General features: G+C 34.0%; 13 protein-coding genes, 1 long non-coding RNA gene, 1 other non-coding gene and 1 pseudogene across 21 annotated transcripts; 13 read left to right on the top strand and 3 right to left on the bottom strand.

Annotated features, from left to right (window-relative positions):
• Positions 1–3309: 3309 nt before the first annotated feature.
• On the top strand, positions 3310–6318 carry LOC107923921 (protein AUXIN SIGNALING F-BOX 2). The gene is made up of 3 exons (XM_016854116.2): positions 3310–4423; positions 4782–5277; positions 5363–6318. The coding sequence occupies exons 1-3, from the start codon at positions 3972–3974 to the stop codon at positions 6131–6133; spliced, it is 1719 nt and encodes a 572-aa protein (XP_016709605.2). The 5' UTR covers positions 3310–3971; the 3' UTR covers positions 6134–6318.
• Positions 6319–7352: 1034 nt separating this feature from the next.
• LOC107923922 (cysteine-rich and transmembrane domain-containing protein WIH2) lies at positions 7353–9026 on the bottom strand. Its single transcript, XM_016854117.2, has 3 exons — positions 8835–9026; positions 8469–8739; positions 7353–7588 (listed from the first exon to the last, which is right to left on the bottom strand). Exons 1-3 carry the CDS (start codon positions 8875–8877, stop codon positions 7540–7542), a joined length of 363 nt encoding a protein of 120 aa, XP_016709606.1. The 5' UTR covers positions 8878–9026; the 3' UTR covers positions 7353–7539.
• A 13466-nt stretch (positions 9027–22492) lies between these two features.
• LOC107923304 (acyltransferase-like protein At3g26840, chloroplastic) lies at positions 22493–33289 on the top strand. The gene is made up of 14 exons (XM_041080806.1): positions 22493–22956; positions 24913–24964; positions 25054–25109; positions 25190–25348; positions 25506–25610; positions 25723–25826; positions 26029–26150; positions 26295–26403; positions 26513–26643; positions 26725–27100; positions 27281–27394; positions 27538–27623; positions 32645–32754; positions 32826–33289. The coding sequence occupies exons 1-14, from the start codon at positions 22734–22736 to the stop codon at positions 33023–33025; spliced, it is 1947 nt and encodes a 648-aa protein (XP_040936740.1). The 5' UTR covers positions 22493–22733; the 3' UTR covers positions 33026–33289.
• Positions 33290–35641: 2352 nt separating this feature from the next.
• On the top strand, positions 35642–39814 carry LOC107923756 (acyltransferase-like protein At3g26840, chloroplastic). The gene is made up of 14 exons (XM_016853919.2): positions 35642–36164; positions 36246–36297; positions 36397–36452; positions 36562–36720; positions 36812–36916; positions 37020–37126; positions 37320–37441; positions 37575–37683; positions 37779–37909; positions 38213–38588; positions 38769–38882; positions 39041–39126; positions 39297–39406; positions 39542–39814. The coding sequence occupies exons 1-14, from the start codon at positions 35765–35767 to the stop codon at positions 39739–39741; spliced, it is 2127 nt and encodes a 708-aa protein (XP_016709408.1). The 5' UTR covers positions 35642–35764; the 3' UTR covers positions 39742–39814.
• Positions 39815–53003: 13189 nt separating this feature from the next.
• On the bottom strand, positions 53004–58496 carry LOC107923537 (glutathione S-transferase U17-like; annotated as a pseudogene).
• A 9455-nt stretch (positions 58497–67951) lies between these two features.
• TRNAQ-UUG (transfer RNA glutamine (anticodon UUG)) lies at positions 67952–68023 on the top strand. The gene has a single exon. It is a non-coding gene; the product is annotated as a tRNA-Gln (tRNA).
• A 430-nt stretch (positions 68024–68453) lies between these two features.
• On the bottom strand, positions 68454–71366 carry LOC107923293 (probable serine/threonine-protein kinase PBL7). The gene is made up of 5 exons (XM_016853498.2): positions 70952–71366; positions 70199–70401; positions 69914–70103; positions 69247–69638; positions 68454–69023 (listed from the first exon to the last, which is right to left on the bottom strand). The coding sequence occupies exons 1-5, from the start codon at positions 71049–71051 to the stop codon at positions 68670–68672; spliced, it is 1239 nt and encodes a 412-aa protein (XP_016708987.1). The 5' UTR covers positions 71052–71366; the 3' UTR covers positions 68454–68669.
• A 1202-nt stretch (positions 71367–72568) lies between these two features.
• LOC107922936 (uncharacterized) lies at positions 72569–75276 on the top strand. Its single transcript, XR_001691472.2, has 3 exons — positions 72569–72909; positions 74697–74811; positions 74990–75276. It is a non-coding gene; the product is annotated as an uncharacterized lncRNA (long non-coding RNA).
• A 4038-nt stretch (positions 75277–79314) lies between these two features.
• On the top strand, positions 79315–86478 carry LOC107923842 (protein ESSENTIAL FOR POTEXVIRUS ACCUMULATION 1). The gene is made up of 10 exons (XM_041080805.1): positions 79315–79794; positions 80446–80508; positions 80608–80702; positions 80986–81834; positions 81929–82001; positions 82116–82253; positions 82337–83128; positions 83213–85570; positions 85660–85729; positions 85911–86478. The coding sequence occupies exons 1-10, from the start codon at positions 79722–79724 to the stop codon at positions 86338–86340; spliced, it is 4941 nt and encodes a 1646-aa protein (XP_040936739.1). The 5' UTR covers positions 79315–79721; the 3' UTR covers positions 86341–86478.
• Positions 86479–100124: 13646 nt separating this feature from the next.
• Positions 100125–107175, top strand: LOC107923982 (protein ESSENTIAL FOR POTEXVIRUS ACCUMULATION 1). Its single transcript, XM_016854214.2, has 10 exons — positions 100125–100515; positions 101167–101229; positions 101349–101443; positions 101728–102576; positions 102671–102743; positions 102858–102995; positions 103079–103864; positions 103949–106186; positions 106287–106356; positions 106581–107175. The coding sequence occupies exons 1-10, from the start codon at positions 100443–100445 to the stop codon at positions 107008–107010; spliced, it is 4815 nt and encodes a 1604-aa protein (XP_016709703.2). The 5' UTR covers positions 100125–100442; the 3' UTR covers positions 107011–107175.
• Positions 107176–109638: 2463 nt separating this feature from the next.
• Positions 109639–114688, top strand: LOC107924522 (potassium transporter 4). Of its 2 annotated transcripts, XM_016855010.2 has the most exons (9): positions 109639–110030; positions 111215–111455; positions 111566–111808; positions 112075–112125; positions 112243–112503; positions 112613–112665; positions 112742–112856; positions 112947–113201; positions 113398–114688. In XM_016855010.2, exons 1-9 carry the CDS (start codon positions 109974–109976, stop codon positions 114480–114482), a joined length of 2361 nt encoding a protein of 786 aa, XP_016710499.1. In that variant the 5' UTR covers positions 109639–109973; the 3' UTR covers positions 114483–114688. The 2 variants fall into 2 exon arrangements, with proteins under 2 accessions (XP_016710499.1, XP_040936734.1); XM_041080800.1 differs by lacking the exon at positions 109639–110030 and having other exon boundaries at positions 111326–111455; positions 111553–111808.
• Positions 114689–114735: 47 nt separating this feature from the next.
• Positions 114736–118349, top strand: LOC107924523 (syntaxin-22). 6 transcript variants are annotated; one of them, XM_041080803.1, is made up of 8 exons: positions 114736–115593; positions 115787–116002; positions 116090–116183; positions 116303–116442; positions 116536–116595; positions 116871–117028; positions 117110–117210; positions 118029–118349. In XM_041080803.1, the coding sequence occupies exons 2-8, from the start codon at positions 115815–115817 to the stop codon at positions 118092–118094; spliced, it is 807 nt and encodes a 268-aa protein (XP_040936737.1). In that variant the 5' UTR covers positions 114736–115593; positions 115787–115814; the 3' UTR covers positions 118095–118349. The 6 variants fall into 6 exon arrangements, with proteins under 6 accessions (XP_040936737.1, XP_040936736.1, XP_016710501.1 ...); XM_041080802.1 differs by having other exon boundaries at positions 114866–115575; positions 116533–116595; XM_016855012.2 differs by having other exon boundaries at positions 114866–115593; positions 116533–116595.
• Positions 118350–121255: 2906 nt separating this feature from the next.
• Positions 121256–122518, top strand: LOC107924463 (uncharacterized). Its single transcript, XM_016854923.2, has one exon. The coding sequence runs from the start codon at positions 121425–121427 to the stop codon at positions 122328–122330; it is 906 nt and encodes a 301-aa protein (XP_016710412.1). The 5' UTR covers positions 121256–121424; the 3' UTR covers positions 122331–122518.
• Positions 122519–126091: 3573 nt separating this feature from the next.
• On the top strand, positions 126092–130727 carry LOC121203549 (probable magnesium transporter NIPA8). Its single transcript, XM_041080799.1, has 14 exons — positions 126092–126497; positions 126662–126784; positions 127280–127367; positions 127448–127509; positions 127903–127988; positions 128103–128176; positions 128484–128586; positions 128682–128810; positions 128891–128990; positions 129075–129194; positions 129629–129719; positions 129807–129876; positions 130054–130150; positions 130236–130727. Exons 2-14 carry the CDS (start codon positions 126692–126694, stop codon positions 130455–130457), a joined length of 1335 nt encoding a protein of 444 aa, XP_040936733.1. The 5' UTR covers positions 126092–126497; positions 126662–126691; the 3' UTR covers positions 130458–130727.
• Positions 130728–132151: 1424 nt separating this feature from the next.
• LOC107923536 (pentatricopeptide repeat-containing protein At1g11290, chloroplastic) lies at positions 132152–133734 on the top strand. The gene is made up of 2 exons (XM_041081728.1): positions 132152–133230; positions 133341–133734. The coding sequence occupies exons 1-2, from the start codon at positions 132152–132154 to the stop codon at positions 133732–133734; spliced, it is 1473 nt and encodes a 490-aa protein (XP_040937662.1).
• An 893-nt stretch (positions 133735–134627) lies between these two features.
• LOC107923125 (uncharacterized) lies at positions 134628–135206 on the top strand. The gene has a single exon (XM_041081727.1). The coding sequence runs from the start codon at positions 134628–134630 to the stop codon at positions 135204–135206; it is 579 nt and encodes a 192-aa protein (XP_040937661.1).
• Positions 135207–142578: the final 7372 nt, after the last annotated feature.

The following is a 142578-nucleotide window of genomic DNA, read 5'->3' as shown; positions in this document are numbered from 1 at the left end:
ACATGAGATATATGTGACGTGTTATGTGTCACCTTTTGGTTATTCTATCAGTCACTCCAAATAAAATTTTTAACAGAAAATATCAACTTACTATTTGATCTAACATACATACTAATTTACCTATTTCTCTAAATAGAAGGAATAAAATACAACTTAAATTTTAATACAAAAACTTTATAATACTTTTACCCATATATATAATAAAAATCGAGAAATTAACAACTTGGCAAAATACATGCTAAAGCTAAACTATGAATGGACTAAATATAGCTTCTAGTTAGAGCTGTCTTGTAAGCCTGTGTTTGTTAGTGAAGTCAGTCCATTGAATGTATCAAGTTTACATCATATCCATACTTAGAATCATCTTCTACATTCTAATCCTACTATACTAGTGTAAGCAAAATGTTGGTACCCTACCATCATAACTCACATAGCTTTTGGATCCATATCTTCCTTTAATTATTTATACCCAAGGGTCAAGTAGTAACTGTAGGTAAAATTTAGAGAAACATGAGTGAACATCTCAAGCATATGGCACCATCAAGTGGGTGGGGGTGGCAGACCACAGCAAAATTTGACTCTATTTTGATCACAATTATCAAGCACAGCTAACCAAGACTTTTAGTATAGGTGTGGACTGGTCTATATAGTGGCTGGCAATACCATCAGTTATTATGAGCCCTTATTTTTCTATTAGTGCTTTAATTTTTTTTTTAAGTCTTAGAATGACAAGTAAGAAATATAGAAGGAAAATTGAGAGTCATTCAAATTATGTTTGCCTTATAACCAAAAGGAATCCTAAGGTTTTACTTCTATCAACATCCACTTTACATAAAGATGACAGATGAGATGCCTTTTCTAGAAGGCTAATCATCTTCATGTTTAATGTAGAAATATCAACCAAAAAAAAAATGCACTCTACATATACATACATGATATTGCTTCCAAACCTACTTTTTACCAATTTGATTTTTGAAGAATTCATAGCTAGCTACCTAGCTACCTCATCAATGGATAATTGTTCATTGTACTCAAATGAAGAAATGTCTCAGTCAAATGGAATATTAAGATGCCTGTATACCGAAGTCCAAGGAATGCACGAATTACTAGTTGAGATGGTAATTGACTCACCTTCTTACATGGATGAATCATAAATTATTTTTTTAGAGACAAGCAATCTTCATCCTAATGATAGAAACATAAGTTCGAATTTTAAAACGAATATCTTTTGAGAAATTGAAAAAATTTTATCTTAAACGTTTTCAGTCAAATAAAATTTAATTTCAAGTCTATTTTAACTTAGAGAATTCTCGATTTATATCGAAATATAATATATTTAATCTTATTATATGATAGAAAGTAGGAACTGACCAAATTTTCTTTGTAATGTCAACCTAAGATGGGGAATATTAGAATCCTTGAAGTACTTAAGGACTTGGGACAACCTTCAAGTTTTGATTTCACATACTCTCAAACTCGCAACACAAAATATCAGACGATACATATTTTTTTTCAGAAATGAGAATGATTTTGAAATGATATTTTGTGTTTGGTGGTGTGTTGTCAGTCACTTGTGAATGGAGGGAAAGGGCAAAGGGGGGACCTAATCTGCAATTGCACAAAAGATAGGGATTACACAAAGTTCCCTTTTTTTGCATGTTTTTGACTTAGGCCTGCTTCTATCCCTTCCTATGAGTGTATGACCGTGAGGATATTGGAGGAAATAAAAGAGAGAAAAACAAAAGCAGAGAGTAGATAATTGAGCGTATGGCATTTAGTCAAAGTGATAAATGATTGGATAAAACCCCAACTAAACCATGAAAAAAGAGAAGTAAACATGTGTTTGCTTAAGTCATTTTTATAAGATACTTCATACATACATATAGTATTTGAATAAGTTAAAAGTTATTCATGGGTTGGGTACTCATAAAATTTTAGATCAGATTAATAAATTCGAATTTAATCTAAAAAATAAGTTTAAAATTTTACTCAAATTCGGTTCAAATTATAAATGCTAAATTCAGGCTTGACCCGTATTAATTTTTTAAAAAGATCATTTATTATATAAAACAAAAATTTAAAAAATATAATATATCAAATACACTAAAAACATTAAAATAAATCTTTCTTAACAAATTAAAAATACATTAAAAATAAGCAAATGTTTATCAACAAATTTTAAAAAGATACATATCCAAAACAAGCCCGAATAGAAAAACTTACCCAAAACTTAGCCCGTTTAAAAAATGGGCCTCATTTTCTATCCAAGCCCATATTTTTATCTACATCATTCTATTTTTTGAGCGGATCTTCGAATCTGATTAGGTGGCCGACCCATGGATAATTTTAGAATAAGCTACATGGAGGATGTAATGGTAAGTTTTATTGAATTCTTCATTCGTTATGTTTTATATTTGTATGTTCATATATATTAATTGGTCAAATATATATTGTATTTGTATTGTATTATGATTATACTATATTTATAATATGAATATTAAAAAAAAACATTGTTTAAGGGATAATGCCCTTTTGTTTTATTTATAACTTAAGTTATTAGGAAAAAAAACATTTATTAAACTCAGTAATTAATCTAATAAATTAATTTAATTTAAAATTAATTTTCATACTTATTATTTAGATAAAATAATTTATTTGATCTTGTAATTTTATAAAAAAATAAAATTCGAATTAGTTTGGATAATTATGACTTCTATTTATTTAAAAAAATTATAGAACTTTTTTAGCTTGTAAATAAAAAATGGAATCAAATGGGTTTTTGATTTTTTTCCGATTTCCTTGCCTAATCCTTTAGTTAATCAATCTAATATTTTTAAAAATACAAAAACAAAATTACAAATTTTATAATTATTTAATAAAAAAATTTCTACACACAACATTCAAACCTTAATCCGATACTAGTAAACTTCAACTTCGCTTGAAACCTTACCAGAGCATGTGAGCGTCAGTCTGTTTCTCACTCGTGCCTTCAAAATTTTATGATGTATTTAAATTACACGTTATATGGAAAATGCCAAATAATAATTAAAAAAAAGCAACATGGAATGGCATTCTCGTTATTATTTTTAAAAGCAGGGTTCTTTCCTTTTCTGACAACCTTTGTTTTACTGACCCTTTTGTAAGACTCGAAACCGGAGATAAGGACACATGCATGCTACACTGTTGGACGGTGGCGATTCTCTTAATTATCCCATCGAAACGATAACAACCGCTAGATCATGAACAACCTTGACCATGGTTTAGAGAAAAAATATAACTTTACTAACCATGGTTACTTCAGTTTAGCTCTCCTTCAACTTCGGCTTCTAGGTGAGTTCAACGTTTTCCAACTGGTTTTGGTAGAAAAATTAAAAAAAAGAAAAAGAAAAAGAAAATCTCTTTTATTCATTTTATTTTTCTCTCTCTTTCTTTCTTGCTTCTTGTTATTATTAGATTTCGATTCAGCTAACAGTTTTCCACTTATAGTTGTTAAAGATTCTTCAGATCTATGTAAATTTTATGGATTTTTTTGGGTATTTGCCTTTTTTTTCTTCTCCTTTTTAAACTGTAATGTAATTATAGTTCTTTGATTTTTGAAGATGATCGTGGGAAAGAATCTATTTTCCCTTCATTTTCACTACAGAAAAAAAATCTCTTTTATTTTTTCTCGAGAGAATTCGAGTTCCTTTTCACTCTCTTTCACTTCGGTTCTTGAAAGAGATGTGAGTTTTTAAAGAAAAAGCTTATTTTATTTTATTTTAAATTTCCACTATGAGTCTTAGGTAAAATCTTCAGATCTGGTGAATTCTTGTGGATTTCATCAAGATCTCTGCCTTTTCATGTAGGGAATTCTTCATTTTTTTTCCCTTTTTTTTCCTTCTTTTCCCTGGTTTTCTCGGGAGAAAGGAAAACAAAAAAAGAAAGTAAAACTGTGTATGTTCTGGTGGGGGAAAGTAGTAAAACAATAAAAGATGAATTATTTCCCAGATGAAGTTTTAGAGCACGTGTTTGATTTCATCACATCTCACAAAGACCGTAACTCAGTGTCTTTAGTTTGCAAATCGTGGTACAAAATCGAAAGATACAGCAGGCAAAGGGTTTTCATTGGGAACTGTTATTCCATCAGCCCAGAGAGGTTGATCGCCAGATTCCCTGGCTTGAAGTCGCTGACTTTGAAAGGGAAGCCGCATTTCGCCGACTTCAATTTGGTGCCACATGATTGGGGAGGTTTCGTTTATCCTTGGATCGAAGCCTTGGCTAAGAGCCGAATCGGATTGGAAGAACTTAGGCTTAAGAGGATGGTGGTGTCTGATGAGAGCCTCGAGCTGCTTTCCAAATCATTTGTGAATTTTAAGTCTTTGGTCCTTGTTAGTTGTGAAGGCTTCACTACTGATGGTCTTGCCGCTATTGCTGCTAATTGTAGGTAAGATGTTCGATGATGTTTCTGTTTGGGTTTTGCTTTACCCTATTTTAACCTTCTTCTTATGCTAGTTTTCTATTGCAACTTGCAAGTGCTCATGAATGTTTATGGCTGAAAGTGTATATTGGTTATTTATGATACAGCTTTCTATGTTGATGGTTCATTGAATATATCTGCTTTTGATTTGTTTAAACCACTCACCAATCTATTCAATAGGTGGATTTGTGTTTGCTATATGTTCTACTGAAATTCTGATTTTCTTTTGGTCTTTGTGGAGTATGTTATTTTGACCGGGAAGCATTTAGTGGTGGAACTTTTTAGTTCATTCTCCTTCCCTTACTTTGGTAACGTTTGATTCTAGGTTTCTTAGGGAGCTGGATTTACAAGAAAATGAAGTTGATGATCATAGAGGTCATTGGCTTAGTTGCTTTCCTGAAAGCTGTACCTCTCTGATTTCCCTGAATTTTGCCTGCCTTAGAGGAGAAGTGAACTTAGGAGCTCTTGAAAGACTTGTGTCAAGATCTCCCAACCTCAAGAGTTTACGACTAAACCGTGCGGTCCCGCTTGATACCCTCCAAAAACTATTGATGCGAGCTCCTCAACTGGTGGACTTGGGAATCGGGTCTTATGTACATGATCCATTCTCTGAGGCCTATAACAAATTGAAAATTGCCATTCAAAGGTGCAAATCAATCAGGAGTTTATCGGGGTTTTTGGAGGTTGCTCCTCATTGCATGTCGGCTATTTATCCGATTTGTGGAAACCTGACCTTCTTGAACTTGAGTTATGCTCCAGGCCTTCATGGTAATAAGCTGATGAAGCTGATTCAGCATTGCAGGAAACTTCAGCGTCTATGGGTATGATCTTTTAATTACTTGCAATCCAGTTATAGGTATTCCATCTGAATTAATTGAATGTTTATAATGAATATCAATGTTGCAGATACTGGATTGTATTGGAGATAAGGGACTAGGAGTAGTGGCTTTGACATGTAAAGAATTGCAGGAATTGAGGGTTTTCCCATCTGATCCCTTTGAAGCTGGAAATGCTGCCGTGACTGAGGAAGGTTTGGTCCTAGTATCTGCAGGCTGTCCAAAGCTCAATTCGCTGCTGTACTTCTGTCAGCAGATGACGAATGCTGCCCTCATAACTGTAGCTAAGAACTGCCCGAATTTTATCCGCTTCAGATTGTGCATCCTTGACCCCATAAAACCTGACCCTGTAACCAATCAGCCATTGGATGAAGGTTTTGGGGCGATTGTCCAGTCTTGCAAGGGTCTCAAGAGACTATCACTCTCTGGCCTTCTGACTGATCAGGTTTTTCTTTACATAGGAATGTATGCCGAGCAGCTCGAGATGCTGTCCATCGCTTTTGCTGCGGACAGTGACAAAGGAATGCTCTACGTGTTGAACGGTTGCAAGAAACTTCGCAAGCTAGAGATCAGGGACTGCCCCTTTGGTGACGCAGCACTTCTAGAGGACGTGGGAAAGTATGAAACAATGCGATCCCTTTGGATGTCCTCCTGTGAAGTTACCCTCGGAGGCTGCAAGTCAGTTGCTGAGAAGATGCCGAGCCTAAATGTGGAGATCATAGATGAGAGTGAACAAATGGAATTTAACCTTGACGACAAGCAGAAGGTAGACAAGATGTATCTGTATCGAACATTAGTCGGGCATAGGAAAGATGCACCAGAATATGTGTGGATTTTGTAGGTGCATTGGTTTGGCTCAGCCATTATTTATCTTTGCTTATTTAAGTAGTTGTACGTTGTTAGGAGAACCGATTTTAATGTATTATTAGCTTGTGGTGATCTAGCCTTTATGCTATTGTTGTTTAATGTACAAGAGATTTGCTATTTTGTAATCCTTGTTATTTATAAATGGATCTGTTTTAAGTATTTTTCAGAATCAAACAACTGAAATTCCGTCATTTCTACATGGGTTTCATTAGATGACCTTATTGGGATGGCCGGCCGCCGGCTAGTGTGTATGAAGAGATAAGAAAGAAGATTTGAAGGGCAGGTGGATGAAGAAAGCAAAGCAAAGCAAATTTAATTGAGTGCATGGCCCCTACTGGAGAGGTCAGTTCATAATGAGCTAAGCCTCAAATCATTATTAGGGCATGAAATTGAAGAATAGTGAGGATGACTTCATCATCTGTGGATGGAGGCAAGGTGGTTATGAGTCTCCAATCATTTCAAATAGTAGAGTCAGCTCTTTGAAAGCTGAGGAATCATCCTCATATTCTTTGTCAAGTTCAACAGCAACTATGTCAAAGATATTTTGCAAGCAATCTTAAATAGTTTCTCCCATCAGTAAAGCAGTTCCGAATTTAAAATATTCTCACCTTTCTGTCATAGAAGCAGACCAGACTCCAAAGTTTTCAAGGTAACCTCTTGCTCCAACATATATTTATCGAATTCGGGTGAATATTCAAATGCGTATATGACACGAATATGGTTAAAATTTTTTAAATTAATTTATAAATTTTAAGGAACTGAAGATCATATTTTCATATTCATGCATCAGCCACGACTAGTGTGCTTCAAGAAAAATGAGGAGTCCAAATCAAACATAGGTTAAACTTCGAAATACTATTCTTCTGGGAGTCTTCAGTATAGCCATTCTTACTTCCTACATTAACATTTACAAAATTTACTGCTCGAGTTTGGCATTGGCAGGATTAGGTAGCGAGAAGATCCTGGATGCATGGCTTTGAAAAGCAGAGGACAAACATTTTATAGCTCATGATTCTCAAAGGTTTGCTTACTAAGACCAGGAGTTCAATACTAACGTCTTCATCAATGAAGCAGCACAAAGTTTGTAGAGCAGGGGATAATTATTGAAAAACATTCTCAATGTGAGATACAAAAGCTATCTTTAATGGAAAACTGAAAGAAAATGGAACAATGAACCATGAGAGACAGCAGCATAATGGAATGGAAGCCCACTCATACAATGTAAAAATCTTATATACAACGGGAACTCAGAGCAGCCTGTATTTATAATGGAAACTTTGGTTTATAAGGTTTGAGTAGATAAATTATAATAATAGATGGGTACGGAACCCAATACATAGCATATGACCTGACCTCCACAAAATGCAAAGTAGAACTTCACTAAAAGCAGCATTCCTCCAACATGCAGCAACAACATAGAGCAGCCAAACTGCAGACATACAAAAAAGCATTATGCCATCAATATCCATTCCACGCAAAGCATCTAAAACATGTATATTTATCCAAATGATGGTCTATTAATAATAAATCAAAAGACTAACACCACCTTCAAACCATAACTAAAAGGATTAAACAAACAGGAAACCAGTAAATGATCAAGCAGGAGTTTAGCAGTCTTCTAGCATAGACTCTTAACCCAAGTGTCCATAATGGTATTTAACCGAAAAAATCAAAGCCGACAACAGTATCAAAGAGAGGATGTTTGTCCCTGATAAGACTGTAGTGTTGCATTTTTAAAGCATATATTGAACAAGTTGTGAAAATCATTGTGGCAGATCACATCCTCCATGACAGTCATTTTTAACCTTTATCTATTCAGGGTTTTGGTTTGCATCTATCAGACAATCTATCACAAAAAGCTGATCATATTGAAGAGGCAAAGTACATGGATAATGGGATTCATGTGAGAAATATACATCTATGATGCTTGTCTAGTCTAAGAATCAAATGCCATGGAGGATGCGTCTATTAATTTAGATATGAACTATTAGAGACAGAAGTACCAAGGATCAGATGAAGATATATACTCATACAACAAACACGAAGCTGTAACAAATCTTATGACTTTCCGTGAACAATTCACATAAAAAAAAGGGTAACATGAGGTAGATGATAGATTACACTGAGGTCAACTGAGCCTAAGAGAATTCAACTGCTACTATAGTCCTCAATTCCATAACCCAATACTAAAAATTAAAGCTTGAATTTTGGAATTGTAAATTTCACATATTAAGCAACAAAAGATAAAGATCTTTCAGCATCAAACGAATCAATCAATAAGAGAAGAGAACACGAAACGAAATACATACCAGCCTTTTAAGAAAGAGAAACAGCCATCATCAGAATGATTGTGGTGATGGTGATGCTCGTAGTGGCAGTGGTGATATTGAGGATGACCTGGAGGTGGAGGTGGTGGTGGTGGATACCCTTCAGCAAAATACCCTTGGTAACCCTCGTAAGGCTGGCGTTGCGGCTGAGGATACGGTGGATAACCTGGAGGCGGCGGTGGTGGGTAGCCTTCGTAAGGTGGAGCAGAAGGGTATCCAGATGGGGGTGGGGGTGGATAAGGAGAGGCATACCCTGTTGTTTCAACAGTACAAAAAAAAATGAAGAAACAAAGAAAGAAATAAAGGATGATAAAATAGGAAATTAAAGAAAAGGAAAGGATTGAATACCAGGAGGAGGGTAAGGGTCTTGAGGTTCTCTTTGGTAACTCATGCTGCTGCTGTTAGCTTTTTCTTCTTCCTTGTAGCCTTAGGTTTTTGCTGTGTGAGGGAGAATGGAGATCAATGTCCTTTGAAGACGGGACAGTTTGAAAGTGAAACGAAGAGGGGTTTCGTGTTTTTCTGATGGCAATGCCAGCCTGTGTCCAGTCATTTCCTCCCACGTCACCCCTTATTTATAATAATTGATTTACAACAAAAAGGCTTTATCTTTTAATAATTTTAAAAGGTTTAATTTTGACGAAATCCCTGTACTCTTTAGACTTTAAAATTAGTCTCTCTTATTTTAATTACGGGAATTTAATCATTTTACTTCTCTAAAACTTAAACATCAATGGTACCATTGTTAATGAATCCGTTTAACAACATTATCAAATATACTAAATCAGAAAAACTTGATACACTAGAATTCTTCGAATTAAAATTAGAGAGATTAAATTTCAATAACCCAAAAGTACAAGGACTGGGGGAAAAATTAGACCATTATAAAACTATATATTCATGATTTTTTTTTTAATGCTAAAGCCTGAAAGCTAAACTAACCAATTCAATTGTGAGGGTTATGGAGATGAATGTGCTTTCAAAAGTGAGCAGTTAACAAATAGAATGCCTACTCTTTTTTAAGTTAACACAGATTGCTCCATCAAGAAAGAAGGATGAAAAGGGCACAAATGACAAAAGCCAATGAGCATCCTCACTTCATCATTTCAACATCAGAAAGTAAGTTTTTTCAAACATGAATAAAGTAAAATAAGGGCAAACCAAGATGGCTAAGCAACCTAGCCCTAACCCAACACTTCGATTCAACGTGTCTTTCTCCCCTGCCAGCCTCAACTCAAAAGTTTTCGCTTTCACACACGCCCTTTCCCAATCACAGTATCTCCTTTATATTTCTGGAAGACGACGACGACGACTTTTAAGGCCACGCACCTTACTTGGTTATCTTATTTCATTCATATAAAAGCTTTCTCCCAAACGCCAATTTAATCAAATTGGAAGCTGAACAAGTCATTCGCCTGCTGCTATTTATGTAACTTTCTGCAGTGATCGCCCCTTGTCCTTTGCTGCACCTTCAGGCAAGGAAACCTGCACCTAGGGGCGTACCCGGGGGGGGGGGGCATGGGCCCGGCCCCCCTAAAATGGAAAATTTCATTTTAAGCCCTTGAAATTTTTTAAAAATTTTAAATTAGTAAATGTAAAATTACACTTTACCCCTCTAAAATTATAAAAGTTTAATTTAATCCTTTATAAATTATAGAAATATAAACTATAAAAACTTAAAATTTCGCCCCCTAAAAATATTTTCTAACTTCACCCTTACCTGCACCTACTACTGTTATGCAAGAAACCAAATTAAGAAAAATAAATCCTGATTCACTTTCCGTGAGGCTTTATTTTGTTTTTAGGATACAATAAATCAGACTAATGAAAATGACATAATCTGAGTTTTGTGTATACACCAAAATGTGTTTTTTTGGACATAATGTTTTGGCACAAGGTATGTTTTTCTATTAACATTTTCTCCTTGAAAATTAAGTCTCTTCAGTTTGAAGCTTTCCAGGAAAAACATGTTAATTTCAATTAATCCGAAAAATGAAATAAAATACATAGTAATTATTATAATTATTTCGGACAATAATAAAAATATTGTTACAACATCATACTTAAGCTTAAGTATCTGAAAACGAAATAAAATGAATAGTAATTATTATAAATATTCTAAAAAGAAAAATATTGTTGCAACATTAGACTCAAGGTTAAGTGCCCCGAAAAAGAAATAAAATAAATAATAATTGTTATAAATATTACGAAAAAATAAAATAAAAATGTTGTAGCACTAAACTTAAGCCTCAGTACCCTGAAAAATAAATAAAATAAATAAAAATTATTATAATTATTCTAAAAAATAAAAAACAAATATATTATTGCATGCTCAACTCCAAATGTCTCGAAAAAGAAATAAAATAAATAGTAATTATAATAATTATTCTAAAAAAAAATAATATTGTTGTAACATCATACTCAAACTTAAATGTCTCGAAAAATAAATAAAATAAATAGCAATTATTATAATTAGTCTGAAAAATTTTTATTGCAGCACTATACTTAAACTTAAATGCCCAGAAAACAAAATAAAATAAATAGTAATTATTATAATTATTCTGGAAAATAAAAAAATAAATAGTAATTATTGTAGTACTAGACTAAGTCCAAGTTTCTGGAAAATGAAATAAAATAAATAGTAATTATTACTTCGGAAAAAAAAATATTGTTTCTTATCCGGCAAGAAAAGTTCAAGCAAGGATTATATCCTAGAAGTACAAGGACATAGAGTTTTACGACTTTGACAAATATGGCCCATAAACGAGGCAACAAGTTTAAGAGCAGAGGAAGATAGGAGGACCATTTTTTTTCGGAGCATGAGGATCCACCTCATTGGCTGCACCAGTGCTACAGCCAATCGGTTTCCTTAATGGTGGGGCAAGATAACTACAGAGAGATTATTTCTATTTAGTTATTATTTATATATTATTTATATTTAGCATATTTAGAATTTATTATTATTTAATTTAAGTTAAATAGAAAAATTAATAATTTAATTTAAGTATAATTTAATAATTTAATAATTTAATAATTTAGAATTTCATTTTTTATTATATTTTCAATTTTATTATTTTCTTTTCATTTATCATTCAATTTCTATTAAGAGAGAAAATTTCTTTTTGGAGTAATTATAAGGAGATCCCCAAACTTTCGTCAAAAGTAAAAAAAGTGTCACGTGTCAACAATTTGTTAATGGATTAACATAATTTTTAACGACAGTAACTAGTTCAAACGATTATCTTAATTAAAATGACTTAGTTGAGAAAAAAAAGTATAATGATAAAAAATAAGACAATCCTTATTTTAAAGTAACTTTTAAGTATTGTTTACCTTAAATATTAAGATAAATATAAATTTATCTTCGTAATAATTAAATAATATTTATTTTTACTATAATAAATAAGTATTAAATTTAATTCGTAATATTGTTTATCAAAACTTTTCATACTAATAAAATAAAATAAAAAATAATTGGTTAAAATATTTTTTTACACAGATAATAAATTACTTAAAATTCATGTTTTAATTTGTTGGATAGAATGATGGATGTTTATTAAGAAATAAATTTTAAATGCGAATAATTTATATTAGAATTATCTTAAAAAACATAGTTTTTAGACATTAATAAAATAGTATCATGTCATTAAATTTTAAAGATAATAAATCTAGAGGTGAACATGAGCCAGGCCGGGCTCAACTAAAAATTTAAGCCTGTTTGCTAGGTCTAGGCCTGGCCCGACTCGAAAAATGAAACTAAAATTTTGCCCAAACTTGACCTGGATAAAAATGCTAAAACCCGGGCCAGACTCAGCCCATCGATATTAATTTTTATATTATTTTTTTATATAATTTTAAAATATATATAATACATCAAAAATACTAAAAACATCAAAATAAATACTTCCCAAAAAATTAAAAATAAATTTTAAAAATATGTATACTTAAATAACACTAAGTTAGATACAACTTAACAAGCAAATGTCTTTAAAATAATAATAAAAATTAACAAATGTCTTTAAAATAATAACAAAATTAATAATAAAATAAGTTTTATACAATATTTAAATAATAACAATAAAATAGTAGCAACATAATAGTTAAATGGTAGCAAAATAGGGAGAAAACAATAAAAAAATAATATTTAAAAAAAAGTAATTTTTTTTGTCTTTTAGTGAATTCAGGTTGGGTTAGGGCCAAAAATGCCTAACCGAAGCCCGACCCATTTTTAAAATGAACCTTATTTTTTTATTCAATTCCATTTTTCAAGCATATATTTTTACCCAAACACTCCCACATTTCGAGCTGGCCTTCAGGCTGGGCCGGGTGACCCGACCCATGAGCAAGTCTATCTATATCTACTATCTTCTCCAACTTAATTTAACTTTAATTAAATTACTTAAAATAATTAATTTTTTAAATTATAAACAAATATATTTTCTTCTTTTACAAATTTTAATTTTTTTTTAAAAGTTAATTTTTTTTGTGCAATCAATTTTTTTTAAAAAAATTAACTTCTAAAAGTGGATTTTTTTCTTCTTTCCATTTAAATTTTTTTCTATTTTATATTATACATTTTTTAAAAGTAAAAATTTTGTTGCATTGAATCTTTAATAATAAAAATTGGGTATGTTATTTGATTTATTTTATTTGAATTAATTATGTTTAAAAAAATAGAGTTATAGGGTAGGATGAATATAGATGGATGTACAATAATAATTTCATGTTTTTAAAATTTGATGATGTGCCAAAATTTTATTGGTGCCTAAAAATTTTAATTTTTAGAATCATTCTAATATAAGTTATTCCTATGAAATAAATTATATTAGGATCATCCTAACAAATATAGTTTTTAGACACTAATAAAATAGTGCTACGTCATTAAATTTTAAAGATAACAAAGTATTATTATAGACTCATATATATCTAATATTTTTTCCAACTTCATTTAACTTTAATTAAATTATTTAAAATAATTATTTTTTAAAATTATAAATAAACATATTTTCTTCTTTTACAAATTTTAATCATTTTGTTTTTTTCATAAGTTAATATTTTTTTAATTTTTGTGCAATTTTTTCCATATCATTGACACATCATTTTAGTAATTATTTTACCCAAAATCTTTAACCTTGACCTCGAACTTTAAACTTTAAACCTTAAACCCCAAATCTTAAGGTTTGAAGTTCGAGGTTTGGGTTCAAGATTTAAAATTCAGGATTTAGGTTTGGGTTCGAGGTTTAATGGTTCGAGGATATGAGTTATGAGTTCGAGATTCGAGTTTAGGGTTTTAGGTTTTGAATTCAAAGTTCAAGATTTTATATTCATGATTCAGGATTTGTGATTTGAGGTTTAAGGTAAAAAAATTACCAAAATGATGTGTCAATGATATGGAAAAAATTGTTAAAATGTTATTAAATAATTTCTCTATGGGTGGGTATATAATAATAATTTCATGTCTTTAAAATTTAATGATATGACAAAATTTTATTATACTTTAATTTTTAAGATCATCCTTAAGCTAATCTCTTTATATTAAACAACCATCTAATCTTATTTTATTGATTTAAAATTGTTAAAAAAAATCCAACTCTACATTGAATCTTGTAATATATAATATGGAAAACTATTTTGGAAGGGTTTGGAGAAGAGAGGAAAAAGACTATTAATATAGAAGAAATAAAAGCTAATGGTATAGATTTGAAGAGAAAACTCAACAGTGCAGATGTGTCCGTATTTCTGTAAAGGAATCACGGATGGTGAATTCATAGTTTTCCATAAAAAAGTATGAGTAAATTGAATTGTCCGTTATACTTACTGTTTATGATGGACTGTCAGGAAAGTAAGACCCATATGATTATATATATTACATTGATGGTTGCTTGGAAAATCTCAGATGGCATGGCATCATCAACCTTGTAATCATGAAGGAGAATCCACCACAGAAATATTATATACAGTGGATGAACATGATATTCTGGTACATGGGTTTTGGTTAATTATGAGAAACCATCCAAAGCATATATGTCTGAGAGTCTTTCCTATTTTGTAGCATTAAGACAGGACTACGTATATTTACAGGATTCTTAATATTTGTGGTTTCTTTTTGGAAATTTCTCTTGGATCTCTCTTAGCATTGGATCAGTATTCTTGAAATTTACCCAAAAATTAATCATTAAGCTCTTATCAGTATCCCTTCCATGAATGGACACTAACAGTTAGGTGCTGTGTCTCATTTCTTAACATAAGAAAATATGACCAGGTTTCATAAACTGATAAGTAAATATAAACAGCTTAAAAAAAGCAAATTGAAAATCGATCTCCTTCCTTGAACAAACAAACAAATGTATCAGTTACCAAATTAATTTCTCATGCGTAAAAAGATTGATCTTATAGCTGGTGGTACAGCCTCTGTTCAATTAATATATAGGCATCAGACAAGAAATGAGATACTGACACATGATCCATATCATCAAAGGAGTGGCTCATCACCTCACCTGCCATTCTGTTTCCTATCTGTAATCTCTGAAATGAAGTGATCAATGCATGCCCCTCGACTAACTTGTTTAAAGGAAGAAGAGAAGGGTCTATCATGAAAGAGAAGAACCTGTCAGCTTAACCAAGGATGATTGCCTGCAAACTAAAAACAGGGCCAGCCTTAGTGAAACTTGTCGTGGGGTGCAGGCAAGTCATCCTTGGCTACCAAACTAGGTTCTTATCTTCATGGAAGACCTCTCTTCCTCGATCATATGCTTATGTATGCATGCATGCATGCTCCCATTGTGATCCCCAACAATTCCTTATCCAAATGTTCAGCCAAGATGGGGAAGACAAGGGCTAACATGAAAGAAAAGAGCTTGTCAAGTTAGCCAAGATGACTGCCTGGTAGCCAACAAAAGGTTTTCAAAGAAGTTTTTTGAAACCTCTTTGAAAGGAGCAGCAGGCAAGTCATTCTTGGCTACCCAACTCAACTCTTATCTTCATGTTAGACCTTTCTTCCTCAAATCCGATGCCAACACCAACATTTTGAAGCCTATATTTATAGCAGATGGAAATGAAAAAAAGTTGGTTTGATCAGATTCGTATTGCCATTCATTATTTTGATCCCTTCTCATCTATTTTCCTCATCCATAGGTTTTCTCTTTATGAACTTTTTTATTTTGGTTGCTTCCATTCTCGCTGCCCATAATGGAATATATTCCCTAGGGACCTCATGTTATGAGAGGTAAAGAGTCTACTCAAAGATTATGGGAAGTGTCTTGAAGTTTCTGACCATATACCGGTGCCATTAGTCACCTGCCCTAAGGTTTAGCCCACCCCCCCTGAGTAAAATATAATGCTAGGGTTGTTGTATACCAATGCCCTTCTTAGCAAGGTCTCATTTAAGCTACCATGTGGATTCGTTAGGCTTTAGATTTGGCTCAACCCGTCTGTTTTTTATGCATTTTTTTTTCAGGACTCAAAAAGCATGTGGCTATTTTTTTTGAGGTTCTTGGCTATTGTCTTCAAGCTAATATCATGTGACCATCTAAAACCCAAGAACATTCATACGAATCAACTAGTTCATTAAATTTGCGCCTTCCAATCTTGATCAGAAACCAATTTATTCGCAACCAAAATCAGATGAATTTTTAAACCATAGTTTTCAGGACATTGGTATGAGAGAAAGTGTGCTTAGTGAGGGCTAGGCCAAAGTGCATATATTGCATGCATTTGACTTTAGACAGAAGGAAATGGAACGAGTTAAAAAGTGTTCTGAGCCGTTCGTTTAGGCCCCAAAAATTTAATGTTGAATTAAATGAATTTGAATTATAAAATAATAGATTTATGACAAAATTAAATGTTGAATTCAATGAATTTGGATTGTAAAAAAGTTTTTATAAAAAATATACTTGTTAAAATTTGGTTTAAATGGTAAAAATAAAAGTTGTATATGTATGTTCTTATTCAAATCTAAATATGAAAAAGATGAAATTATTCTCATAATTATATACCTTTTTCTTGTAAATAAAATGATTTTTTTGTAATTCTTTAACTGAGTTGGGATCAGATTGATAGGTGACATCAACTTAGCATTGTTTACAAGAAGCACTTTCAAAACAAAAAATACTTTTGAAATAAAAATATTGCTAAACAATATGTTATTTAATTTTTTAAAAGTGCTTGTGGGACAAAAAAATGTTTTTAAAAGCACTTTTTTGGCCAATAACAGAAACAAAAAATTTTAACTTTCGAGAAATAAAATATCTATTTTAAACATGATATTATAAAATAAAAAATATACATTTAAATAATATTTAAATTAATTAATATTATGATATTTTAGTATGAATATAAAAAATAACTTATTATAACTTGTTAATATTTTAATATATGAAATATAAATTTTAAATATTTTAAAGCAATTAATATTAATTATTTGTAAATTTAATTAGAATATATAAATTATATTTTAAATATTTAAATAAAATCATTAAATATTTTCAATTAAATATTAACACATTTGTATTGTTTTAAAAAATAATAATGCGAAATAGCATGTTTCTTCCTTCTTTGTAGCGACAAGGCAAACAACAAAAGGGATGACGGTAAGCATGACTTGGAATTGTGCTAGGTCATTGAAGAACAGGGCAGAGCATAAGTCGGTGAAGATAACGGTGTTGAGACCGACATACCCTGTAAAGATTCTAGAGACCGGAAAATAGTTTCGCCGAAAGTTGTGGATGCAAGTGACACGATAGTGTTCATCCATGTGGTGTTGTTGCCTCCCAAGCACATAATTATACACTTCTGCCAATAAGGAACTGGTTGAGTTTTCTAGTTGACGACAAGGCACTGAGCATCATAACCAATCAAGCCTTCAATGAGACCAATAAGGAGGATGACGGGAGTGGGCAAACGATCAGAGGTAAGACCAACAAGGAGGCCAAAATGATAGAAGGGATAGAAGGGAAAGGGACGAGGGATGAAAAAGTAATTACTTACTCTAAAGTGCTTAAAAATTTTAGCTTCTCCATTTGACCAAAAATTCTTTTAAAAAATTAAAAAAAATTCACAACAAAGTTACCTATTTAGTACAACTTTTCTCTTCAAGGTACTTTTCAAGCTAAAAATGTTTCTCCACGGCATTACTAAACACAATTTTAATAAAGGGTTTTATAAATAGTATATAAATTTTTAGAATTTAGTGAAAATTAAATGTTAAAGCACAAAAATGTTATTTGATACATATAAATTTAAATATTAAATAAAAATCATAAAATTAAAAATATTTGAACTTTAAAATAATTTAAATTATTATGATCTGATTTTTTATTTAAAAGAAAATGTAAGAATAAGATAAGAAACTTAAATGATATTGAATGTTGTTATACATTAGTGATCACTAGTCCGAATCCCAAATAGGATTCGAGTTGCTTACCTGTGACTTTGATAGGTCCCAACAGATGGTTGAGTGTGAGGCAATCCATGAGAGAAAAGTTAGGGGAGCTCGCGGACCCAGTTCGCAAGGAGAATTCGCACGAATCAAAGGAAGGTCGTGATCTCAGTTCACATATACTCAAAGAGCTCGCAGAATGGAGATCGCATAGTCTGACAGGCAATCCAAGGTGAAACACGTGTCCAGCATGCTTGAAGTCTGCTTAGAATGTTAGTTCTAAAAATAGTAGGGTAAAGTCATGAACATTAGGGTCATGTCGTGAACAGTAATAATATGTATAAATATCCGAATATTCCCATTATTAATAAGATACGAGATTAAATTACTCTCATTATTAAGATACGAGATAAAATTACTCATCTTTAATCTACTTGTTTTTTCAATCAATTTTATAGGAAAGTTTCAATTAAACATATTTTTTAAAATTTGTCATCAAACAAATTTAAAATTTTAATATTCAATAAATTAAAACTAATCAATATACTTTACAAATCGCTTTATGACCACTTTCTGGATTTGAAAATATAATTGATTTTGACTTGGCTTAAGAATAAAATCGATATTGGTCAAATATATTTTTGTAAATGCTGATAGAAACACACATCAATATACCAATTTTCATGGGGCACATGATTCTATTGACATCATACGTCCAATTAGAGATGCCCCAACTAACCAAAACCAAGTAAAATTGAAAACAAATTTAAAAATGTCAACAGTATTTGTACCAAGCAATATGGCTTTTTGCCTAATTGACTTTCTTTGTGCTTGCATTTTAGTATCTATTCCTCCTCCTTTAAGCATCTTTGTCTCATTCTCCGTATCAATAGGCAGATACTGCTTTCAACTTCATTTACCTTATGCTATCCTCTTTTTTGTTAGGTACCAGTAGAGTTATTTATGGAACAGGTTGAATTCGAGTTGGATCTTAACAAAATTTTAGACTTAATTAATAGGTTTAGGCTCGATTCCGACTGAAAAATAGATTTAAATTTTTATTCAAATTTGGCCCAGATTATATATGCTAAACTTGAACCAAGCCTGACCTGGCTTATATTAATTTTTAAAAAAAATAATTTTATTATATAAAATAAATTAAAAAGATCAAATATCAAATATATTAAAAACATTAAAACAAATGTTTCCCAACAAATTTTAAAAAGACATGCATTCCGGCCTGGCAAAAAAAAAACTTATGTGAGATCCGACTCATTTAGAAAATAGGTATTGTTTTTTGTTCAAGTCCATATTTCAGATCTATATTTTTGTCCAAACTCTCCTATTTTTCAAACAGGCCTTCGGGCCTAATTGAGTGGGCTGACCTATCGACAACTCTACTCTCCCATATAAATCGGTTATAACCAAATTAATTAATTTAATCAATAAATTTGGTTAAATTGATGTTGATTATATCAATTTTATTGGTTAAATCAATTATGATCTTTATTAAATTGATTAATTCGAACGGTTTTAAATTATTAGAATTTATAATTAAATCAACAAATTTAATCAACTTAATATATATTTTTTATTTCATTTAAATATATTTATATTATATAAAAATAAATCAATTAACTGATAAATTTGCCAATATTAAATAATGTTAAAAATTATCATTTAAATTCTAAAATCTGAACAAATTTATCGAAAAAATTGAATGCTAAACCCGACTCTGAATGGATACTTAAAGTCAATTTTAGCCTCAAGTGATACAAATGTAAGGTTGATAGGATTGAAAGTTCAAATATATATATATATATATTCATATTTATGGTTTTTTTTCTAGACCTATTTTATACAATCGGATTAAGGAATTCACATCATCAAACTTAGAGAGTCAAAGTTTTTTTTTGGTTCATGTAATATTGTGTGAATTTAATTCTATATTTTTTTGGTTTTCCCCCCAAAAAAGTAATTTAATCCAATATTTTAATTTGTCACAAATCACTCCTCTCACTATTATATTTTACTTCAAATTTACACCATTGAAAATTTTCTATATGACTTATGTATATATATAACTCAAAACCAAAATTTTTCGGTGGTTTTTTTTAAAAAAAAAGTAAAATTATGGTATAACATTAAAAATTCTAAATCTAATGATGTTGTGGTTGGAATTAAGGCGTAACATTATAATAATAATAGCACAAAATTAAATTTTAGAAATGAAAATATAAGGAAGAAAATTCATCGTAGTCGATATTGTATTGTTTGGTATATATTAGTTTGGTCTTAAATAGGTATCAAGTAGTTTAAGCTTCATTTCAATTAAAATTTCAGTATGTTTTGATTGTTTTGATATGTGTTAACCTGCTTCGGTCAATATCGACTTGCATTGACGCACACAAGCTTGTACTAATTGATAAAGTTTTTGATATCTTAAACTAATTTAAAGTTGCTTTTGTCTTAACCATTTTAATTTTACTAAAATTACATTTAAAATTAAAATATAATTATTAAATTAAGATATTAAATCTAATTAATTTTAAAACTTATATTTTCATATAATATAAATATATTTAAATGAATGTAATTTAAATATATTTTTACTTATTAAAAAACTAAAAATATAAAAATATTAATAAAATCGTAAAAACGATATATCAATATACTGCTACTAATAAGTACTAGTACGAGAACCAAAACTTGCGTGTGGGAGTGGATTATAGAGATGAGCCCATGCTAGACTCTCCCCAAATTACTCAACTAAAAGCCGTCGTATTACCAACTTTGGGCCTCAATAAGCCTACAAAGTGGTTGTGATCCAAAACTGGATCAGATTCTAGTCAAACTCCAACCTCAATCCGCCATTAAAGAAAGCATTATGTTAGTTTTCTTTAAACTTGATACACTGACCGAATCAAAACAAATGACATAATTGAAAAACAAAATACAAGCTTTTATATTACTCCAAATTTTATTATGCGTACGTCGTACCATTTTTAAGTTTTTATTTTAATTTTTAAAATTTTAAATTTTCAATATGAATTAAAAAGCCGTTAAAATCATTAAATTAAATTTAATTAAATTATTTTTTATAATTTAATGTAACAAATATATTATTATATGTGTGATGTCTCAACTTGTTATTTTTATAAAATACTAAAATAAATCACATTATTTTAATTAGTGAATTTAACCACAATTATTTCAATTAAGATTAAAATTTTAAAAACATAAAAATTAAAAATAAATGAATTAGAAAATAACAATAAAATTCAAAATTTTCATATAATAGGAAATTAACAATAAATATTACAAAATACAAAAATTAAATTTAATTAAATTAGAGGATATTAATTAAAAGTAGAGGTGATCATTGGTTGGGCTACCTGGTCCAGCCCAAAAGCTTGTCCGAAAAATGAGAGTTAGGGTAAAAATATAGGCCCGAAATATGAGTTTGGACAAAAAATGCCTGTTTAGAAAACTGGCCGGGCCTCAGGTAAAACTTTTTTGGCTCGGGCCCGGCCCAAATTATATACTAAATAATTTTTTTTTATTTTTAATCATATTTACTTTTTAATTTTCAATTTTAATATAACCACTTTTTATTATATTTTCAAATTGTGTATTGTTTTAAGAATTATTTTAGTCTCGTTTTTTATTTGTTTCTTGTTTTAATATTTGCTTTATGATTTTAAATGTAATTAATTTTTTTATTTAATGAAATAAGCTAAAAAAATATTAAGATGGGTCGGGTCGGGCTCGGGCTTAGAAATTTTATTTTGGGTTGGGCTTGCACAAATTTTCAAGCCCGTATTTCGGGCCAGGCTGGACTCGAGCCTAGAAAACGGGCCTAAAATTTTGTCTGGACCCAACCCACGATCACCTCTAATAAAAAGTGAAAATTGCTTAATATAGGATGACGTGAGTTTGAATATACTGAAATGCATTATATTTCTATTTATGGGTTGAAGAGAGACTATGCAATGAGATTGTTAAAGAAAATTCCTAACACCAATATATATGTTTTTTTGAGTAATCTCATTATAGATTATTATCATATTTCCTAACCAATAAATAGGAAGATAATGCGCTTCAAAGTACTTGAACTCACATATTCTTACATTGATAACAGTGACGAACCCAGGGGGTTGGCAGGGCCCGGTCCCCCTAAAATAGAAAATTTATATTTAGACCCCTTAAAGTTTTAAAATTTTAATAATAAAATTACATTTTAACTTTCAAAAATGATAAAAATTTATTTTAATCTTTTAGAAATAATAAATATATAAATTATTAAAATAAAAAAATATATTTTCAGTATTATAAAAATATATAATTTAATTTCAATTCCCTACAAAATTTTCTGATTCCAGTCCTGATTAATAATAATATTTATACAAATCAATAATTTAATACAACCTTTTGAAAAATATTTTAAAATATTTTTCCTGCCGACTATTCAAAACTCGTGAAAAGGCCTGCCGTCGTCTTGTTAATAATATTATTTTTTGGTAGAGCCGTCGGCTTATTATTTATAGTGAAATAAACTATGCCGCCTCGGTAGGCTGATGCTGTCATTTGCGTAAAATCTTGATTTATATTTAATATTCATAAAACAAAAAAGAAAACGTTTTTTTTCTTTTTAATCTATCCAAAAACGCAAATAGTGAGAAATTCGGTTCAGTTTCATAGTGGCCATTGCAGCTTCTACGTACCTCGCAGCCAGTGTATTGACGCTTTCTCAGCGGCGCACTACCACCTCATACGGAGGAATAAAGAAATGTTGTCGGATTTTAGCTGTTTCGGCTGAGCGGGTAGGAAGAGGAACCGATTTTGGAGAGAATGAAAAGCTCGAGAAGAAGAAGATGAATCAGAAAATGGTGAAGGAAGAAAGTGAGGTAAAACCAAATATTTACGCAAATCCGGAGGAGTTACCGGAGTTTGAGGAGGATAAAAAGTGGTTAAAGGATTACTTTGAAGAGTGTAAAGAGATGATCAGATCGGACGGCGGCCCGCCTCGCTGGTTCTCACCTTTGGAGTGCTGTTCTTCTACCTCTCCAGATTGTCCTTTGCTTCTGTTTTTGCCTGGTTCGTTTTTCTTCTTCTTTCTCAATAGGACTAGAATCGTTTGACATATATAGTTTGCTATATTGAATGAGAATAAGTTAAACTGTATTATATATTATTTTGTTTTTAAATCAATTGAGTTTTACTTTTTAATTTTTATGACAAGCTGATAAGAGTGGGCTTGAGTTTGGTTATTTATTGTAATTATTATTTCACTAAACGTAAATTGCATGAATAATTATGTTAAATAATGTAAAAAAAGTATATCCTATGTTGGCAGGATGGTTATGAGGTTCATCGTTTTAAATATAATTTGGGTTTGAGTTATATTAGTCGCATTGTTATTAGTGTTTTGTTCTCTTATTATAATTTATCAAAAAAAAGTATGTCGAAAAAGTAATTTACAAAAGTTAGCTTACAACTTCGACAAGTCGCACTAAGGGTGGGTTTAGATGGACGGTGTGTTTAATTGCGGTTATTTTAAAAACATCAATGAAATTAGATATTATAACGATACTATAGCGTTAGATAAAAAAGTAAGTTAAATGCACCATACCGGTCTTCCAACCCCATCCTAGATGGAGATTGTTAATCGACGATGATAGTACATAGTTAACACGTTTTGTTTTACCATTTTTTTTATTTTATTATGAAGATATAATTTTAAAAAACATTATTATTTTTATGAATATTAAATGAATCCTCCTCCCCATTTCAATTTAATTTTACTACTTTTAATATTTTAATTTTTTAAAGCTAAATAAATATCTAAACATAATTTTTCAAAAAAAATTAAACATAAAATATATAATAAAATTTATATATAAACAAAAATAAAATAATAATTCCATATAATAAAACGAGATGAAACAAACAATTAACATAAAAAAATTTCATTCCATTTCACCCCGACATCTATTTTTTTTTAAAAAAAGAATCACTTTATTTAAATCGGAGAGATTTGAAATCCATCGGATATTTCGAATTTTATCTTCCTTAATTACTAAATGTGTGAAATGTCGAATTATGTTGGTTGCTTATATAATAAAAGTTGGGAATAACTTACATTAGGATGATTCTAAAAATAAAGATTTTTACGCACCAATAAAATTTTGCCAAATCATCAAATTTTAAACATATGAAATTATTATTATATATTCATTCATAGAGAAATTATTTTATGGACCCTTTCCAATCCCACCACATTATTCATGGTCCCATTTCAATTATTTAATAACATTTCAAAAATATTTTTCATGTCATTGACACATAATTTTGGCTTTTTTACCCTGAACCCTAAATATCGAACCATGAACCTAAAACCTAACCCTCAAACTCGTAATCCCAAACCCTTGAACATTAAACCCCGAATTTGCAACCCGTAACCTGTAACCCATAACCCATAACCCTTAAACCTTGAACCTTGAACCCAAAATTCAAACCCGAACCTTGAACTTTAAATTTTAAACTCAAACCCTGAACCTCGAGGTTCGAGATTCAAAATTTAAGGTTTAGGGTTCGAGTTCAAGGTTCATGGCAAAATAATTACAAAAATTATGTGTTAATAACGTGAGAAAAATTGCACAAAAATTATTATTTTTTTAAATTGGTTGCACAAAAATAAAAAATATTGATTTATGGAAAAAAGAAAACAAAATAATTAAAATTTGTAAAAGAAGTAAAGATGTTTGTTTACAATTTAAAAAATTAATTATTTTAAGTAATTTAATTAAAGTTAAATCAAGTTAGAAAAAATATTAAATATAGATGAGTGTATAATAATATTTTGTTATTTTTAATATTAAATGATGTTACAAAATACTAATAATTATTTTTATTGCTTTTTATAGCTTACAAAGTAAAATTAAAACTATCTAAAGAATGTTCCACGCCCCAACTCAATCTTCTTAATTTACTGTTTTATTCATTATTCAAAGGTTAGCATAAGTTAACGAATTTTCAGTTTTCACATTTCAGGAATTGATGGCACCGGGCTTGGACTTATAATGCATCATCATAAGCTTGGAAAGTACGTAAAAAACCATAGCTAAATTTTAATCTGGCTGTTAACTAATTAACAAAGTTATCTAACATCCAAGTAATACACTTCGAATGAAGGATGTTCAACATTTGGTGCTTGCATATTCCTATGCAGGATAGAACTCAATTTAATGGTACATGTTTTTCTCTCTTTTTCTGTATCAGTCGCTTAATTAATGGTTATATAGAGTATGGTATTGTGTTTCTGGTTTAGAGCTAGTGAAGCTTGTGGAAAGAACGATTAGGTCAGAGAACTACAGGACGCCAAACAAGCCAATATACCTTGTTGCGGAGTCTCTTGGAGCATGCCTTGCCATTTCTGTCGCAGCTCGGAATCCAGACATGGATCTTGTACTTGTTTTGTCTAACCCAGGTCTAGAGTTACTGTCTTACACCTTTTCTATTTTACACAAACTCTTGGGTTGATCAATGTGGAATGCTTTAAATGAATTGAGTTAGATGCTCTGCTTTATCCGTGGACAATCTGATCAATGTGTCTTTTTTTTCTTTGTTTTCTTTCTAACCCACAGCAACATCTTTTAATAAGTCACAGTTGCAACCACTACTGCCTCTACTGGAGATTATGCCTGATCAGTACCCACTTAATCTCCCTTACATGCTGAGTTTAGCAACAGGTTATTTTGCCACCATGTTTCTGGGATGCATGCATAGTGTCCTTTTACTATAAGACCTGAGTGAAATAATATGCTTTTATTAACAATTGCAGTATACATGTTTTATGTTTAGGTAATCCTTTGAGGATGGTAATGGATAATATAAAAAGAGGTCTTCTGCCCCAAACTATTGGAGAGCTGTCACAAGATATCGTTACAATGTCAATGTACCTCTCAGTAAGATCCATAGCTAAAAGTCTAAAGCATGTGCCGTTACTGTTTCTCATGCCACAGGCAATGCAATACCATGATTTTCTTTTAAAGTTGTCCATTTATTTCTCTGCGGAGCACACTGCACATAATTTTGAGCTAAATATAAACAAAATAACTACATGCTAAGCTACGAAATACAAAAAGAGACTTGATCTTTTGTTGACAGGTTCTGGCTGATATTTTACCCAGAGAAACGCTTCGATGGAAGCTAAACTTGCTGAAATCTGGTTCTGCATGTGCCAACTCATGCCTTCATGCAGTTAAAGCTCAGATGCTGATACTTTGCAGGTCCTTAAACAATGACACATGAAAACTCATAGATATTCTTTGCTTATTCTGAGGATATGGTATATTGTATCGAATTTGCATATTTAAATTTGTAATTTATACCATGAGGGTAGATTGAAGCCAATGTGTTTTCTTTACATATAGTGGAAGAGATCAGCTGTTGCCTAGTAAAGAGGAAAGTCAAAGACTTCAAAAAACACTAGCAGATTGTGAGATTCGTATGTTTGAAGAAAGTGGTCATTTTCTCTTCCTGGTATGCTTCTCTCTTTGCATAGGCAGTTTAGGCACTGAATCTGAGTAAGTTCCAATCGAAACTGCAAGTTACTTTCTGATACAGAACATTTGTTTTGTTCAAATTTCAGGAAGATAATGTTGATTTGGTCACAACCATCAAGGGAGCTTCTTTCTACCGTCGTGGAAAGCACCTTGACTGCGTCTCAGATTACGTGCCACCAACACCTAGCGAATTCAAGAAGGTACATGCATCGTTTAGGTAAGTAAGCATGAATTACTCTACAACAAATTGGAGATTTATGGAATGATAAACTTATGAGTAATCAATTGTTGTTCCTAGCTGGGTTCTTACAGCAACCAGCCCTGTGATGCTCTCAACATTAAAGGATGGGCAGGTGGTGAGGGGACTGGCGGGAATTCCATCAGAGGGACCAGTCTTGTTTGTCGGTTACCACATGTTATTAGGAATTGAAATTATTCCATTTGTAGCTCAACTTATGATGGAGAGAAATATTCTAGTTCGTGGGATCGCACATCCAGCGATGTTTGTAAAAGTGAAAGATAGAATGCCCCCGGAGCCGGACCCTGCAAATTTTGATGTATTTCGAGTAATGGGTGCAGTGCCTGTCTCAGCAGCAAACTTTTATAAACTTATGTCTTCAAAATCCCATGCCCTGTTATACCCTGGTGGCGTACGTGAAGCCCTTCATAGGAAGGTAACATACGTAATAAATATACTACCACCATTCTCATTCACATGCATATATATATTCCCTTCAATGGCAACTTTTTTAATAGATGATATATATACTCCTTGAGCTGACCGTTACTAAATATGAGAGCATGCATCACATTGTGTCTTTGTGTAATATTCACGTGTAGAGATGATCCTGCAGGGTGAAAAATACAAGTTATTCTGGCCTGAGAGATCTGAATTTGTGAGGATGGCAGCCAGGTTTGGAGCCAAAATTGTTCCTTTTGGTGTTGTTGGAGAGGATGATTTCGCAGAGGTAATTAAGGCCAGCTGGTCAAGCATGAAAGCTTAATTTTGTTTTCCTTCATGAACTTGTTTAATATGTGGCACTCTTATATTTTGGCTCAGGATCTAATACATGCAATTAACTTGTATGAGGGTGTTTTCTTAATTTTCCAGATAATTTTGGATTACAATGACCAAATAAAAATTCCAGGGAGAAGGGAAGAAATAGAACGGGTTACAAGTCGGACTGCAAAACTGAGGTATTAATTCAAAATTAAGATGAATTTTAATTTCTGCTCCATTGATCACTTACATTTCTTTCATGTTCTCTATTGAAGCAATGGTTAGCATGTAGCAATCACATGTTTTATTATTATTATTATTATTATTATTATTATTATTATTATTTGGATGTAATGATGTAACTTAGTTGTATTCCAACTAAGTTTGTTAGTGGTAGTAGGTGGTGATTTATTTTAAGTGGATGTAATGATGAAACTTAGTTGTATTCCAACTAAGTTTGTTAGTGGTAGTAGGTGGTGATTTATTTTAAGTGGATGTAATGATGAAACTTAGTTGTATTCCAACTAAGTTGTCAAGTTGTAAGCTTGTATAAATAGGCTTTATGCCATTTTAAAAAATATGAATGAATTCAATCAAGATTTCATCCATATACTCTCTATTTTAGCTTTGTTTAAAATTTATTTCATTTTTCTTCTTTGTTTCTGCCGCAAGTCTCGATTCTTGCTCGGCAAGCTTTTTGTTGAACCTTGCTATTTGTTGCACTTAGCTCCAACAATTGGTATCAAGAGCCTATTTCTTAAGGGATCTGTTATACAAATTCATGGCTTCATCAAGCTTTTCACCAGCTGCACCTCAAGTCTTCAATGGAGAAGGCTACCACATATGGGTGGTTAAAATGAAGACCTACCTACAAGCTTTCGATCTGTGGGAGGTAGTCAACTCAGATGTTGAACCAGAGCCACTTAGAGGCAATCCAACAGTGGCTCAAATCAGGCAGCATGCTGATGAGAGGACCAAGAGGCACAAAGCCATGTCTTGCATCCAGAACTCAGTGTCAGATGTGATTTTCACAAGGATTATGGCCTGTGAATCACCAAAACAAGCCTGGGACAAGTTGCAAGAGGAGTTTCAAGGGACAGAGAGGATAAGGCAGCAACAGTTGCTGAACTTAAGGAGAGATTTCGAGAATTTGAAGATGAAGGAAGAAGAAACTATCAAGCAGTACTCTGACAGGATTATGGCTGTGGTTAACAGCATAAGGCTCCTTGGAGAGCAGCTCAAGGAAGCTAGGATAGTGGAGAAGGTTATTGCAACTCTGCCCGAGAGGTATGAGGCAAAAATCTCATCTCTCGAGGACTCAAGGGACCTGTACACCATCTCCCTGACAGAGTTGATCAATGCTTTATATGCTCAAGAGCAAAGAAGAGCAAGCAGACTGGAGGAGCATCAAGAAGGTGCCTTTCAGGCAAGAACAAACACTGCCTACAAAGGTAAGAAGGCCTGGAGAGACAAGCCAAGGACTGATGTTGCAAGAAAAGAGGGTCAGACTTGCAAGCACTGCAGAAGGGCTGGTCATCCAAAAGAAAAATGCTGGTTCAATCCAGATGCTGTATGTCAGCATTGTAAAAAGAAGGGTCATGTTGAGAGAGTCTGCAAGAGCAAGGCCAAATCAAGGCAGAGTCAGTTTCAACAGAAGAAAGCTGAGGCTCGAGTAGCTAAGGAGGACAGTGACCAAGAGGAGCAAGTCTTTGCTGTGTTATGCTCAGCTGCTCAAGAAAGGTTCTCATCTGGTTGGCTTCTAGACAGTGGATGCACCAACCACATGACACCTGATGCTGCAATCTTCAAGTCTTTAGACAGAAGCTGCAGAACTAAAGTCAAGATAGGAAATGGATATTTTATTCAAGCTGAAGGCAAGGGTGATGTGCTGATATGCACCCCCACAGGTGCCAAAGTGATTTCAAATGTGCTTTTGGTGCCTGAAATTGACAGAAACCTGCTCAGCATAGCTCAGTTGCTGGAGAAAGGTTATTCTGTTGTGTTCAAAGACAACCAATGCCAAATCAATGATCCAAGTGGATCCAAGCTGATGGCAGTTCCTATGGCTAATAAGAGCTTTGTAGTTGACTGGACCAGGGAGTCAGACATTGCCTACACAGTCACATCAGATGAATCCAAGCTTTGGCATCAAAGACTGGGACATGCCAACTTCAGATCGATGGCTCGACTGGTCAGAGAGGACTTGGCTGAAAACTTCATCAACTCAGTGGATCATGATGATGTGTGTGAAGTGTGTCAGCTAGGAAAGCAGGCCAGACTCCCATTTCCCTCGAATCAAGCCTGGAGAGCCTCTGAAAAACTCCAACTGGTGCATACTGATGTGTGTGGCCCTATGAGGACTGAGTCATTAAGTGGAAACAGGTACTTCATACTGTTTATTGATGATTTTTCAAGATATTGCTGGCTTTACTTCCTAAAACAGAAATCAGAGGCGGCCTCAGTGTTTTGGAAGTTCAAGACTGCTGCTGAGACTGAAACAGGTTGCAAGCTGAAGTCCATAAGGTCTGATAATGGGACTGAGTACACCTCAGCTCAGTTCCAAGCCTTCTGTGATAAGGCAGGCATCAAACATCAACTTACCAACACATATACACCTCAGCAAAATGGTGTAAGTGAAAGGAAGAATAGGAGTTTGATGGATATGGCCAGGTGCTTGATGATTCAGAAGAATCTGCCTAAAGCACTATGGGCAGAGGCAGTTAACACTGCAAACTACATTCAAAATAGGCTTCCAACCAAGGCCTTGGATCAGAAGACTCCATTCGAAGCCTGGTTTGGATTCAAGCCATCACTGGCTCATCTGAAGGTCTTTGGATGCATCTGTTATGCTCATGTACCTGCTGTCAAAAGGGACAAATTATCTGAAAGGGCTCGACCTGGTATTTTGGTGGGCTACAGCACTGTTAAGAAGGGCTATAGGATCTTGGATCCTTCAACAAAGAAAGTGTCAGTCAGTAGGGATGTGGTATTTGATGAAAAGTCATGTTGGAACTGGGAAAAACATGAACCTGAGGAAGTTTCAGAAGGACTTGCAGTAGATCAAGCTGAGCCAGATCAAAATGTTCCTGAAATGGACATTGATGATGAACCAATTAGAGGAACAAGACCATTGACTGAGATTTATGAAAGAGCTCATGTAGCCATAGCTGAACCAAGCAATTTTGAAGAGGCTGAAGCTCAGCAAGAGTGGAAGCAGGCAATGGCTGAGGAGATTAGCATGATTGAGAAGAACCAGACCTGGGAATTAGTTGAAAGGCCAGTCAAAAGGAAGATAATTGGGGTGAAATGGGTGTACAAAGCCAAGCAAAATGCTGATGGTACCTTGAACAAACTGAAAGCAAGGCTAGTTGTCAAGGGGTTCAGTCAGAGGTATGGCCTGGACTACCTGGAGACCTTTGCACCAGTGGCCAGGCTAGACACCATCAGATTACTGATTGCCTTAGCAGCACAGCTCGAGTGGAAGATCCATCAACTCGATGTGAAATCAGCCTTTCTGAATGGTTTCTTAGATGAAGAGATCTATGTTGAACAACCACAAGGGTTTGAGATAGCTGGCAGAGAGCATATGGTCTACAAACTGAAGAAGGCCCTATATGGCTTAAAACAGGCTCCAAGGGCCTGGTACAGCAGAATCGATGGCTACTTGACTAATTTGGGATTCGATCGAAGCAAGAGTGAGCCAACACTGTATGTCAAGAAGCAAGGGACACAAACACAGCTCATTGTATCCCTATATGTTGATGACCTGCTGGTGACAGGAGGAGATCGAGCAGTGCTGGTCGATTTCAAGACCAAGATGCAAGAAGTATTTGAAATGTCTGATCTAGGGGAAATGTCTTATTTCCTTGGAATGGAGGTGACTCAAGCACAAAATGGGATATTTCTAAGTCAGAGAAACTTTGCCACAAAGATTCTGACCAAGTTCTCCATGCAAAACAGTAAAGCAACTAAAACACCTATTGCTGTTGGAGAAAAACTATCGAGCCAAGGTGATTTTGAGAAGGTTTGTGAAACAACCTACAGAAGTCTAGTTGGTTGTCTGTTATATTTAACTGCCACTAGACCAGACATAATGTATGCTGTAGGATTGCTCTCAAGGTTCTTGCATTGTTGCAATAAAAAGCATTTACAAGCTGCTAAGAGAGTGCTTAGATATGTCAAAGGCACTTTGAGCTATGGTTTAAGGTACAGCAAGGAAGGAAATCTGAAGCTGGTTGGCTACACTGATAGTGACTGGGCTGGCTCGATAGATGACATGAAAAGCACCTCAGGGTATGCGTTCAACCTTGGTTCAGCCATGTTTTGCTGGAGCTCGAAGAAGCAAAGTCTGGTGGCTCAATCTACTGCTGAAGCAGAATATGTGGCAGCTGCAAGTGCTGTCAACCAAGTCATTTGGCTAAGGAAAATCTTAGCTGATTTGAAAGTGCATCAAAAGGAAGCTACTGAGATCTTCTGTGACAACCAATCTTCAGTTGCAATTGCTAAAAATCCAGTGTTCCATGGAAGAACAAAGCATTTCAGCATCAAGTTGCATGTTGTTCGAGAAATGGAGCAAGCTCAGGAAGTGAAGCTGATCCATTGTAAGTCTGAGGATCAACTTGCAGACATTTTGACTAAAGCCCTTAATGTCACAAGGTTCGAATGTCTAAGAAGGAAGCTAGGTGTTTGCTCCATGCAAACCAAGGAGGAGTATTGAAGCAATGGTTAGCATGTAGCAATCACATGTTTTATTATTATTATTATTATTATTATTATTATTTGGATGTAATGATGTAACTTAGTTGTATTCCAACTAAGTTTGTTAGTGGTAGTAGGTGGTGATTTATTTTAAGTGGATGTAATGATGAAACTTAGTTGTATTCCAACTAAGTTGTCAAGTTGTAAGCTTGTATAAATAGGCTTTATGCCATTTTAAAAAAATATGAATGAATTTAATCAAGATTTCATCCATATACTCTCTATTTTAGCTTTGTTTAAAATTTATTTCATTTTTCTTCTTTGTTTCTGCCGCAAGTCTCGATTCTTGCTCGGCAAGCTTTTTGTTGAACCTTGCTATTTGTTGCACTTAGCTCCAACATTCTCCATCTCCATTCAGGGACTACATTACACAGTAGCTTAATTAGTTTAATTTGCAAGCACCCCATAACTTTTATCATGGTTATGGTTTTTCATTGTTTCAATCCAACTCCCTAATTAGGACCGATGCGAGTGGTGAGGTTGCAAACCAACAAATGCATTTACCATGGATGCTTCCGAAATTCCCAGGCCGATTTTATTATTATTTTGGAAAGCCAATTCTGACTGAAGGTATATATAATTAGTTAGCATTGGCATTTTACAATATATATATATTATCATTAACGTGAACTGTGATACAGGGATGAAGGTGGAGCTAAGGGAGAAGAAGAAATGTGATGAACTGTATTTACGTATAAAGTCAGAGGTGGAAGGATGCATTGATTTCTTGAAAAACAAAAGAGAAAAGGATCCTTATAGAAATCTATTATCTCGGGTGTTGTACCAGGCCTCTCATCCTTGTTCCATCTCTCCCTTTCATCTTCCATCATTTGATCTCTGATTCTGATTTTCGTCTCTTTTTCATTAATCTTATAAAATGTATAATATAAACTACTGCATGATTTTACCCCCTCCGCCTCCATAAAGAAAAAAAAGATTACGATTCTTAAACCAATGCCGAAAGACTAAAGAAGCTGCTAACTTGAAAATATAGACCAACACCATTTTGATGGGATGATTGTATTGACAACATGTGTCCAATTTGGGATGCCCCAGCTAACCCAATTCCAAAAGATGTATAAAATGTCAGCAATGGTTTTCGTCCCAACTGGCTCACCTTGTGCATGTATTTCCTCTCTTCCCAAATGCATTTTGGTATTTATTCTTCCTTAAACATATCTGTCTGGCTCCATGTCAATAATCAGCACATCTTCACAACTTCTTTAACCTTGCTCTATCCTTGTCTCTAATGGCCTTATGACATGTAAGGTTAATACTTGATAGGATAGGATGTATATATTTTCTAAAAAATATTATTAAAATTTCTAGCATGTATCTGATCATCTTTATCTATTTAATTAGATTGATTGAAATGAATTTAATTATTTTTCAATAATGAAATGGGTTAAAGGGTTGACCCAATACCATCCCAAGTCAAAATTTAAGATGAAACCCTTTAAAGCATTTAATAATAACTTTTTAAATTTTTAGTTTTGCTTATATAATGTTTATGTAAAAAATTCTTAAATTTATTATGCAAAGTTTTCAACGAAATCAAGGAATTGATAGGATATTTTTTACTTGTAATAAAATACTTTTTTTTTACTATTCATTTTATTTCGTTTAGTCACCTTATAAAGGTATAATCTAAAATTATTCTCTTTAATATCCATAAGTTTTTTAAGATTTTGTCATAAGCCGAATTGTGATAAACAAAATATCTTTTTATGTCACGACCGGCTCAATTTATTGGGTCATATCATGAGAGTATAATTAATATTATCCTGTTAAAGCACTTACAAAGCTTTTCAAAATTTTATCATTTACAAATGTGTCTTTAAAAATTCAAATCTAAAATCCAAAGTATAACATATGAAAAAATGCATAAACGTTGTTTATTTAAATTGAAATTACAAAACTCTTCAAAATTTTATCATTTACAAATATATCTTTAAAAATTCAAATCTAAAATCCAAAATATAACATATAAAAAAATCATAAATAGTTGTTTATTTAAATTTAAAAAAAAACACCAAATTATTTTTTGAATTATACTCTCACCATATAATCAAAATTCACATAAAAACATTTCACCACGAAAGTCTTATACCTAAAGAAAGTTAGTTATGGATTATGCTCTCACCACACCAATTACTAACTAAATCCAATCGCGAGAATACCTAGCCTAATTAACTCAAATGTTCAGTGTTTGAAGACCATGCAACTTAAGCCTCTACAGACTTTGGGCTTCAAGCAAGACGCATCAGCTTTTATCCAAGACAGCTAAGCAGACAACAGAAGAATATACTATCTACAATATTAGTATCGTTTTTTACACTTATTTTAATATATGAGTTAGTATTAAATTAATTTCAATGTATATAGTTAGTCTATAATTTATTTTTAACAAAAGCAAATTTGTTTATTAGTTTTGGGAATTTGACAGTAACCAAAAAAAAAAAAGAAAAATGAGTAGAGGAAGAAATACAGGACATAGAACAAGGAAGTAAAAAAAATTTACTTGCTCACAAACGTGTAACAAAAGCAATCTGATATGCTTTGATATGCTTAATTTTTCAATAAGAAAAACAATACATTTATAGCCAATTATATCACTTATTGCTACCTACCAGAAGCAGCCTAGTAACTTTAAAAACATTGCTTGTACACACAAACAAGTCACCTAAACTAGTCATTCAACACCTAAACATATCAAGCTGTCATCAGCTTGTTCATTTTCAACTAGACTGATTACAATGAAACTAAAACAAAAACCTTGCTGTTACAGCAAGCATACGTGCTGCAGCATGCACAATTGCTTGCACGTACTTCATCCAGAGATATTATAGCTAAGCAGCCTTGTAACATTTGTGCTGCAGCATATTTACATCCGGAGATATTATAGCAGCTTTCATGTGCTGCATGCACTTTAATCAAAAATATCATAGCAGTATAGTAGGCTAATTTTCAACAATTAGTTATCATTAATCTTTTTAATTTCAATTTCAATTTTAAATTTATATTAATTATTCTTTATTTTATATCATTTTAATACGTATTATAATAAAAAAAATTTCTCATATAATTTTCAGTAAAGCTAATACCACTAACCAAATCAAATCACATCTAATAACTAAAAACTAAAAGGTTTTTTTATATGTATTAACTGATTTAATTCATGAATCCATACCACTAATATAGTAGGGATAACATCGCCGGAAAGTTCAATAGAAGACAAACACGGTACAAAACAAACTTTTCCTTTTCTGAGAAATATTTTAAAAGATTGTTCGTTCAAAACTATTGGTAGAGATTTGAGCAATAACAATGCTTGCCGTCTGCTAATTAAATATCTAGCAAATAAGCAATGCCGCCTGGGCTGGTGTCGTCATTTCATTTGTTTAAAATCTTAGTTAGTTAATTAATTAATTGATATGTTTTAATTGCAGAGTAATTATCAGTTTTTTTTTTGGCGCCATTCAAAATTCATATAATAAAAAAGACAACGGTATTTTAAATTCATCCAAAAACTCAACTACCGTTGTTAGTAACAAATAGAGGGAGAATTTGGCTCAGTTTAATGGCGGCCATTTCAGCTTCTACATACCCAGCCGCCGGCGTATCGCCATTCTCTCAGCGGAGCGCCACCTCCTCATCCGGAGGAATACGGAATCTCAGTCGGATTTTAGCTGTTTCAACGGAGCGGGGTGGGAGAGGAACCGGTTTTGGAGAGAATGGAAAGCACGAGAAGCAGAAACTGAATCAGAAAGTGGTGAAGGAAGAAAGTGAGGTGAAACCTAATATTTACGCAAATCCGGAGAAGTTACCGGAGTTTGAGGAAGATAAAAAGTGGTTAAAGGATTACTTTGAAGAGTGTAAAGAGATGATCAGATCGGACGGCTGTCCGCCTCGTTGGTTCTCACCTTTGGAGTGTTCTTCTTTTACCTCGCCAGATTGTCCCCTGCTTCTGTTTTTGCCTGGTTTGATTTAACTCTTTCTCATAACTGTGTTATTCATTATTCGAAGATTGGAAATAAGTTTAACAAGTTTTCAGTTTACAGGGATTGATGGCACCAGGCTTGGACTTATAATGCATCATCATAAGCTAGGAAAGTAAGTCAAAACTACGGCTAAATGTTCTCCCTGATGTTAATTGATTACCAAAGTTGTCTATCATCCAAGTAATCCACTTTAAAAAATCTTTGAATGAAGGATGTTCAACGTTTGGTGCTTGCATATTCCAGCGCAGGATAGAACTCCGTTTAATGGTGCCTTTTTTCTTTTCCTCTCTTTTTCAATAACAATCGCTTAATTAATGGCCATATATAATAAGTTTGGAAATGTATTTTTCTATATAATTGTGTGTTTCTGGTTTAGAGCTAGTGAAGCTTGTGGAAAGAACAGTTAGGTCAGAGAACTGTAGGTCGCCAAACAGGCCAATATATCTTGTTGGAGAGTCTATTGGAGCATGCCTTGCCATTTCTGTCGCAGCTCCGAATCCGGACATGGACCTTGTACTTGTTTTGTCTAATCCAGGTCAGAATTTACAGTCTTACATAGACACAATAACTGTTCTGCTTGATCCATGGAGAATCTAATCGATCTGCTTTTCTTTTCTAATCCACAGCAACATCTTTTAGTCGGTCACAGTTGCAACCACTAATACCTCTACTGGAGATGATGCCTGATGAGTTCCCAATTAATCTCCCTTACATATTGAGTTTAGCAACAGGTTATTTCGCCGACATGCTCTTGAACTTTCTTGGATGCATTTCCAGTAGTCCTTAGTGACAGAATAGGATTTTTTTACTAACAATGGAACTGTTTATGTTTAGGTAATCCTTTGACGGTGCTGATGGATAATGTTGTGAAAAAAGGTTCTCTGCCCCAAATTATTGGAGAGCTATCACAAGATCTTGCTACAATGTCATCATACCTCCCAGTAAGATCCATAGCTAAAAGTCTAAAGCATGAATTTTAACATCACAGGCAATGCAATACCATGATCTTATTTTCCAGTTGTCCTTCCATTCCTCTTCCAGACCACACTGTACATAATTTTGAGCTAGATATAAATAAAAAACCTACATGTTGAGCTACAAAATTCAGAAAGAGAAATGATCTTTTGTTGACAGGTTCTGGCTGATATTGTACCCAGACAAACGCTTCTATGGAAGCTGAACTTGCTCAAATCTGGTTCTGCATGTGCCAACTCATGCCTTCATGCAGTTAAAGCTCAGTTGCTGATACTTTGCAGGTCCCAAAATTCTAGCTTATAAAAACTCATAGATATCTTTGCTTATTCTGTGGATATGGATTGCGTCGAATTTGCATATTTAAATTTGTACCATAATCATAGACTGAATTCACTGTGTTTTCTTTATATAAAGTGGAAGAGATCAGCTGTTGCCTAGTCAAGAAGAAAGTCAAAGACTTCAAAAAGCACTACTAGATTGTGAGATTCGTATGTTTGACGAAAGTGGTCATTTTCTCTTCCTGGTATGCTTCTCTATTTGAGTAGGCATTTGATCTGAGTAATTCCAAACTGCAAGTTACTTTCTAATACCAATTATTTGTTTTGTTGACTTGTTCAGGAAGATAATGTTGATTTGGTCACAATCATCAAGGGAGCTTCTTTCTACCGCCGCGGGAAGCACTTTGACTGTGCCTCAGATTTCATGCCACCAACACCTAGTGAATTCAAAAAGCTACATGATTCGATTAGGTAAGCATCAATTAATTTTACTACAAAATTTACTGTCATGGTAGCTGACTAGCAACTGTATTAGTGGCTGAACTAATGCTTTTTGTAAATTAAAAAAATTAATTACAATGTAGCTGTTAATGTCTGAGCTGAATTTTAGAATATAGACCAGTTAACGAGGATATATCCTCACCACAAACAAAAACCAAAGGGGTTATGTCTCAGAATTAACCTGCCTTTTGCATCATCAGTCTTGGCTATTAATCGGAAATTAATGGATTGATTTTAATTATGAGTAAGTAATTAAATTGGTATTGTTCCTAGCTGGGTTCTGACAGCAACCAGCCCTGTGATGCTCTCAACATTAGAAGATGGGAAGGTGGTCAGAGGACTTGCGGGAATTCCATCTGAGGGACCAGTCTTGTTTGTCGGCTATCACATGTTAATGGGATTTGAAGTCATTCCATTGGTAGCTCAAATTATGATGGAGAGAAATATTCTAGTTCGTGGGATCGCACATCCAGCGATGTTTGTAAGAGTGAAAGATAGAAGGCCGCCGGAGCCGGAGCTATCAGATTTTGACATACTTAGAGTAATGGGTGCAGTGCCTGTCTCAGCAGCAAACTTTTACAAACTTATGTCTTCAAAATCTCATGCTCTGCTGTACCCTGGTGGCATACGTGAAGCCCTTCATAGGAAGGTAACATATACAATAAATATGCTACCAACATTTACTTTTACGTACATAATATTTCCTTTAATTATAAAGCATTTGAGATATCCTTTTTCTCGTCAGCATTCCATGAGCTGACCCTGAATGAATATGAGAGCATCCATCACATTTTGTAGACGTATACTCAAGTGTAGAGTGGTCCTGCAGGGCGAAGAATACAAGCTATTTTGGCCAGATAAATCTGAGTTTGTGAGGATGGCAGCCAGATTTGGAGCCAAAATTATTCCTTTCGGTGTTGTCGGAGAGGATGATTTCGCTGAGGTAATTAAGGCCAAGCATGAAAACTTAATTTTTATTCTCCTTCATTTACTTAAACATATTTTAGCTCAGGATCTTACACATGCAATTTATTATATTTATATAGATGATAGATATAGAACGAGTAGTTACTTTATATGGGTGTTTCCCTAATTTTCCAGATTATTTTGGATTACAATGACCTAATGAAGATTCCATGGAGGAGGGAAGAAATAGAACGAGTTACAAGTCGGACTGCAAAACTGCGGTAAAAATTAAAATTAAGCTGAATTTTGTTTTCTGTTCCATTGATCACGTACTCCATTCACGGAATCTATTACATAAATATATAAGTTAATTTGCAAATACCCCTTTTATGATGACTATGATTTTTCATTGCCGTCTGCATGGTCTGAATATTTTAACTCCCTTAATCAGGACTGATGCAAGTGGTGAGATTGCAAACCAACAAATGCATATACCATGGGTGCTACCAAAATTTCCTGGCCGGTTTTATTATTATTTCGGGAAGCCGATTTTGACCGAAGGTAAATTAGCAGAAATTAAAATCCATATATATTATATATAGCTAGCATTGGAATTTGGCAATATATAATGCATAAAGGAAAAAAAATTAATTAGTTAGTTGTTAATCAATGAATTAACTTGAATTGTGCATGCAGGGATGAAGGTGGAGCTAAGGGAGAAGAAGAAATGTGATGAAATGTATTTACATATAAAGTCAGAGGTGGAGGGATGCATTGATTTCTTGAAAAACAAAAGAGAAAAGGATCCTTATAGAAATCTATTATCTCGGGCGTTGTACCAAGCCTCTCATCCTGGTTCTACCTCTCCCTTTCATCTTCCATCTTTTGACCTCTGATTCTGATTCTGATTTTCCTCTTTCTTTCCTTTCGCATGTGTATGATATAAACAAATTATTTTTGCATATTTTAATCCCAAAGAAGTAAATATTATGATTCTTAAACCAAGAAAAATGATATGCTCGTAGTCTATAAATTTATAGATAATTGTGAAGGGTTCGATCTTTTTTTAATTCAAAGATAATTTTAAAATCTAGGATTTTAATATTTTAGAATTTAGGATTTTGAATTTTTATAAAATTATAACATCATCTTTTTAAAATCTTACATCTAAAATAATAAATTATATATATTTTTGGGGTTACAAAAGAGGGCAACAATCCTAAAACTTAGATAGTATGAACTATTCTTGATAAGATAACGGCACGCCTTCCATATCAGCCTTCAGTTGTAGAACACTTTGAGGGAGATGGTCCCTGAAACGTCTTCTGTCCATAATTCTCAAGCTCATCTTTGCCATCCTGTCGGCCACGAAGTCCCTCTGTCTAGGAAATATAGGGGATGCTTCTCGCCAACCTCGTTTTCGATCATTCTAACTGATGTTAGAGAATCAATTTGAATAATCACATCCTTATACCCCCTTCACCCAAAGCATCTGAAATCCTAGAAAAAATCCCCAAAGCTCAGCGAAGTCAATGGAGCACTTGCCACGTTGCCATAAAAGGCGTGAAAGCCACCAAGCCAATGACCCAAGGCATCCTAAGGACCCTTCTACACCCACAATTCCCTCATGAATATTACAACTGCTGTTAGTACTTATCTTCGTAGTCTGATCAGTTGGCTTCTCCCATCCTAAGAGAATTTCGGTTTTTGGATTCATGTCCCTTCTAACTCATGCAAGCCATAATAAATACTAGCAACTTTTGCACTAATGTGGACAAATTTCCCAATGAATTGAAACTCGTTCCTCCATTTTCATAACCGCGCCAGCGACATAATAAGATTGGGTTTGGTTCGCTTCTTAGTAAAGTGACATCCTTATGGCAAACTTCTAAAAGTTTTCAAATGATGGATATTGAAAATGATAATTCATGGTTAAGTTTAAATCGTTTAAAGATTACTATAAGGGTTATCCCTCTCAATTTCAAGATTAGGTAAAAGATTTCTTTAGTTTCTCTCAATTTTAAGATTGAGTAAATTAGTCTCTCTCAAAAAGTTAAAAGTGAGCAACTAAGGTCAATTAACCACAATGATAATATTTTATGTCAATTTTACATATTTTTTATTAGTATAATAATAAAATTCAGCTCTCAATTTTTATATATTTTATCAATTTGATCTTAATACTAAAAAATCAACAAATTTAACTAAGGTTAGTGCCAATAGAATAAAGATGGTTATGTTTATTTTAGTAGCCAAAAATGAAGTCAGTTTTGTCTCTAGACGCTCCATTGCTGATAATATTATTATTACCCAAGAGGTGATTCATTCCATGCTTACTAGAAAGGCAAGAAAAGTTGGATTGCTATTAAAGTCGATCTTGAAAAAGCCTATGATTGTGTTCGATGGGACTTTTTGAAAGATACTCTTTATGGTGCCAGGTTGCCGAGGAAAATGATAAAAGTGATTATGGAGTGTGTATAATCCTGACTAGAGGGATTCGACAAGGAGACTCATTGTGTTGGAGTTTCAACACACTTTAACCGGGTAAAGTAAGAATTTCAAACAGAGCACCGGCAGCAACGTATTATACCCGGATAAAATATGAAGGAAAAATGCTTGGAGTTCAAGCTTTTAGCTACTGTCAAGAATGAAGAACAGAAATTAGAAGTTTTTAGAAGGCAAAGAAAGATGGAGCATATGGAAGAAAATCTGATAATTTTCATTCACTTGAAATATTGGCTTAAAGCCTTTACATATACCAGTCATTGGCTGGTCAAAAGATCAACAAATTCATCACCTAAACACTACCTAACTCCACTTATTACATTGGAACTTACAAAACTAAACTTGTACACTTAAGTAAAGTTGGTCATCAGCTCCTACATCATCAAACTACATCAAATGTAGGCTTAAACTAAGTTCAAAACGAACTAGAACACATTTCATAGACTTGGTTACAAAAGAACCAAAACAAACAGATTCAGTTACACGTACTTTACCCGGGTATCTTGCACATACTTTACCTGGGTAACTTATGTGTATTTGTTCTTGCGTGCTTGAATCTGCATGGGCTACATATCCACCTTTGTTGCTGCATGTGTTGCATGGCTCGGGCTGCTTCATGACATGTTGGAAATTCACATGCTGCATGCAGGCCAGTTTCCAACACTCCTCCTTGGCTTGCATGCTGCAAACTCTTGTTCATTAAGCATTCTCTAATGATTTTATTCACTAAATCATTTTTCTCATCTCCTTTTGCTTCCAAATCTCTTTGAAGGTCCTCGACCATTAGCTTCAACTTCAATTTTTGATTCTCCATTTCATTCAATCTTTCGGATGACTTTTGTTTCTTTCTATCAAAGTGCAATTCCAGTTTTGCTTTCTGGATATGAAGAGATTCTAGATGCTGCTGCAATGTGTTTACCTCATCCATTAACCTCTGTACTTGATTTGATGCTTCATCACCTTCAAATGCAAAATTTTCTTTCAACAGAGCCTTCTCAGCTTGCAACGTCTCCTTCTCTGATAGCAAATTATTTTCCTGAGCAGTCAAGTTCTTCACACCAGACAATGATTCACTGTTATCATCCTCAAGTTTCTTCGTGATAATAAAAATTTCCTTTACTCTCTTTTCCAACATTATTTCGAGTTCTGAAATGCGGGATTGGAGTCCTATATTTTGTTCTCCCAGTTTTTCTGCTTCACTTGCTTTGTTCTCTAACTGCTCCGCCATATCTCTGTTACTTACTTGCAATGATTTCAACTCAAGTTCCAAGCTAGTTACATGTGCCTGTAATTCTTTTATCTGAGCAGATGATTGGTTCCCATGCATATCATGCACCTCTTTGAATGTCAAAAATTTCCTTTCTTTCTCAACTGAATTAGTGAAATTTTTAACCAAATCTTCTTTGGTTAGCTAAGCCATTGACATGTTGTTGGCATGGCTAAACCTCTTGTGACACAGCATGGATTCATCTGCAGCAGCTGTGTAGGCACTATCTGGACTCTTATTCCAGTCCACAATAAAACTTTTTTCTGTCATAGCTACTGTCATGAGCTTGGATCCACTAGGATCACTAATCAGGCATTCTTTACCTTTGAATACAACTGAATAGCCCTTCTCAAGTAGTTGAGCAATGCTAAGCAAATTTCTATCAATTTCAGGCACTAACAAGACATTTTTAACAAGTTTGGTACCTGTAGGAGTGCTTATCAGCACATCTCCTTTCCCTTCAACTTTGATGAAGTGTCCATTTTCGACCTTCACATTTGTTTTGAAGCTTCTGTCAATTGACTTAAAAATGCTAGCATCAGGGGTTATGTGGTTTGTGCAACCACTGTCTATCAACCATCCATCTGTAGCTTTTCTTTTAACAGCTGAACAAGAAACTGCAAAAACTTGTTCTTCTTGGACATTGTCTTCTTCTACTACTTGAGCTTCAGCTCTTGGCTGCTGGGGTTGGTTGTATCTTGGTCTGCCTTTGTTTTTGCAAACCCTTTCTACATGACCCATCTTCTTGCAAAATCTGCACTGCACATCAGGCCTGAACCAACATACTTTACCCGGGTGACTTGCCCTTCTGCAGTGTGGACAGGGTGGATATATTCCTGCACCATCTGCTTTAGGCTCGTTTGACCAGGTATTCTTGCCTTCGTAGGCAGAGGTGCTCGAGGCAGACTTGGCTTCGGCTTGAAAGGCACCTTTTTGGTGCTCCTCCTGTCTGCTGGCCCTCCTTTGCTCTTGTGCATGCAGAGCATTGATCAGCTCTGTTAAAGAGATGCTGGTTAGGTCCCTTGAATCCTCTAAGGAGGATATTTTTGCTTCATACCTTTCTGGTAAGGTAGAGAGCAACTCCACAATCCTTGCTTCACTAAAATGCTCACCAAGGAGCCTTATGCTGTTTACTACAGCCATAATTCTGTTTGAATACTTCTTGACAGTTTCCTCTTCCTTCATCTTTAAGTTCTCGAACTCCCTTCTCAGGTTCAACAACTGCTGCTGTCTTGTCCTCTCAGTACCTTGGAGCTCCTCCTTAAGCTTGTCCCAGGCCTGCTTTGAAGTCTCACAAGCCATGATCCTGGTGAAAATAACATCAGAAACACAGTTCTGAATGTATGACATGGCCTTGTGCTTTTTACTTTTTTTCTTCAGAATACTGCTTCATTTGAGCCACTGTTGGATTTGCTCTCAATGGTTCTGGTTCAACATCTGAGTTAACTACCTCCCATAGATCAAATGCCTGGAGGTAGGTTCTCATCTTGACTACCCAAATGTGATATCCTTCTCCATTGAAAACTGGAGGTGCAGCTGGTGAGAAGCCTGATGAAGCCATCGTTTTTTTTAAAGTTTGCTAGAACAGGTCCCTTAAGAATGCAGCTCTAGATACCAATTGTTGGAGTTTCAACACACTTTAACCGGGTAAAGTAAGAATTTCAAACAGAGCACCGGCAGCAACGTATTATACCCGGATAAAATATGAAGGAAAAATGCTTGGAGTTTAAGCTTTTAGCTACTGTCAAAAATGAAGAACAGAACTTAGAATTTTTTAGAAGGCAAAGAAAGATGGAGCATATGGAAGAAAATCTGATAATTTTCATTCACTTGAGATATTGGCTTAAAGCCTTTACATATACCAGTCATTGGCTGGTCAAAAGATCAACAAATTCATCACCTAAACACTACTTAACTCCACTTATTACATTGGAACTTACAAAACTAAACTTGTACACTTAAGTAAAGTTGGTCATCAGCTCCTACATCATCAAACTACATCAAATGTAGGCTTAAACTAAGTTCAAAACGAACTAGAACACATTTCATAGACTTGGTTACAAAAGAACCAAAACAAACAGATTCAGTTACACGTACTTTACCCGGGTATCTTGCACATACTTTACCTGGGTAACTTATGTGTATTTGTTCTTGCGTGCTTGAATCTACATGGGCTACATATCCACCTTTGTTGCTGCATGTGTTACATGGCTCGGGCTGCTTCATGACATGTTGGAAATTCACATGCTGCATGCAGGCCAGTTTCCAACACATTGTCTCCCTATCTTTTTGTGTTAGGGATGGAGAGGTTGGGGCAAAGTATATATTGATACTTCTGTGATGCGAGGAGCTTGGAAACCAATTAGGCTTAGTCGGGTTGGACCGCGTATCTCCCACTTATTTTTCATGAATGATTTTGTCCTTTTTTGTGAAGCAGATGATTTTCAAGTGAAAGTAGTTATTGATATGCTTAATTATTTTTGCTCCTTTTCTGGCTACAAAGTGAATGCAAACAAGACTAGAGTCTTATTCTCGGTTAATGTTTCTGATTTTAGTGCGGATTCTATATGTCGTATCATGGGACCTAGTTGAGCTTTTGATTTGGGAAGCTACTTGGGAGTTCCTCTTTTTCATCAGAGGGTGACCAAGAGAACTTTTCAGTTTGTTATTGACAAAATCCGGAAACGCTTTAGTGGGTATAATGCGCATCTTTTGTCGATGGCCGGACGGGTAACCCTTGCTAAATCTGTTTTGTTAACGATTCCTAATTTTTTATGCAAACTGCTCTTATTCCTGTAGGGGTGTGCAAGAAAATTGAGAGAATTGCAAGAAATTTTGTTTGGGGATCAATAAATGGTGAGAAGAAGATTGCATTTGTCAATTGGAAAACTTGTTATCAACCAGTTGAAAATGGAGGGCTAGGGATCAGAAATTTAGAGGTTCAAAACAAATGTTTTTTATTTAAGTTGGGGCTTGGTATGGTGACAAAGCTGGATGCCTATTGGGTTAGGATCTTGAGGAGTAAATATAATATTCTGGAAGCTTGTTCAACTTCGCTAGCAAAATCCAATTGTTCTTTTTCATGGACGGATGAATGGATTTCAGACTTAAGGCCGCTTAAAGACCATTTAATTGTGACCAATATTGATTTAGATGATGTTAGGGTGGCTGATATGGTGGATGCGAACGGGATTTGGAGGTGGGATGCATTTGCTCATTTAATTGGTTATTTTGCTTTGGTGCAGATTGCATCTATGCCTCCCCCATGCGAAGCTTTGGGTGAAGATAAATTTGTGTGGCAAGGGTCTAATCAACATCCCTTTTCTGTTGCCAATGCATATAATGTGCTATCACAGTCACATTTTGATCCCAAGGATAATGTTTGGAAAAAGATTTAGAAGCTACATGTCCCGCAACGGGTTAGGAGTTTCTTCTGGCTTGCAATGGAAAATCGTTTGCCCTGTAATTATGAGCGGTGAAGACGCCATCTTACATTGTCTGCTTCTTGTCAGCTTTGTGGACCAGATCAGGAAACTGTTTTGCATGCCTTACGAGATTGCCCTGTCGCCAAGTCAGTATGGTCAAAGTTGGTCCCTACATTAAGCTCGTCCATTTTCTACTCTTTGTATTTATCCCACGGTTGATGGATGGTATCTGTGAAAGATCCGGTTGGCTCATAGAGTCCTTCCCATGGTGCTTTATCTTCTCGACAACTTGTTGGCAAATTTGGAAAAAAACGTTGTATGGTTATTTTCAAGGAGGAATTCTGTAGTGCTGAGGATCTCGTTAGACAATGCTAGTTTTGGGCTAAGCATGTTAGCACACAGTTCACTTTTGGATTCTCTTCAGAGAACGGATAGCAGCCCTGTCAATACCTTGATTTCTCCTCCAACAGGTTGGGTTAAGCTTAATGCGGATGGGGCAGTTGCGGCGACTAATGCTTGGGCGGCTGCGGGCAGAATTCTGCGAGATGAATCTGGTAATTGGCTGCTTGGTTATAACAGATATATGGGGCTGGTTCAGTTTTACAAGCTGAATTATTAACAATATGGGATGGTTTGTGTTTAGCTTAAAAAGGTCGTTGTTGGTTCGTATGTTAATCGACTTGCATACGGACCAGTACTCAACAGGCCTTGTTGGGAATATCCAGGAAATTTGCTGTCGGGATTGGGAAGTCCAATTTGCTAAGATTTTGAGAGTAGCAAACATAGTGGCTGATTTTATGGCAAAAATTGAGTCTGTTCAAGATGGAGCTGTTCATTGATTTGAGCATCCGATTCCAAGCTGCTGGTCCTTGCTCAAAAATGATTTCCAAGAGCTTCAGTTTAGTTTGTTTTGATTTGTTAATCACTCTTTTATTACTAATTTTTTTTTTAAAAAGAGACATTTTTTAAGCGTATTTATGGAATAAAAAAGATAAACTACTAATGTACTATACACAAATTAAAATTACAAATATCTATATTATATATAAAATTTAAAAAAATAGTGATAATTGTGTACTTTTTTATAATAAAAACCATTTTAAAAAAACTAATCCATTTTTCTAACTTACTATTCATCCACTTTTAAAGCTTATTCACTTCTCTATAACAACTGTACATTTAATTCTTTATCCCTTAATTGAATTGTCACAATTATTTAGGAATTTCTCATCTTAAAAATGATTGAATTATTTCAAATGTCATTATTTTTTAGAACATATATTTTTATATAGAATGTTGACCTTTAACCCTAATCGTGAAAGTAATAAATTCTAGTAATTTAAAATTTTGCATACATTTGCTTTGTTAAAAACCTAGTTCATAAAAGCAAAGCTTCCATTAAGAAAAGGAGTGGCTACAACAAGCTTAAATTGCCCCCAAAAAATACATAAAAGATAATAGTAGGGCAACAAAATCCAAGGGAAACCCTAAACCCCCAAAGGGGGAGAGAGCACGTAACCCAACAAGGGCTTGAAGCCACCGCCAGAATGGCTGCCTTCGACTTGGGAGACCAGTCTATAATTAGACCTCAAAAACAAATACAAGTACCACCATGAACTGAGCAAAAAATAACGAAATCAATGCCAAACCAACGACAAATGTGGCTTTAGCCACCAAACCTATAAATCCGGAGTGATAACCCTACTACTCCATTATTTCTCGGCTGACGTAACAGAGGGTGGCGGGTGGAATATGAATATATCAAACCATTGGAGGCTTGGTCGAAAATCCAAAAGAAAAAGCCTAGGGAAGAGACCAGGGGACCAAACCCACCACCTTTCGACAACAAAAGACCAAAGAAAACAATTCCCGAAATAGGAATGGATCGAAAAGGCCATTGGTAAAAGAAAAACAAGACAAAAAGGGAGCGACCATGGGAGGGATCACTGGGGTGAGGGAATGATGGTTGATCGCACGACCGACAACAAAGGAGAGAAACGAGGTTTGGTTTGGGAGAAAATGAGTTCAGAAAATGTTACATTCAAGTCCTAGTTAAAGGCCAATAAATATGACTTTTGTTGAAGTCAGCTCCCATATAGCAGCAAAGGTGGCCATGCAAGGAACGTGCTTCAGCAGCAAATTGATGCAGCAAGCTGAAGCTATTCATTTGGTTACCTTAATTGAATGTTTTGTATTTAGTTAGGATCAAACTTAGTTGGTAGCTGCATTTTGATGTAATTAGGTGCTGAATGACAAGCTTAGGTAGAAGCTTTTTGTTTTTCAATCAAGTTTACCAAGTTACTAGGCATTTTAGTGGTGTTAGGTATGTTAGTAGGTGATTACTTGTTTGTTTTACTTATTGACTGATATATGTAATGGCTTAATGCCTTGTTCATGAGTTAATGAAAAATATCAGCTCATTTTCATTCAATCTCTTTTCTCTCTTTTCTGTTTTCACTTGCTAGCTTCATCTTTCTGTTTTTTTCTGCTTCCGAGTTTGCTTCTTCACCAAGCCTCGAGCCTTACTACTCAAGCAAGACTAGAAACAGCTTGCTGCTGCCTCTTGCACCAACAATTGGTATCAGAGCTCTTGTCTTAGTGGACCTGTTGCTTCAAAACAAAGATCTTGATGGCTTCTTCAGGATTTTCACCAGCAGCCCCACCAGTCTTCAATGGAGAAGGCTTTCACATATGGCTGGTCAAGATGAAGACTTACCTACAGGCTTTTGATCTGTGGGAAGTTGTCAACACAGATACTGAGCCAGCACCACTGAGGGCTAATCCCACAGTAGCTCAGATTAGGCAACATGCTGATGAGAGGACCAAAAGGCACAAAGCCATGTCCTGCATCCAGAACTGTGTGTCAGATGTCATCTTCACCAGAATCATGGCCTGTGAGACTCCAAAACAGGCCTGGGATAAGCTTAAGGAGGAGTTTCAAGGCACTGAGAGAACAAGGCAACAGCAGCTGCTAAACTTGAGAAGGGATTTCGAGAATTTGAAGATGAAGGAAGAAGAAACAGTGAAGCAGTACTCAGATAGAATTATGGCAGTGGTTAACAGCATAAGGCTCCTAGGTGAGCACTTTGATGAGGCAAGAATTGTGGAGAAAGTCCTCTCCACTTTGCCTGAGAGATATGAGGCCAAGATATCCTCTCTAGAGGACTCAAGAGATCTTGCTAGCATCTCTTTGACTGAGCTAATCAACACCTTTTATGCTCAGGAACAAAGAAGAGCTAGCAGAGCTGAAGATCACCAAGAAGGTGCATTTCAAGCCAAGGCCAGAGAAACCTCGAGCACTAATGCTCAAAGAGGCAAAAGGCCTTGGAAAAACAGGCCTAAGCCTGATGCTGCAAGGAGCAATGACCAGCCCTGCAGATATTGCAAGAAGCCTGGCCATCCAGAAGACAGATGCTGGTTTAGGCCAGATGCAGTATGCCAACACTGCAAGAAGAAGGGCCATGTTGAAAGGGTCTGCAAAAACAGAAGTAAGCCAAGGCAGAATCAATTTCAGCAGTCAAAGGTTGAAGCTCGAGTAGCTGAGGACAGTAGTGACCAAGAAGAACAGGTCTTTGCTGTCTCCTGTGTAGCTTCAGAGAAGAAATGCTCTAAAGGCTGGCTGCTGGACAGTGGTTGCACTAACCACATGTCACCAGATGCCTCCTTGTTTAAAACCTTGGACAGAAGTTATAAAACCAAGGTCAAGGTTGGAAATGGTCAGTTTATAAGGGCTGAAGGAAGAGGAGAAGTGCTGATATCTACTCCCACAGGCAACAAGATCATTCCAAATGTGCTGTTGGTATCACAGATTGACAGAAACCTTCTCAGCATAGCTCAACTGCTCGAGAAAGGTTATTCTGTTGTGTTCAAGGATAAACAATGCCATATTACTGATCCAAGTGGATCAAGCCTTATGACAGTCACAATGACTGATAAATGCTTTGAGGTTCACTGGGCAAATGACTCAAACTCAGCATACACAGCCTCTATTGAAGACTCCAAGCTTTGGCATCAAAGGCTTGGACATGCCAACTTCAGATCAATGGCTCGATTGGCCAAAGAGGGCATGGCAGAGAACTTCACCAGCTCAGTGGAGCATGATGATGTGTGTGAAGTCTGCCAAATGGGGAAACAGGCAAGACTGCCATTTCCTACAAATTCAGCTTGGAGAGCTACTGAAAGACTGCAGCTGGTGCACTCTGATGTATGTGGCCCGATGAGGACTGAATCACTCAGCAAAAACAGGTATTTCATCCTCTTCATTGATGATCTTACAAGGTTTTGCTGGATTTTCTTTTTAAAACACAAGTCTGAGGTAGCTCAAGTGTTTGTGAAGTTTAAAAATGCTGTAGAAACAGAAACAGGTTGCAAGCTGAAATCGATAAGGACAGACAATGGCACTGAGTACACTTCAGCTCAGTTTCAAGCCATTTGCAATGATGCTGGTATCAAACATCAGCTTACAAATGTCTACACACCTCAGCAGAATGGGGTAGCTGAAAGAAAGAATAGAAGTCTGATGGATATGGCCAGATGTCTGCTGTTTGAGAAGAAACTGCCTAAAACCATGTGGGCTGAGGCAGTAAACACTGCTGTTTACCTTCAGAACAGGCTTCCCACTAAAGCTCTTGCATCCGAGACACCTTTCGAGGCTTGGTTTGGTTTCAAGCCTTCCTTGGCACACCTGAAGGTGTTTGGTTGCCTGTGTTATGCACAAATACCAGCAGCAAAGAGAGATAAGCTCTCTAAAAGGGCTCAACCAGGTGTTCTAGTAGGCTACAGCTCAGTCAAAAAGGGCTACAGGGTTTTGGATCCCTTGACAAACAAAGTCCAAGTGAGCAGAGATGTCATCTTTGATGAAAAAGCCTGCTGGAATTGGGAGAAAAATGAGCCAGAAGCAATTTCAGAAGACCTAGTGCCTAATCAAGCTGAACTTGAGCAGCTAGAACCTGAAATGGATGTTGATGATGTGCCTGTGAGAGGCACAAGGCCCCTAGAAGATATTTATGAAAGGGCACAGGTTGCATTAGCAGAACCTAGCAGTTTTGAAGAGGCTGAGGCAGATGAAGGTTGGAAACAAGCTATGGTTGATGAAATCAACATGATTGTAAAGAATCAGACATGGGAGTTGGTTGAAAAGCCTGCCAACAGAAAGACTATCGGTGTAAAATGGGTCTATCGAGTGAAGCACAATGCAGATGGAAGCTTAAACAAGCTAAAGGCCAGGCTAGTTGTAAAGGGCTTCAGTCAAAGGTATGGTCTGGACTACATGGAAACATTTGCTCCAGTAGCCAGACTCGATACAATCAGATTGCTGATTGCAGTTGCTGCTCAGAACCAGTGGACAATCCACCAAATGGATGTCAAGTCTGCATTCCTCAATGGATTTCTAGAAGAAGAGATATACATCGAGCAACCCCCAGGTTTTATAGTGCCTGGTAAGGAACAATTGGTGTATAGGCTAAGAAAGGCCTTGTATGGCCTAAAACAGGCCCCTCGAGCCTGGTATGCTCGGATTGACTCATATTTGGTCAGTTTGGGATTTGAAAGGAGTGCTAGTGAGCCAACACTCTATGTTAAGAAGAATGGAGCTGAAACACAGCTTATTGTGTCACTATATGTTGATGATCTTCTCGTGACTGGAGGAGACAAGCTTATGATGGTTGATTTCAAAGCAAGAATGAAGAAAATGTTTGAGATGTCAGACCTGGGATTGATGACATACTTCCTAGGAATGGAAGTCAATCAAATAGAAGGAGGAATCTTCTTGAAACAAAAGACATTTGCCTTGAAAGTGCTGGCTAAATTCTCAATGGAGAATTGTAAACCAGTGAGCACACCAATGGCTATTGGCATAAAGCTATCAAGCCAGGAGGAACATGAATCTGTCTGTGAAACAGATTACAGAAGCCTTGTTGGGTGTTTATTGTATTTGACAGCAACAAGACCTGACATTTTGTTTGCTGTAAGCATGCTATCAAGGTTCATGCACTGCTGTAACCAGCAACATTACAGGGCTGGGAAAAGGGTGCTAAGATACATTAAAGGTACCTTAAACCATGGAATACAGTTTAGAAGGGCTGAAGAGTTGAAACTGATTGGCTACACTGATAGCGATTGGGCTGGTTCAAAGGATGACATGAAGAGCACTTCTGGCTATGCTTTTACACTTGGCTCAGCTATGATTTGTTGGAGCTCAAGAAAACAAACAATGGTGGCTCAATCGACAGCAGAAGCAGAGTATGTAGCAGCTGCCAATGCTGTTAATCAAGCCATGTGGCTAAGAAAAATTTTGAGTGACTTGAATCTACAGCAGAATGAAGCAACTGTGATACATTGTGACAACAAGTCAGCAGTTGCTATTGCTAAAAATCCTGTCTTTCATGGCAGGACAAAACATTTCAACATCAAACTCCATGTGATAAGAGAAATGGAACAAGCTCGAGAAATTGAGCTGATCCATTGCAGTTCTCAAAATCAGATTGCCGACATCTTCACAAAGCCTCTTGGTGTATCAAGATATCTAAGCCTGAAGAGGAAGCTAGGAGTCTGCTGCATAGAAGCTGAGGAGGAGTGTTGAAGTCAGCTCCCATATAGCAGCAAAGGTGGCCATGCAAGGAACGTGCTTCAGCAGCAAATTGATGCAGCAAGCTGAAGCTATTCATTTGGTTACCTTAATTGAATGTTTTGTATTTAGTTAGGATCAAACTTAGTTGGTAGCTGCATTTTGATGTAATTAGGTGCTGAATGACAAGCTTAGGTAGAAGCTTTTTGTTTTTCAATCAAGTTTACCAAGTTACTAGGCATTTTAGTGGTGTTAGGTATGTTAGTAGGTGATTACTTGTTTGTTTTACTTATTGACTGATATATGTAATGGCTTAATGCCTTGTTCATGAGTTAATGAAAAATATCAGCTCATTTTCATTCAATCTCTTTTCTCTCTTTTCTGTTTTCACTTGCTAGCTTCATCTTTCTGTTTTTTTCTGCTTCCGAGTTTGCTTCTTCACCAAGCCTCGAGCCTTACTACTCAAGCAAGACTAGAAACAGCTTGCTGCTGCCTCTTGCACCAACAACTTTTGACTTTTGAACACATTCAAAGCCAATCAATTCATAATTTGGAAGTGGAAGAAGCCACTCCTTTCATTCTACCCATAATAATCCCATCGGATTCTATAAGATTTTCTGTCGTAGGCATGACATCCTTAACGACGGCATTGGAGCAAAATCTGTGAGCCCATTTAAGCAAATCAGGGGTCTTGGTTTCACTAAGCAATTACTTGATCCCATTCACTTTTTCTTCCACTCTTAGCAAGCATAGAAAGCACCCAAATGCGATGTCAAGGTATCCAATTTGATCCTCTCCAAAGAATGCCTTGCCTTTGCTGCAATTGACAAATGCCCCCTCCAACAGTACTAACCCTTTCTCCACTTGCCTTATTGCTGCTTTCCTTGTATCCTTTCCTTCAGCAATACCAATAGCTTTCAAGGAAGGAAACCACTACAACAATTAACCCCAAACAAATCTCATTAAAAACAAGTTTTTTCTTTAATACATTAGCAGCTAAAATTTTTAAATTTAAACCCCTTTGGATAAGAGAATCCTTGATTAATATTATTTAGTTAGAATGTAATTTAATAGATATTTTTGGGTATGTTGCTCACTTATAATAATATTAATTAATTAAAATTAAAATAATAGTAATCAACAAATAATAGACAAATATTGAATTTTCTCAACTAATAAGAATATACAAATGTAATACCCCTTACCCGTATCCGACGCCGGAACAGGGTACGAGGTATTACCAGACTTGAGTACTTGTAATCATTTAAAAATCGAGACATAAAATTTCATCAATTTTAAACTTTTCAAACATATTCAAGACTATTTACATTACATGACTTTATACAATAGAGACCTTCAAATAACATAGCTCAGTATTTTAGGCCAACTCCTAGCAACTTAATAATAATTAAACGTCCCCATACATGCCAAAGACTTAAAAATACTTTAAAACCTTTATATACTGATCAATAGTTTGATAGTGTGATTTAACCTCCGGTGACCTCCAACTCGAGCTAACATCTGCGACACTATAGGAAAAAAGGAAAGGAAGGGAGTAAGCATTATAGCTTAGTAAGTAAATATGTAAATATTAATAAACAATACATTATCATGCAGTAAACAAAGTCACAATATGTTCCCGGAACATTACCATCACAAACACACATACTTTCACTATTACAGTTATAAACAGGTTCAAAATAAGCTGTCTAGCAGAGTACCAGCAGCTAAATTATTTATTTCTGGAGCTAAAAAACTCAAAATTACAAACCATTAATTTTCATTTAAACTAGATTCAAGTATATTCTTACCATAAAATTTTCAGAATTTTTGGTCTAGCAAATTAGTACAGTTTATTCATTGAAGTTACCCCTGTTTCACTGCTCAACTGCCCTGACCACTCTTCACTACAAATAAATTTTATCTTCGTACAGAACTCATATGATGTTATTGTTTATTTTATTTGAAACTAGACTCATTAAGGATTTCAAACATATAAATTATATCTCATAATTATTTTTTTAAAATTTTTAATGATTTTTCAAAGTCAGAACAGGGGATCACGTAATCATTCTGAACCAGTCTCATAGAAACTTAAATATCTCAGAATATAGAATTTCTTTGCTTGTTCTGTTTCTATTATATGAAAATAGACTCATTAAGCTTTAATTTGATATCTCATTCAGTCTCTGATTCAATTTCTACTATTTTTGGTAAATTTTTAGATTCTCGTCACTACAACTATCCAGAACGGTTTTATTGTCAATTTTGATCTTTCACACTTCAATTGTATTCATCACTTACCCATAACAATCTTTCCAATTTCCATTCACATATCAAGCATATTACTCATAAGTTACTTACACTTATCTTCACAAAGTCATACACAATTTCATTTAGTCAATTTCCTAGTTGAACACTTCGGAATAATAACAGATACGCGATGGTATCACATACAGTCCACCTTTAAAATCGAAGCTCTCTTGTACACATAGTGGCCTTCACTTAGCACCACTCATGTGACCTAGCTCGATTGTACACAAAATTTTGTCTCTCTTGTACACATGGTGTACACATAGTATCACCCATGTGATCTAGCCACTTTATCTCGTAGCTCTCTTGTTTACATGGTGTCCTTCACCTGGAACCACACATGCAACCTAGCTACATCTATCTTGTAGCTCTCTTGTATACATGGTGTACACATAGTATCACCCATGCAACCTAGCTACCTCATAATGTCTCGTAGCTCTCTTGTACACATGGTATACATCCCGTATTACACATGTGACCTAGCTACATACCATCTGTATCTTTTGATTCCGAAGGTTCAAACGGGAAGTATCTCACTTTCTAATACTTTATTTCATTCTTCCAATAAAATATGCTGAAATATAAAAACATAATAAAGATAATGTATTATTTACATACAAACTTACATACTTTCTCATTTCCATGTTAAATTAATATTGAACATTTAAATCATCATAATTATACTTACTTTCAACACCTCGGCAATCATAGTAAATGTATTAATTTTACATTGAAACATGCATAAATTGATGCTTATTATACATATGAACTTACCTCGATACTAAAACGGCCATTTTACCAACTTTCCCGATTTTCGATTTTTCTCCCATTCTAGGTTCAAATATTGTTTTCCGGGATCTAAAACATAATATTTTACTTATTTAATTAATGTGCTATTCAAAACAGTCCTTAACTCAAACTTTGGCAAAATTACAATTTTGCCCCTAAACTTTTGCATATTACACTTTTGCCCCTAGGCTCGGGAATTAAACTTCATCCCTTATTCTTATGTTTTATGACATGCTGATCATTTTTCCCTTCCATGGAAACATCAAATTCTCACTCTAACACATAGCTATGAACAATAACAACTTTTACTGATTAAGCCGTTTTACTCATTTTTGCTTAAAACCGCTTAGCAAAAGTTGTTTAACATAATTTCAACCTTCATATTCTACCATAAAACATCAAAATAAACACATTTCACCTATGGGTATTTTTCCAAATATGAACCCTAGCTTAAATTATTGCTAGAATAAGCTTAATCAAGTTATCGGGATTCCAAAAACATAAAGAACTTGAAAAACGGGGCTAGAACGGACTTACTATTGAGCATGGAAAGCTTGAAAACCCTAGCCATGGCTTCCCTCATGCTAATTTCAGCCTCCATGAAAAAGATGAGTCAATTTTGGCTTTATTTTCCCTTTTTATTTCTTTTAATTACCAAATGACTAAAATGCCCTTAAGGCCTTTCTTTAAAATTTTGTCCTATTCATATCCATTTTTGTCCAAACGAAATATAATGGTCTAATTCCATTTAAGGACCTACTCTTTAAAACCTCATTTCTACTTATGAATTAGAACACATATTTTGCAACTTTTGCAATTTAGTCCTAAAAGTCCAATTAAGCACTTTATCAGTAAAATTTCTTAACGATATTTTTACACAATATTTTAATCAATAAATAAGCCTTAAAACTTAATCGGAATAAATTCTTTGACTTCGAATTCATGGTTCTAAAACCATCGTTCCGTTTAGGCCCTCAATCGGGCTGTTACAGCAACTTCTACAAATAAGCCCTAATAGGCAAATTAAACATGCAATCTATAAAATTTCTTATCAATACTCTAACACATGCATCTAATCACTCGGTAAATCATAAAAAAAAATAATCGAAATAAACTTTTCTATCTCAGATTTATGGTTTCGCAACCACTATTCCATTTAAGCCCTATTTCGAGATGTTACAACAAAACTCACTTACAATAAATAAAAATTGAATTAGTTGATATGTTATTTGAGAAAACATAATAAAAAATTTAAAAAGTTCGACTCAACCCTTAAATTATATCCTTTTTTTAAGTTAGGTATTTAAATTATTGTTTAATCAAATCAAGTACAAAATTATAATTTCGTAATTATTATGAGACTCTACCATTATATCTGTTTAAAAATAATTTTCAGCCAATCAAGATTGACACATAGTATTTTAATAATTAAAATTTTTAATTTTAATATTAAATAAAAATTAATTAAATCATTATTAAATTATTATTTAATATTATATTTTTCTATCTCCTCTCTTTCTCTTGCCCCCTCCATTATGATCTTCTTCCTTTCATCTTCTCTCTCTACACACATCTTCTCTCTCTACACACATCTTCATCTTTCTTTTTCCCTTTTTATTCACTGTAGCAAAATGAAGGGTGGAGAGAGAAAATGAAAATAAAAAATAATTTAATTGAATATATATAATTTCATGTAAATGATGATATAGATAAAAAATAACATACGTTGAATTTGTATTGGTTGAAGTGTTTTTTTTTTAAATAACGGTAAAAATCTATAATGATTATAGAATTAAATTTTAAGTATTTAATTTAACAAAAAAAATGCCTAACTAAAAAAAATTGGTATAGTTTGAGTTATTCAATTAAACCTAGTATCTAATATATATATATATGTGTTGATTTTTTCATCAAAGCCATTAAAAATTAATTGAAATTGTCACAATTCTCATACGCAACGGCGAATCTAATGGGCTGGCAGGGTCTCATACCTCTGAAAATTTTTCATTTAGGTTACTTTATAGTTTATAAAATTTTAAATTAGTAATTATAAAATTGCGCTTTAGTCCCTCCAAAAGTGACAATTTTAATTTAATTCTCTAAAAATTATAAAAAATATAGACTATTAAAATGATAAAATTGTATTTTTAGTATCGTAAAAGTATATAATTTAATTCCGACCTCAAAAAAAAATTATGACTTTGTCCTCTCTTTACGAGTATGTGATTACAGAAAGTAGGTATGGTAAACGTATGCATCATAAACATGGCCTCTAAAGGTATGTTATCATGGACCCTAAAACTCATCTGACTGTAGTGAATGAGTTTGCATGGATAAATCATAAATGTGTAATACCTGGTCTTTAAGATAGCCAGCCCAGAACCGAGCAGTGACATGTTCAAGAGGATCAAAAGGAAAAATGGAGGGAGCATAAGGCCAAATCTCGTCCATGTATTCGACAATATTGAGAGACTCACAAATGGACTTATCACCATGAACCATGACTGGGTTTGACTTTGATTTGTGAAGGACCTGGCTTTGGTCATCCCTGTTAGGATTTTTGATAGCGACAAAGAAGGAAACAGAGTAGAGGAAGAAATACAAGACACAGAACAAGGAAGCAAGAAAAAAATTACTTGCTCACAAACGTGCAGCAAGGAAGCAATCTGATATGCTTTGATATGCTTAATTTTTCAATAAGAAAAACAATACATTTATAGCCAACTACATCATCTAACACTACCTAACAACATTAAGTAGCCTAGTAACTTGATAAATATTTCTTGTACAAACAAACAAGCCACCTAACCTAGCCATTCAACACCCAAGATCTATTTGGGCTGGACGGCAAGAGCATGAAATCAGCAAGAAAATAAGGAGAATTAAGGGCAAAATTGGAAAATTGCAAAATTTACTTAATAAAGCTAGGACTAAAGTAGAATTATCTAGATTTCTCTTTATTTTTCTGCATTCTCATCAGCAAAAACGCCGTGGAAGAGTTCCCTTAAACTGGTTTTTCATATTTTTACTTCAAGTAAGTTCAATTCTTAATTATTTCTTGAAATTTTTGTGTTTTAATGACATTTACAACTAGGTCCACTTGTTGAATTCATTAGTTTTTGATTCTATGAAAGAAATTGAAAGTTGCTATGAATATGTGCTGGAAGTATATGATGATTTGGCATGGAATTAGAGCTTCAAATTGTTTATATGCTGATTTTTTTGAAAGAATTGAATAGAAAGTGAATGTTTGGGACCTAATTGTAAAAGAGTTTGAAGTTAGAGTTTTATGTGGAAATTATGAATTTCAATAGTTACGAAATAACTTATAATGTCTAGGAAAAGTATTAATTTAGAAAATTATCTTAATTGAGGGGTTAATTGAGAAAGGACTGAATTTTATGAATTGTGAAATTTGGCGCAAAATGGAAATCAACATTTTGCACTAAAACTGTTTTGGACAGCAGCAGTAGTCTAACTTTGAAAAATCACAAAGAATTGTAGAAATATAATTAGAGGATGAATAAAATGTGAAATTAAAGCTTATTTAGTCTAGTTTCTTATAGAAGAAATTATGTAAGCAATGGAATTGTAAATCATGAGATATGATGAATTTTGTGAGACAAGGTCAGAATAATTTCGGGTTCCCGTGTTCTGACTTTGTAAAATCATAAAAAATTTGATAAAAATAATTATGGGCTTAAATTTATATGTTTAGAATTCTGAATGAGTCTATTTTCAAGAGAAATAAAAGGAAACATCATTCGAATCCTGTATGAGGAGATAATTAATTTTTAGTGAAGAAGGGTCGGAACTGTCAAACAGCAGAACAGGGGAGATTTCAATGAATAAACTGTATTAATTGGCCCAACCAAAAATTGTGAAATTTTTATGGTAAGAATATATGTGAGTCTAGTTTTAGGGAAAATTAGAGGACCTCAATTTGGAGTTCCGTAGCTTCAGATATAAATAATTTAGTGACTATGACACAGGTGGATAGCTTGAATATTCACATAAGTAATTAGTGAAAATTATGGATAAGGTTACTCACAAGTGTGTTGTTTATACTAAGGATGTGGATGGAGAGGAGGAGGAGGAAAAATATACATATATATATGAATGGCTTGTGTATAAATTGATCACATGCCCGATTATAATCGATAAGTGTTGAATTAGAAATAATATAATGATTTATTTGGAATATTTATTATGAAATTATGATTATCGTTATAATACAAAAATCGAGCTTCTGAGTTTATATGGCTAAATTTTAGTGATCATTTGTTAATTTTATGAATTTCATGATGCGTTATTTCATATGTATTGATGATAAAATCGTGAATAATGTAAAAGCATGAAAATTGAATAAATAATCAAATTAAGCATTTCAGTTTAGTGACAAGATGAATTGAAGGAAAAGACCATGGTTGGACCATGGCAACAAGTGATAAGTGATAGCTTCGGCTACACTTATCTGATCAAGGACAAATGAAAGTGATAAGTAATAGCTTCGGCTACGGCTACACTTATCTGATCAAGGACAAGTGAAAGTGATAAGTGATAGCTTCGGCTACACTTATCTGATCAATGACAAATAACAAGTGAAAAGTGGTAGCTTCTGCTACCTGATCAGTGAAAAGTGGTAGCTCCGGCTACCTAATCAGTGAAAAATGGTAGCTCTGGCTACCTGATCAGTGAATAGTGGTAGCTTCGGCTACAAGTGACAAGTGATTTCCGTATAAGACCATATCTGGGATATGGCATCGGTGTGATATATGCTACTGTATAAGACCATATCTGGGATATGGCATCAGTGAGATATGTGATTCGTGTAAGACCATAGCTGGGCTATGGCATCAATATGTGATATGTGATTACGTGTAAGACCATAGCTGGGCTATGGCATCGATATATGAATATGTGTAAGACCATAGCTGGGCTATGGCATCATTATGTGAAGATGTGTAAGACCATAGTTGAACTATGGCATCGAGAAAACGAAGTACTCAATTCCGTAAGATGTTCACTAATTTGAAGATGTTTGGTAAGTATTACATGGAATTATGTGACATAAGGAAATACGAGTTGATGAGACATGAGCATAAAACTTGGTTGATAAATGTGTTCATTCATAGTTATGGAATTATGTACCTCATGTGTGCTATTTGCATAAAGATGATATTTCAAATACTTTGGTGAATAAAGCTTAAATACTTTGGTGAATAAAGCTTAAATATGAAATAGTATGAATCGAAACAAATTGTTATGAAAATGTATTTAAATTATCTGTAAGTGTTTCGTGCTTCTCGATAATGCCTCGTACTCTATTCTGGCGGCGGATACGGGTAGGGGGTGTTACACCTTCTACTGCTAGTTTCTTCTCTTTGTACTGAAGTCAGAGCATGACTCTCAGCTTCTTCAGATTGAGCTTGGTCGGTAGACATTTACTATAAGAAAAACACATTTTAAATGGTCAGGAGATATCACACTATCAATAATAATTTAAATGACATGTATAGCTAATCCCGTATTTGCTACATGGGCCTTAGAAACCGTAGCTTTGATACCAATAAATGTAATACTCCTACCCGTATTCACTGCCGGAATAGGGTACGAAGTATTACCGGAGTTTACGAATTAATTTTTTTTAACTCAATATAACCCCTTTATAGATATCTAACATTCCCTGAAATTTTAAACCAAAAACAATCCACATCAACCAATCCAATTCAACATATTTTCAAGATAAATTCATGCATATTTATAAAATAACGTCATCACATACCCAAAACCAGGTTTGTTAACCATACTAATGGCTAACTTTATATTCATTTCACGTTAACATTTACTTTATTAGCTTATACATGCCATTGATTTCCAAAATAAAGTTTCTTTATATACCGAAATCCTGAGGTTGATAGTGTGATATGTCTCCGACCAAATCCAACCTCCGAGCTCTTAACACTACAAAACAGGAAAAAAAGAAACGGGGTAAGCACTTCGTGCTTAGTAAGCTCATGTAACAAGAATAATACTTACCTAATATTTTCAATACAATAAACATTTATATATCCATTCAATGCATTATTACCCTAATATGTACAAACTCAACATTCAAGTTAGTACAATAATTTCCATGTACCAATAATATATACCATGATTGATGAGCTCATCAATATCATAATTTCCATTTCCTTGTTATTTTTCCATATTTATCCCGTTGAATTTATCGGAATTTCGATGAATTTTCAGAGGTACACTTTTAGTATACAATTCCGGGTCCGTCAATTCATATTCATGTGCGCACATTTCCATTTCAGGGAGCACACTCCCGCAAACCTCAACCTTGCAGCGGGATTACCAGTCCAGGCTAAATCTCCTGCAACGACAATTACTCTAATGAGCTTAGATCTGAATTACCAGTCCAGGCTAAATTCAGACCCTAATTCGGATTACCCGTCCGGGCTAAATCCATTTTACACATATTCTTCGGGAGGGCTATATCAAGATAGGATCACCCGTCTGGGCTAGATCCTTTTTACCGTCAATTCCTTTTCAGAGATCCATCGAATTTTCCTTTTCATTCAACCGGGATTTCTTCCCATTTTATCAAATATATCAATGTTTCATAAATTTTCATACAATGAACATTCAAATCATATTCACATCAATAACATACAATCTCAAGCATTTAAGAATATAATTCAAGTTACACGAACTTACCTTGATACTTGTTTGTAAACAAAAAATCTACTAATCTCGAACTTTTTCCTTTCCTCGATCTAGCTTTGTATTTGAATCTTATGGATCTAAATAAATAAATTTAATTATCAATTTAATACATTTCATGTTCATATGCAACATTCTTTATAATTCAACTATTATTATTTATAGTTTATTCAAAGCTATCTATTTGAGTCATAGTCACTAAATTATTTATAACTCAATCTACGGAACTCCAAATTAAGATCCGTTAATTTTATATGAAACTAGACTCATATATCTTCTTACAATAAAATTTTCAGAATTTTTGGTTTAGCGAATAAGTACAGTTTATTCTTTAAAGTAACCCCTGTTCTGCTGTCTGACAGTTCTGACCCTTCTTCACTAAAAATTAATTATCTCTTCATACAGGATTCAAATTATATTCTTGTTTGTTTCTATTAAAAATAGACTCATTTAGGATTCTAGACATATAAATTTAAGCCCATAATTATTTTTATTCAATTTTTTATGATTTTTCAAAGTCAGAACAGGGGAACCCAAATTTATTCTGACCTTGTCTCACAAAATTCATTATATCTCAAAATTTACAAATCCATTGCTTACACTATTTAGTCTATGAGAAACTAGACTCAATAAGATTTAATTTCATATTTTTTTCATCTTCTAATTCGATTTCTAAAATTTATGGTGATTTTTCAAAGTTAGTCTACTGCTGCTGTCCAAACTGTTTTTGTGCAAGCTGTTTATTACCATTTTTCCCCTAAGCTTTTAATAAATGATAATTTCGTCCCTACTCAATTAGCCCCTCAATTGAGCTGATTTTTCTCAATTAACATTAATTATATCACCTCAAACTAGTTTAAAACTTTTAGGAATCATAATTTCAGCAATAGACTTAAATTCTAAGAATTTTCACAATTAGGTCCTAAAAATCAATTTCTATTGAAATTACCTAATAAAATCATATAATAAACAAATTAAAGATTTAATTTAATTCTATTTAATCATAAACTTACAACACTCAACCATGGTGACTTTCAATTTCATCCATGAAATCAAAAACTAATGAATTTAATAGTAGGACCTAGTTGTAAAAGTCTTAGAAACACAGAAATTACAAGAAAAAGGCAGGGATTAACTCACTTGGTGCAAAAATTATGAAATACCAGCTTATAGAACCCTCCTATGGTGTTTTTAGCTGCTCTAATTGAAGATAAATGAAGAGAAATCTAGATATTTCCTATTTAGTCCTAGTTTTATTTAGTTAATTTTGCAATATTCCAATTTTTCCCTTAATTTATCAATTTTCCTGCTGATTTCATGCCCTTGCGTCCAGCCCAAATAAATTTTGGGTCTAATTTCCTTTTAAATCCTTTCTCATTAGACTCTTAAGCTATTTAATCATTCTAGTAACTTTTACACCTATTACAATTTAGTCCTTTTCATTTAATTGACTACCCAAACATTAAAATTTCCTAACGAAATTTTAATACCACATTACTAACATTTCATAAATATTTATAAAATTATTTTCGACTTAGTTTTACGAGATAGAGGTCCCGATACCTTGTTTTTACCCAATTTCTTCAATAATTTCTTTTTCTAACTAACCACTAAATCGGTAAAATTTTTCTATCAATATTTTCATACGATTTTCCTATCATATCAATTTTAATGCAAAAATATTGAAATAAATTTCTCTTTAAATCGGATTTGTGGTTACGAAACCACTGTTCCGATAACTTTGAATTTAGGCCATTACACTTCTTGCCTTGTTCCCTTGTTCATTACAGTCCTGCTTTTTCATGCATAAACAGCTTGCAAGTATAGTTTGCTTGCCTTTAGTCTGCCATTTTTGGCTTGCACCCTCTTGAGCTTACATTTAGATTGTCTGCCTTTTTGGCTTGCACCCACTCAGGCTTGCATTTAGACTGTCCGCCACTTCAGCTTGCAATTCGACAAGCTCTCACTTTGATAGGCTCGCACTTTACTTACTGTCTTCAACAGGCTTGCAACTTTACAACTTGCATTGAGCTTCACCTTTGACAGACTTGCACTTCATATACTGTCTTCCTTGAAACTCCTCATTCAGCTTATCCAAGCTCGTTTGGAAGTCTCACAGGGGTGAGTTGTTCTTGTCTTCTCTACAAGCAGCCCTCAAAGATGACAGGCTTTAACAGCTTCTTATCTTTCTTAACAAACAGCAGAAGCAGAAACAAGCCTTCAAAGGTGACAGGCTTTAACGGCTCCTTGCCTTTCTAGCAACAGAAGCAAAAATTCTAAAGGCCCTCAAAGATCGTAAAAGCTCTGATACCATGTTGAGATTTTTGACAACAACAAAAAAAAAACAGAGCAGAGGAAGAAATATAGGACACAGAACAAGAAAGCAAGAAAAAATTTACTTGCTCACAAACGTGCAGCAAGGAAGCAATAAACGTGCAGCAAGGAAGCAATCTGATATGCTTAATTTTTCAATAAGAAAAACAATACATTTATAGGCAACTACATCATCTAACACTACCTAACAACATTAAGTAGCCTAGTAACTTGATAAATATTGCTTGTACAAACAAACAAGCCACCTAACCTAGTCTTTCAATACTTAAACATATCAAGCTGTCATCAGCTTGTTCATTTCCAACTAGGTTGATTACAATGAAACTAAACAAAAAACCTAGCTATTACAGCAAGCATACGTGCTGCAGCATGCACAATTGCTAGCACGTACTTCATCCGGAAATATTTTAGCTAAACAGCCTTGTAACATTTTGTGCTGCAGCATGTTTACAAGCTGCATGCACTTTATCCGGAAATATTACAGCAGCTTCATTTGTTGCATGCATTTTAACCAAAAATATCATAGCAGCATGGTAGGCCAATTTTCAACAATCCCATGGCCTCGCCTCAACCAACTCATAGTTGACAGACTTGATGTTAAGGGCGATCCTTGCCCTCGTCGTAAATGGGCACTACTATCTTCCCATTACTTTCACCTTCCCATCACTCTTTACCATGCTTTTTTTTTTCTTTTTTTAAGAGCTACCGCTGTCTTTCACTTTACAAGTGTGTTTATATATAAATTGAAGTGCAGGAGATGGAAATTGCTAGATTATATTAAAATGATAAAATTTTAATTATTTAAAAATATTTAAAAATAATTAAAATCAAATTTAAGAAATTAAATTAAACATATCAACAATAATTATATTTTAATTAAGATGGGGAATTTGAAATTTAAATTGACGTCACTATAATCACCGACAAAGGACTGGGTGGTGCCCTGGTTGAAATTTAAATTGTTTGGTAAAAATATAAATGTCAAATTCAGAAGCAGAAGAAGTACACATGACTGTGTTGGGTGGGAGAAATAAAGTGTATAATAATTACATTGATTTCGAGGATAGATTTTATGCACAACAGAAAAAGAAAAATTCTATGTATCTATTTATACGAATTAAATATTATTATCATTAATTTATAAAAAAATATATTTTATTTTATTTTTAAAATTTTTTAATGAAGTGACCATCTAAATAATGTAAATTAGATTATAACACACTCACCATTCGAGTGAAAAATTTTGTATAACAAATATATTAATAAAAAATTATATTAAAAATAAATGAATATTTGATTGAATTGATAAATTTCACCATGTGTTAAATTCAAATTTATTTTTAAATTTTCTATAAAATATATATATATATATAAAAGACAAAATACCCTTGAAATAATATCTATTGTTTTGTAAAAAAAGAGAGGGGGCTTTAATAATTTTTAATTGAGTTGGTATTTAATTAACTTGTGACATCAACTCAGTTGAACACATTGTATATAGTACATATACATGTATTGACAATTATCAAATATAAATTTTGTTAGCATTAATTTTCAAATATTTTTATTTAATAAAATAAATTCTAAAATTATTTAATTAAATTTAGAAAAAATATTTTTCAAGTATTACAAATTCAATAATAATAATTTTAGTAAACAACTTAGAAATAATTTTAAGAGGATTTGGGAGTATTCAAAAAATTTTGTGAGTTGTCTAACCCTTGTAAAGCAACTTTCAAGCCAAGTATTGATATTTCTTGAACAAAATCTAACAAAGTTTTTAAGAGAGGTATAGTATCGGGGGTGTTTGGTAAACATAGTTTTGAACATTTTTTAGTTGATTTGAACATAAATTGAGAATTGAGTAGTTAAACATTTTAATTATAGTGTTTGGTGAATTGAGGTTTGCAAGAACTTATTAAGATAAAACCTCCAAAACAAATACGCTGGGATGAACAACTTTTTTCAACAACTGATTGAAAATGAGATATGTAAAATACATATCTCACCATGCATGCTAAAAAATTATTCTCTTTGTCACATGCTCTCAAACCTAATAGAGTTTCCAAGATATTAATAGTCTTCAAAAAAACTCCATTGTGAAGCTACAAACAACATTACCGTGAGAAATTTTCAATCGAGCTCATTCATCATTGAATATTTATATACTCTTAATTTATTTTCAATTTACTTGTATAAAGTGATTTCTTATGCAACTTTATATTAATTGAAATATACTACTTGACAAATTTATTTAGAGTGTGACATAATTCTCACTAATTTACATACTAAGACCATAACATAATTATTACTAAGAATATAGATTATATTGATACACTATTAATATTTATCAATTTCTACAAGGTTAATATTTGCAAATAAGGAACTTAAGAAATTTGTTCATTTAAATTTTTAAAAAAATTCACTAATTAATTTTCATAATGGATGTTTTAATTCTTTGGGAATAATGCTTTATTTCAATAATTTCACCCAATAAAAACTAAAGTATTATATATTAACAAATAAATACTTAACAATAAAATATGTCGTGCCATTATTTGTCATTTTACACATATCAGCTTTCAGCTATCAATTGAGTTTTACCAAACACTCTTAAATAAACAGTTAATAGAATCACTTGGTCAAATCAATTAATAAAATTAGCTGGTCAAACCAATTACTGCAATCAGCAACAAGCTATCAACCAATTGCCAAACAGGACCATTGAAACTTATGTTCCAAGTCTCAATACCTAACAACCAAGTCTAGCTAAGAGCTGAGATTGATTTAGACCACAAGTAGTCACATGCTTTTTATGAACAACAAGGTCTTGATACTTACTCCTCATAATATCAAGGCTTGCTTGTGAAGTCTCGATACCTTAATTCTTTTAATAAATATTTTTCAGTTAAGTCTTGATACTTATTTTAAATACCAAAACTTCACCTTGCAATCTGCATTTAATATATAAAATCAATACTTCTAATTGAAGATGATATGAAGGAGGCTTGAGAAAATTAATTGTCAAATTGAATGAATTAACCAAAACAATAATTATGCATTAAATTTGGATATAACTGGAAATGGAAGAGGAATCAATGTTCTTCAACGAAAATGTTCTAATGTCCTTTAGTTATAAAGTTACTTTATAAATAATTATAGTACACGACCCCAAAAGGGGTTCCATGGTGTAGTGGTTAGCACTCTGGACTTTGAATCCAGCGACCTGGGTTCGACTCCCGGTGGGACCTTTTTACCTTATTTATGCCCCTTCACTTTTCCATTTTTTATGCTCTCTTTCTGTGAAAAAATAATTGCATATATACGATTATTTATATTGCCAAAGGGGTGCTATCTATTTCCAATTTGGTGCATGTTATAATTATATAAATACTTAAATGACATGATTATCTTATTTTACTTTTTTTTTTCTAATTTTTTTCATACTTTCACCGAGTTGATGTGATTTGGCTCATGAAACCGAATTCAACAGTGCTTTGGAATAGTAAAAATAAAAGAAAAGTTGGTCACTAAACTTCTTTAATGTCTGAGCTTAGAACATGTAACTTGAAAGCTTACTTGGGTGGTTAAACAAATATTAGCAATATGGTAAATCAGAATTCATAATTGACAGACTTCATAAGAGCAGGAGGGTTTTTTTTTTTTTTGGGGGGGGGGAAGGATACTTACAGATTGAATGTTTCATTTATATACATATAATTATACATATGTAAATATATACATGACATGAATCATGAAATGAAAAAGTTAAGAACATGTCATGTACTAGAAGTTTTCTACTATTGATTCTTGATTTCAGTGACTCAACAACATGCTACATAGTACATATGAATTAAGAAAGTAGAACTTTACCACATGATTCTTTTTTTCTGAACCCTATCCTACTGGTCCTTTTTTCCCTCTCCAACTCTCTCCCCACATCTTGGCCTCGGCAACAGCTCGTTCTCTTTCGGAATCAACGTCTAACATCCTAGTCGTTTTGTTTGGAGAGCCATTGTTCTCAAGCCCTTCGGGGTTATCCCTTTTGGTTTCGTTTGAGTCGTATGGATGGGTATTGAAATAATCCAGGGCAAGCACTACATCACAAATAGAGGGTCTGGAATTAGCATTTTCTTCGATGCACATCAAGGCCACTTCTAGAGCCTTCTTCAAGGTAGGTTTTGAAAAGTGACCTCTCAGCAGTGGATCTGCTAAGCTCGTAATGTTCATTTCATCTCTAAACGGTCGTACCTACAAAAAATTGAGTACATATAATGATAGGTCAGAAAGCATGCTGCTGGAGAGTATATTTAACAAGGAGAAAATTAAAATCCATGCCATCTTCAGCATGAGCACTATATTCAGCAAAAACACATTTTGCCATCTGCTTCACATCAAGGTATCCAGGGAAAAATACATTGTGTGAAGTAGAACAGTTTCAGTGATAATGTTATATCATGTGAAGAAGTATTACCCAATCAACAAGGAACCGTTCTTCACGACCACGGCTCTCATCGAAAGCTTTACGTCCAGTTATGAGCTCCAATAGGACTACCCCAAAACTAAAGATGTCAGACTTGGTAGTCAATTTTCCACTAGCGAGGTACTCGGGTGCACAGTAACCATGGGTTCCCATGACCCTGGTGGAAACATATGATTTATCTCCGCTTGGACCAAATTTTGCAAACCCAAAATCAGAGAGTTTTGGGATGAAGCCCTCACCTAATAGTATGTTAGATGATTTTAAATCTCTATATATAACAGGAGGACTGGCTCCACAGTGAAGATATTCCAACCCTTGGGCTGCACCAACAGCTATGTTCATTCTCGTGTTCCAGTCCAAAGGTTTCTGATCAGATGTAAGATCTGCAAAAAAACGTTGCTTATCTATTTAGTTTACAGTAAAAGGTATCGTTCGTGGGAAATGAAAACGAAAAAGGTTTGTGAAAGGATGCAGAAACATAGTCAGAATGTTTAACTGTTGAAAAACTAGCAGGAAAAGAAACTAACAAAGGGTTTTGAAGCTGTAATAGTGAGTGAGTGTCCCTCAGACTCATCCTGGAGGTCTAGATAGAACCAGTGAAAACGATTTTCTAACAAATGAATTCATTGACAAGTTTAAAGGAGAAGGCATGGATTACAATGGAGGTGATCTTCCAAGGATCCCTGTGACATGTACTCGTAGACAAGCAGGCGCTGATCCCCTTCGGCACAGTAACCAATCAAATTGACAAGATTAGGGTGATGCAAAAGTGAAAGCATGAGGAACTCCACAAGGAACTCCTTTTCTCCTTGGAGACCAGTCTTGTCAAGTTTCTTAATAGCTACAACCTGCTAACAACCATAATGCATGCGATTACAAATGGATATATGGGGAAAATTTTGTCCAGTAAGGAGGAAATTTAAACAGGCATACAAGAATGTACCTGACCACTACTTTCTAATATTCCTTTATATACAGCCCCGAATCCACCTTGCCCGATCATGGATTCTGATCTGAAATTTTTTGTCGCCTTTGCCAGTTGTCGATATGTAAAAGTCTGAGCCCTGTTGCCAGCATTAGGCTCTTCTTTCGGAGCTGATGGTTCCTGTCCTAAGGCTGCACTGCTTTTTGTTCCAAGTCCAATTCCTGTTTTTCTACAGGCATAGTTAGATTGGCAGAATAAACTGTATCATGCCACTTTGTTAGACATGAAACTTCAGAGATGTTTAAAATCGAAAATTGTTTAGGTGTATTATCAAAGTGTGCAAGAGAAACATATTTCGGTATTAGTTTGGTTCATTTAGGCAGATATGATAAAATCTTACAAATTACAGCCTCAAGAAAGATGCAATACAAGCAAAAGCCTAGTTCAGCTAATCAACAACAAGAGTGCTTCCATTCCATGAAAAACCTAGTTGGCTTAGCAGCAATGTTTTTCAGCAGTAGTAGAAATTAAATAGGATGAAATTTTGTTCAGCTTCCTACCCTGTTGGGTGATTCAATCTATAAATTAATATAAGCCATTTTCTATACATATTCTTCTCATGTAACATTCAAAAGAACAATTTGAAATTCCCAAACGGAAGAAAGCATTTACAAGTTTACAACCCCACTAAAATTCCCAATATTCTATCCATCAAATTCACATTGCTCCTATAATCTTGGAAAAGAAAACAATTGCATGAAAGAAACTGACCAGGAGATTCAGGAGGCTTGGGTTTCTTTCCAGGTTCTTTCTTCTCACCACTCTTCAGCTTCTTACCTTTCCTCCAACCAAAACAAGGGCAATAACCCATTTGCTCCTATCAAACTCCAATTGAACAAAAAGCTTTCACCTTTTCTCTTGTGGAAAAGCTCTGAAAATTGAAATTCAACAATAAAAAAGCTTCACTTGACAATTAAAAGTTAAAAGAGGAATCTGCATTTTGGCCTTCCGTGTTGATTTCACGAAAACAAGAATCAAATCAACATCTTTTGTACGTATGAAATTTGAGAACAATCAAAACAATCCAAATAAATAAATAAAAACACGATTCAGAAGAAAACATGCGATGCTAATGTTATGGTAACAAAACAGTTTTGTTTTTTTTAGTAAAAATATCATCTTTCCAAATAACGTCTTTTGGGATCATGGTTTGATAAAATTATGTATACAACTCGTAAGAATAATGACAAAACTAGAAACGTTGTTGTACCAAAAAAAATTAAAAATTAAAAATTTTATCATTAAATCAAAATCTTATTAATATTTCCAACCATTAATTATTGAAGGAAAGTCACTCTTGTAAAGAAGTCTTCCAAGTATAGATGAACCCCACAACGGATTAATATATTCCCCTAGTTGAGTTCGAATATTTCATTTTTCCACTGAACCTACCAAGCACATGTTTCCCTTAGTAGGTGGTTGGGCGTTACGCTTGACAGAGCATTCTCACTCCATGAATTTTGTCTTCGACTCTCGACAAAGTAAAGAGACACAATTTTGATGTAACTTGAGGATAGTATCAGCACATTATTTTTATACAATGATGATTTGAACTCAAGATATTCTTAAGGAAGTTGATCACTCGACCAACAGATTACAACTTGGGGTTCGATAATTATTTTTTCTTTCTTTAATCCTTATATTATTCTTATATTAAAATAATTTCTAATGTAAACATAAATAATCAATGTATCATTTATGTCCGTTTTACGATTTATGAATATTAACCTTTCAGGGGTCTAGGGTTGCTCCTCCCGATAATGTCATCTCCAATGTTGAAACTTGCATTTCTTTTAAAAATGCAATGTATCTTACCACTCTACCCAACTATTGTTGTCATTGCCCGTGGATTTACACATTAATTTTTTAAAATAATGTATTTTAATTACTATTATTAATTTTTAATTATTTATTTAAATTGTTCAACATAATTAAAATATGATAATTTATTTAAAAATTTAAAAATAATAATAAATTTTAAAAATCATAATTAAAATATTTATACAATTTCAATGTGCAATATAATTAATGTAAAGTAAAATTATTTGAATTAGCCTAAATTTAAATAATCATTGTATAAAAAAGTTATTGGAAATAATAACTAATAAGCATAATTAGAATATATAAATTATTTTAATAATTCAAATATACTGCTAATAAAAAATTTTAATCATTGTTAAAACATTTCTACAAATAATTAATATAAATATAAGACATTTGATTAAATTGTATAAATGTATTTTTTTATAAAATTTTATATCTAAGATATAAAGTTGCTTATTAAATAAATAATTAAAAATTACTATTTAAAACTAAATTAAGGGTCCATTTGTTTGGTGTAAAATGTTTTCCGAAAAACATTTTCTGAAATTTCTGGTGTTTGTTTTGTGTAAAATGAATTCCCATAAGAAAACATTTTACAAACACGGGTAAAATCAAAAGCAAATTTTGGAAATTGTCTTACCGATTTCTAATCCGTAAGACATTTTCCCTCTTCTCTTCTAAGTAGTTGTTCTCCCTCTTCCTCCGACTCCTCATCTCCGTTCGTTGGCCTCACCGCACCATCTTTGCATCGTCGTCTCTGTCGGTCGACCGTCGGCCTTGCCTCTGTATTCTGAAGAAACCCTAAAACATTAGGGTCCACAGTCGAGAAAAATTCATCCCTCGAGGTATCTGCATATTTCTCTAATGTCTCATCTCTGATCGATTACTCTTATGTTTTCCTTCGTTTTCTCTCTAATTATTGTTTCATGTAATACAAAAATTTTTTTAAATAATAAAAAAGAAAATCGAAGCCCTTCGTTTTTCAACTTTGTCTTACCCGATCAATTTGAGCTACAGTTTTGTGTTATGATGTGGATATTGAGTGTTGGGTTTAAATGATTGCTTGATCTTAGCTTGGACTCACACTAACTTTAGACTCAACTGTTAGTATTTTCTGGTTTACTGGTTTCAGGTAAAGCATGGTTGTCTAGTAAACAAGAATTATGATGCTTATAGGTATATTTAACTTGTGCATCAGTAACTGTAACTTCTACAGATTTCTTGCCTTCACCTTGACTGAGTAGCTACAATGGAATCTAAAAATCAGTATAGGTATTGTGCTCCCAGGATTCTGGTTTGCTAGTAGTCCTTTTTTATCCATTAACTCCAAAATTCTAGTGATATGTTCTTGATTTTCCACAAAGTTAGCATATTTCTGGTTGTTAGATTCCTTAAGTGTGTCCAGTTGAATCTAGAATGGGTATTGAGTCTAGTTCCTTCTGCCATTTCTTTGTATTTCTTGTGCTTTTCCAGCTTCTATGGCTGAATCTTGACTAGCTCTAAAACCAAATTTTTACTTAATCAAGAATTGAGAAGAGAGGCCAGAGAAGAAAAAGGAATTTGAGTCTGTTCAGTCATAATCTCTTAATACAGAAACTATACATATATAATATCTAACAATAATTCCTTGCTAATAGTTGCCTGATTTCTGATTTTGCTTGATGAGCTTGCCTGCACAATTTTGCCACAGGTATTTGACCTTGTTGAGTTGGCATTTGTTGCAAGGTTAATAGTGTGCTTCAGAAATTGTCCTTCAATGCTATGTTTATACATTAGGGATCTGCTAGTTTTTCTATGTACGTCCTCTGTCCTAGCAATAGAATTGCTCTTCCTTCTTAGAGAGTTAAGAGCAGGTGACTTACATGTGATGAAGGACAAGATCATGCTAGTTCTATTGGAAGTGTCAATAAAAGTTTGGATATCTGTTGCTGGCATTTTGTACAAGGATATGTTGGTCATTTCTTTTACTTCAATACTTTAGCATTTGATCCTGCATTTTCTCATATTAAGGGGATAATGATGTGGAATTTATCATGCTTATTGAAGGATTATATTTTGGACATGTTTCATTAGTTTCATATTATGTTTTATTGGGTTCAATTGTAAATTTCAGTATCGAGGAAACTTTTTGTCATTTTTGATTGAGTGAAATTTGAGTTTCAACTGTTGTTTCAGTAGAAAATTTTCAAATTTTTTTATGCCCTTTTGTTTTCCTTGGATAACTAAGAAATCACCCAAATAAATGTTCTGAATAAGATGTTTTGTAATGTCATGTAACTACTACTAGGATTATGTTGAACTTGAACATGTAGCAAAACTGGAAACTTCTTACATAGGTCGGCTTCTAGCAGTACTTTGTGATAAACCATTTGCAGAGTCTCATTGTATTTTATTACATACATCTGAATAAGATGTTTTGTAATGTCATGGAACTACTACAAAAATGTCTTGGTTCTTCTTGAGCAAGTATAAAATTTTAATTGTTCTTTTATGCTTGTAATCAGGTATTTGAATTTGCAATTACTTTTGTGATAAAATCATCAATGTTCCATCGTGTAAAATGAATTTGCAATTCTATCCATTTGGTTTTTTAATTTGTGATACTAGGAGTGATTTTTTTTTAAATTTGTAGAGAGTTAAGGCATTGCATATTTGGGACATGGATGTTGTAGTTGAGCCCGGAATTGGATGGATGGAACTTAATGAATACTTGGAGCCATATGGTTTATTTTTCCCTCTTGATCCAGGTCAGTTTGTTAGAGTTATCCTTGCAACATATCATTTTCTTAATGAAAAATAACTTATTGCAACATTCAGCTACACTCCTTGATGAAAGGACCATATATATATATATATTATATTATATTATATATTATTTATTGGCTTGAGTGTAACATTATCATCTTAAACCATGTTGACCTGCAGGGCCTGGTGCAACAATAGGAGGCATGTGCGCAACACGCTGCTCTGGATCTTTAGCCATGATGTAGTTGCTACTCTACTACTGTCTTTCTTTGCATTCCCTAGTTTCCCCCTTAGTCTGTTGAAAAATTACATCTGAAATCTCTCTTACTGAGGTTTGTAGAATTTTCATTTCAGCAATTTTATACCAAACAAGTGTATTCAGATATGAAATGATGGATGTTTTTTCTCCTGGAAAATGTATATCTCTGTTTAAACTTCTGAAAGAATGCATAGGTGTTGATTCCTCACTGAAAACATTTTATGCGATTAGGGCACTTATATCTTCAATGCCTATATAGTCCATGTTTTAGTTCACCATGGGTTAAACAATGGTCTACGGGCTTTTGTGTCCCTTTTGATAAATAATAAACATTAAAAACATTTAAATGCCTCACATACTGAGGAGTCAGCTTGTGCCGTTAGTGACCTTTTTCAGTAGAACAATAGTTATTTTCAGGAAAATATATGTAAAAACAACTTTTCTGGAAAATATTTTCAGGAAATCTGCCAAACAGCAGAAAATATTTTACACAGATTCATCCAAACACTAGAAAATATTTTCTGTAAATCATTTTACAAAAAAGTAAAATATTTTCCAGAAATCATTTTACGGAAAATATTTTACTGGCAAACAAACGGACCCTAATTTAATTTAATCTTTTTGGTTGATGAAAAAATTAGTAATTTGAATATAAATTTTTTATTTATTATATAAATTCATTTAATAAAATTAAAATTTTTATTTATAAGCATGATAAATATGTTATTAAGTGAATTAATTTAACCAAATAATTTGTAAAATTAAAAATCTTATTTATAAATGTGATAAATCTTATAAATAATTAAAATATATTAAAAATGATAGGTTCAATAATATAATGAAAAAATTATATTTATTAATTTAAAAGTTTCTCCAAACTCGCGCTTTTATAGATTATAGAATATAGATTTGTATTTGCATCATTCTTTGTTTGTTTGAAGTATTTTGAATTTATGATAAACTTTTAACATTATTTTAATTTGTCTTATGTGATGCCATATGTGCTACCGTTGTGTTCTTAATGTATTTTCTCAGTAAAATATTATAAGCTTATGTAATTTTTTTTCAATTATTCATTTTATTTCATAGGAAAAATATTACGAGCAAACAATGGCAAAACATTCAATCCAGACAAAATTCAATAAAGTCTTAGGGTGTGTTCTCCATTGCTTTTGGGATGAACTTTTGCTAAAAAAAGTGCTTTTCTCTTAAAAGCAATGAAGAATACATATCATTGAGACAACTTTTTTAACTTTTGGGATGAATTTTTTTAAAGATGAAAAAGCAGTAAATTTTAGCTTTTTCAGCCAAAAAGCACTTTTGACTGTTATTTTATCTTTTTAACCTTACTTTTTGACTTAAAATATATTTGATGCTATTATTTGTGTTCTCTTTCTTGGTTATTTAATATGAGTTTTACAAATGTGTTAAAAGTATTAATTAAAAATAAAAAATATTTTTTTAAATAATACAATTGTGCCAATATCTAATTACAAATATTTAATTATTATATTTAAATATTTAAATATAGTTTATATATTCTAATTAAATTTAATAAATAATTAATATTAATTACTTAGAAATATTTAAAATTAATATTATATATTAAAATATTAACAATAAGTTATAATAGATTATTTTTTTAAATTTTACTAAAATATCATAATATTAACTAATTTGAACATTATTTAAATATATATTTGTTACTTTATAATATCATGTCTAAAATGAATATTTTACTTTTTAAAAACACTTTTTGACAGCAATATCAAACACTTAAATTTTTCCAAAACACTTCTCAAAAGTACTTTTCCACAGCACTTTTCAAAAGCACTTTTCAAAAGCAATAAAGAACTGGCCCTTAATCTCAATTACACATAACGAAAAAAGCGACTGGAGACCTCGATTCCAAAAAAGCATTATGCAATCTTTTATACATAGATCATGGTTGATATATATATATCTATTTAGCTTTTTCTTATATTACACGTTTTGATTATTTTATTTTTAAAAAAAAATATTATGTTGTGTTGAAATATCTTTAACTGCAAATATGATCAATAAATAGTGTATCGTAAGTTCTTGAAAAGTCAAAGTATAATATTACTATGTATTAAGTATAATTATAATTTTTTTTAAAGAGATTGAATAGAAATTTTTTGTTTTTGGGAGGTGGAAGGACAATTTTATTTTATTTAAGAGATTTTCCGTTGGGAGGGGGAAAGACCCATGCTTGTTGATCCCCTCTTTTGGCTACAATATGACACTATCAACGCAGTGTTCCTTGCTTGGTTATATAATGGTTAGAGCAGCAATGATATGCATCTTTGCATTTCCCACGTAGTCAACTGTATTTTACCAGGCTTTTCAAAGGTTTCAATGTTTTTATAATCATTTGTCATTTGCTTTCGCAATATTTATATTTTTTAAATAGAAGTTCAAGTAAGATCTTTTAAGATTTGAAATGTGATGATTTCCATTATGAAAAAAAGCATTAAAAGCAAATATGAAAATCAAGAAGTTTATACAATAAGGTATAAAATTAGAATAGATTTTATGACCAAATACAAAATTTCAAGAAAATTCTACATAATATTGTTTTTCTTCAAAGAAAACCATGCTACCACAAGAGAATTCAAAAATAGGAGAGGGCATAGAAAGAGTTCAACATCACACCCTTTCAAGTGGAGGTAACCATCAAATCAAACATGGAAGTAACTAAATAGCCGGCCTGGGGCATCAGTCTCTACATGTTCAACAACAACTAAGGAGGTAATGAAAACTTGGGGAGCGATGAAAACCATATGATCTATTACTATTGCATACCAATAGATAGAGGAAGCCCAACATCAAAAGGGGAGCAATGGGTTAGGAAAGTAGCCCCCAAAAAAGCTTCTGGCAAAACCAGATAAAATAAGTCACCACAAAGCAATTTACGAAGCATGGTGACTCGCTACTTAAGCCCTCAAAAGAGCCACCCCATTTCCAAGGCCAAAATCCAAAGAGATTGATTAATTATTAGATTTGAATAAAAACATGTTGAAAAAGAAATATGAAAAATAGAAACGAAAGGAAGAAGAATGGAAAAAAGAGAAGAAGCCATCGGCTGTAGGCTCAAGGGTTGTCATCATCGCCTTAGGGCAACTTAAAGTTAAACAAGAAGAGAGAAACACATAATGAAAAAGAAAAAGAGAAAAAAAAAATATGAAGTCAATTAGGATGCAGAACTTTGGGCAATCTAAGTGCTGCGAGTAGTGCAAGTGTCCGTATCCAGGACAACTACGGTAATTGGGTGATTGGGACCTACCGCCATATTTCTAGAGTTAGTAGTGTAGAAGCAGAACATTGAGCACTACGTGATGGTTTCACCCTTACACACGATTTAAATATTTTGAATATGGAAATTAAAAATAGATGCTACTATTGTGCTTTATTTTATGAAAGTTTTTTTCTAATCATAATATTGTGTTATCTCATTTTATTGATAAGTACATTATGTTCTTCCATTCTATTAAGTTTTAGCTATTTAAAATATGTCTTTTATGAAGGAAATAAATGTGCAAACTTCAAAAGTAATTTTCCTTTAACTTCTCCCTTTAACTTTATTATAATGATTTATTTCATATGTACTCTAATCTTTCTTGTTGTTTAAATTCTTTGCTACTAAATGATACTTAAAAATAACTATATATCGAGACTTAAGTTAATTATTTAATAAAAATATACTCATTTGAACAAAATAACTTTAAACTCAACTTACTTTGTGATTATTTTTTAACAATACATTTTATTAGATATAAAACATTTTTGTGCAAAAAGCAATTATGCGGGCATCATTTATTTTGGTTTGAGAATCACGTAGTACACATCATATGCGCATTGTAAATGTTTTTCCAACTTATATATATATATATTTGCAATACGTTTGTACCTTTGTTTTGAAGGTAAATACTCCAAGTGATACCACTATACCTATATGGCTTATGCAGGAGGGCATAAAATTGGAGTAACAAGTAACAATACCGGTGCCCGAGCTTAGTAGAAATCTAGGGTTAAAATGATAAATTTCTAATTTAAATTTTTATAATTTATAAAATTATTAAAATTATATTTAATCCTTCCAAAATATTGATTTAATCTTTTTAAAAATCGTAAACAGCATAAAATTGGAGTAAGGAATAATAAGTAAATTTGATTTTTTTTATGTTTTTATATAGTTAATAAGAAATACAATACAAATTATCAAAAATATATTTTATAGCTACATTTAAATTTCAAGTAAAATAATATAAAATATTCATATATTTCTCTCTCTTTTTTTTTTTCCATCCCGAAAGGGAAACTCCCCATTTCAAACGAAACGCATAAGTTTTGTTTTATTTATTATTTATCATCCAAGGTCTCTCCTTAAAAAAAAAAAATCAAAATCCTGTTCGTCCTTATCAAAATCAGACCCGAACCTCAAGTTTTAGAAACCCTAGCCATTTCCGCTCTTTCGTTCTCTGCAGAATCATTCCCTCTTCAAATCCTCTATCTCTTTTGCTATTGAGCCATCTGATCTCACTCTGTGTCGCCATTTTCCAGAACCTTGAACGCCGCCTATTGCCCGCTGCGATCTCTGCCTTTTAGATTCTATCAAATTTCACAGTCTCGATGGCTGACGGAAAACTCGATCTACCCGATGATCTCTTACCCTCAAAAATCGGCTCTGACCACTTCGCTAAAGGTATTGACACATTTCCTTTTTTTTTCGTTTTAGTTTTCGTTCTCTCGTTTTTTATACTACAACTTTTAACTTTTTGGATTCGGATCGCGGTTGTTTCACATTTTAATTCAATCCTCACGTTTGTCTCAAATTTTATCCGTTTACGAAGTTTTTCTTTATTTGAATTTGAATAGTTTAATTTATTAATTCTAAATTTCAGATTGCGTTGATGATTCATTTATTTTCCCCTAAGATCTCGTTCAATTTTGTTTAATTGCTTTCTGTTACCGCGCATTAATTTAACGGTTTTCGCCAGAAAGGAAAAAAAGGAAATTCACGATTGTTTCTATGTAAAATTGTATCAGCTCAAATCGCTCCTTTCAAATTCTCCAGTGATTAGAGAATATCACTTTAGTTACTTCTAAAAATTATTGGGAAATTTTAACTGACGGCCCTGAAGTTGATATATAGTACTACGGCACGTTTTATTCTAATTATACGGAAAGATTATTCAAAGAAACGTTCATCTGTTACATTTAGGAAATTTGGCAGTTCAATCTCAAAGCATTTTTTTGTTTTAAGGACTGCATGAATACAAGCTTGAAAAGTGAGGTTAGACAGTTTCTACAGCTTCACCTATGCAGTACTTATCTTAGTTTCTGTTATTGTTAGATGAAGCTTGGGATAGGAACTTGGAGGAGAAAGGACTGACTGGGCTACTTGATGACAACAAAGGTAATAATATTTATCTTAATGTTGAAATCTTGTATTTTTAAAATCACAGGAAGCTCTTTTCTTGCAAGAGTTTAACTTTTTTTTTATTGTCACCAATAGATCAACCAACTTCGGAGAGCAGCATACCTCTGTCCCCACAGTGGCTCTACTCTAAAGTAGCTGAAGCAAAGACATTAACTGTTGGAGCATCTGGGGTATGGCACTTTTATTTCTCTTACCAAATGTTTTAAGGGTGCTGGTTGCCATATGGGTGTTTAATTTGTTAGTTTCTAGTTTCATTTACTTCTCTGTAGTGGAAGTATGGGTAAGTAGTGTATATGGTTTCAAAAAAAAGTAGCTTGACTAGATTTGAAGAAATTATTTTTATTTTCTTGGTTTATTATGCTCATCACAAATATATATTTGACTTAGAGCTTGTGGCTATTTTTCATTTTGGTTTGTATTGTTTCAGTTTTATAATTTGTTTCCTCTTAACAGGATACAAAAGCTCCGAATTTGTTGCCTCATGGAACCCCTGGTGACCCAAATCTGAAAGATAGTTGGCGTTTAGATAGTTCTCAGGACAAGAAAGAATGGAGGAGGACTGCACCTGATCTTGAAGGCAGCCGACATTGGCGTGAAGAGGAGAGGGAAACAAGCTTACTTGGTCGAAGAGATCGCAGAAAAGAAGATCGTCGCACTGATATTTCTTCAACAATGGATGTTCCTGAAAATAGGACTTTGTTGCCTTCAGAACGGCGTCAAGATGTTAGTAATCGTAGTTCAGGGCATGAATCTCGAAGGGGCAACAAGTGGTCTTCGAGATGGGGTCTTGAAGACAAAGAAAAGGATTCTCGAAATGAGAAGAGGACAGATGCTAAGAAGGAAGATGCCCCTTCTGACAAACATGCAATTGCTGGTGGGGGACGCACAGCTTTTGAGCGCGAGAACGATTCTCGTGATAAATGGAGGCCACGTCATCGGTTGGAAGTTCATGCAGGTGGGTCTGCTTCTTACCGCAGTGCTCCAGGATTTGGTTTGGAGAGGGGACGAGTGGAGAGATCAAATGTGGGTTTTGCAGCAGGACGAGGAAGGCCAAATTCCAATGGGAGCCTACAAATTGGGAGGCCACAATCTGCTTCTGTTATTGGAGCTCTTCCTGTGGATAAAAACATGACCCTTAATGCATATTCCTACCCAAGAGGAAAACTCCTTGACATGTACCGCAAACAAAGGACTGCTCCAAATTTTGACAACCTACCTGATGAGATGGATCATTTATCCACAGTAACACAAAAAGAAATTGTTGTGCCTTTGGCATTTGTTCCGCCTGATGCAGAGGAAGAGGTCTGAACCTTCTAGTTTGATTTATAGAAGAAGAATGTACTCATCTTTATCCTTCTATATGGTTGCCTAAAATCTTCTTGCGCGATTCTTACAGGCTGTCCTTGGAGATATATGGAAAGGAAAAACAATAAGCAGTGAAGTGGTCTACAACTCATTTATGGATGCAAGTAGGGATCAAATGATAGCATTGCTTCTAGTGTTTCATTTATGTTGTAACTTACTTACCTAGTAAATAATTAAGATACCTTTGACAGGATAAGTTATTTGCCCTGTGATTTCAGGTGAAGGAAAAGAGTGTTTCTCAGTTAACATGAAGGATAGTGTTGAACCTGGTGAGAAGGCTGCTGTAAACAATAATTTTGAGGGGAGTCATGCTGAGACATTTTATGTGTCAGATTCACAGATGATTATGAGCAAGGGTAGGAAACTTTCGATTTTAGTTGTTGGCTATCAGCAGTCCGTTAAGGATAATATTAATGAAATTTTTTGTTTGTCATTACAGAAATGAATAGTTCAAAAGAAGGTGTACAGAGATGCATGCCACCATCTGATGTAGATGTAACCAATGCTTTGGGGTCAGATAGGGAGATGGGTGGTTCGACAAATTACATGGATGAATTAAAATCTTTTGATAATCGGCAAGTAGCTGATTTGAAAATACAAAAGGGCTCTAATGTGAAAAACAATGGATCATCCATGAAATTTGGAGGGGGCGAGCTTCCTGAAGACTCAAGTTCTCTGTTTGGTTTTCCGTCACTACAGCCTACTCTAGGCTGTAACTCGATAAATGTTGAGGGCAATATTCCTGCACATTCACTGGAAAGTGCTATGCCTCCTGAGGATATGAGCCTGTGCTATCTTGATCCTCAAGGGGTAATTCAGGGACCGTATTTGGGGATTGACATAATTTCATGGTTTGAGCAAGGTTATTTTGGTACAGATTTACCCGTTCGATTGGCAAATGCTCCTGATGGGTCACCTTTCCAAGAACTTGGTGAAGTCATGCCTCACCTAAGAAGGAATCCTGGTTCAGCCTCCAGTGTTAGTGCAGTTACCAGAATGCGAGTACCTGATCGTTTTGAAGGGAGCTTGGAAGAGACCATATCTTCTTCTGCTCCTGCTCCTGCTCCTGCTCAGGGATCTGCCATTGGACATGAGCAGCAGCAATCTTTGTCACCTTTTGAGGCATCTGGTACTAACTTTCATTTAAGAGGGCCTTCTCAAAGTTATCATTCTGAGCACCAATTTTATGAAGATCCAAACATCCATAATTTTGCTGTTGCTCAAGCTGATGGTAAGTTCAATGGGTTGCCCCTACTGTTTATATTGTTAATAATTGACTCTGTTAATGATGCCTGCCTTTCCACGTGTGATGCAGAAATCTTTTTTCCAGGAAGGCCTGGAAGTGCTGGTGCTGACCATTTGAAAGTTTCTGCTGAGATGCAAGATCCTTTGCGTCATCCTGCAAGTCATTTATCCATTGCAAATGAATTTTCAAAAACCAATGCACCTCATCGGGGTGATGAGTTGCTCCCAGAGGCTTGGTCTGATGATCATAGAAGAAATGCTGTGTTTAATCCTAACATTCATCTAGGCACTAGTGGTGCTAGGCCATTATCTCACAGGGAGCAAGAACACAATGGTTTGGACCTGGTACAGCACTTAATGTCACAAAAGTTGCCCAATGAACCTCTGCAAGAGAAAAATAATTTCTTTCATGGCCTTCCACATTCGACCGGATTTGGTGTGGAGAACATCCATAGTTTTGATCTGATGCAGAGCAAGAATCTCAACCATCAGCAGTCAGTCCATCATTCAGCTCCGCATATGGAACATGTTTTGGAACTTCAATTTGAACAGCAGCGGCAGTTGGAACTACAACGCCAGCAGCGTCAGTTGGAGCTTCAGAGGCAGCAGCAGTTGGAGCATCAGCGGCAGCAGCAGTTGGAGCATCAGCGGCAGCAGCAGTTGGAGCATCAGCGGCAGCAGCAGTTGGAGCATCAGCGGCAGCAGCAGTTGGAGCATCAGCGGCAGCAGCAGTTGGAGCATCAGCGGCAGCAGCAGTTGGAGCTTCAGCAGCAGCAACGTCTGTTGGAGCTTCAGCGGCAGCAGCAGTTGGAACTTCAGCAGCATCAAAGACAGTTGGAACTTCAGCGGCAGCAGGAGCTTCATCACCACCAAAATGAACTGTTGCAGCAGTTGCAACAACAACATCTACAGCAGCAGAATTCTCAAGCTCAACAGATTCTTCTTGATCAATTGCTCCAGCATCAGATTTCTGATCCTGGCTATGGTCAGGATGTATTTGATGCTGCTAGAGACATCCAACTTGATCAGGTTCAGTTACAAAGGCATCTTCTAAGTGAATTGCAGAATAATTCTCAAGCATCAAGGCACCTGGATCCATCACTGGAGCAGATCATCCAAGCAAAGATTAACCAGAGTGCAGTCCAAGGGCAACAGGCTGATTTTTTGGATTTCATGTCGCAAGCAAAGTATGGCAATATGCTTCCTTTGGAGCATCAGCTCCGTCTTCAACGAGAGCAGTTTCAAGTACAGCAGTTATCTAGGGCGCTGAGCCAACAATTAGGAATAGAGGAGGATAGACAACTTGCTGGTTCTTTGTCTGTAGATGAAGTTGGTCAATTTGTTAGGAATCCTGGCATTCATCCCCAGGCTCAATCAATGGAGTTGAATGGTTCAGATCTTCACCAGAAGAGGCTTTCATCTTTTGAAGAGCAAATCAGCAATATTAAAAGGAATCATGCTTTGCGGGAGCAACAGCAGCGAGTAACTTTTGACCCCAGCCCTACAGCATTTGCCAGGTCTGCTCATTCTGCTGCTGCTCCTGGGATGAAAGTAGACAATGTAAATTCTCTAGATCTTGCTGAACATCTCTATATGCACTCTAACAACCAACTGGGTCCATTTTCTTCTGGTAACCACACTTTTAGCCAACAAACTTTGGGTGATGCATATGCATCTCGTCCAGATTTAGTCTACCACTCTGGGAAAAATGAGCAGCTAGAAAATAGTTGGGGTGGAAAACAGATGCAACAATTAAATCTTGAAGCAGATTTGCAAAGAAGGGAGTCTGAAGTTGATTCAAGCACTTGGGCATCAGCTGGAGGGATTCATGAAAAGTCTAAGAAAGCTTTAATGGACCTTCTTCACCAAAAACTTGGTATTCAATCGACAAGGTCATCAGAAGGAGATTATCAGTATTCTACTTCATCTTCCAGAGGCAGGGAAAGCTTTTGGCCTGTTTCTGAGCCACAAGCTTCCCATTTTCCTTTTACTCATTTCTCGAATCAGGAAGTTCATGTAAACAACTCATATCTGGAAGGCCCTCAAAATTCCAATTCAGGTGCCTTATTGCAAGATCATTTGTTTGGAGTTGCTGCCAGTGGTGGTGTCAACCAGGTGGCTAACTGTGAACGAATGCCTCATAAATCCAATCCGGGTTCTTTTGCTGTAGATCAGTCATTGTTGTTGGGCGCTGAAGATCTGTCTTCTAGTAGTTATGCAGATGCTAGCTTAGTGTCAAAATCTGCTGTGGATAAGGAATTGGGCGAACTGGAGGGGAAGGAGAAGAAAAATGGATTGAAAAGCATGCTTTCAAGGACTGGTTCTGTGTCGGGGTCTGAGGACAATATTTTAGAGCAAGTAGAGATGCCTTTGGACTGTGCTGACCTACAAAGTAGAACCCATATCCGTCACGATTCACTTAGTACCGGTAATCTTCAAAAAAAAAAAACTCATTAAATGGCCTTTAGGTTTTTTTATTTTTTGTATGAATTAAATCATAAAAGTGAAATGGTGCAGGTGGGAATGGCAGGTTGTACAGTAATGAAATTGGATTAGAGAAATCTGTAGAAGACCCTCCTAATGATAGGTGACACTCTTTTCTCTCTAATGTTGATGTTGGTGAATTTTTTTTTTTGTTGGTGGGGGGGGGGATTTTATTTAAACCGCTATGACGAGTCACCTTCATAATTGACATTTGACACGAGTGCACATCCGACTAACTCTTTTTATAAAGCCATCTAATCTAAATAAGCTCGTCTTATTGGTAGGTTACTGTCTGGAGTGCCAAAAGGGGTTGATAAAGTTGCACAGATTTCATCATCCCAGGATGTATTTTCCGATCAAAACACAGTGCCATTTGTGAAGCAGAAAAGCCTTACAAGTCAGGCAAAGAGGACAGTAGAAACGGAGGCATCGGGCAAGATAGATGTGAGTATGAGAAGGACCTCATCTTATAATGAGGCTGCACTGTCTGAAGCATCATTCATGGAGATTCTTAAGAAGCCGGCTCTTCATGGGGCAGAGGTCCCCGTGTATGGCTCTGCTTTTGAGCCACCATCATCTGATGGTGCTTCACAAGCTGGACGAAGTGGCAAGAAAAAAGGGAAAAAGGGAAGACAAATTGATCCTGCCTTGCTTGGTTTTAAGGTTACAAGCAACCGTATTTTGATGGGTGAGATCCAGCGTCTTGACGATTAAATTCTCATTTACACGCACCAGGTCTTGTTGTACATTTTCGCTGTAAATTTTTTTGTTAGTTTTGTTAGGTTAAATGCTTAGCTTGGGCAAGCAAACATTTAAGGCGACGAGTTAATGGGAGTTAATATTTGAAATTCATCGATTTAGATTTTTTCCCTTTTTTACATAATTTTTTTTCCTTATTTGATAAAAAAATTGTTTTCTTTATTGTACTTTCATTTCAAAGTTTTTATGGATTCTAATATGTTGGAAACTGATAAGGTGCGAGTATCGTGGTTATGGTTCTCGATTTCGAATTTGTTCTACCTTTTTCTTTTTGTCTCTTGAGTTTTGCGCGTGGAGGTTGATCTTCCATTCTATCCCTGTGTATTTTTTTCCCATAATCGAAGAGCTTTAAGAATGCATAAATTTTGGGATATCAAAAGAAACAACATGAAGTTATTTGTGATCTTAGTATTCGATAATCGACTAAGATCGTTATTAAATTTTAGCTCTATCTATAGTGTCAGCATAGTGGTTACCCTCTCAAAAGGTCTGCTGGACGTATGTACCGAGAAATCTCATCAATAAAGTTCTGCAATCATGAATGAGCTTAACAACCAAGCTTAACAATAACATTGGTAATGTTCATTCTCTGAGCGAATAAAGGTCGGTCCCAAATAACCCAGAGTTGGTCCATAATGTTGGTGGTGGCGCCAAGGTTAAAGTGATTATCAGCAACCCAATTGCCACTAATCATGTATAAGGGCTCTCGTGTTAGTGACTCCTGTATTATCAAGGGAGGAGCTGTCAACAATTAACTTTGAACAAACCTTGTAAGGGGATTTTGCTTGGCTTGAAAAGATAAGGGATAACCACAATCTAGATCCATGGGAAAGAGTGAAGAATTCCACAGTGAGAGAGATAGCTTTAGACTGAATATCACTAACACTTAAGGTTGTATCAAAGATGACTGCATTTCTAGCAATTCAAATGCTTCAGAGGAAAAAAGCAAACATGGTTAGCCAAGGGATACGATGACAAGGAAAAGGTGTTTTGGAAGTTCTTAAGCCAATATGAGAATATTCCTTCGAACGCTAGAGTTCGAACTCCACCAAAAAGAGTTCACCATCTTTTGTAGAGCATCACAAGAATTAAGGGGAGCAAAAAGACACTCGTGCAGAAAATCGATAACCCTTGGGCAATTATTTTTAAAACCACCTCCTTCCTGAGCTTTGACAGAAGTTTATTCTTCCAGCTATAAATATTTTTACTCAAATGATCCCAAAGAAAGGAGAACACCTATTTCTTTTCCTTTCTCACAAGCAATGGCAACCCCAAATAATGACTATGGTTCAAAGGGGCTCAGACCTCCAAAGAAGAGCACACCATTTGTCTATATGAAAGTTCAGTGTTAGAGCTAAATAGAATTCTAGATTTATGATAATTAATAGATTGACCCGAAGTTGCCTCATAAGTAGAAAGAATAGTCCTAACGAATTGGCACTTCCCATCCTTCGCCTTGAAAAAGAAGAAGTTATCATCGGCAAACAAAAGATGTGAGACACTCAAACTCCCTCTACAAATAGAAATATCATGTAGCTCTGTAGAAGAAAATTGAGCCTTTCAGTACACAAAATAAACAAATATAGAGAAAGCAAATCACCTTAGAGAAGACCTCTACTCGAAATAATTAGCCCAACATCCAACCTGTTAAATGCCATATTATATTTAACCCGTCACATCCCAAATTTGGCGGATTCAAGAGAAAGACATAGTTGTGAAGGTTATCTGTTTTGGCCCACTTTGGTAGTTAGTTTGCCAATTTATAAGCTTCTGGCGAACTAATGTTTGGCGCATAAAGCATCCACCCATAGAAGTATTTAAGGATTTATTCTTGTAATATTCTTCAATTGAAGAAAGAGTATGACAAGCAAAGAGTACGCATCAAAATGTTAATTGAGCATGATGTGCCTACTAAGTATATGTTAAAGTTGTAAGGGACTAAAGTGTCTTTAAGGCCACGCCATATGCAAGTTATCACCATAGGTATGGTACGCCAAGTGTGCTCGAAAGATGTGGAATATGAGTTCTGCAATGTGATTGGTTGGGAGTCAACTAAGTTAACAGAATAGTCGCCGACATCATACTTGTAACCATTTTTGTTTAGGTAAGTTCGTATATTGTTTAAACTTGTTATTTGTTACTTTTGGTAACATGTTAACTATTATTCATGTTAGCATAGTTTAAATTTAATAATAAATGACAATTGGTGATTTTGTACTAAATTGTGATATTGACTAAATTATGATTATGTTGAAAAATGAAAATTTTATGGTTGTGAGCTTGTTGTGGTACAATAAAAATGAAAATTTATTTGGAAATGAGAAATGACTTGTATGAACCTCGTGAATGCTTAGGATATAAATGACATGTCATTAGGGTTATTATAGTTCGACTGCTGGTCTTGGATGTCCTACCGATGGCTGAGGTCCTACATTTGTTGCGGATTCTCCACAGCTCATGTGAACAGGCCTATTTCATAGCTCGTATGAGCATTTACAGTTACAGTTACACTTTGTGTGAGCATTGTTCTCGCGTATTCAATGTTATTTCATTTGGTTCATCAGGTCTTAAATATGAAAAACGAAATGGCTATATGGAATGAGACAGTTAATGGAGAATTTGATATGAAATATTGAAACAAAATGTGATATACAAAATGATTACATGTTAAATGTGTAAAATGAAATGGTTACTCAAAATGGTTATATGAAATGATTCTACGAAATGGTAATATGAGATGGGTATACAAAATTGTTATATAAATGAGTATATGAAATGATTATATGAAAATAGTTATATGAAGTGATTGTACGAAATTTTTATATGGATAGATATGTAAAGAGAGACATTTGAAATGAACACTTGAAATGGAAAGATGAAATGTTAAATGAATAAATGTTGTATGAATAGTATATCAAATGTGTAACACCCTTAACCCATATTCGACGTCGAAATAGGGTTTCGAGGCATTACTAGAATTTGCAGATCACCTAAAAAAATTCAATTAAATACTTTCCGATTCAATGTATCATATAAATAAATATATTACCATTCAATCAACAGCTTGGCACTTCTATAAGCTGTAACGGTCCAAATTTCAGTGATATCGGAACTGTGATTTGAAATCACTAAATCTGACATGTGAGTTTAGATATTAGTAAGTAAATGTTAAGTGTGGTTTTAGAAATAATTTTGAATTAAATGAAATTATGTAGTATAGGAAGTTGTAGATAAAACAGAATAAAAACGAGGTATCGAGACCTCGAATACATAAATCGAGCCATAAATATTTTTAAAAATATTTATGGAGTGTAAATAAGTTAGTATTAAGTTTTCGTTAGAAAATTTTAAAGTTTGGATAGTCAATTAATTGAAAATGACTAAATTGAAAAAGGTACAAAACTTGATAAAATGGTTAAATGGCTCAAGTGTTAAATGAGGGAGGACTTAAAAGGCAACTTAGCATAAAGGGAATGGATGAGGCGGCATAAGCAAGAAAAAAAAATTTGGAATCAGGTGAACTAAGGGTAAAATGGTAAATTTTACAAAATTAAACAAATAAATTGAAATTGAAGAGGTTTCTAGGCCATTCTTCTCATAATTTCGGCCAGACAGCCATGGGAGAGAGCTTCTAAGCTGATTTTGCACAATTTCACTGCATGTGAGTTTATTTCTTTCCCTTTTCTTATATTTTTTGTAATTTTAAGACTTTTGTAATTAGGTCCAATCATCTAATTCATTAGTTTTTGATTTGGTGGGTGAAATTAGAAGTTACCCTGGCTGAGTAATGGCAGTATATGACGAATTATTATGAAATTGAAGTTCTAATTTCATATTAAGGTTGTTTTATTAAGTCATTTTGATAGAAAATGGTATTTAGGACCTAATTGTGAAAAAGTTGTGAATTAAATGTTACTGTTGAAATTCAGAATATCAAAGGTTGTGAAATAATTTATAATGATAAAATAAAATTTTAATTGAGAAAAAAATTAGTTCAATTGATGGGTGAGATGAGCAGGGACTAAATTGTAAAAACTGTAAATTTTGGGGTAAAAGTGTAATTTTGAAATTTGAACAGCATAAATTGTGAAGTGAAATAGAAGTCAAATAAATGCTAATGAGTAGAAATACTTTATATTATAGATCAAGAATCCAAAGAAGAACGAGAAAAAGAAAAAGTTGCGGAATAGTCCCTAAATTTCAATATCTTCTACAAATCAGCCAGGTAAATTCATATGTAAATGTTGGTAACATAGTTATTATTTTAAATATTTTTATGTTATTTAAATGATATGATAATTATTATGAAATATTACTCGTGATAATTGTTTGATAATATGTCAAATTATGTGATATACTTAGAAAATGTGAAATACTACCGAGTATCGGTATCAGCATTCCGTAGGAGATAGTTGAGACACATGATTGGGAAAAAGGTCCCGTTGAACCTTAGGAATGGATTAGGATACAAGTGACATGTCACTAGGATATTTGGGCATCCGAACTCGTTGAGTTGAGTCCGAGTTCACTTATGGATGCGAATGTCCGAACTCATTGAGTTGAGTCCAAGTTCGAGAGATGTAACTAGGCATCCGAGCTCGTTAAGTTGAGTCCGAGTTCACTTATGGATGCGAACGCCCGAGCTCGTTGAGTTGAGTCCGAGTTCGCTTATGGGTGGGTTACATGGTAGCTTGGCTACATATGTGGCACTTATGTGCAAACTTTCCATGTATCCGAATTATATTCCGATGTGTTTAACGGGTAAAATTCTACTCAAATGGAGGAATACTAGAGATGAAAGGGACGTATTGGTAAGTGTCGTGAAATGAATACTTTGAACAGGTTTGTACTTAACCCTCGGGTTGAAAACTCGACATAACAACAATATGGTAAGATGGTAAATGAAAATGTGATATGAATGTCTCGGTGATGATTATGAAAATGATATTTTATGTTTGCTTATATAGTTGTGTTACTTGCTATTTGTATGTGAACTTACTAAGCATTTATGCTTACTCCCTCCTTTTCATTCCTTGTAGTTTTGACAAGCCAGCTCGGAAATCAGGAACGGTCGGAGGCTCGCTCACACTATCCATGTATCATCTTGGTATAACGGTTTGTATATTTTGAGCATGGCATGTATAGCATTATAATCATTTTGTGTATATAGTCTTATGATATGGTTATTGAGTGGTATGGAAATGCTTGATAATGATTAGCTGTTGGAATGGCTAATCAATGACATATTTGGTGTTATGTATGCCTAAATGCTAGTTATTCCATGGAAATCATGAAATAGGTAAAATTTACCATAAAATAGATTAAGACAGCACTAGTGACGTGAGTTTGAAAAATCATTAAAAGTAGTATAGATATAATTAGATGATGAATAAAATATAGAATTAAAGAATTATGAGTCTATTTTCATATGAATGGAACAAAATAGGTATATGAGTTATATTTTATGAGATGTTTAAATTTTTGTGAAACAGGGCCAGAGCGATTTCTGGATCCCCTGTTCTGACTTTGGAAATTCACCATAAATTTTAAAAAGATAATTAGAAGTCATGATTTATATGTACAGATTCCTTATTGAGTCTAGTTTTATTAGAAACAAACATCATAGTCATTGAAACTCTGTACAGGGAGATATCTGATTCATAATACATAGAGGTCAGAGCAGTCAAACCCTGAAACAAGGGATACTTTAACTAATAAACTGTACTAATTGACCTGACCAAAAATTCTAGAAAAAAAATTAGTAAATAGATATATGAGTTTAGTTTAAGGAAAAATTTACGGAATTGGATTTCGAGTTTCAGAACTCGAGATATGAATTTTTAAGTAACTATGACGCAGTTGGACAGCTTGTCCGAATTTGTTTAAGTGCTCAAATAAGTTTAGTAATGCCTCGTGCTTGACTCCGGCGACGGTCTCGGGTAAGGGGGCGTTACATAAGCATCAAACAACGACATTGTTAGTAAACTATTACATATTTTATATAAATTCAACATTGATATACTTATTTTCTCGACATGTCACACTTGAGTTTAATAATTGTCTTTACCTACATAATTTTCTTGTATCAACATATCAAAGATAATCATATATCTCTTACCGTTTCTTCATAAGTACATATCATTCATTTCATTATATCAATATTTCATGCTCCATCATTTTCATATATTTTATGTATATTTATTCCGGTAATAGTTTATATCAAACTTAACATAAATTATATTCCATGTACTTATACTTATTTCGTTTATCTATCTTCATAATTATTTCATTCAACTATTTTGTACATATATTTCCATATGACCAGTTCTTGTAAACATTTCACACAACCATTTCATATAACCATTCATCATCTGATACATATTACCTGAATATCAATTGTTCAACAGATGTCATACTGTCACCCACCCACGGTTTTATTTATCTTTGACATGATGCCATAGTGTCTTTCAACTATGGTCTTACTCATTTTCTGTCATGTTACCATGGTATCTTTCAACCATGGTCTTATTCTTTTCATGTCATGTTCCCATGGTATCTTTCAACCATGGTCTTATTCATTTCATGTCACGCTGCCATGGTATCTTTCAACTATGGTCTTATTCATTTCTCGTCATGTTGCCATGGTATCTTTCAACCATGGTCTTATTCTTTTCATGTCACGTTGCCATGATATCTTTCAACCATGGTCTTACACATTTCATATCATGTTGCCATGGTATCTTTCAACCATGATCTTACATATTTCATTTCAGATAGCAGACTCTCGCGAACCTCATCCTTACAGCAGGATTACCAGTTCAGGCTAAATCCCCTGTACTATAAACTCATAGAGTATTGTCGGAATTACCTGTCCGGGCTAAATCCATTTTACACATATTCTTCAGGAGGGCTATAATAGGATAGGATCACCCGTCCGGGCTAGATCCTTTATTACCGTCAATTCCTTTTCAGAGATCCATCGAATTTTCCTTTCACTCAACCGGGATTTCTTTCCCTTTTTATCAAATATATCAATGTTTCATCAATTTTCATACAGAACATTCAAATCATATTCACATCAATAACATACATTTCAAGCATTTAAGAATATACTTCAAGTTACACGAACTTACTGGTGAAATTGCAGAAATATCAAGATTTAGGGGCATTTTAGTAATTTACCATTTTCCCAATTTTTACCTGATCTTAAATTAATAATTTCATTCAATTTATTAATTTAAATAATAAAACAATTCATTCCCTTCAATTTGGTAATTTTTGATATTTTTACAAAATTGCCTCCTGAAGTTTTTACTTTTATTCAATTTAGTCCCTAAGCCTAAAACATGCAAATTAGCCATGCTAGCTGAATATTCATATATATTTTCCTCCTCCTCCTCTCCATTCCACATCCTTAATGTATATAACACACTTGTAAGTAACATTATCTATAATTTTTATTATTTACTTTTATGAATATTCAAGCTGTCCATCTGTGTCATAGTCACTAAGTTATTTATATCTGGAGCTATAGAGCTCCAAATTAAGATCCAATAATTTTACCTAAAACTAGACTCATATATACTCTTACCATAAAATTTTCAGAATTTTTTGTTTAGCCAATAAGTACAGTTTATTCTTTAAAGTTACCCCTATTCTGCTGTTTGATAGTTCTAACCCTTCTTCACTAAAAATTAATTATCTTCTCGTACATAATTTTAATGATGTTTCCATTTATTTATCTTGAAAATAGACTCATTAAATATTCTAAACATATAAATTTAAGCCCATAATTATTTTTCTCCAATTTTTGATGATTTTCCAAAATCAGAATAGGGGAACCCGAAATCATTCTGACATTGTCTCACAAAATTTATTATATCTCATGATTTAAAATTCCATTGCTTACATAATTTCTTCTATAAGAAACTAGACTTAATAATATTTAATTTCATATTTTATTCATCTGATAATTCGATTTCTAAAATTTTTGGTAATTTTTCAAAGTTAGACTACTGCTGTTGTCCAAAACTATTTTAGTGTAAGATATTAATTACTATGTTTATAACACCCTTATTTTCTTTTTCTACATTATTTCTCATCATTTTCTCTTATTTTCTCTTCACTAACATATCAAGAACATAGGAACATATGTAAGGAAACTCTGCATTAACATTAATCCCATGCTTTTTTCAATAATATCAAACTTAAAAATATATTGTAATCATGATGTTCTTACCTTGTTCTATTGATTTCAATCTTTATCTTGATTTTCTCTCTCCTCCAGCTTCCATTTCTTAAATCCAACTTGATATTCTAACTTCCCATAGTATCCTTAACATTTTTCTCTCTTGGTAGCTATGGAAATTCTTTTGATTTTTGGGTGAAAATTGTAAATTTTTGGTAAAAGGACCAAATTGTAAAGAAATGAAAACTTCTTTTCTTCTTCTTCTTCTCACGTTGGTTTTGCATGGGAAAAATGGATGAGAAGTCCTCATCTTTCTTTCATTATATACTAATAAAATAATAATAAAATATCTTATTAAAATATTATTAAAATAATATTTATCTAATTAAATAATTATAAAATATCAAAATATCTCTAGCATCATTATTACTTTCTAGATTTCTCTCTCTTCCAATTAACCATTTTGCCAATCTTTTAAAATTCCATTCTTGAGTCATCATTTAATTTAGTAAAATTGCAATTTAGTCCCTCATAGTTCTTCACCTATTCAATTTAGTCCTAATTCATCCATTTTCCTTAGTTTCTAGATCATTCCACCCTTAAAATATTTACACTATTGGTCCTTTAACTTTTTCATATTTACACTTTAACCCCTCAAATTTTGAGTATTTACTCTTGTGCAACAAAACTTTTCTCTCTTTCAACAAAACTTTTCTTAAATTAATATATCATAATGTACTTCCCAATATTGACATAACTCAAAATTTCCCTTTTTGTTACTTTATTTTCTTATTTTACTATATCAAGGATAATATCTTACTGTAAAAATTTTCGAGGTCTTACAAAATGTGTTTACTAGTATATGTTTTATGACAAAATAAAGTTATAAGTTTCGGATTTGCGAATTTACTAACCTTGTAAGACTTGTGATATGTATATGTTAATAATGAACTCATGACCTTATTTATGAATTTAATTGCGAAATGTTTAAGTTACGACCGTTACAGTAAGTTAAATTTATGTTCAATACGAACTTACTAAGCTTTATGCAAGCTTACCTCGTTTTTGGTTTTTCTTCTTTGTAAATCGTCAGTTACGAGCCGCTGATTACATTGCTTTTGGAGATTACACTATCTGACAACTTAATCGATAACTAATTGTTCACTTTGGTCCATTATAAGTGGCATGTAAATAGGGTTTTGATATATATATGTTATAAGCATTATGGATATATTTTGTATATATCAATTGAAGTATGAGATGTGTTTATTGATGTGAAGCTTACTTAGTATTGTGGTTGATTGTGGTATGATGTGTTTTGAATTGGTGAAAAAGTTTGGAAATGCTTTGGCTTGGTGCTTAAGAAATGGTTGATGAAGTGGCTTGCATTAGGGGTCATATTTGATGCACACGGCCTGAGACATGGGCTATCACACTGCTGTGTGCTACATACAATCACCCCACATGATTGTGTGTCTTATTGACTTTTAGGTGCGGGTTTGACCCGCACGATCACATGTTGTTACACGGTTTGGAGACACGGTCGTGTGACCTTATTTTCAAACTGTACATGATTTGGCCATATAGTCATGTGACCCTGTTTTCAAATTTTCTACAATTTCTGTTTTACTTCAAATTAATCCCTAATTGTTTCCAAATTGATTTTTAGGTTCCATAAGCTTGAAATAAGGCCTAAAATTGTATATATGCTATGAATGATGATTGGTTTTGAATATTGATATTTAAATTAATAATTAAATGGTTTTATGTTGTCACTTAATTTGATAATAGTTTGTAACCTTAATCCGCTGACGGAGACGAGTTAGGGGTGTTACACATAATTTATTCTTAATTTATTCTTTAAACAAATAGTTAATTATGATCAAATGATATTAGTTATGAACAAATTTGAGGTATGTATAAATGTGACTACTTGATTCGATTGAGTTATGTCGAATTATATAAATACTATTTATGATACAAGGAGATTTAGTAATAAACGATAAAGAATAAAGCCTTATTACACATTACTTCGATAATATACCAATGAACACTAGGTGCATATTACTTTGGACGTACCGATAAACATTGGGTGTATATATATTTAGCACTGCACGTATATTATTTCGGTAGTTCTCCCTACAAAATTAAGAAAATAAAGTGTCGTATCTATAAACCTAGCTTTTGCTAATTATCTCCCTACAAACACACAACAGTTACTAAAAATCACTAAATCTTGCACCAACTCCCTGGCAACAGTGCTAACAACTTGACCAACTCCTTACTGCCATCGTGAATGACGAGAGGAAATCAACACTAAAAATAACAACTAAATAAAATACTAAGTGTGATCTACAAGTGTGACAAGTCAGTCGTAATATTTGTAGTGTTACAATAAAATACTGAAATATTCCAAGAATCGAACCCAAAGAAGTCAACGATTCAATGATTTCTATTCAATCAAGCATGCAAAAAAAGGAGTCCAGCTAGCTACTCACTAATGTTTATATTACAGAAAAGCATAATTTAAAGATTAATTAAGCTAATTAATTACCTAAAACAAAAAATGACTAAATTGTAAATAAAGGAAAATATAAAACTACCAAATACAATAACCTTTGAACTAGGGATCTAAATCTCTAACACTCCTAAATTTGTTCTATTTTACCTTTCAGTCTCAACTTTACCAAATTAGACAAATTAGTCCGGTTTATCTCTCGACCTCATCCGACTAACCCAGGACTAATAAATTGGTGCCCAATAAAATTTCCTCTCGATATCACTTATCTTGATATTCCCTTAGGGCCATCAATCCTAAGTTTTGAAGTTCAATTGTTTTAGTCTAATTTTTACGATTTAGTCCATGCATCAAAGACTAACTAAACAACACTTTCTTCAACTAACCACCCTAAGTTTTAGCTACTAATATTCATATATGAACCAGCAAAAACCAAATATTCAAACAACATATACATCAAGTAAACTCAAAGGAAATATAATAAAAACGTGAACATTCTTGTAAAGACTTGAAGAAAACACAAATGACAACAATGGTAAGGAAGAAAAAACATAAAAGATCATATTTTTATCTAAGAAATTGGAAATGAAATTAAACTATATTAAAAGCTTTGGATGGAAATGAAAATACAATGTAAAGTTAAAGGATTTAAAGATAAACAACACTTAGCTATAGTAAAAACTAACTTAACTAACTAAGAAAATACAAGGAAAATAAAGAAGTTGTAGAAAGCTAAATCCTACAGCTAACCTAAACTAAAAGATGAAAGAAAAAACTTAAAACTATGAAGCTTTCTAACCTAAACTACAACTCTCTTTGTTCCTAGCCAAAAATGGCTTTTAATAGCTGATTACAACCCAAATTTTAGTGCCAAAATGCCCTTGGACGTTGTATTTTGATTGGTTTTGGTGTTGGACAAAAACTACCTCTACAGTCATTTTTCTCCACGTCAAGCAGCGGTATTGCGATACCCACAACAGTCTTGAAATGGGGGGTCCTTTGGGAGTTGGATATCACGATACCCTTACTTGGATATCGCGATATCACTATGAAAAACCTCAATCCTCTTCAATTCAGCACTATTAAGGGTACCATGACTTTCATGCTTTGATATCGCGATACCCCCTTCTAGATGATGTTTTCACTCACATTCAGGCCTCAAATGACTCCCTACAAGACTCAATCAACCATTAGGATCCCTATGGCACAATTGGCCAATTCGAGTCTCAAAAGTAGCATAAAATGCACTAATTCACTTATCAAAGCAAAGAACTAAAACTAAGTAAAAACACGACAAAAACATATACATTGCTCGAGAATAAGCTCATTAAGTGTAATGGAGAGCCTAATTTGACATATCAAATTACGGAAGATCAAATAGTTTGATATTTATTTATCATGTATAAACATTCTTATCATATTATATAAGCACCATTGAGCTCTTTTGCTCAACATGCGGATTATTTGTTTTCGTGCATAGGTGGCGATTAGGTTTTGGAATGATCGACGAGAGCCAACAGCATCCAAATCTCACATCTCGACTCAACTAAATCTTTGTAAAGTTTCATTATGTTTGTGATTTATAATGGCATGTACCTAAAAATTAGGGGTCTTATAAGGTTTTTTTAATGGTATGAATTGTTGATGATATGTTTTTGGATGCCAAGTTGTTGGTTGATAATTGAGTGTTATATGGTTTCATAGGCATGATTTGGCATCCTTATGGCTTGAAGTAAAATTGCATTTTGGCATTTTTACCATTTGGCCTCGAGACACTTAGTTGAATTTTGGTAGTTTAGTTTGGATTCGAGTCCTAACTCTGTGGTTGACCTCACATAACTCCAAGAATATTTTGTAGGACATCTGTAATGATTGATTATACTTACAATTGAAAATGCTTTTAAATTATGTCATGTATATATGGTTAATTATTCCATAAATGATATGAGTTGCTTCGACAAAGCAATGTGACATCACGCATTCAATTCTAATGATCGGGTTAGGTGTGGGGTGCCAGAATGCATATCAAAATTCACTCACCTAAATTCATCACTAACAAACTATGCAAGTAACTGCTCATTATTTATTATGCATTTAAAACTAAGTATTTATCAGCGACATCAAAGAGGCAAGCATGCCAAATAGTAAAAATTTATTTTTAGTTCTTTTAAAAATTTAGAATTTTTAAAATAATATAATGGTTACGTTGCACTTTGACCCAGATAATAAATTTCTTTATAATTCCTTTAAAATTTACAAATGAAATGTTAATACAATAATAAAATTATATTTTAATATTCTTTCAAAAATATAAGTCAAATTGATTTTGTAAAATAAATTTCTGAATTCGTCTCGTCTTTGGTGTAAATACATTATTAGTTTAGCTTGAAGAGAACTCCTTTCACAATGAAATGATAAAATACTGTAGCAACAATAACTTTGCAAATAGGAAGACTATGTCCTTATTTTTACATTTGTAGAAATACAAGGGCCATAAAATACTGTAGCAACATTGGTTTGACTTTATTTAGGAGCTTTAATTTCAAATGAGAAGATTTTAAATTTGTAAATTGGTTAATATCACGTTTTTTTTTTTTACATTTTTATGCAATGGCCATTTTTATTTTGTTCATTTTTTAAAAAGAATAATTAATTGAAAAATATATTAATCATTTAAATATTTAAAAAAGGTTATAATATTTCTTAGTAAAACAATAAATTAATATTATAATATTACAATATTTATTTCTTTAAATCAAATACATTAATATTATTACCATACTTTTATTCCACCTAACTAAACTAAAATTATACATATTTAATTTAATTTCTATTCCTACAAAATAATAATTGATTATAATTTTATTCTATTTTATCGAATCCAATATGGTGCACGTAATACTATTACAATTATATAATTAAATAATTAATAGAATATATTTATATAATTTACAACTACTAAATTTTAAATAAAAATATCTATTAAAAAAATTACTTCTTATGTATATATTTATCGAATTCCTTTTTCATCCCAAAAGGAAAAATCACCATTTCAAACAAAACGCATAAGTTTTATTTTATTTATTGTTCAAGGTCTCTCCTTAAAAAGAAAAAAAAAATCGAAATCCTGATCGTCCTTATCAAAATCAGACCCAAACCTCAAGTTTTAGAAACCCTAGCCATTTCCGCTCTTTCATTCTCTGCAAAATCATTCCCTCTTCAAACACTCTCTCTCTTTTTCAATTGAGCCATCTGATCGCTCTCTGTGTCACCATTTTCCAGAACCTTGAACGCCGCCGTTTGCCCGCTGCGATCTCTGCCTTTTAGATTCTATCAATTTTCACAGTCTCGATGGCTGACGGAAAACTCGATCTACCTGATGATCTCATACCCTCAAAAATCTGCTCTGACCACTTCCCTAAAGGTATTAATACATTTCCTTTTTTATTCGTTTTAGTTTTCATTCTCCCGTTTTTTATACTACAACTTTTTACTTTTTGGATTCCGATCGCAGTGGTTTCACATTTTAATTCAATCCTCACGTTTGTCTCAAATTTTATCCATTTACGAAGTTTTTCATTATTTGACTTTGAATAGTTTAATTTATTAATTCTAAATTTCAGATTGCGTCGATGATTATTATCCCCTAAGATCTCGTTCAATTTTGTTTAAATTCTTTCTGTTACGGCGTATTAATTTAATGGTTTTCGCCAGAAAGTAAAAAAAAAAAAGGAAATTCACGATTGTTTCTATGTAAAATTATATCAGCTCAAATCGCTCCTTTCAAATTCTCCGGTGATTAGAGAAAATCACTTTAGTTACTTCTCAAAATTATTGGCAAATTTTACCTGACGACCCTGAAGTTGATATATCGTACTACAGCATGTTTTATTCTAATTATACGGAAAGATTATTCAAAGAAACGTTCATCTGTTACAATTAGGAAACTTGGCAGTTCAATCTCAAGGCATTTTTTTGTTTTAAGGACCGCCTGAAAACAAGCTTGAAAATTGAGGTTAGACAGTTTCTACAGCTTCACCTATGCGGTACTTATCCTAGTTTCTGTTATTGTTAGATGAAGCTTGGGATAGGAACTTGGAGGAGAAAGGACTGACCGGGCTACTTGATGACAACAAAGGTAATAATATTTATCTTAATGTTGAAACCTTGTATTTTTAAAATCACAGGAAGCTCTTTTCTTGCAAGAGTTTAACCTTCTTTTTTTTTTCTTTTTTTTTTAACTTTTGTGACCAATAGATCAACCAACTTCGGAGAGCAGCATTCCTCTGTCCCCACAGTGGCTTTACTCTAAAGTAGCCGAAGCAAAGACGTTAACTGTTGGAGCATCTGGGGTATGGCACTTTTATTTCTCTTACCAAATGTTTTAAGGGTGCTGGTTGCCATATGGGTGTTTAATCTGTTGGTTTCTAGTTTCATGTACTTTTCTGTAGTGGAAGTATGGGTAAGTAGTGTATATGGTTTCAAAAAAAAAGTAGCTTGATTAGATTTGAAGAAATTATTCTTATTTTCTTGGTTTATTATGCTCATCACAAATATATATTTGATTTAGAGCTTGTGGCTATTTTTCATTTTGGTTTGTATTGTTTCAGTTTTTTAATTTGTTTACTCTTAACAGGATACAAAAACTCCGAATTTGTTGCCTCATGGAACCCCTGGCGACCCGAATCTGAAAGATAGTTGGCGTTTAGATAGTTCTCAGGACAAGAAAGAATGGAGGAGGACTGCACCTGATCTTGAAAGCAGCCGACACTGGCGTGAAGAGGAGAGGGAAACAGGCTTACTTGGTCGAAGAGATCGCAGAAAAGAAGACCGTCGCACTGATATTTCTTCAACAATGGATGTTCCTGAAAATAGGATTTTGTTGTCTGCAGAACGACGTCAAGATGTTAGTAGTCGTAGTTCAGGGCATGAATCTCGAAGGGACAACAGGTGGTCTTCGAGATGGGGTCTTGAAGACAAAGAAAAGGATTCTCGAAATGAGAAGAGGACAGATGTTAAGAAGGAAGATGCCCCTTCTGACAAACAAGCACTTGCCGGTGGTGGGCGCACAGCTTCTGAGCGCGAGAACGATTCTCGTGATAAATGGAGGCCACGTCATCGGTTGGAAGTTCATGCAGGTGGGTCAGCTTCTTATCGCAGTGCTCCAGGTTTTGGTTTGGAGAGGGGGCGAGTGGAGAGATCAAATGTGGGTTTTGCAGCAGGACGAGGAAGGCCAAATTCCAATGCAAGCCTACAAATTGGGAGGCCACAATCTGCTTCTGTTATTGGAGCTCTTCCTGTGGATAAAAACATGACCCTTAATGCATATTCCTACCCAAGAGGAAAACTCCTTGACATTTACCGCAAACAAAGGACTGCTCCAAATTTTGACAACCTACCTGATGAGATGGATCATTTATCCACAGTAACACAAAAAGAAATTGTTGTGCCTTTGGCATTTGTTCCGCCTGATGCAGAGGAAGAGGTCTGAACCTTCTAGTTTGATTTATAGAAGAAGAATGTACTCATCTTTATCCTTCTATATGGTTGCCTAAAATCTTCTTGCGCGATTCTTACAGGCTGTCCTTGGAGATATATGGAAAGGAAAAACAATAAGCAGTGAAGTGGTCTACAACTCATTTATGGATGCAAGTAGGGATCAAATGATAGCATTGCTTCTAGTGTTTCATTTATGTTGTAACTTACTTACCTAGTAAATAATTAAGATACCTTTGACAGGATAAGTTATTTGCCCTGTGATTTCAGGTGAAGGAAAAGAGTGTTTCTCAGTTAACATGAAGGATAGTGTTGAACCTGGTGAGAAGGCTGCTGTAAACAATAATTTTGAGGGGAGTCATGCTGAGACATTTTATGTGTCAGATTCACAGATGATTATGAGCAAGGGTAGGAAACTTTCGATTTTAGTTGTTGGCTATCAGCAGTCCGTTAAGGATAATATTAATGAAATTTTTTGTTTGTCATTACAGAAATGAATAGTTCAAAAGAAGGTGGACAGAGATGCATGCCACCATCTGATGTAGATGTAACCAATGCTTTGGGGTTAGATAGGGAGATGGGTGGTTCCACAAATTACATGGATGAATTAAAATCTTTTGATAATCGGCAAGTAGCTGATTTGAAAATGCAAAAGGACTCTAATGTGAAGGACAACGGATCATCCATGAAATTTGGAGTGGGCGAGCTTCCGGAAGACTCAAGTTCTCTGTTTGGTTTTTCGTCACTACAGCCTAGAGTCGGCTGTAACCCGATAAGTGTTGAGGGCAATATTGCTGCACATTCTCTGGAAAGTGCTATCCCTCCTGAGGATATGAGCCTGTGTTATCTTGATCCTCAAGGGGTAATTCAGGGACCGTATTTGGGGATTGACATAATTTCATGGTTTGAGCTAGGTTATTTTGGTACAGATTTACCTGTTCGATTGGCAAATGCTCCTGACGGGTCGCCTTTCCAAGAACTTGGTGAAGTCATGCCTCACCTAAGAATGAATCCTGGTTCAGCCTCCAGTGTTAGTGCAGTTGCCAGAATGCGAGTACCTGATCATTTTGAAGGGAGCTTGGAAGACCCCATATCTTCTTCTGCTTCTGCTCCTGCTCAGGGATCAGCCATTGGACGTGAGCTGCAGCAATCTTTGTCTCTTTTTGAGGCATCTGGTACTAACTTTCAGTTAAGAGGGCCTTCTCAAAGTTATCATTCTGAGCACCAATTTTATGAAGATCCAAACATCCATAATTTTGCTGTTGCTCAAGCTGATGGTATGTTTAATGGGTTGCACCTACTGTTTATATTGTTAACAATTGTGTCTGTTAATGATGCCTGCCTTTCCATGTGTGATGCAGAAATCGTTTTTTCAGGAAGGCCTGGAAGTGCTGGTGCTGACCCTTTGAAAGTTTCTGCTGAGATGCAAGATCCTTTGCGTCATCCTGCAAGTCATTTATCCATTGCAAATGAATTTTCAAAAACCAATGCACCTCATCGAGGTGATGAGTTGCTCCCAGAGGCTTGGTCTGATGATCATAGAAGAAATGCTGTGTTTAATCCTAACATTCATCTAGGCACTACTGGTGCTAGGCCATTATCTCACAGGGAGCAAGAACACAATGGTTTGGACCTGGTACAGCACTTAATGTCACAAAAGTTTCCCAATGAACCTCTTCAAGAGAAAAACAATTTCTTTCATGCCCTTCCACATTCGACTGGATTTGGTGTGGAGCACATCCATAGTTTTGATCTGATGCAGAGCAAGAATCTCAATCATCAGCAGTCAGTCCATCATTCAGCTCCCCATATGGAACATCTTTTGGAACTTCAATTTGAACAGCAGCGGCAGTTGGAACTACAACGGCAGCAGCATCAGTTGGAGCTTCAGAGGCAGCAGCAGTTGGAGCATCAGCGGCAGCAGCAGTTGGAGCTTCAGCAGCATCAACGTCTGTTGGAGCTTCAGCGGCAGCAGCAGTTGGAACTTCAGCAGCATCAACGGCAGTTGGAACTTCAGCGGCAGCAGGAGCTTCGTCACCATCAAATTGAACTGTTGCAGCAGTTGCAACAACAACATCTGCAGCAGCAGAATTCTCAAGCTCAACATATTCTTCTTGATCAATTGCTGCAGCATCAGATTTCTGATCCTGGCTATGGTCAGGAGGTATTTGATGCTGCTAGAGACATCCAACTTGATCAGGTTCAGTTTCAAAGGCATCTTCTAAGTGAATTGCAGAATAATTCTCAAGCATCAAGGCACCTGGATCCATCACTGGAGCAGATCATCCAAGCAAAGATTAACCAGAGTGCAGTCCAAGGGCAACAGGCTGATTTTTTGGATTTCATGTCACAAGCAAAGTATGGCAACATGCTTCCTTCGGAGCATCAGCTCCGTCTTCAAAGAGAGCAGTTTCAAGTGCAGCAGTTATCTAGGTCGCTGAGCCAACAATTAGGAATGGAGGAGGATAGACAACTTGCTGGTTCTTTGTCTGTAGATGAAGTTGGTCAGTTTGTTAGGAATCCTGGCATTCATCCCCAGGCTCTATCAATGGAGTTGAATGGTTCAGATCTTCACCAGAAGAGGCTTTCATCTTTTGAAGAGCAAATCAGCAATATTAAAAGGAATCATGCTTTGCGGGAGCAACAGCAGCGAGGGACTTTTGACCCCAGCCCTACAGCATTTGCCAGGTCTGCTCATTCTGCTGCTGCTCCTGGGATGAAATTAGACAATGTAAATTCTCTAGATCTTGCTGAACATCTCTATATGCACTCTAACAACCAACTGGGTCCATTTTCTTCTGGTAATCACTCTTTTAGCCAACAAACTTTGGGTGATGTATATGCATCTCGTCCAGATTTAGTCTACCACTCTGGAAAAAATGAGCAGCTAGAAAATAGTTGGGCAGGAAAACAGATGCAACAATTAAATCTTGAAGCAGATTTGCAAAGAAGGGAGTCCGAAGTTGATTCAAGCACTTGGACATCAGCTGGAGGGATTCATGAAAAGTCTAAGAAAGCTTTAATGGACCTTCTTCACCAAAAACTTGGTATTCAATCGACAAGGTCATCAGAAGGAGATTATCAGTATCCTACTTCATCTTCCAGAGGCAGGGAAAGCTTTTGGCCTGTTTCTGAGCCACAAGCTTCCAATTTTCCTTTTACTCATTTCTCGAATCAAGAAGTTCACGTAAACAACTCATATCTGGAAGGCCCTCAAAATTCCAATTCAGGTGCCTTATTGCAAGATCATTTGTTTGGAGTTGCTGCTAATGGTGGTGTCAACCAGGTGGTTAACTGTGAACGATTGCCTCATAAATCCAATCCGGGTTCATTTGCTGAAGATCAATCATTGTTGTTGGGCGCTGAAGATCTGTCTTCTAGTAGTTATGCAGATGCTAGCTTAGTGTCAAAATCTGCTGTGAATAAGGAATTGGGCGAACTGGAGGGGAAGGAGCAGAAAAATGGATTGAAAAGCATGATTTCAAGGACTGGTTCTGTGTCGGGGTTTGAGGACAATATTTTGGAGCAAGTAGAGATGCCTTTGGACTGTGTTGACCTACAAAGTAGAACCCATATCCGTCATGGTTCACTGTGTACTGGTAATCTTCAAAACAAAAGTTCTCCCTAAATGGCCTTTAGCTTTTCTTTTTTCCTTTTTTTTTTCTGTATGAATTAAATCATAAAAGTGAAATGGTGCAGGTGTCAATGGCAGGTTGTACAGTAATGGAATTGGATTAGAGAAATCAGTTGAAGACCGTCCTGATGATAGGTGACACTCTCTTCTCTCTAATGTTAATGTTGTTCCTTTTTATTTATTTTTTTATGGGGTTGAGGGCGGGCGGGGGGTAATTTGCACAGCTACGATTCACCTCGTAATTGACATTTGACACGAGTGCACATCTTTTGCATGTCCCATGCCATTTTGATGGTTAACAAAGTGTTGAACTCTTCTTATAAAGCCATCTAATCTAAATGTGCTCGTCTTATTGATAGGTTACTGTCTGGGGTGCCGAAAGGGGATGATAAAGTTGCACAGATTTCATCATCCAAGGATATGTTATCCGATCAAAACACAGTGGCATTTGTGAAGCAGAAAAGCCTTACAAATCAGGCAAAGAGGACAGTAGAAACGGAGGCATCGGGCAGGAAAGATGTGAGTATGAGGAGGACCTCATCTTATAATGAGGCTGTAGTGTCTGAAGCATCATTCATGGAGATTCTTAAGAAGCCGGCTCTTCATGGGGCAGAGGTCCCCGTGTATGGCTCTGCTTTTGAGCCAGCATCATCTGATGGTGCTTCACAAGCTGGACGAAGTGGCAAGAAAAAAGGGAAAAAGGGAAGACAGATTGATCCTGCCTTGCTTGGTTTTAAGGTTACAAGCAACCGTATCTTGATGGGTGAGATCCAGCGCCTTGACGATTAATTTTTCTCGTTTACACCCGCCATGTCTTGTTGTACATTTCCTGTAAATTCTTTTACTTTCTTTCTTCGCTTTCTATAGATGATTTTTAATTTTGTTTAGTATATTCGAGGTAATTAATTGATTTTTTCCTTAAAAATAATAAAATCTTTTGCTTTTAGGAGGCAACATGCGTGGTTTAATCTCATCTGAATGGTTAATGAAGCCTTCTAGTTTTTGCCAAATACTCCCTAGTTAAATCCTTACGTTTGTCCAATTTAAGGCTAAAGTATGATTGAATCAAGTTAGTGTTTTTATTATTAAATGGATAAATTTAGTTTTTATATTATTAAAAAAATAATTAAAGTAAAATTTTAATTGAATTAATTTTTATTATTTTAAAAATGCCATTTAATATTTTAATAGCTTTTCATGATTTTACAAATATGATATTGTCTAGAATTTAACTATAAATGAATAAAAATTGTTATTTTTTAAAAAATAAATGCGTAACTCTTTTTCAATTTAATTTTATTTGATATTTTTTAATTGTAAAAATATTAAATTTATCCATTTAATAGTAGGATTAATTTAATCTAGAGCCGTTCAATGGTCTGACTATTTATCTATGTTTAAAGGTTTATTTAGAATTTGATAAGGTTTAAATAAAAATATTAAATTTAAAATTTTGATTTTATAAAAAAGTTTAGACTTTAATTTTAATATGGGTTAAGCTTAAGTTTAAGTATTCATAATCTAAGCTCTTTTCATTTTTTTAAATTAAAAATAATATATATTATTAAATATAAAATTAAAAGTAATATGAATAGACTTAAAATGAATTTAAATTAATAATTTATAAATATCAAGAAATTTAAACAAAATTTTAAACTTACTTTAAATAGAGATTAATAAAAAATAAAATACGTTAATATATAACACTTAAACTCTAACCCGTAAAAGTATACTTACTCATGTAGGATACATTAAAATATTTGAAGGTAGCAGCCCAGCCCTTTTCCATGTTTCCTCCCATCTTTTTATAATAATTCCGCTTTAGGAGAATCTTGCTTTGTCCAGTTTAATATTTAAATTTTTTATCCTAATTAAATATTTAAAATATCAAATGTTATGGTTTTTAGATAATCTTAAACTGTCAAAAAAAAACAATGAACCAATCACATGGCCCCCACGGTGTTATGTTGTAAAAAAATTATTTTTACTAAAAATATATATAAATTTTAAAAAATTATAAATAATAAAACTAGAAAAAAATCTAATATATATATAAACTATAAAAAATAGAAAGAATTTATATTGTTTTTGTTAATTATGATTAACTGTTTTTCTTAACTACTTTTTGTTAAAACAATCATCATCCACAAAGGTTATGCAAACGTAAAACCATTTCACCATTTACTCGGTGGTCAATCTCACCTGCTGCACTACATGAAAGAAAAGCCATACCCAAAAGTTAATCTACTTGGTGCTTATGTAAAATTCCAAAGTCTATTGAAGATTAAAGCTAACTACAAGTAAACCAAATTTCCATTACAGTGTTGCATTTCATTCAATTGCAAAGGTGAAGATGGTGTTCATCGCAACCCCAAATTCCAACCGGATTGTCTTGTCTTAAGGCAGTCGACAATCTCTGCCGTTTTCCTCCTTCCTCTGCCATCGGCCATCTCCACCATTTTCACGCAAAGAAATTATGAGCAATCAAAATTTCCACTCCAAAAAATCCATAACCACTAATACCAAACCAAACCCCCAATTCACCCCACTGAATCGTCACCATCCCGCACCCTAAACTACCCTCTAAATCCTCCATAAACCACCACAGCTAACCCCACTGCTAACACCCAACCCAAATAGCAACCAAAATTTCCACTGCAAAAACCCAAATCCTTGAAATCCATTGTCGATTCGTAAAAGGTAGAAAAAGAAAATTGAGATTCATTTGCTTGAATGGTGCTGAGGTTGGTGCTTTGGGGGTCGGCTTATCTGATGTTCAGTGAACAAGATAGACAACAGAAGAGAGTAAAAATAATTATATTATGAAATATAAAAAAAACAGTTGACGTAACCTAATTCGGCATTAATTTTTTTAATTAGATTAAAAACTTTAATGTTTGGATATTTTAAATAATTAATTGGGGTAAAAAGAAATTTAATTACTAAAATAAAGAAAACAATGTAGTTAAAATTTTTAATTGTGAATTAAACCTATTTTCAACAGTGTATTGATGTTTTTCTTAATAAATTCACAGTAAAAAATAAGAAAAGAATAAATAATTTCAATTCAATTCGTTATTATTTATTATAAGACTAAAAAATTACAAACTAACTGTTGTATCAATAGTAATTAACTAAAATAATTATTTCCTAACTTAACAACTTTATAAATAAATTATCATTATTATTAAAACTACATATAATAAAATGTGAAAAAACAAAATCTATCAATAAAAGATGTTATCATTAAAAGTAATATTTTCTTATAAATCTTTAATTATCCTATTAAAAAAATATGAAAAATGATTTTATTATACCAAATAAATGTGTTAATAATGTTAATGATTCATTATTCTATTATAAAAATAAAATAATTAAATCGATTTTTTTTTTCAAGAATAAAAAAATGGTATTCCAATAGGGAAGGGTCGGGTAGTCCGTTGCCGTTGGGGAAGGAAACTTGGAAAGCGCTCAATCCAAAACCGGAATTGAAGGGTTTGAAAGTTGAAACTCTCTTCTCCTTCTTCAACACACACCACGCTATGCCTGGGATTATTTTTCATTTTTATTAATAAAAAAAAGGTCAAATAAGGTCAAAGAGGAAAATGAATGAAACCAAAATTCGGGTGTGTTGTGCTCAATAACAAATCATTCGTTCTTCCGCCCCAGCCTTACAGTTGAATCAATTACCCTTTTCATTCTCACTATTAATAAAATCCAGTGTCTTCGGCTCTGAGTCCGCTTGCTTTCTAATGGAACTAGATTCTGCACTCACGATTCCACCTACTCCTCCACGAAATCTTTTTCCGGTTAGCCTTTATTTATTTTTGTCTGATCTGCAATTTTCGTTTTGAATTCGTAATCTGCTTTTTGTTTCCGGTTCTTTTGTGTATATTACCCCGCCTTGTAAATAAATTTGCATCCTGGTTCTACTGTAAAAGAAGCTGATTCGTTCAACAAATCAATCACACGTTTTTTCTGCTTTTCCTAACATTTCTTCGGATGATTTTCGCCTTACTTTGCCTTCCATGCCATGCATTTGTTCTTCCAACAAAAAGAAATTCCAGTGACAATGCAGAACGATAGCTTGAGATTACGAAAAAGTTATTTATAGTAAAAAGAAAAAATTATATGTGTTATAAATATCTTATTAGAATGTAAGAAAAATATTGAAATTATCCAAAAATTATTTATTTATATGAACTGAAATAATTTAACATGAATTTGATAATTATAAAATGATATAAAATAGCTATTTATTTTTTTATAAATGGGATTATTTTTAGATAAGTGTGTACTCTTCACTGAAAAAACAAATTCTAAAGGTCTAATTATGCCTCCGGTCCTTGTCTCTAAGAACTTTTGAAGTTTAATATCTCTACTTTTAATTTCAGAAATTTAGCCTTTTGTCTAATTTAAAAATTAAAGTTGAATTGATAAAACCTTTGTTAAATCTAAATATGTATTATTGATTATATTTTAATATTTAAACTAAACCTTTCAATTTTAAATTATCATATATTCTTATTTAAAGAAAATCCATTAATAGTATAATCAATTGAAATGGAATTACTAAAGTTTTAGCCTGCTATCTCATGGCACTAGTGTCATCAAATGGCAGCTACAAATTCATACTCCTGAGAACAAGGACAAATCCCGACTACTACCATGATTCCAAATTTACATGCTGATCAGTGCGGCTTAATCATGTATCTATCTCAATTATTTACGGAACAACTTCTTAAAAACCAATATAAGTGCATAGCATCAATTTGGAGGATGCATATAACTTTGTTGTTAATTCCAGATAATATTGGAATACTTTCCTCAATCTGTTTTTCTAAAAAAGAAATAGGTATACCTTTTCCACTTAATATTTTCTGTATTGACCATGCCTGAGTTTTATGGAGGTATAGTTTTAGGGATGTTTTGACATTAATCATGGGATGTTTGGCAACTGTAAATTAATTAAGTACCTGTATCGCTTTCGCAGCTTACGTGGGTCAATCTCTCCGGCAATCTAATATTAGCATATCAGAGCTTGGGGGTGGTGTATGGAGACCTTAGCACTTCACCTCTTTATGTTTACACAAGCACTTTGATTGGGAATTTGGAGGATCATCAGAATGAAGAAGCAATATTTGGAGCATGTTCCTTGATTTTTTGGACCCTTACATTGATACCCCTTTGTAAATATGTGTTTATCTTGCTAGCTGCTGATGATAATGGTGAAGGTGTGTGGCGAATCATAAAACTTCATAATGTATATTACTCTTTAATAAAATCAAATTATATACACCCTTTGGCTAACCATTTGCAAGCTGATGTAAGGAATTCTTGTCAGGTGGAACTTTTGCTCTGTACTCGCTGCTCTGTAGGCACGCAAACTTTAGCTTGCTTCCAAATCAGCAAGCATCTGATGAAGAGCTCTCAGCCTACAGATATGGCCCCTCAACCCATTCCAATGTTTCCTTGTTGAAGCGATTTTTGGAGAAGCAAAAGAGGCCAAGGACAGGCCTTCTTATTGTGGTACTCTTTGGTTCTTCGATGGTCATTGGTGATGGCGTGCTCACTTCAGCAATAGCAGGTATATATTAATTTGCATAGCTTGCTTTGATCTTTCTGGCTGTCGGTTATATTTTCCTTGCTGGAATTTCCCTTGTATTGCATGTGAGGAAATAAGCAAAAATTGTTGGTTCAATCATTTGTTAATATGATTGTGAATGAAGGTTGTGAACTTTAGAAGAAATCCCTATGAATAGCTCTGCTGATTGCAGCATGACAAGAAAATCCAAGGTTGTGCTAATGGATCTCTTTCTCCGTGGCTAAGGGGTTAAATGTTTACATTTGCAGTTATGTCATCGTTGCCTGGGCTACAATATTCTGGAAAGAAATTAACTAAAGGTAATTCAGCTCTCTAATTTGGTTTTCTTTTAACTTTAGTTTTAAATTGTGGGTTTACAATTAATTCCTTCTTTTTTTTCCTTAGGACTTAATAATTATGCTTTCTTTTGATACTAGGCGCACTCCTCTTGCTTGCTTGTGTCATATTGATTAGCCTATTTGCTCTGCAGCATATTGGCACGCACAAGGTAGCTTTTATGTTTGCTCCGATTGTGATGTTGTGGCTGATATCAATTTTTTGTGTTGGCTTGTACAACATAATACATTGGAACCCAAAAGTTGTTTCTGCCATTTATCCCTATTATATTATCAAGTTCTTCAGAGAGACTGGTAGAGATGGCTGGATTTCTCTTGGAGGGATCCTTCTATCAATAACCGGTAGGTTAGATCTTGATACCAATTCTTATTTCAATTGACTATGTTAGTTTGTTAATATAATGGTTGCTGATTTCAATGTTGATCATGAGCACATTTTTTCTCTCGCCAGGTACTGAAGCTATGTACGCAGACCTTGGTCATTTCACTGCTGTATCTATCAGGGTGAGTGTGTAACTAACTCTTCCTTTTTGTTCATATATTCGTAAGTTGGAAATTTATAATATTACTGTCTGTGCAGCTTGCATTTGTATTTGCAATATACCCGTGTTTGGTTGTACAATACATGGGTCAGGCTGCGTTCTTGTCAAGAAACCTCCATTCGATTCCTAACAGCTTCTTTGAATCTATTCCTGGTTAGTATGATCTAGGACCAACTGTACACAGCTTCTAAACATTGTTATAAATTTAGGTTTGTGTAACTTTTTTCATTTTTATCTTTGCAGATCCCGTTTTCTGGCCAATCTTTGTAGTTGCCACCCTTTCAGCTGTTGTTGGAAGTCAGGCTACTATAACTGCTACTTTTTCTGTAATCAAACAATGCCACGCCCTTGGTTGCTTTCCTCGAGTCAAAATTGTTCACACCTCAAAACATATATATGGCCAGATCTACATCCCAGAAATAAACTGGATGCTCATGATCCTTACTCTTTCCATCACTATTGGATTTCAAGATACAACTTTAATCGGAAATGCTTATGGTAATATGTGAAGAACAATTTTGTAGTATTTTTGAGATTTTTTCAATGATGCTTTGTACTAATTTATTATGGCAACAGAAATAGACTGTGAGTATAGTTGTAGATCACATAGTTGAGGTTCTAGAGATGGTTCCTTACTACTTGCATCAACTCTCCTGTCTTGTCTTTGGTTAGGATGTTTGGTTTTGATTTTCAGGACTTGCAACTGCTACGTTGATGTTCATTACAACTTTTCTCGTGGCGCTTGTCATAACCTTTGTTTGGCAGAAAAGCATTTGGATTTCCGGAATGTTCCTTCTGTTCTTCGGGATTATCGAAGGGGCTTACTTATCAGCAGCACTGATGAAAGTGCCACAAGGAGGATGGGTGCCTCTTGTGCTCTCCTTCATATTTATGATGATTATGTACATTTGGCATTATGGGATGCGCTTGAAGTACAACTTTGACATGCACAACAAAGTACCATTGCAATGGTTGCTTGGCTTGGGTCCTAGCCTTGGTATTGTTCGTGTGCCTGGGATAGGCCTCATATACACAGAATTGGCAACGGGAATCCCTGCAATATTCTCCCACTTTGTTACGAACCTGCCTGCGTTCCATAAGGTGTTAGTTTTTATTTGTGTAAAGTCAGTTCCAGTCCCATATGTATCATCAGATGAACGCTTTGTTGTTGGTCGGGTTTGCCCCAGGCCATACCGTATGTATAGGTGTATTGTGAGGTACGGGTACAAAGATATCCAGCGAGATGATGGGGATTTCGAGAACCAGCTTATACAAAGCCTAGCAGAGTTCATCCATATGGAAGCTGGAGAACCAGAGTTCTGTAGTTCTGAGGGGTCATTCGATGGGAGGATGATGGTTACACGTTTAAGCAGCATCCAATCTGGCTCAACCATAATAGCTACTGAGATAGAGGATTGCAGTGAGAGTAGCTCCGTCCAAAGCAGCAAATCCTCTGCCCTACTCAGCTTGCGATCTGTTTACGATGACGAGAATCCACCAGTTAGGAAGCAGCACATAAGATTCCATCTGCCAGCAAATCGAATTATGGATAGTGCCATTCAGGAAGAGTTGATGGATTTGATTGTGGCAAAGGAAGCTGGGTTTGCATATATAATGGGTCACTCTTATGTAAAGGCCAGGAGAAGCTCATCATGTTTTAAAAAGTTTGTAATTGACGTGGGGTATACGTTTCTCCGAAAGAACTGCAGGGGCCCTTCCGTAGATCTAAACATTCCTCACATCAATCTCATTGAAGTCGGAATGATATATTATGTGTAGTCGTCCAATCAGTTTATCATTCATTTCAGTAGAATCTGTATGGCTACATGTTGAGCTAGCCCCGTTCCCTTTTGGTAGGAACATCAAGGCACATTGAATTCCCAGGGTTGGGTCGGTCTTTTACATACAGTACTTTCTTACTCAACCTTTTTTCCCCTTCATATACATAGCTAAATGACATATTCAGTCATTACTATTATTATTCACCTGATGAGTTAATAACATTTCTTTGAGATATGGAATTTTTAAAGTATTTGACTAGTACTCACCTTTTTTGTTTGTTTGTTTGTTTTAATTTTATTTTATGTTGGCAAAGTGAAGGCAGAGCAGGACATGGAAATGAAGGGCTTTGGAAGAAAACTAGTTAGTGATTGTGGAAAAGTTGTCTGAGAGGGTTTTTCATCCTCGAAATATACTGCTTTAGACATTGCAGCAAATCACATCTTTCATGAGCACACAAAACATATCCAAATAGTTGGAGGGAAGTGTTAAGATAGATGTTTACTCTCCATGATAGTGCAAATCAAAATCCCACATAAAGTAGATTATGTATATTTGTTTTTTGCTTTGTTCTTATTAGGCTGAATTGATTCGTATTTCTGGTATATATATTGCACTCTTTGTGAATAATATCACGTCTTCCAGCCAATTCTAGTTTCTTACTCTCTTCTGTTTTTAAGAAAATGACTGGTAGAACTTCATGATTCACTTCCCGCTTTCATTAATATTAGACGTGTTTATTATAGGTTGTGGGATATTTGCTTGCTACATCTGCACCTAGGCACTCCAGTTTTTTTTAGAAATAACCCAATCATATATGAATTCTTTTTTAACTAACTCACATGAGGATGAAGGACAAGGAAAGAAAGCAACAGGCCATTTATAGATTACTTGGGCTTCTGCTTAAATGGGATGGGATATCTTTATTTTGCCTGCAACTGCAAGTGTTTGATTGTCACCGTTGGGTGTATATTATATTATGTCCCCAAATAAAGAAAGCAGGTAGCGAGCAAAGCCAATGGGAGGGAAAAGCCGAGAGCCGTTGACTGGTTGGTGCTCGGTGCCATTGCCACTAGAAATGAGCCGTTGACTGGTACTTGGTAGTTGACTGGTAATTTATTATTACAGTATTACAAATTACAGTGGCTAGCTATAGAATCAGCTAATTAACATTTAGCGTACTACCTAATTTTTGAGAGTCTTATTAAATACAAGGAGGTTCTGGATTTATTTCTCTTCTTAAATCTATAACTGAAACACAAACTGTATCCCTCACTGTAGTGTTTTTTTTGCTCTGGGTGTAGGAAGTGGAACCCCAAAGGAAAGCCAAACATGAGCTTCCAAGACGTTCAAACTGGTGGTGGTGCTCGTTCCTCATCTTCATCATACATGGCGTCCAAGAGCCCCTCACAAGCTGTGGCAGCTGGTATCTTCCAGATCAACACTGCCGTTGCTGCTTTCCGTCGCCTCGTGGATGCCATCGGCACCGCCAAGGATACTCCCGATCATCGCCTAAAATTGTCTCTTTCCTCTCATCTTTTCTTATGTCTAAGATAATCTATTAAATATGCATCCTTCTCACTGAGTTGCAAATTTCTGATCGATAGGCACAATACCAGGCAAAGAATACTGCAACTAGTGAAGGAAACTTCGGCTAAGCTCAAGGCTTTGACTGAACCCGATCATGACCCTACTGTCAATGTATCTTTCCTTTCTCTCTAGTACCCTTTTTTACATGCTTAATCCATTTTCAGATTTCAGTTTAATTATCACATAGTGTTGTAATTTTGTAACAAAATTTCATAAAATACCACATCCAGCCGAGTAAAAAGGTAGAAGATGCAAAGCTGGCTAGAGATTTTCAGAACACGCTCCAAGAGTTCCAGAAAGTTCAGCAACTGGCCTCTGAACGCGAGTCTACTTACTCTCCTGCACCCCCTCCACCCTCCTTGCCCACAACGTATCAGTCTTTCACATTTAACACCATCTACTGTATATGTATGTATGTATGTATTTGAGGCCTTTTATAGATTGGATGCTTTCGATGCAGCAGCTCTGGCTCCGATGAGTCGTTGCCTCGAGAGAAACAACCTTTACTTATGGAACAGAGAAGGTGAGTTCAGTTCATCGTTTCCTCTTCTCCCCCAAATCCTTTTGTCACTTTTCCTTTTTCCTCACCTGTCATGCACAGAACATCAATAGCTTTAAACCCATCCTTGAAATGATTGTACTTGATAACCATTAGTTATATTTTTGGCTCTCTTTTTTCTTAGTGGGCCATTGATGTTTCATACAATTTTGCCATGGTTTGTTGTTGTTGTTGTTGTTGCAAAGGGTTGCAAGAGCCCCTTTTATTTATGATCCATATTCCTCTAAGAAAATGTGCAGGCAAGAAGTAATTTTGCTGGATAATGAAATTGGCTTCAACGAAGCTATGATTGATGAAAGAGAACAGGGTATCAGAGAAGTAGAGGATCAAATAGGACAAGTAAATGAAATATTTAAGGACCTTGCTGTTCTTGTCCACGAGCAGGGTGTGGTCATTGGTAAGATGCCAAGTACCCCCCTTGAGATAGACTATTCATTTATGCATCTTGATTTATCATCTGATTGTTTCAACATAACAGATGACATTTCATCAAACATAGATGCTTCCTCTGTTTCAACAACCCAGGCTAGAGGTCAACTAGCCAAGGCTTTCAATAGTGTTAAACCTCGAACCTCATGGGTAAGCCGTAAACTGTTGATTTCTAGACTTTTATTAGACATGAAATGTTTGATATTTGTAGTTGAAATTTTGGAGAGGAAATGTGATTTGCAAAGATAGTTTCAACTTTCCGATCTATTCACTGTATGCTTCTTTGATGATAGAGAAAAAATTGCAAATAAACTTGAGTAACCAGTGTAGATGAAGAAGATAAGATATTAGGTGTACTGCTGTCGTTGGAAGAGGGTCATGAATTACTTATGTTGAAGACTTGTAATTGCTGCATGTAAGAGTCTGGTTAACGAGGGTAAAAGTAACATGAAGGCTCTTGTGAATTAGTAGTCAGATTGCATTTTGTCTCTTCTACTAAAAAAATAGACAAATTAGTCACTTTACGTTAGTTCAAAGGGCAAATTGATCCTTCCTGTTAAAAAATTCATCCATTTCTACTATTGAAAACTGGTCATTGTACGTCAGTATGATGTACATGTGGCATACAGAAGGACCAATTTGCTATTTGATCCAACGTAAGGGACTAATTCATAAACTTTTAGTACAAGGGCCTCCATAGTACTTTTACCAGTTAATGAGATAGTGCTAGCTAGTTCATAAACTTGCTGCTGTGAACTGCAATAACAGATTAAGTCATAGTTGTAGTCCCATGCACAAGGAGTAGGAATATGAAATGCTTCTAGATGAAGCTCTCTGAGAAGTAAAAGATGCAACTTTAAATATGTTAAGATTGATTAGTGTAATATGGTCTGATAAAACATATTTCCTTAACCTTTGTACGAATCGAGTATATGTATGTATGACATCTCTTGTTTTTGGGTTGGCAGTGCTGGTGGGTGCTGGTAATTTTAGTGGTGCTGCTGGGAATCTTTCTCCTTATTCTTATCATATAGATCTTATGAAATTATTATCACAATAGGGAGTGCAATACAGGGTTTGTCTGTCATTATATATATTCCTTTCCGGTTGGTGTGAAATCCAGGTGCAAGTTTTTTGTTTGGGCGCTTGAGATTATTTAATAATATAAAATGTTTGAGAAATATGGTGAAGAGTATCTTTGGAAGCAGTATTCGATATATTTTAATTATCAGTGTGATTATGTTTGGAATAATTAATTTTAATTATAATTATTTACAATTATGATGTTACTTGTTATTTTAACATCTTAAAGAGGAAAAGAAAAAAAGAAAAAACTTTGGGGCGATTCACAGGTTAATACATTATATTACAAAGGATTAGTTAGTTAATCTTCGGTCTTTTGAACATTATTAAAAATAATGTCATAATTGTGCCTTAAATAATTAAAATGTATTAAAATTATTACCTCTTGATTTTTCATTAAATATTTAACTAGATATCTATTTCAACATTTTAGTTCTATAAATAAACAAGGGTAAAATTTCTTATGAAAGTCCTTTAGATTAAATAGACGATCTATTTAATCCTTATACTGAATCAAATAAATTCAGATTAAAACAGAATTAAACTTTATTGTTTTTAAAAACTGACAAGAAAACTATATTTTTTTTCATTTTCAAATGAAGTCTAAACAAAATATTTCATTTGCAAAACAATAAATAATTTTTAACATATAATTGTCAAACATGACAATTTTTTAAATAGTAAATATTAATTAAGTTTGAATTTGACTTTTTTTTATTTTTAAAGATAAATTACATCAACAATCACTCAACTTTTAAAAAATAACAAATTAATCTAAGTAACCATTTTCTGTTACATATGTAATAGAAGTTGACCTGTCATTTAACTGGCCACATTGGCACCCTAGTTGTCCCTTTGAATCTGTGTCCCTGATGACTCCGTTGAATATTTAACCCCTTTTTTTGCTTCTCTTCTTCTCCACTCTCTTTTTTCTTCTTTTTTTCTTATCTCTAGTTGTCGCCGTTCATGGCTTTCTCCGACCAACCGTTATCACCAAATGGCTCTTTTTTGTTTCTTCTCAAATCTCACTTCAAATTTCCCAATAGGCCTTCAAAAATCTTGAGATTAAAACCTCAAGGCTTCAACGAATCTTCGGATCACTACCATATTTCAACCACATCTTTTTTTCGACCAACCATTACTCTTGACCGCTCAGATCATCGAACTGGTGGCTCGAGTTCTCCAACCCATAAAACCCGAAATTAGCGTGGGTTTCTTCTCTTTTGATTTTCTTTCTTTTTTAGTTTTTTTTTAAATTTCTCTATTTTGATGCAAGCCAATTGTTTTATTTTTGCCGGTTTGATTTTAGATGCTTGCTATTTGGTAATTTTGTTTTTGGTTGGGATTTTGCATGTCTTGAATGTTTAGGGGATGGAATTTGGTGGTTATGGTGGTGGTGTCTTAGCAAAAGAATGACCATGAGTGATGTTGGTGTGGTGATTAAATGATAGTGGGCTTGTGAAGGTGACCAATGTCGAGGATGGTGGTGAGGGAGCCGAGAGGGATGAAGAAAAATGGTGAAACCCCCCGCCCCTCTTTCTATTTTTGTTGTTTAATGGTGGCCTTTGAGAGGGATAAGAGGAAAATGTCAAATGTGGCAAACTAACAATCATGTCAATTGTCCCGTTTGGCCGATAACAAAAAATGTTAATCGTGGCTGCTTTGTTATTTTTCGATAACGTTAGTAACTGATTTATTATATTTTAAAAATTTAGTGACTGAATTAAAAGTTAAGTGATTGTGTTGTCATTTAATTCAAAATTGAGTGAATATTATTGTAATTTATTTTTTTAATAATATAAAATTAAATTAATTCACCCCTACACAAGTATCGATAAAAGTTAAGTAAGACAAACAGAAATTCATGAAGGCAACATCCATAAATATAATGCATTCATTCGTCTTCAACCTGTCATAATGCCTGTGTATTTGCTTAACAACACATAAATTCCCGTTGCTACTAACGCCACTGTCAGTGTCTGCCATGGTTGGTGCTACTAGCTTCATTCAACCCATCGCCGCTGCTGCTTCGATAAACACAATTTTCTAAAAAAGGAGACCATAAATTCTGTTCTAAAACTGTTCCTATTTAGTAGTGTAATAGAATTATTAGATTAGAAATCAGAAACAATTGGCAAGAAAAAAACCATAGTTGCCCAAGTTGGTGGATGGTGTGGTGCCGCTTATACAAATCTTAGTCTTAAAAGTAAACAATTAAATAGTGACTTTTATTTATTTCAAATTATATTTTAATCAGTTATGTTTAAATGTTGCGTTTTAGTTACTTACATTAATGTATTGTAACATTTTAGTCACTAATCTATTAATTACCGTTAATGGTATAATTGTAAGTTGATGTCGCAAGTTAAATTATCATTTCAAACAAAAATTTTAGGTTAAATTATATAATTAGTCTCCATGTATTTTCATTTTAAGCAATTTAATTTTTTTTCTTTTATATTCTTTTAATTCCTTCTTTTTTCTTCTATATTTTCCATTCTCTTCTCTTCTCTCTTTATATTTCTCCCTTCTTCATCTCCATTTTCTACATAATTAATTCAAAAAAATAAAATTTCAAACATGAGGAATTTGCAATTTATATCAAACAGTCAACTAAAGGTCACTTGTTAATGCGTAGCATTTAACCATATAATAGATTTAAAGGCCTAGTTGCATGAAAATTATATGAGATAGTTATTGAAACCTTCGTTGGAATATATGGAAGGGAGAAGAGAACATAAAAGAAAAAAAAGTTAAAAGAACATAAAAGAGACGGAGAAGGGAAGAAAACAGAAAGAAGTAGAAGAGAATAAAAAATAAAAAAAATTAAAAGAACATAAAAAATAAATTACTCAAAATGAAAAAATATGAGGATTAATTGTATAATTTAACTTAAAATTTTTGTTTGAAATAATAATTTAACGTGTCAGGTCAACTTACTGTTAACAAAAATTAACAAAAATAACATAAAACATAACATAACTAACTAAAATGTAATATTTCAAATATAAATAATTAAAATGTAACTTAAGATAAATAAAAATAACTATTTTAGTAGTTTACTCTAATCTCAATTGAATATATAAAAAATAAAATAAAAAGAAAGTGGAGAGCGAAGCCCAATAAAAAAATGAAATCCAAATCCAAAAGGAAACTACACAAAGTTCGGTCAACCAACCTCCGAAAGCGAAAATCAAATCAGCGACAATCCACTGGCACTCCCTCCTCCCCCCGACTGATCGTTGCCGAGGATTGGCTTTAATTGATTTGTTTGTTCATCCATGGCGGGCATAATATACCAGCTATTAGCCTCCTCCACGCTTCTCTCTCTGGGTCTTTACCATCTCATCTGCACCACCCGTAACTTCCTTAAATCCCCACAATCCTACTCCGCCAAGCCTTTTTACCCATTCCCTTTCTCCTCCAATCTCCGCCTCAAGCACCTTCCCGTCTACCTTCTCATGCTCTGCCTTTTCATTGCATTCCTCCACCAATCTTTCATCTCCTCCGACCCCGATCCCCTCGTCAAGGGCCGCACTCCCGTCTACCACTTCATCACCCTCAACTCGGCTGCCGTTTTGTTCCTCTTCCTCATCCTTTCCCTTTCTTTCTTCCTCTCCGAATCCACCTCCCTTCTCCCCCTCCCTCCCGATCTCTTCTTCGCCTTTGCCTCCGCTATCTTCTTCCTCCACTACTCCGTCTCCGACGGTGCCGCCTCCGTCCAGACCTCTGATCTCCAAGCCAAATGTGATTCTTTGTCCGCCCGCGTTTCCGCTTTGGCTTCCTTGATGTGCCTCATCCTGGCTTGCCAACCCAAGCTTTTTATAGCCGAGGTCGGTTTGGGGGCGTCTCTTTGCCTCCAGGGGCTGTGGGTGCTGCAGACGGGGCTTTCACTCTACGTTGAAGCCTTTATACCCGAAGGCTGCCATAAGCTGCTGGACGTTGTGAGCGGTGTCGAGGGATCTACCAAATGCGACCTCGACGAATCCCGGCTCAGGGCTGTGGCCATTCTGGATCTGGTGTTCGTGGTTCATGTCATGTTTGTCATCATCTTTGTGATGCTCACTTACGCCGTTGTTGCTAAGAGTATTGGGGTTAGGAGACTGGGATCATACGAGCCCTTGCCTGCCAATGCTTCTGATTCTAACCATATTCAGATGAAGGCTTTGGCTGGCACCCAAGCCTGATTTTTTCCCCTTCCTCTGCGCGCTATCTTTTTGTCCCTCTTTTCTTAATGAACTGTCAGTTTAATTCTTGTTGTTGTGGCATTCATTTTAAGGATTATTAAGTATATCAAAGTCTTTTTGTTAACTTAATCACACTCTGTAATCTGTGGTGCTTTCTGTGTATAGAATCTCTTTTCAATCTTTATCTACTTTATGAGCTTGCTGGTGTATATATATATATATCTGTTGCTGAATTCTGCATTAAGTTGTGGTGGTATGGCAGATAAAGACGTTCGGCTTTTCATTACATATTTGGTCATTGGACCCAAAATTTTGAGTTCACTAGTGTTTATGAGAAAGTTCATTTGAATAGAAAAATCAGTCCAATGTTTGATAGCATGAAGACTGAAGAATGAAAAAGAAGCTGCTGAAAGTAGGAACCTATCTTTGATTGTGTTACTCGTTGAGATTCCTACAGTATGGTAAAGTTGGATTTTTTATTTTTTTATTTTTAGGTTGTCTATGTTCCCATGTTTTTAGAATCTTTAGCTGAAGTCCGTACAATAATCCCATGTCTTTTAGGCTCATATTTGGTACACCTGTCTGGAAGAGAGCATTTTTTTTTAAAATGATTTCAGCCATATGAGGTTACGGTTCATATACAAGAAGAATATGGCTTCTTTTAAAAATTCAATTGATGTTACTCTCTCTTTAACGCCTATACTTGGCGCAGTTGATTTTGTTTTGACTGGTTTTTATATATAATACCAATCACACTCATCGTTGTTGGTGGATTTAACCAGGATTCAGATGTTCAGTTCTGTTAGTTTATTGTAATGTCTTTGTGAAAAGGGTACATAGCCAACCGCCATTGATCTGTGTAAAAGCATCAGATGGTAGAATCAAGCTGAAAAATGACTAATACCATGTCATTACTGTAGACAATATAGAGTATAGACTACTAGACAAGTCTGCATATTACATTTTTGGACCAGATTGTAGCCATGCTTTTATAAATGTCTTGAGTAGAAGTCAGGATGAGTATTGTTTAAATTACCTCCAAGCAAGAAGCATTCATTTTCATAGCTTAGAGACCTTTTCTTAAACTCTCAATTTAGGTTACTTGTCATATTGTTGGATGCTGTTTTTTCTCTTCTTCACTTCAGTTTCAGCAGCACCTGCCTTTCACCATTTTGTAAAGGAAAGATCATCAGAGTATGAGCCTGATCATGGTGGCCGATATTTATTTATTTTTGCCTCGCCTCATATTGAAGGTAATGACTTACACCAAAATTTCCTATTTCTTGAATTTATGAGTTATGAATTTTCATACCATTGTATCATTATCTAGATGGTTTAGCGACTGTGTGGTAGCAAATCTTATATTGTTTGATTGTTGCTCTTGTAAAGATTAATATTGAAATCCATATCTATATCCATCTGTTTCCTTTGCATTCGTGGAAAATTAAGCACTGTCTGATAGAAATCCCAGTTACATGTCAAAAACGAAGAAGAGGGTGCCCCCAGGCGGGGGGACTAAAAAGAAAAGGAAAACAAAGGGTCTTAATGATTGATAACCAATTACCAACTGTGGGTGTTTCTTTTATATCATTTCAAGTATATTGTTAACCATTAACAGCTAATATGTGGATAAAACCACTTAACACTCCTCTCCTATGTAGTGCAACAAGGGGTGGTCAACCTCATATGGGGTTAGGCAGGGAGAACAAAAACACCTGCGCTAACTATCTCACCTAAAACCAATTAGCAATAGGAGACTTAGCTCGTTTATAAACCTCTTGAAAGAAATGATGGCTTTTCTTGAACAATCATTTCCACATGTTGATGTTGCTATTGATCATTGGAATGCATTTCATGTTTCTATTATTTGGTGTGAGCCCACTAGCGAGTGACCAAGTGTCATCAGTACTGTTTCCTGAGAACCATTTGTGTAATCAATGTAATGGCGTCTGAATTTGGCGACATGATGCTTTCATTTCTAGAATCCTAATCCACTCATAGTATTGTTTTTGCTTTAGGAAACCACGAAGAAAGGTGGCCAGGGTGAAATTACGATCCTTGTAGTTGAAATTGACTTGGACATTTAAAGTGCAAACATTATCATAATTGAGGATGTTCTACAACTCAGCCTTGACCTGTTGTATCAGGTCAAGCACCGTCTGCATAGTTTAGTTGATTGGTTCTCTGCTGTATCAGACAAGTAACAGGACTAAACTGAGCTGTTAAGCCTTAAAGTTCTAAATGGAGGTCAAGCATGTTAAAAATGTCTGTGTGAAATTAATAAAACTGAAAGCCATGAAGCTTGGTATGATACGTCGTTGGATATAAATATTTGAAGAAGCAGCTAATGAAAATTTACGGCATATATGCACCCAAACAAAAAATTACCAGATTGAATGTTATTACAGATGGTCAATCCAGCCAAACTTGGTGTTCTACTTTCTTAATTGGACTTTTATACGGACGTTGATGGAATGCTAAAAAAACATACAGATACTGACCAAAGGAAACAATATGCTAAATTAATTTAACAGATTAGTATTTATAGATTTATAGATTCTTATCTTAGATGTTGCTTGTTGATGCAATGTTTAAAATTATTTATAGTCTCTTTTCAACTCTTGAATAAGAAAATAATACATTTCAGCGCATTCGAACTTATGTCTTTAATCAATAGGTTAAATTTATTTTTAAACAGGTTTAACATTTATGTTTATTATTATAAGAATATGCCAATTTTTTTTCTTCTCTTTTTTTCTTGTGTATTATTGTTAACACAATTGTTGGAATTGAAAAATGATACAGTATTAAAAATTTAACTAATTTTTTTCGAAGTTTTGAGGTTAAATTAATAGGTTGAAAATCTAAAGTCCAAAGAAGAAAAATTACAAGGATTTTTGGAAAAAAGTGTTCTAACAATAATTGTTCTTTTAACCCAATCAGAATTTTTACAAGATAAAAGTTAGACTATTATACACTTGACTTTGACTTTGGCATTGGCATTGACATTGATTGCGGCGGCCATAGCGGTTGCTTTCACCCAATCAAATTCCTTCTCAATTTCTCCACTTCTTTATATAATCAAATTACTATTTACTAATAAATCATTTTTATTCAAACACCAAAAATAATTGATCAATTTGTATAGAAGATCCCTGTACAATGTGTTTTCTTTGGATTTAGTTTCTCTATTACAATTTAATCATTTTTAATACTCTATTGTTTTCTTTGGATTTAGTTTCTCTATTACAATTTAATCATTTTTAATACTCTATTTTCTGAAATATGTTTTCAGTTTTAGATTTTTTTTCCTGTTAATTTCATCAAAACTTTGATGCGTTAGTTTTAAAGATGTAATTTGTCATATTCATTAGAGAAAAGATTGTATAAAATTATGATTCTATGTGTATTTTTTTTATAAATTGATAAATATTACTATACATTTTTTTAAATATGCAAAAGAATTTGTCTAATTGTAAAAAAACAAACAAACAAACTGTACATGTTTAAAGAAAATAAGACACTTCGAATTATTTGATTGGAATTAATAGAGAAAAGATAGCTTCAAGATTGAAAATATAATTTTCAAAAATAGAAAGATTAAAAATAATCAAATTATAATAAAGGAGAAAATCTGCAAAACAATGTATAATAAAGGATCTTTTATAGAATTTGACCAAAAAAATTACTGCACTTATTCTTGCTTTTTCCTTTTGAAGAAAGGTTTAAATCTACAACTGGTAGGTACAGTTACCCTTCAATTTTTCTTGTTGGAATGAGTCGAACATAAAGATTGACTCGCATGAATTTTCAGACAGAATTTTAAACTCAAATCAAATTTTTTTTTATTTCTTTCTTTTCTTTAAAGCGAACAAAAAAAAAAAAGAAAGACGAGTTTGGTTTCTTTGATTGGATCCGCTGCCTCTCAAAAACCAAATTGCAATTGCAAAGTCGAGTGCCCTTTCTCCGTTGGGTAAAGCTTTGTTATTTTCTTCTTTTGGTGTTACATTTTATCAACAACAAGAAGGCCGCCGGCCAGTGTTGAACCCATCGCCTGTAGATTCAGAAATCAATTGAATTCGATTCGATTAGATCAGATCGGATCTCCTAATACAAGCATAGACTTGATCCGCTGCTACGTTTCTCTTTCTCTACGTAGATGCTGGTGTATGATTCTTTTTCCTCTTTTTTTTTTTTGTATGACTTGAACAGATAAATATTAGCTATTCTAATTGTTAACCTGCGTTGCTATTCCTCCTATGATGCTGCATTTGTTGTCAATTATCTACTCTAGCTCTGCTCAAGTTCTCTACTTGCTGTTGGGTTTTCAGTTCTGCTTAAGGGGATCGAAATTATAAACTATGGGAGATTGGGTCATTGGAGCATTCATCAACCTCTTTGGCAGTATTGCCATCAACTTTGGGACAAACCTTCTTAAATTAGGTCATAATGAGGTATGAAGTTTGCTAAATTTTGTTTCTTTTCACCATCCCCAATCAATTACTTTTTAGATATATTTAGCATTCTTGACATGTTTGTCAAGTCATAAAATCATCCTTGTACTTTCTATACATGTTCATGTTGCTGCATTAGTTTTCAAAAGCAAAAAAAAAAAAAAAAAAAAAAAATAAGAACATACATAAAAACCCATATACTCAACTTTGGGTGTTACTAATAGGCTGAGCATTGCCAATGTGTTGTTTTCATATAAGGTTATGTCTGAATTTCATTGATCTTCTGGGTAAGTTGGTTCTTTACATCTAATGTAAAAGTCTTTCTGGTTTTTTTCCCCTTAGCATGTGATGGAACATCATCATATTTGAAAATCGACGTTTTGTTTCTATATCACATTTTTCAGTAATTTGTCCGTTTCTGGCATAGTGTGGCAGCTTTAATTTTCAATCTTATGACCTTTTTCTTTGTCTCATTGTATCTACTTAAATTCACAGAGGGAAAGACATTCCATGATGGATGGTGAAGGAATGGCTGGAAAGGTTCCATTAAAGCCTATCATATACTTCCAAACATGGAGAGTTGGTACTAAATTGAATAATTGGGTGTTTATTTATGATATATGTGGAGGAAGTTAATGTTAAAATGTAATTCTTCATCTGCAGGTATTCTATTTTTCATTATTGGAAATTGTCTAAACTTCATTTCCTTTGGTTATGCTGCTCAGGTTAGTACCCCCAGACATCCGATCTGAATAGGCTCAATTTTGGCAAAATTACGTATTAATTTTCCTCCTTAAGGAAGTTCTATGATTAAGAAGCTAAGTTTAATGCTTTTATCTTAAATGTTGTGGGCTTGATGCAAAGTTTTATCCTTGACCCCTTGTTATCGGTAAATAGCTTTAGGAAGCTGGACAATTGTTACTCCTTTACTTATTATTGTGGATACTTGTTTGTTTGGGATCCTGCTAAACAACTTGGTCAACTGTTTGTGGGTAAAGGAGGTTTGGGTTTGAAGTTGTTTTTTTTTTTTTTTTGGTTATTACCATTGTGCAAGGCTTTGTATTTTAGTAACTCTGCATTTTTTTCTCACATTTTCCTTACTTCTTACTCCTTGGCAGTCACTTCTTGCAGCCTTGGGATCTGTTCAGTTTATATCCAACATTGCATTTGCTTACTTCGTCTTAAACAAAATGGTCACTGTAAAGTATGTTTTAGCCTGCAGCAAGAGTTAAATTTTGATAACTAGAAATGAGCCTTACTTTTATTTCATGGAATATTGTGTCTGACTCTATTTCATTGGCATTGTGGTCACTTCCAGGGTACTAGCAGCCACTGCATTTATTGTTCTTGGAAATTTTTTTCTTGTCGCATTCGGCAACCATCAGTCTCCTGGTATCTGATCTCACTTGATTTTTAGACATGGCTGATTATTAGCTTTCGAGTCCTGGTTGCACCCCTTCCTCCTGACCATCAGCCAGTTGATGAAAAGGGGAAAAGGAAGACATACAACAATACATGGATATAAATGTATTGGGTCTCTCTCTCTCTATATATATATATGTATAATTGAAATTACTTATATATTCATTTATAAACATCGAGAGAGAGACAGACTTGTCTACATGCAGGCATGGAGGCTGAGCTTTGGTTTCACTGGTTCTAAAAGAAAATGCATGGTCGTTTTCTGTTTCCTTTTCAGTCTATACACCGGAACAGTTGGCGGAGAAATACAGCAATATAACATTCCTTCTTTACTGTCTGATTTTAATCTTAGTTGTTGCACTACATCACTATATCTACAGGTGAGATTTGAGAGTCAGCTGTTTTAGTAATGCTAATATTATCCTTCTTAATATTTGTTGAGCTGTTTGACATGCCTTAATATGCAAACTTTCAGGAGAGGGGAAATTGTCCTTTCTGTTTCTGGACAAGACCTTAGACCATATTGGAACATGCTGCTTCCTTTTTCATATGCTGTAGTTTCAGGCGCTGTAGGATCATGCTCAGTGTTATCTGCAAAATCTCTGTAAGTGGCTGTTTTAGATGTCATTTTTCAATTAAAACTTGCATTGAGATTAAATCTAATTTGAATTTCATATTATCCAGCTCTAACCTTCTAAGGTTGGCAATGTCCAATGGTTATCAGTTGCACAGCTGGTTCACATACTCCATGATACTTTTATTTCTAAGTACAGCTGGATTTTGGGTAAGAATCATGGCAGAATTTGTATTTTATGCTTCTTCTACAAGAGTGATTTTTTGAGACTTATACTGAGCTTTTTTACTGCAGATGGCAAGGCTAAATGAAGGGTTATCACTCTTTGATGCAATCCTTATTGTTCCCATGTTTCAAATTGCTTGGACCTTCTTCTCCATTTGTACAGGATTTATATATTTCCAGGAATATCAGGTCCTCTCTCTCTCTCTCTTGCGGGTGCATGCAACCCCTCCCCCCCTTCTCTCCCCTAGTTTCATATTATGTCAAGATTCTTGGTTCAAATCACCTCACTCCCTGCCTGCATGAATTAATTTTCACTGTAAAATATCTCCAGTGTAGCAACATCATTTGGCTGAACTTAATTATTTATATTGTAGTTGCTTTTTGCAGCAATTGCTTACCGAACAGCCTTATGTAATATTTGCTTTCAAATAAGTGGTTATCATTCATTAAAAAGAACTAAAGTGAAAATTGATGGCTTTTGCCATTTGTCATGTAGGAAGGCTGTAAAGTTAATCATGCAGTTAGTCTGAACAAGCCAGTATTCTTCAATTCTACTCTAGCCCCTCCCTTCTGGATAATGGAATTAGATGATCTCAAACGATGTTTTTTGTTTAACAAAACAGGTGTTTGATGCGCTGAGAACAACCATGTTCATACTAGGAATGGTGTCTGTGTTCGCAGGCATTTCTTTATTGGCACCTGATGAGCCAAGAGGTACTTAGATTGAGGAGTTATGTAATCTCTGTATAAAACATTTTTTAAGTTTTAAGCTTATTCTGACTTCCATTTTCTCCCCTTTAGGTGGTGAAGTGAAGGATGCTTCACATCCAACTTCTGTTTTGTCTTCCAGCAATTCAACTGAAACAGACAGGTAAAAAGCACATTTCTTGGTGTTGTCAATGACTTTGGTCCTTCGTTGATTGTATCAATGAGAGCTGATGAAATTTTGACACATGATTATTTTTTTGTTTATCACCATTGAGGTTATGAGCGTCTAAATGTACTAGCATAATTGTCTTTCACCCGCTGTTCTCATATTTCCTTGTAGGTTCATCTTCGAATCTGAAGATGCAGAAAATAAAGAGATGAAATCATTTACACAACGAATGGTGGTGAAGGTCACAGACATACTTGCCAAGGCAAAGGTACTGCAAATTGGATTTGGAGAATTATGATCTAACAAGATTACTTTAACACTAACTTATCTGATATTGGTAAATCCGTTTGCAGACAACTTGTTCGCTATCGCTAGGTTTTGGAGATGATTCTATCAACGCATCTGCGGTTCTTGTGATGCCTATGATGTCATCAAAGATAACAGGCTTTAGAGGAAGTGGGTTCGATCGGAGTAGGATATTCTCCTTGAGAAATTCAAGTTGGAGTAGGGTTGCAATGGATGAAGAGAGTGCAAAGATGTTAAATGGAGATGGGGTGCTCCCTCAAAGCCCCTGATATAGGGATAGTAAGAAACATTGATTTTGATTCTTTGTTCTTCACATACTTGATTTGTAGTAACACAAATAGCTTAGGATCGATTTGTTATTGTGCCGAGTAGCATATTCTTGCTCATAGAAACATTACACCGTCATATGTTTCTACATTGTATAGTCTTGCTTACCTTATTGAAAGGAAATACGAGTATGTAATGTAAATTAAGAAACATAAAAACATACTGCTGGACTGGACTATTCTGCCTTTGTTAGTACCACAAATTATTTTTCACATGTCAGATTTTCAGGACAATCTTTCTAAATAAAATAAATAAGGTTTTTTTTTTTTTTTTTTTTTTGTTCTTGTACTAAATTTTAGAGTTCTATCTTTTTATTTTACTTCCAGATAACTGGATTTTCTTCTTAATATTATGTTTAACTCTAAATTTCTAATATCAATTTCGTGGAATTAAGCTATATATAATATAAAACCAATTCTTTGGGAGTTACTAGGAGTAAATAGGGGTAAGAGTAGGGATAATTTAGGTGTCAAAAGTTAAGGGCAATTTAGATATTTTATAAAAGCAAATTAGTTATTTTAATTATTTGTGCTTTTGATCTCTTTTCAATTTGTTGGAAGTTGTCTTTGTAGTATTTCTTTGAATTAATTGTATTTTAAATATTAGTTTTTTTTAACAATTTAATTATTATATGAATTACTATTCCTTTAAATCTTGTATTAATACTTTAAATTAATTTTATTTTAATATTATTTTATATGTCTCTTATATATTTTTGTTTATATTTGATTTTTCTATAGTTAAATTTACTATGATACACATTACATTTCCAACTCCCTTTTTGAGTTTTTGAAATTTCAAATATTATAATTATTTTTAAGCTTATTGTTAATTTTTTAATTAATTATACTTTAATTGTTTTCTCCATCAATTATGTTTTAATTATATACATATACAAATTTAATAAAATAATTTAATATTTAACTTCTTCTTTTTTTAAAAAGATTGTGTTTTGGGTTTTATTTTAAAAAATTCCGCAAAAGTCCACTGTCCACTAATGGAAAGTATAAAAAAAAAACACTAAATAAAAGTTTTTGATTAAATCTTTAAGTATGGTATAGGTACCAAAATCAAATTTAAGCAATACTAATAACCCCCAAAATGAACAAGTAGGCGGTTTAAAGTGGATGGCATGCGGAGCTGTCGAGCGTTACAAGCGACCGCCGTTGTCAAAAGCAGCCTGCAGTTGAAGCTGAAGACATCAACTGAAGACACATGCATCTCCTTGATCAAGCAATGCCACACGCTCAAGTCTCTTAAAGCCCTTCATGCTTCCATTCTCAGATCCCTCCACCTCCATCTCCACTCCCTCACCAACCTCATCTCCCACTACGCTTCTCTTGGCTCCATTTCTTACGCCTACACTCTCTTTTCCCACTGCAACTCCTTCTCCAACGATGCCTTCCTTTGGAACGTCATGCTGCGTGGCCTCGTCGACAATGCCCACTACCATCGCACCTTCCTTCTTTATACCCGTATGCCTTATCTGCATATTGCGCCTGATAACTTCACCTTTCCCTTTCTTCTCAAAGCTTGCGCTTCTCTCCGCATTCTCAATTTGGGTTCTCAGCTTCATGCACATGCCTTCGTATACGGCTATTCCTCTCACGTCTTCGTTGCTAACTCCCTCATTTCCATGTATGCCAAATGCGGCCTTTTTCCTGTTTCCGAAAGAGTGTTCGATAAAATGCCCCAAAGAAGTATAGTGTCATGGAGCGCAATGATTGGAGCGTGCTTGCAGTGTGGTTTTCATGAGCAAGGGTTGTTGCTGTTTACCAGGATGTTGGATCAAGGAATTAAACCCAACAGGGCTTCTATTTTAAATGCCACAGCCTGCGTTCGGCGTGAGAACGCGGCTCATCATATGCATAGAGTCATCATGGATAATGTACTTGATAATGATCACTCCGTGCAAAATGCCACCATGCTTATGTTTGCTAGATGCGGAAGAATTGACCTTGCTAGAAGCTTATTTGATGGGTTCACATACAAGGATTTGGTTTGCTGGGCCTCAATGATCGACGCATATGCTCGGGCTGACTTGCCACTTGAAGCTTTGCTCCTCTTTAACCAAATGAGATTACAATGTGTCCTTCCCGATTCTATTACCCTTCTTGCCGTGATTCAAGCTTGTTCAATACTAGCTTCTTTGCACCTTGCACGAACCCTTCATGCCGTTATTATTCGTTGTTTCCTAGAGTGTCAATTAGAGTTAGATACTGCTGTCCTTGACCTTTACATGAAATGTGGCAGCTTAACGTATGCTAGAAAAGTTTTCGATAACATGAAAGGAAGGAATATCATCTCCTGGAGCACTATGTTATCCGGGTATGGTATGCACGGCCACGGTAAAGAAGCACTTCATCTCTTTGATCAAATGAAGGCCTTAATAAAGCCAGACCACGTCACATTCGTATCAATATTGTCAGCATGTAGTCATGCCGGTTTAATTAATGAAGGATGGGAGTGCTTCGATTCCATGGTAAGAGACTTTGGGGTAACACCAACGTCCGAACATTATGCATGTATGGTTGATCTATTGGGCAGAGCTGGGCAGTTGAACCAGGCCCTGGAGTTCATTGAAAAGATGCCTGTGAGACCAGAAGCTGGTGTCTGGGGGGCACTGCTTGGAGCTTGTAGAATTCATTCAAATGTAGAACTGGCAGAAATCGCTGCCAAATCGTTACTCAACTTGGATGCCGAAAATCCCGGAAGGTATGTTCTCTTGTCCAACATATATGCATCATTGGGAAAAAGAAGAGAAGCTTATAGGATTAGAAATTTAATGAAAAGCAGAGGTGTAAAGAAAAAGTCGGTTGGACTAGTATAGAGATTAAGGGCAAGATGTATACGTTCGTGGCCGGGGATAGAGCAAACCCTGAAATGGATCTAATCTATTCAGAGTTGGGTAAACTAATGGAGAGGATTAGACAAGAAGGGTATATACCAGATGTAAGCTTTGTATTGCATGATGTGGAGGGGGAGACAAAGGAGATGATGTTGTATGCACACAGTGAGAAGCTGGCCATCGTTTTTGGGCTGATAAAGTTGGGACATGAAAGTTCGATTAGAATAACAAAGAATTTGAGGGTGTGTGGTGATTGTCATACGGCTACAAAGTTCATTTCCAAGGTTACAGGAAGGGAAATTGTGGTGAGAGATTCCCAGAGGTTCCATCATTTTATGAATGGCACTTGTTCCTGTGGAGATTATTGGTGATTATGTTTTTGCTGTAATTTTTTTTTATTTTCAATTATTTAATTTTTTTTAAACAAATTTATTAGATTTAAAACCGAGTTAGAAAAATACATGTCTTTAGAAAATTTGTTATGCGCCCCTGGAAATATTGAGATAATCCTAAATAAGTTATTAAGATTATTTACTTGATCCATGCTAGGCTCAATATAAATTCAAAGGAAGAAACTTACATGTATATTTCTTTTGGGTGAATTCCACAAAAAGTCCCCAAACTTTAGGCTAAATTCTACATTGCTCAACTGAGTCCCCAACTGCAAAGTTTAGTATTAATGTGGCATTTCCTTCAACGGAACTACTAATGCAAGGATGACGGTTATACGAAATTTGCAAATTGAAGACTTATTGATACATTTTGAAGTTTGAAACCTATATAGAATTTGACCTAAAGTTTGTAGACCATTTGTGGAATTAACCCTTAATATATAATTGTTCTGGATTAGTTTAATTTATTTCTGGATATAAAAAAGTTTCATTTTAATTTTCAATTCCACTGATTTAATAAATTGATTTGATCTTAATTAAATAATTTTTCTATGCGATACAATAAAAAGTCAGTTGAACTCTTTGTCCGAATCACCATAAGGTCGGTTTTTGTGCCATATACGGTCGGTTTTCAGTGCCCGACTGATCGGTTCAGATTCCAACTACGTAGTTTGTTTTTTTTTCATAGGTCTAAAGCAAGACAGAAAAAAAAAGTCCTGAGTCCCCGTCCATAGTCAAAATACCTTGGATTGGGATTACGAATGAGTAGGAACGATAGTGAAACCTTATCTGGGGTTTTTTTTTATATTGCATAAAATAAAACTAATTTTATCCCAACTGAAGCATTGGTGGCATTCGCAAGTGTCAACGCAATGGCTAAAGAATTAGGAGAGGAAATAACTAAGAAGCCATTGATAATAGCAATGAAAGGGCATCCCGGCACTGGCAAATCCACTTTAGCCCATGCCTTAGCCTCAGCCCTCAAATTCCCTCTCGTCGACAAAGATGACATCCGCGACTCCACTTTTCCGCTCCATCAGCAACCACAAGGTTCCGACACCCTCCTCAACCACCTCTCCTACGAAGCTATCTGGCGAGTCGCCTCAACTCAGCTCCACCTCGGCATCAGCGTCATCATCGACTCTCCTCTCTCTCACAGAACCCATCTCGACCGTCTCATCAGCTTAGCGGCGTCGGCCGGAGCCCGCCTCCTGATTGTGGAGTGCCGGCCTTCGGACGAGGCTAAGTGGAGGGAGAGGCTTGAAGGGAGGGAAAAGAGTTGGCACAAGCCAAACTCTTGGGAGGAGCTTCAGGAGCTGATTAAGGGGTATGGCGGATGCACGGAGTACGATGTCGGAGATGTGCCCAAGATGGTGGTTGACACGACGGCGCCTAATCTAGGGTTGGAGGAGTTGGTTTCCAGTGTAGTGCGTTTCATTGCTTCTTCTTGAGGCAGATCAGTTGGATTGTACTGTGGGCGACCCAACCCCGATGTGCATAAAAACTTTATTACTACTAGAAAGACTTCATTTTAAAATGCTGTTTTGCGTTTTTGAAGCGTATACTCTCAATCAACTATAATTTTTTTTACTTTATTCATTAAAAATAAAAATTTTATAATTTAAATAGCTATGTGTTGAATTAATTTCTAAATGTAATACTCGGTTCAATCAGATCTAAATTGAAAGGTATTTTAACACTATTCACTATCTTGTCAGAAATAATCAAATAATTCAATTCATAATAAAATTACAATCATTTCCAAGCTTAAATCAAGCATATGAAACATTAAAATAATCTAGGAATAAATCTTGACTAAACTGAAAGTTTTACCATAATTTAGGTGAAAAAGTAAAAATAACAATCACACAGCCAGGTTGTGGGATCTTGAAGTATACGGTTTAAATATCATGACATGATTTAGCATACGGGATAATATATAATGAAGTGTATTTAATTTTAATCTTTGTTGGTGGGTGGGAGAGGGGAAGGAAAAGGGGACGATGGTGCGGGAAAGTGTTAAATAAATAAACAAAAATATTATCTAACTAATAATTTAGAGTTATTTTAGTATAATTTCAATAATGTTTTAGGGGTAAATTTTATATTTTATATTATTACCTAACTAATTAACTTTAATTTAAAATAATTTAATAAATTTATCTCAAAATTAATATATAATTAAATTAAATATAAATTTAAAATACTTAATTTATTTGAAATCAAATAATATATTTTATAAAAGAAATCTATATATATTTAATTTTATAATATTTCAAAATGTAATTAAATTTTCATTATTTTATCAAATAAAATAATAAGAGTATAATTAACTTTTTTGTTACTTTAAATTTATCTAATATATAAATTTCGAAAGGTCTATAAAATTTTTTTTCAAACTTGAGGAAGTAAATGAATATTCTTCGAACGATAAAAATAATCCTATTTTATATTAAACATGAAAAAAAAAATTAAATTTCTTTTCCTCTAAATCATAAATAATAACGTGCGTGATTGTTAATGAAATTTACATTATGTAAAGTCCATATTCTATGGTCGGAAAAATTGGTGCTACCAAAATCTATTAGAAGGTACAAATAATTTTAAAACGTTATAATTATTTATTTGATCCTATAATTTTAAAAAGAGTTATTTTAGTTATTTATTTAATTTTTTATTTTTTTAATTTTTAAATTTATATTTTTTTTATCAAATTATCTCAAAATAGATGGAAAAATTAAATTCTTTTAACATTGTTGATGTAGTATACGTATGGACTACCACGTAGATGTCACGTTGGCATTTAATTGATTTTTTAAATTTTTAAAAATTCAAAAAAATTTAAAATTGTTTTTTAATTAAAAATCATTAAAATTATTGTAAAAAGTAAAAGAATATAAAAAAATTAATATATTTAAAATTTTAAAAAATAATTAAATACTGACATGTCATTTAGGTGATAATCCAGGTGTATCAGCAAAGTTAATATACATTAACCTTTTCATATATTTTAATTAAATTAATAAAAAAAATATAATTTTTAAAAATTAAAAAAATAAAAAAAATAAATAAAAGACTAAAATAACTTTTTTATAAAATTAAAAGATAAAAAAAAAGTCATAATTCTTTTAGAATCCAACCAAATTACGCCATCTAAAACATATGTTATAGATATATTAAAAAGGTTGGTGTATCTCTGACCTTTTATATATAGACCAAATAAAATAATGATTTTAGAGTTTAATTAGTTAAGCTATTTAACAACAATAACTAACCGAATTAATATCACCAAACAATTTAAATGGAATTAAATAAACATTCATGAGTTTGCGTACGGAATCTCAATAGGTTAGCAATTAGCATAACAAACTACCCCAATCTAAGTACTTTTATATATTAGATTTTATTTTAATAATCTTATTATAATTGTTCATCATATCTGTTCTTTTTTATAGAATATTTATAACTACTCATATCCCCTCCGCAACTCATGGAAGGATAACGCGCTTCAGCACACTCAAACCCACGTCTTCCTACATTGGCAATAATATACATGCTAATCAAACTAAAACTCAATCGACTATATATTAGATTATTAAATACTTTCATATACACGTATTATATACTAGATTACATAACAAGTAAATAATTTATGAATATCTTTTATTAATTTCGAGACTTTTGCCTCAGCATCAATAGAATATTATGACACGTTGACAATTAACTTTGTCACAGCTCAAGCACGACATATCTAGAGTGATTGCAAGCACTTAATACGGTAAAGAAATTAGCCTCGAATGGTCCAAAGCGGTGAGCAAAAATCGATAAAAGAATCAAGCATTCATCAAACCAAAGAGGACGACAATAAAATCATCCCTAAAATTAATTGTAAAACTAAGATTAAATGCATAAGTAAGACTAGAAAACGTGCTACAATAGCAGACAAAAACTTTTAAAACTAAAGATTTATTAAATAATGGAAAAACAAACAAATATATATATAAAACTTAAGACAACACAGATCCAAATCAACACGTGAAATAATTTATTATTCTAAAATACTCTCAAAACAGAAACAGATTAAGAAGTTGGCGAAACGCTACTTACTTTTTAAGAAAAACTACTTGTGACAGGTAGAGTTTTAGCGAACGACAAACAATGTCATGAGAGAGGAAAAAAGACGAGCGATAGCCAACCTGAAGGTTGACATCTCCGTTAAGCAAAACAAAAAATAAGAAACAAATGACTTATTAATTTCGAGTTTAATTCGTAAACATTTAGTTTTAATTATTTTATTTAATTATATTATATGGAATAATAAAAGAAAGAATATTGTTCTAATAATAATAATTTTTAATAAATTTTCTGATGAAATTAACTGGACGAAGAGATCTATTACAGTATGCATTTCAATCAACACCATTCAAAAGGTGTACTTAGCATGGTGCTGTATCCAACTATGTATAGCATCCTAAGGAGGTAGGCATCACTAATGGCATCGATATATATTTGGTACCACTCCAAACACATTGCATATTCCACATGCAAATTTTATTTTCCTCTTAAAAGTGATTATTTATTTACTTTTATTTTTTAATTAATAGTAATTTTAGATTTTTTAAAATAATTTAAATATTTTTATCTAACTTTTAAGTTACAATCTTTAAGAGTTTATCTAAAGTAAAGAATTATTTAATTATTTACTATATATATATTATAAAACCAGCTTTTAAAGGAATCATTAGAGTAAATACTAGCTTTTTATTAAATAACCCAAAAAATTTAATCAAGTACCAAAATGACCCACGTTTTAATTAAACACCAAAATGACCTGAAATCTACAGTAAAGTTGGTGGAGTCAAATTATATATCATCACCAACTTACCACGTCAACAGGGAGCATAAAAAACTTAATTTTTGGTGGAGCTGTAACGTCCCCCTATCGAGACCATCGCCGGAGTCGAGCAGGGGACATTACAAAACTTATCTTAGCACTTAAACAGTTTTCGTAGTAAACTATCCATCTGCATCACGGTCGCTAAAAAAATCATATCTCGAGTTACAAAACTCAAAATCTAATTCCGTAAATTTTCCCTGAAACTAGACTCATATATCTACTTACTAATTTTTTTCTAGAATTTTTGGTCAGGCCAATTAGTACAGTTTATTAGAAAAAGTTTCCCCTGTTTCAGGGTTCGGCTACTCTGACCCTTGTGCACTACGAATCAAATTTCTTCCTGTACAGAAATCCAATGACTATGCAATTTGTTTCAATTAAAAATAGACTCAATAAGGAATCAATACAAATAAAGTTTGAGTCCTAATTCTTAATACACAATTTATGGTGAATTTCTAAAGTCAGAACAGGGAATCCAGAAATTGTTCTAACCCTGTTTCACCAAAACTAAATATCTCATAAAATACAACTATTTTACCTATTTTATTTCTTCATATAAAAATAGATTCATTAAGCTTCAATTACAAATTTTTCATTATCTAATTCACTTTATACTATTTTTGGTATATTTTCAAAGTTGGACTACCACTACTGTCCAAATCTGTTTTAGTATAAAATGTTGATAACTAAGTTTATAACATCTTCATTTCTTCTCTCTATAATATTACCAACACTTCCTCTTATTACTCTTCACTAGCATATCAAAACATACCATACTTAAGGTTTTGGTAACATTTACAAAACATACCAAAATATCACTTAACAAATTAGATACTTTCAAAATGACCAAAAGACATCCTAGGTACAATGCCACTTTCCAAAAAGATAGAAACTTCTCCAATTTGAGTTTGGGGATCGGCTTGTATGCTGAGTTCTTATACTTCGTACCTAGCCTGCGCACAGAAATAAACCGTACGCTGAGAATACTCTCAGTAGTATTTCTATAAACAATAGTTTAATCAACTTTAAAACATGGTAATTCAAACACATTATTGCTATTATTCAATATCAATCAGTACTTTAATAACATTTACTTTATTTACCCTTATAACATAACTCGGACACTGACGGATACACGGATCCAACCCACACTCCGGGATAAGCACATAGTGCTTCATCGGAATAAATCTGGAACTTTAACATTATAGTACACAAAGTACTTCATCGGAACAAATCCGAAACTTTAACAGTAGTCGGCACATAGTGTCTCATCGACTCAATGTCGGAATATCCCAATACTTCCAATTCCTATGACATGTCAACTATATCCGACTAGCCCGACACTGTTAATAGGGTATTCAAAATCACATTCATTTCAATATGGTAAAAATACTTACCTCATTCACATTTTCATACAATATAAATATCAAATATAGCAATAACGATTAAGCTCGGTTTATAGAAATACAAACCACTATTTATCGAATTTAATTGATATCTTCGTTCACTTTCTCTTTTCCCTTCTTTGATGACGTATCCGGTGCTACATTTGCTACTAACAATCATACAATTAAAAATCATCAATATATTAATTCGTAAAACACATTTTCACTTTCTACCAAACTTTTACAAAAATTTCAATTTCATCATTTTTCCATTACTAATCTTTTTTTCTTTAACTTAAGCTTCATATTCTCTTTTAATCAACTCATTAACAATTTGTAACTCATAAAATTCATTATAAAACATAAATTTGAGCTCTATTCAACTTAGTCCCTATTTAAACCTAACTTAGAAATTCCTTTAACTAATCACTTCTAACTTCAATTCTATCAATTTAACCCATAAAACCTCAATTTATTCAACTAAATCAATATCTAAAAATTCTCTATTTTTCTTCATTTTAACCTCATACATGTAGAACTTTGAATTAGGCATCCATAAACATAAAATCATAAGAAAATGAGCTAAAACAACTTACCAATCAAACTTTAGGGCCTTAATCCTCAAATTTCCTTTTTTTATTCTTTCTTTGTTTCTTCTTTCTTTCACGTTTGCTCTCTGTTAGTCTTTCCATCTTCTTTTTCTATTTTATCAATTTTACTTATTATACTATTATTAACCTATAATAAATATAAAACTAACATGTGTAATAGCTATAACATAAAATATCTTATAGCTATTAGACATATATACCAACTATTACACACGTTATTCAATATTAACACACACATGACACTTAGGGTCTAATTACTAGATTAATCTCTTTTACTTTTTTAATCTAAATTAAACTTTTATTCCTTATCCAATTTAACCCTTTAAACTAAATTCAAGCTACTTCACTTAATTAAACACTAAATAACCATTCAACTATAATTCATAAATATTTCTAATAAATATTCATGAATAAATTCCACGGAAACAGTACTCAAGAATCAATTTCCGATACCGTAACTTTCGGTTCATTACAATTCTCTCCCCCTTAATAAATTTTGTCCTCGAAATTTACCTGAAAAGAGATGGGGGTATTGAGATCTCATCGTTTCTTCCATTTCCCACGTAGCTTCTTCAACACTGTGACTTCGCCATAGCACTTTTACTAAAGGAATACATTTATTACGTAATTCTTTTACCTCTCATGCTAGAATCTCAACTGGTTCTTCTTCATATGATAAGTCAGGTCAAATCTCTACATCTCGGTCGTAATAACATGTGAAGGATCCGATCGATATCTTCTTAGCATAGAAATATGGAAAACATCGTGCATTTTCTGTAGTTCAGGAGGTAAGGCCAATCGATATGCTACTGGTCCAATTCTCTCAATAACTTCGTAAGGCCCAATAAAACGAGACTTAATTTTCCTTTTTGACCAAATCTTAGAATTTTCTTCCAAGGTGAAACCTTTAAAATACTTTATCCCCGACTGAGTATTCAATATCCCGTCATTTCAAATCTGTATACGATTTTTGTCTATCAAAAGTAATTTTCAATCTTTCCCGAATTTTCTTAACTGTACTTTCCGTTTCTTGAACCAATTCAGGTCCAATCATCTTCTTCTCATTCAGTTCTGTCCAACATACGGGTGATCGGCATCTTCGTCCATACAAAGCCTCATACGGTGCCATCTGTATACTTGACTGGAAACTATTATTATACACAAATTCGACTAATGACAAATAATATTCCCAGTTAGACTCAAAATCAATCATACAGGCTAGAAGCATATCTTCTAAAATTTGTATTACCCGTTCAGATTGACCATTAGTCTGTGGATGAAAAGCTGTACTAAAGTGAAATCGAGTACCGAAAGATTCATGTAATTGCTTCCAAAACCTTGACGTAAACCTTGGATCTCTGTCAGAAATTATTGATTTTGGAATACCATGTAATCTAATGATTTCCCGAACATAAACCTCAGCAAGTTTCTTTAACGACCAATCGGTTCTCACAGCTAAGAAATGAGCTGACTTCGTAAGTCGATCAACTATTACCCAAATAGCATTCTTTTTACTTATAGACGTCCGTAATCCTGTCATAAGTCCATCGTTATTCGGTCCCATTTCCATTCGGGAATATTGATGGGTTGAAGTAATCCCGATGGAACTTGATGTTCTTCCTTCACTCGTTGACAAGTCAAACACTTTGCCACATATTCAGTTATATCATTTTTCATTCCCAACCACCAATACAATTCACGCAAATCACGATACATTTTCATACCTCCAGGATGAAATGCAAATGGACTATTATGAGCTTCTCGAAGAATTAACTCTTTCAACTCAGAATTATTCGGAATGCATCGATTCTGAAATCTTAGACAGCCATTTCCATCAATGCTAAATTTTCCGTTGTACCATTCCGAATCATCTCTCTTTTCTTTAACAACTTATCATCTTCTAACTGTGCTGATCTGATTCGATCAAACA

The sequence above is a fragment of the Gossypium hirsutum genome, chromosome A11, assembly GCF_007990345.1.
Source record: "Gossypium hirsutum isolate 1008001.06 chromosome A11, Gossypium_hirsutum_v2.1, whole genome shotgun sequence".
NCBI lineage: Eukaryota > Viridiplantae > Streptophyta > Magnoliopsida > Malvales > Malvaceae > Gossypium > Gossypium hirsutum.
This window is presented reverse-complemented; position numbering and strand designations above follow the sequence as displayed.

Excerpts from the sequence above, each read along its gene's own strand:
- LOC107923921 (XM_016854116.2), top strand. The coding sequence starts at position 3,972 with ATGAATTATTTCCCAGATGAAGTTTTAGAGCACGTGTTTGATTTCATC. Across the intron at positions 4,424-4,781 it reads GCTATTGCTGCTAATTGTAG|GTTTCTTAGGGAGCTGGATT; the intron begins GTAAGATGTTCG and ends GTTTGATTCTAG. Across the intron at positions 5,278-5,362 it reads GGAAACTTCAGCGTCTATGG|ATACTGGATTGTATTGGAGA; the intron begins GTATGATCTTTT and ends TCAATGTTGCAG.
- LOC107923922 (XM_016854117.2), bottom strand. The coding sequence starts at position 8,877 with ATGAGTTACCAAAGAGAACCTCAAGACCCTTACCCTCCTCCTG. Across the intron at positions 8,740-8,834 it reads AGACCCTTACCCTCCTCCTG|GGTATGCCTCTCCTTATCCA; the intron begins GTATTCAATCCT and ends TTGAAACAACAG. Across the intron at positions 7,589-8,468 it reads TTCTCTTTCTTAAAAGGCTG|TTTGGCTGCTCTATGTTGTT; the intron begins GTATGTATTTCG and ends GTATGTCTGCAG.
- LOC107923304 (XM_041080806.1), top strand. The coding sequence starts at position 22,734 with ATGAATCAGAAAATGGTGAAGGAAGAAAGTGAGGTAAAACCAAATATT. Across the intron at positions 25,349-25,505 it reads ACTTGTTTTGTCTAACCCAG|CAACATCTTTTAATAAGTCA; the intron begins GTCTAGAGTTAC and ends TCTAACCCACAG. Across the intron at positions 32,755-32,825 it reads AAAGCCAATTCTGACTGAAG|GGATGAAGGTGGAGCTAAGG; the intron begins GTATATATAATT and ends ACTGTGATACAG.
- LOC107923756 (XM_016853919.2), top strand. The coding sequence starts at position 35,765 with ATGGCGGCCATTTCAGCTTCTACATACCCAGCCGCCGGCGTATCGCCA. Across the intron at positions 36,165-36,245 it reads CCTGCTTCTGTTTTTGCCTG|GGATTGATGGCACCAGGCTT; the intron begins GTTTGATTTAAC and ends TTCAGTTTACAG. Across the intron at positions 38,883-39,040 it reads GAGAGGATGATTTCGCTGAG|ATTATTTTGGATTACAATGA; the intron begins GTAATTAAGGCC and ends CTAATTTTCCAG.
- LOC107923293 (XM_016853498.2), bottom strand. The coding sequence starts at position 71,051 with ATGGGTTATTGCCCTTGTTTTGGTTGGAGGAAAGGTAAGAAGCTGAAG. Across the intron at positions 70,402-70,951 it reads CAAGCCTCCTGAATCTCCTG|GAATTGGACTTGGAACAAAA; the intron begins GTCAGTTTCTTT and ends GTAGAAAAACAG. Across the intron at positions 69,639-69,913 it reads CTTGGAAGATCACCTCCATT|ATCTTACATCTGATCAGAAA; the intron begins GTAATCCATGCC and ends GTTTTTTTGCAG.
- LOC107923842 (XM_041080805.1), top strand. The coding sequence starts at position 79,722 with ATGGCTGACGGAAAACTCGATCTACCCGATGATCTCTTACCCTCAAAA. Across the intron at positions 80,509-80,607 it reads GCTACTTGATGACAACAAAG|ATCAACCAACTTCGGAGAGC; the intron begins GTAATAATATTT and ends TGTCACCAATAG. Across the intron at positions 85,571-85,659 it reads TCACGATTCACTTAGTACCG|GTGGGAATGGCAGGTTGTAC; the intron begins GTAATCTTCAAA and ends GAAATGGTGCAG.
- LOC107923982 (XM_016854214.2), top strand. The coding sequence starts at position 100,443 with ATGGCTGACGGAAAACTCGATCTACCTGATGATCTCATACCCTCAAAA. Across the intron at positions 102,744-102,857 it reads CAACTCATTTATGGATGCAA|GTGAAGGAAAAGAGTGTTTC; the intron begins GTAGGGATCAAA and ends CTGTGATTTCAG. Across the intron at positions 106,357-106,580 it reads GAAGACCGTCCTGATGATAG|GTTACTGTCTGGGGTGCCGA; the intron begins GTGACACTCTCT and ends TCTTATTGATAG.
- LOC107924522 (XM_016855010.2), top strand. The coding sequence starts at position 109,974 with ATGGAACTAGATTCTGCACTCACGATTCCACCTACTCCTCCACGAAAT. Across the intron at positions 110,031-111,214 it reads CTCCACGAAATCTTTTTCCG|CTTACGTGGGTCAATCTCTC; the intron begins GTTAGCCTTTAT and ends TCGCTTTCGCAG. Across the intron at positions 112,126-112,242 it reads TGGAAAGAAATTAACTAAAG|GCGCACTCCTCTTGCTTGCT; the intron begins GTAATTCAGCTC and ends TTTTGATACTAG.
- LOC107924523 (XM_041080802.1), top strand. The coding sequence starts at position 115,815 with ATGAGCTTCCAAGACGTTCAAACTGGTGGTGGTGCTCGTTCCTCATCT. Across the intron at positions 116,003-116,089 it reads CCCGATCATCGCCTAAAATT|GCACAATACCAGGCAAAGAA; the intron begins GTCTCTTTCCTC and ends TCTGATCGATAG. Across the intron at positions 116,443-116,532 it reads CCACCCTCCTTGCCCACAAC|CAGCTCTGGCTCCGATGAGT; the intron begins GTATCAGTCTTT and ends CTTTCGATGCAG.
- LOC107924463 (XM_016854923.2), top strand. The coding sequence starts at position 121,425 with ATGGCGGGCATAATATACCAGCTATTAGCCTCCTCCACGCTTCTCTCT.
- LOC121203549 (XM_041080799.1), top strand. The coding sequence starts at position 126,692 with ATGGGAGATTGGGTCATTGGAGCATTCATCAACCTCTTTGGCAGTATT. Across the intron at positions 126,785-127,279 it reads TTAAATTAGGTCATAATGAG|AGGGAAAGACATTCCATGAT; the intron begins GTATGAAGTTTG and ends TTAAATTCACAG. Across the intron at positions 129,195-129,628 it reads TATATTTCCAGGAATATCAG|GTGTTTGATGCGCTGAGAAC; the intron begins GTCCTCTCTCTC and ends TTAACAAAACAG.
- LOC107923536 (XM_041081728.1), top strand. The coding sequence starts at position 132,152 with ATGTATGCCAAATGCGGCCTTTTTCCTGTTTCCGAAAGAGTGTTCGAT. Across the intron at positions 133,231-133,340 it reads GATGCCGAAAATCCCGGAAG|TATAGAGATTAAGGGCAAGA; the intron begins GTATGTTCTCTT and ends CGGTTGGACTAG.
- LOC107923125 (XM_041081727.1), top strand. The coding sequence starts at position 134,628 with ATGGCTAAAGAATTAGGAGAGGAAATAACTAAGAAGCCATTGATAATA.